This window comes from Neovison vison, chromosome 3 (assembly GCF_020171115.1).
Source record: "Neovison vison isolate M4711 chromosome 3, ASM_NN_V1, whole genome shotgun sequence".
Classification (NCBI taxonomy): domain Eukaryota; kingdom Metazoa; phylum Chordata; class Mammalia; order Carnivora; family Mustelidae; genus Neogale; species Neogale vison.
The window spans coordinates 150833880-150961195 of NC_058093.1; the positions used below are offsets into that span (position 1 = coordinate 150833880).

Sequence of the window (127316 nt, forward strand, 5' to 3'; positions counted from 1 at the left end):
TGAACCTGGAGAGTCCATGATACCCCTCTCCTCCTGGGGCTTGCCAGACTCCATGCTCCCTCCTTGCCCACCACGGACACCTCCAGCACTTGCTGGGTCCACAGAAAGCAGCTTACCTGGTCGCCAAGCTTTCTGCAAAGCCCTTCCTTACTCCAAGTCACTTGATGAATGGACTGGATTAATATTTCCAAATATGCTACTTACATGTCCCAAAACCAAAAGAGGTCCACCAAGTGCTCTGTCTCCTTTGTAAGAGCAGAGGGTACAAAGGGCAGTAACTTGTCCTCATCTTAGAGGAGGGTGACATGAGACACCCCAAAGCCTCTGCTACATACTCCACACTTGACCCCTTCCTACATTTCCTCCTCAGTGGGTACAATAACCTGGGAGACCCTTGCCCCTTCCTCTTTCTTCCTCACTCACATGCTCTGCACCACCCTGAACCCTCTGTCACCAAGTCCTGAAGATTCAACCTCTTATGTTTTCTTCAGTCCGAACTCTCCTCCATTCTTCCCACCACCCTGGTGCAGCCTTCTTCATTTATCTGCTCAAATCCCACAGAAGCTTCCTGATTCAACCTCCCATTTCCAATCTCAAGGCTCTTCTAGTTCATTCACCCATTTTACCACAAGGGAGGGCTGTTCTCATTCCACCCCTCCTCGCAACACCTTAACGCTCCCATCGCTTCAGGGATACACCTAGAGCGCGCTGCCTTTCACTGTAGGCGGGCTGAGGGTGAGGCACAGGTTCCACCAGGGGAGGCTGGCCCCCCGAGTGTCTGTGGGGTGTTCACGAGGCATTCAAGGTCCTTCCCTACAAGGCTCCAAACTAGATCTCTGGCTTCTCCCCACCACTTAGCCCATTTCTCCCAACTGGCAGCGACTCTACTGAGCCAAACTTGCTCTTTCTCACCTTCATGCTTCACCTAAGCTTTGGGCCTGGCACGACACCCACCACACCCTCCACGCTCTACTTCCTCGGACCCCACAGTCCCTAGCCCGCCGCGCACTTAGCTCAGCCGCCGCCTTCTGCAGGCGCTCTTCCCCTATTTGTTCATTCCGCCCCAGCGCTGGCCTAGGCGGCCTTCCTTCTGTTCCCACCGCACAGAGCTCCGTCTCAGCGCCTGTCAGGCTTTGTGACAATGATTTGTTACACCAGACAGAGCAAAGCTACTTGAGAATGAGGACTGGCTTCCAGTCACCTCGTGTCTCTGGGGACTGGCGCAGTGCCCAGCGTAAAGCGAGCATTTACTAAGTGTTTGCTGAACCAGTGAAATTGGCGTGGTACGGGAGCAGCAAACCAGCAGCTTACAGGCTAAGTCAGACCTGCAGGCAAGTTCTCCTTGGCCTACACACTTCCTGGCTGAGAGGGGTCAACTAGGACTGATCCAGGTTACAGGGCTGATGACACGGAATTGGCCTCCATTCCCTTTGGCTGACTGCCTAGCCAACCAGACAGGTACTCCGGCAATGCACCAGACCAAGAACCCAAGTGACCACAGCCCCCTCGGGTGCACTGTCCCTTATAGCAGAGGCTCACCCGCAGCTTCAAAGGCTCAGCAACCTGAACAGAATAAGGATCGGAGCACCAGACGTACCCGGGCTCCCTGCTTTTTATCCCACCCAGAAGGACGGGGGTGGGGGTAGGGGGTGGTGGGAGAGGCGGGGGCGGCACGAGTCCGCCTTACTTTTGTTTCTTCCTATAGAAAGATCTACTCAGGTTGTATCCTCGGCAGGTCTGACCATGGCCACACAAGAAAAACATACACAAATCAGAAATTGGCATTTTAAAAATCCTGATTCCCTTTGTCTTGAAAAAAATCCAAAGACCTGGCAACATCAAGCCTGCCCTCTCTCATCACAAGCGATGCAGCCTCCCCCTTAGACAAGGCACACTTCTCTCCGCGCTTGGCCACACCCCCACCGGCCTGGCCCATCGATTGCTTCCAGTCCTGCTTTGTTACCACTTGAGTCTGTAACTTCTAAAAGGGCTTCGAATCATCCTTTGCTATTTTACGATCTTTTTTGATTGCCCCCCCCTCATCCCGTGGTAGGCTGTGAGTATCCTCCTTTCATAGATGAAGAGGCTGGGATCCAGAGAGATGGCTGACAGTAGGCTGTCACACAGCCTATGAGCAGTGAAGGCAGGACTCAAATCCAGACCTTGGGACTTTTTTTTCCCCACCCCATGCCTGTTACACAGACACAAAACTGTTGCTTGCCTTCTCGAAAGTACTTGACTTATTTCAAGAATATTGTAAGGATTTAGTGTGGCTGCTAGGAAATTATTAGCAGCCCACCGCCTAGTTTTATTTGATCTACACACTCCCTGGTTGAGCTAGCCAAATGACTGAAGCAGGGCTGGCAGGGCTTGGCCTTCACTCACCCCTCAGGACAAGCCCATAAGGCGAGTACTATTATCCCCACTTTATGTGTGGCACTGAGAGGTCTGATGAATTCAAGACGGATCATCTTAGATGGGTTCTATCAGTTGTTAAAGTGACAACATCCTTCAACTGCAGTTGGCCAGCTACCCCTGCCTTGAGCCACCTGTCTTCCCCACTGCCCTGGGCACTTGGTCAGGATTTGCAGGTTACCTGTGACGGGATGAGTCCCACACATGCCAGCAGCCTGTGGCAGTCCTACTTCTGGTGCTGACTGGCTCGTGCCTATGCCGACAAGATTTGGACGATGTCATTAGAGGGGGAGGTTCACATCTGCAATGTCACAAACTAAGGTACTCTGTCAAGGGCCCAAAAAGCTGATCGGGAGAATTTTAGTCATCCACTTTGGGGTGTGGGAGCCTATAAATGGATGAAAGAGAACAGGTACTGCCCAGCACAGCCTAAAAGCCAAGGTCCCAACATGTTTTCCACCTCAACCCCTCTAGGGAACACCAGACTCCCTAGAGGGACGTGACAGCGGCTTGGAGCCCATCACAACCACGCAGGATGGGGACCGCTTCGGCAAAATCTTGCAGGGCAGCAGCAGGCATACAGAGTGAGAAACCACACCGAGCCTGCCCACTGCACCTCACTGCCCAAAGATGTGGTGAGGGTCCCTCTGGCAGGCTGTCGGCTAACAGACATGGTGCCTGAAGGTGGCTGCTGACTTCATGGGCCAGGGGCTGCGGGCACGCACTCACAGAGGGGGAAGAGTTGGTTTCTGTCACAATAACCTTCACCCCCAGTGGCAAATCTGATCTTCACAGAAACCTCCACACTTTCCAACTCCTCAGAGGATGGATCCCCTCCTAAAGCTCATCTCGGGGGCAGGGCGGTCTGTACTAAGGGCGTTGGCCTGCTTGCCTTCCTTCACTTCCTGTCACACTGGGCTCCTGCATCCCTTTTCATCGCTGGGTTGTAACTGACCTAATAAATCCCGTTTCTGCAGAATGTGTGGCACCCATTCACACCAAGACAGTAACCGCTTAAAAAGTGTGGTCCTCTCAATTCCAAACGATTAGGTATTTTTTCAATTAACAGTCATATTGAAATACACATACCATAAAATTCACCCTTTTAAAGTGTAACAATTCAGTGGTTTTTAGTATATTCAGAGTGGCGTGCCATCACCACTTTGCAGTTCCAGAGTATTTTCTTCACCTACCCAAAGAGAGACTTCTTACCCATTAGCTATCACTCCCTATTTCCACTTCCCCTCCAGCCCCTAACAACCACGAACCTACTTTGTTTCTGTAATTTGTCCATTCTGGACATTTCCCATAGATGAAAGAGTATGTGGGGCTTTTGCAACCGGCTTTTTTCATTTAGTATGCCTTCCAGGTTCACCCATGCTCTACCATGTATCTGCACCTCATTCCTACCTCCAGCTGGATACCCAACTGTGGCTAGATCACGCGCCGCTCACCCCCTCACTGGCTGATGGCTACTCACGTTGTCGCCACCTTCCCCAGCTACTATGACTAAGGCTGCCATCAACAGTTGGGTCCAAGTTTTTGTGTGTACCTAGGTTTCCATTTCTTTCGGTATCACACTTAGGATAGGAGTGGCTGAATCGTATGGTAACAGCCAAACCGTTTTCCAAAGTGGCTGCACTACCTCCTATTCCTACCATCAACTTAAAAGGCTCCAGGATTCTCTGCTTCCTCACCGACACATTGTCTTTTTGCTTCTAGCTATCCTAGTAGTGGTGAAGCGCTAGTTCACTGTGGCTTGGAGGTGCATTTCCCTGATGATCAATGATGTTTAACATCTTTTCATGTTACTGACCAACTGTGTATCTCCCTTACATACATCCATTCAGATCGCTTGTTCATTGTTTTGCCTTTTTATTATCAACTTGGAAGAGCTCATTTATTCTAGATACAAATCCCTCATCAAAGGTTGCAAATATTCTCTCCCACTCAGTGAACTGTCTTTTCACTTTCTTGATGGTGTCCTAAGCACAAAATCTATTCTGATGAAGTCCAACTTGCCAGTTTTATTTTTTGTTATGGTTTATTGTTTTGGTGACATGCACAACAACTGCTGAGGGGGAAAAAGTGTTGAGGACATCTAAAAAGAATCAGCTTCAGATCTTATCCATGTCTATTAATAACATCTAGGAAGTCATAAGGAGCTTTTTGTTCTTTCCTATTTGAAACAAAAAAAAAAAATTTTTAATTTTAGGGGCACCTGGGTGGCTCAGTGGGTTACACCTCTGCCTTTGGCTCAGGTCATGATCTCAGGGTCCTGGGATCGAGCCCCGCATCGGGCTCTCTGCTCAGCGGGGAGCCGCCTCCCCCACTCTCTCTGCCTGACTCTGCCTACTTGCGATCTCTCTATCAAATAATATGTAAATAAAAAATCCTAAAAAATTTTTTTTAATTTTATTATGAAATATTTAAGATATATAAAAAAGTACAAAGAACAACATACATTTGTGTCCCCACTACCCAACTTAAGAAGTTTCACCCATAAAGTTGAAGTCCCTGTGACCCCTCTCACTCTACCTCCCCCTCTGGAGGCAACCATTACCCTGATCTTGGTGTTTATTATTTTCACGAACTTCTTTATAGTCTTACTACACATGTGTATGTAACCTTTATCAATATGTAGTGTTTTGTTCTTTTAAGCTTCATATCAACTGTATCACATAACACATAATCTGAAGCTTTCTTTTTCTACACTGAGATTGATCTATGTTGATAAAACTACTGTAAGTATATGAATACAGATCTAGTTCATTAATTTCCACAGTGGCTAAACACAGTATAAATACACTAACCATCCTATAAACATCCATGTTGAAACAGACAAAAACTGGAGAAAATGACACCAAATATTTCTGAGCACATAAACTGCTTCTCTAGAACCACGGCTTTCCAGATCTTGTTAACGGCAACCCATAGTTAAAAAAACATGCTTGTATCTTGACCCTCTGCACACACACACATATCTGTGTGTGGTGTGTATCAGCATTTAACAAAAGTTTCATGTAGCAATACTGTTTTCTGCTCTGTTGTTCTATTCCCTTAAATAGATAAAGAAAAGATGGTTTACAGACACTTGAACTAAGTTCATGACTTCCCCATATAGGCTACCCCCAAAGTTTAAAACCTACTCAAGGGTATTATTATCCCAAGGTGTGGAATTTGTGAGTCATGAGACGCCTTAGTTAGGACACCAGAGCAAAATATTAAAGAGTGGCTCTTAAACAACAGAGACTGTTTTCTCACAATTCTGGAGGCTGGACATCCAAGACCAGGGTGCCAGCATGGCTGGATTCAGGTAAGAGCCCTCTTCCTGGCATACAGACAGCCTCCTTCTTACTCTGTCCTCACAGGCGAAGCTCAGGTCTCCTCCTCTTCTTAGAAGAGCACTCATCCAGGTGCCTGGGTGTCTCACCTGGTTAAGCGGCTGCCTTCAGCTCAGGTCATGATCCTAGAGTCCTGGAATCAAGTCCCACATTGGGCTCTCTGCTTAGCAGGGAATCTGCTTCTCCCTCTGACCCTCCCCTTCACGTGTGCTTGCTCGCTCGCTCTCTCTCTCTCATTCTCTCTCTCTCTCTCACTCAAATAAATACACAATAAAATCTTTAAAGAACACTAATCCTATCACGGGGACTCCCATATTATCTAAACATAATTACTGCCCAAGGGCCCCACCTCCAAATATCATCAGACTGGGGAGTAAGGCTTCTGCATATAAACCGGGGCTAAGGTTGGGTGGGGGGCGGTGGGGAGACACATTCAGCCCATATATGAGGCATACACATATTCAGTTTTACTAGACAATTTCACTGTTTTCCAAAGTAGTTGTAGCAAATTATCCTCACACAAAAAGACAAGCAAGTTGCCACTGTTCTGCGTCCTGGTTGGATTTAAATGTATTCCCGATCCTGCGTGTGTGAAATGGCATCCTGTAAAGTTAAGTATGCGTTTCCATAATTAGTAGTGAGCCCCACCAAGCATCTTTCCTATGTTTACTGGCCATCTGTAGTTTCCTGTTCCACAAACTATGAGACAGGGAATCTATCTATGGAAAAAGTTTCCATAGTCACTCCAGAGCCTGCAGGGACGCATACTCAAGTGCCTAATGTTTAAATCTTTGACCACTTACCTAAGAGAAAAGGGAACCAATCAAACATTACTTTCTCAGGAAGACTTCCAATTCTTCTCAGGCCAGAGCAAAGCAGAATCAGCAGCAAAAAGAATGAAGGAAAACCAGGTGGAGAAAAGAGGTTTTGTTTTTCTTAAAGCTAAGAAGTCCTAATTTGGACCACAGAAAAAAATCTGTTCTTGCAAAGTCTAGCCATGCAAATCTGGAAAAGTTGTTATTCTTCTGTTCTCAGTCTTCCAATCTGCAAAATTAGGATAACAATCTGTACCACTTCTTACTCCCATGTGGAAATTCTGAAATAAACATTCTTTCAAAACTTTGAAAATAAAGAGATTGTCGAAATTCAAGGTTCTCTGAGTGTTAATCATCCAATGCCTTCCAAAAGCCTAAGTAAGAGGACAGAATTGTAGCCCTTTGAACAGCTCTCCTGGAGTGAGTCGCTCTCCTGAATTCTTGCCTGAAAAAGCCCGACGGCTTTGCAGAACAACAAATGACCCGCTAAAAGAACACAGCCCTACCTTTCAGTGTCAAGAAAGAGATGTAAGAAATTCTTCATTTTACAAGTATAGCAATTTACTCCCTTAGGTGGTCAGATGGTCTTTCTAGGGTCTCTTAGTCTCTGGACCCAGCTTTGTATACACTAGTCACCACACCCTCCCCTCTGGTCTAAAGACCCCTGGTGCTCCAGGTCCACCCAAGTCCATGCTTACATCAGACTTGCTTGCTTCAGACCCCATCACAGGTGTGAGGGCTCAAAAGCTAACAGTACTTCCCCCTTCCACTCTTAGGATGGAGTCATCATGGAAAGGAAACAGAAATGACTCCTCTCAGGTGTCATTTACCAAAGCACGAAGGAAAAAGCTGGTATCATATAGATTTTTCACTAAAGAATAAGAAGCTAGATGGAGGGACGCCTGGGTGGCTCAGTTGGTTGGATGACTGCCTTCGGCTCAGGGCGTGATCCTGGAGTCCCGGGATCGAGTCCCACATCAGGCTCCCAGCTCCATGGGGAGTCTGCTTCGCTCTCTGACCTTCTCCTCGCTCATGCTCTCTCTCACTGTCTCTCTCTCTCAAATAAATAAATAAAATCTTAAAAAAAAAAAAAAAGAAGCTAGATGGATATGATTTACAAGCAGAGAGTATTCCCAACCAGCAGGCCAGATTCTCTGAGGTCACATGGGTTTCTGCTGCCACACCTCTCTTCTGAGGTCTGACTTCACTGTCAGCCCTCACGCTGACCCTTCACCCACCCAACCCACCAAATGGGATCTCAAGGCTAGGCTGAAACAGAGAAACAGTGACTCCTCATCACACAAAAGGATCCCTGCCTAAAGCCACCTCCATCTACAAGGCCTGCACCTGTGCAGAGATGTGCCATGGCAGCCCTGGATCCGCACACTCATCCTCTGCATCTTTGTCTAAGCTCACTGTTCCTTCCGGTATTTTCTACTGCTTTCTTCTGCTCCAAGCAGATTCTCCCAGCCAAAGCTCTACTGTAGCCCAGGAACTTCCCAGACTCTGTGACTCGGTGCTCTCAAACATGGAGTCAAGGAAGTAAGGAAATCATACCTACCAATGACCTAGGAAGACCACTCCTTCCTAGATGAGTAATAGAGTTAAAACAACAAAACTTAGGGGCACCTGGGTGGCTCAGCCAGTGAAGCGTCTGCCTTCTGCTCAGGTCATTATCCCAGGATCCTCGGATCGAGTCTCACATCGGACTCCCTGCCGAGAGCCCGCTTCTCCCTATGCCACTCCCCACACTTGTGCACACTCTCTCTGTGTTAAATAAATAAAATCTTTAAACATAAACACACACACACACACACACACACACACCCAAACCTAAAAGAGATTCACTGTATACTTCAGCTGCAAAACTGGAGCCAAAGAGCTATTTATGTATTTGGTCAAGATTTATCTATAATTTTTCTCAGGAGTAAAGTTATAAATAGCTGTCATCTACTGTGAAAAACACACCAATAAGGAAAGGCGAGGCCAAAAGCCAGCCAAGTATACAAGCACAGGAGAAGGAAGGTAGAATGAGATTAAGAACTAGACACAAATTATTTTACTTACTCATTCTACAAAAGCAGCAGTCAAGGGCAAAAGGGATCAAAAGCAAGGTCTGGAAAAAAAAAAAAGCAAGGTCTGGAATCCCAAGAAGAGTCTCTCACAAGCACTAATATTTCAAGGTTTCAGATACAAGGTAGTACAATGTTAGTCCTAGAACAGCATTCAGAACTGTTCCAGAATGCTGAAAACATTTCCCAACTGTTAACGTTGTACTTCCTCATTAACAGACCCCTTTACACTGCAAGTAGAACTAAGAATTCCTGAGGAACATGGAGAGATCCAGGAGTGGTATTTTAGTAAAGATAGCCTCATTCTCCCCAGTTCCTTGTTCCCTTTTACATGAAGGTAAGTGAAAAAAGTTATGAGATGTTAATATGGTAGTTCCTATAATTTTTATAGCCAAATAAAACCCCTGAAAATAGAACCAAATTAAAGGAGAAGTTCTTCAGACTGCTTTGAAATCCTCTATATTTGATTCAATGTTCAACCACGTGCAAAGTGCATGCAGTTGGGCATCTGGTGCTGGGTCCTGGGAAGTAACTGTCCGCTGAGTTTTCTGCCCAGGAGCAAAGGCACCTAGCACTAGGAAGCTCTGGGCTCTCTCTGAAACCTCACTGGTCCTAGCTGGGAAGGGAGGCAGAGCTACAGGAAAGCCAGTGCAGAGCTACTTTTACCCAGATCTAACACACCAACGGCCACATGCAAAACATCTTGGGAGGAGGATACAGCTGTTGCTTGGAAAAAGTCGGCATACCAGTAAGATCTGTTAACAAAATATAATCCACTTTCACATCCAAAAGCTAACTCAGAAGCTGCTCCAGGCACCATCTAATTAACTGAAGCAGATACAAAAAAAATCCTCAGAAATTATCATTGTTTAAATACACTCTATTTTATTTTGTCTTAAAATAGTTTAACCTTTATGCTACAGACTTGTTTCAAAAAACAGAAAATCTTATCTTGCACCAAAAAATATATATATAACACTCTGTTTTATTATTTTTTTCTCCAAAGACCATTAAATACTAAATGGAAACAAAAACTAAATAATGAATGTAAAGAAGAACCAAATTTTGTTTTAAAAACTAGAGTTGCACATTTTAAAACATTAATTCTAAGCAATGATTTGTCGTCACTGCATCAAGTCCACGCTCACACTCCAGCAACAGCAGACCTGTTAACCACCAAGTGCATTGGTTCCTAGCCATACAATGGCTAACATTTCATTTTCATGGTAAGAGGAGCAAAAGGCTTCATAGGACCTTTGTACTCTCTAAAAAACAAAACAAAACAACAACAAAAATATTTCCTAGTTATCCAGTGATTTTTCTTTTAAGATCACTACCCTTTAAAATTTGTTAAAAGAATAAGAAGTATGTAGTGTTTTAAATAAAATGAAAAATACAACAGCATTGGACTAAAATACGTGATTATTTTAAACAAACAGTGCACAATCTGAGGAAGTTTGGTTGGGGCGCAATCATTTTTATATATACATGGAAGTCACATCATACACATACTGGAAAACAGAAATTAGGGGCTCCTTGCACTAAAAAACAAAGTTTAAACTAAAAGACAAAGTTGTGTCCCAGCTCTTTCAAAAACCCTGTGACACAATATAAAAAGCAGGCAACAAATTCATTTTTAAGTTACCTATGGTGCTAATCTGCTAAAAGTAACAGTGAACAACTGACTAACTTAGCAAATCAGACGGTTCATATTCACAATTGAGAATAATAAAAGCAGGGCTTATGCAATGCTCAATTTTAACGACTACCGGAGTCCATTCAGTCCGGCCCCTTCCATCAGAATGAAAGAATAGCTGCTAGTGAGCAGCACCTACGTGTTCTAGGGCAGCCACGTTGACGTGATAGCCAGTTCCTGCTCTGTCTTTTCAAACTGGAGGGCAGGGAGGGACTTAACTGAATTCGTGCCACAATCAAATCTGTGACCCAAGTGCACCACTTTAGCAGAGAGATTGTGAGCAATGTTCTGTGATGCGTAAAGAAGTGTTTATGCTACCAAATGCAACACTTTAGTTAACAACAATCCCTTTAAAAGAAATTTCAAATGTCACAGGAGTTGTTTCCCTGCAGAATTTTATCAGTAAAATACCTTGCCAGAAACCACACCCCAACTCTTCTGGGTCTGGCAATGAAAGAAGAGTTGAAACAGAGTCTCTCTATAGTTAGTAGGTGGAAAAATCCCAACCCTGTAGGGGAAAACAGCTGACTGTCTCTACCATCCCTTCCCCGCCCCCTTTTGCATACTGATTTCTAAATCCCTGTTCTGGTGCATCAAGTCAGGTAGTCAGGATGCTGGAACGGGGGCAGTTGCGGGAAAAGTGCAACCTGGTATAAAAGTGAAAGGCCACAGAAGAGCCTGGTTATGACTCTGCTCTCTGTCCCCGATCCACAGTGCACACAGCACACCAGAATTCTCTTTAGCGGATGACTATTGACTATTGGGGGCTAAAGAAAGTATGTCATGGGAAATCACCTGCTGTGTGGAACTGGACAAAACACACTATTAACATAAGAATAGGTAATGTGAAAACATTCTTTAAAATGGGGCTCTGCCCTGATGCTGGGGAAAAAATAAGCTGCAAAAACTTCAAGTCATATAATCCACTCTATTCTTTTCCCAATGATTTTCCTGGAAAACACAGACCAGAAATTGTACATTTCTGCTTTGTCTAGCATTTTAATTCAAGTCAAAAACAATGTGTAACAGCAAAATTCAATAAATTAATCCTAAAGTAAAATATGAAGGTCCAAGGATACACCAGTAGTGACTCTGCAGAAGGTCCTATTTCGCTCTGGCCTCTGGATCTTTGGTTTTTTGTCTAGAATTGTGGCCACGTGAGACTTGATATATGAGGTGCTAAAACTGGAGGTTCATGATCTTTTAAAAGCCTGATCTATTAAAAGTAGATTGACGGGAAAATAAAAAGTTGATGAATAACAGAGGCCAGATCAAATGAGATGTTATCAGAGAAGATGAAAGAACACATGTTTCCATCCACTCCCATGGAAAAGGTACATGGACGAACTAAAGCAGCAGCAGAAGGATAAAGGACTAAATGAGTCTTTAAACGAAGAAGAAAAAGAGGAAGAAGAGGAGGAGGCCAGGCAGACTCTGACACATGCGCACACAGGGGTGTCCCCATTTGTCTTGGCGGCCCCACCATACCTACCCTGCATACTGCCTTATGCAGGACAGACATTGGGACATGTGTGTCCACTGAATGAAATCTGAAATGGTAGTTCTCATGCTCTTATAAGGAAGGGCCACCAAGGCATTTGTGGAGGGAAGCAAAGGGCTAGGGCTACAGCAATGTTATATGGCAAATATGGAAACAAAAAAACAAAACAAAAAAGCAAACAAAAACCAAAAACCACGGAAAAACAAAAGATGAGGTCTTCTAAGCCAATAGTACTTCACTCCTCCCTGTGCACAGTACATAGTGTTCTAACTAGGTATTGCTTGTAAAAGAATTCACTAGTAACTACAACATGTTATAGGAAAAAAGGTAGTAACTAATGCCACAGAACTCCAACACTGGCATTTCCTAAATTCCCTGAAGCTCCTACTACCCTTTGCTTAGTTAGAGACTGTAAAACCTACAGTGTCATTTATGTGCTTAGCATCTGGTTTCTTATGGTGCATTTTGATTTTTCCACTTTTAGATGGTAGAGGAGAAAAATACCCAAATACAGTATCAGGTCTATTTCAGCTCGAGTGTTAAACAATTGTTGTACCTCCTCTTTGGAGAGACCAGCTGTGAAAGAAGGCACAGTCTTCTCAGACTTGTAAGTGCCCACAGTCTTAGAGGTGAACACAACTTTTCATATTCTACCTAAGTAGTAGGTTTCTGTGTTCTCCCATTATCTGAACAAACCAGGGGAAAAAAAGTTGATGGAGACAGATTTTCCTACTGATCTCTCAATACTCTCCTCACATGCCCAGAAAACCTCATGGTGGGTATCTATCTGAAATGCCTCTGCCCCAAAAGCAGACATTTTCCAAAGAGTTATGAATTATTGCAACAAGGAGACCAACTAAGTCACCTTAGCAGTATTTATAAACACAAAGGGCCATATCAATTATTTGTGTTGTGGGAAGTCAGCCAGGAGCAAAGTCAGGAAAGAAGGTAGAAGACTTAAGCTAAAAGAAAAGTAATACTTCTGTCTTCTATTTTTAAGGACAGATTTTCAAATGCACATGCCCTACTAGGTGCCAAGAAGGACCTGACTAAATGTGTGCAAATGCCCTAAGGTAGGAGTGCCAATGGGTGGGCTGACAGTGGTCAAGTCTAGATATTAATTTTATTACACAGAAAAATAAATACAAGATTCAAAACTGAAATCCATTTCACTTAGTAATTAAAATATTATTCTAGGAGGAAGAGTTTCCTAAGATCAAAAGTCACCAAGTAAAATGAAGCTGTCTAATAAATTCATCATTCTCATATTCCTACTGAGGGAAAGGAGAAATTCTTTTCTCTGTGCTAAGTTATTTTCCTAAGTGACTTCTTTTAATTTAAAAAAAAAAAAAAAAGTGGGGGGGGCAATTTTCCATGAGTTTCGATTATACAAATGCCACGAACAGCTTCTGAGGCTGAAGCTATGACAATGAACTTCCATGTCACAAAGAGGAGGAGGAGGAAGTAGAAGGGAACAGTGCAGAGGAAACACAGTGACATTGTATTACAGTAGGTATTTACGTCTGCTATCCTCATCCAAGGTAAGATCAACAACTTCCGCAGGTGAAGCCCAAGTCTGCTGGGGAGTCACAGCAGTCCATGACTGTGTTTGCCGGGTGCTGACATACTGCGTGCCAGAACCGTGCTTCCATGAGGAGACACTCTGAATCACACCTCCTCGAGGATGAACACACCTGCAATTGAGATGAATAGCGTAAGCATGGTTAATCCCACCACAGGAAAAATAGGCAATATGGCTCTAGCGGCACCGATCGAAACTTTCACAAACATAAGCCTACTGCACGAGTTCATGAAACTCACAGCCAATATCCCTCTCTTCTTCTTCCCTCTAGTGTCTCCCTCCTCTCTCAATTTAGCCTAAAAACAGACAAGAGTCTTATCTCAGAAACTCCTGAGTTATGTCTAGATTTGTTACTGAAATGGACAGATAACATAATGTTTCTCTCAACACAGTTAAACTTCTGGGGTCTTCAGAACAGGGCAGAATATAAATCCAGTGCAAAATTAAGATACCTAAACAACCTTAGTCTAACCAAATGAAAACAGTAGGAAATACAGGTACAAGCTATTATCCCAAATAAGTTTTGTGCCATACTGGGAATAATACCTTCCGAGACAGTAGGAGTAATACCCCTTTACAGACTGGATTTCTTGAAGTCTGTAAGTACTAGGTCATGCATAAAGGATCAATCCCCTTATCCTGAAGGTCACAACAGAACATTTGACTCATGCATCTGAACTGCCTATGTGTTTTAGTTAAGGGAAAGAAACAAGGCTGAAGTGCTCAGTTAAGGTCCTCTAAAAGTATTTTATCAGAGGGACAGAACTGCCTTGGTGATAAATCTCACCAAGAGTTCAACAGAAGGAAACTGCTTCTGAAACACTGACATAATGAATTCCACATTCCAATCAAATGATAGAACTGTGAGCCTCCCCGATGAATCACTGAGTGAATCTGGATTCGGATGAGAGGAAGGTAGGCCGCTCAAGCTTTAGTTGCTACTTTTGTCCTCACTCCTAAATTACTGACCAGATCCTATGTAATATATGTGAAAGTGGCAGCTGGCAGGATTCTAGTCACATAAACTATTATAGTGGGTCCTGAGTAGCTGCTCTAACAGGCTGTGTACAATAAGTGGTGCTGGATCACTGGAGAATTCCAGCTTTGACCCACTGTTACCTACACTACCAGACGCAAAAGAACATTAGGGTAACAATGGACAAGATTTAGTTCCAAAACTGCTGAAGGAGTCTTACGATCCTGCAAAGACTCCTTGCTCCTACAAAGGCAGCCTGAAAATTACTCCCTTACCAAGAGAGGTGCCAAAAAACAGATCCCCCAGGGCCAGAGCAAGGGGCAGAACGCAGATTTGTTACCATACCAGAAGCCCATTATCTGTACAGAATGGGCTAAGTAGCTATTAACCCAGAAGCTACTATGTTTTCAAAGATTAGTGAGTGAAAAGCACTAAAATGTGAGACATAAAGTCCAAAAGCTAATCCAGATCTGTCCAATCCATTGAGTATACTCAGATGAAGTGATCTTATAATCACAGAAAATGTCAGCCAAAGGAGTCCATTTAGCATTTACAGAAATGGTTCTGATGACGGATGGCACTAGCATACTGAGTTTCTTAAGCAGTCTCACCTCATTAGACAATCCCAACAAATGTCAAAGCTACAATCCACACTCAACCGAAATGGAAACTGAGGATTATAGTGATTACATGATTTGCCCAGGGTCACAATGCTTGAAGGTGGTGGGCCACAGAGCTTCAAGCCAGGTCTGATCCTGAGTTCTGGCTTTTCACATCAGGTTGTTGCTTTACAAATGTGTGTATTAAATTAGGTAAAGCAAAACACAGTGAGTACAAAGCAGAGTGCAAAAATAGGCCCAGATTAACAATTTAAAAATACAAAGTTCTTCAAAAATTCAAAAGCTCATCTGTGTAAGTACTAATTAAAGGAGGCTAGAACTTAGCAGAATTCAGAGAATGAATGGCTACAGAGAGAATCAGTGTAATCTTTGGCAGAATTCCCAGAAATATCTCCAAAATAAAAGAGTTATTTAGTCCCAACTGTTACTCTGCACTCCTCCCTAAGTAATGGTACAAGGGAGTGGCTTAAAAAGGATCTGATCCAGGGGCTCCTGGGTGGCTCAGTCAGTTAAGCGTCTGACTCTAGATTTCAGCTCAGGTCATAATCTCAGGGTTGTGAAAATGAGCCCAGGGTCGGGCTCCCATTTTAGAGAAGAGTCTGCTTGAGAGTTTCTCTCTCCCTCTGCCTTTCCCACCCCATGCTTACTTTTGCTCTCTTGAGTGCATTCTCTCACTAAAATAAATAAATGAATCCTTAAAAAATAAAATAAAAGGGACTGGATCCATAATGTTCATTTTACTGAAGAGAAAACCAAAGCCAAAAGACAACTGCCTAGGGTCTTAAGCAAGTTAAGCACCAGACCCCAAAAAAAGTCTCCATCAGAGAGTTCATTTTCCACTAAGTATGCCTTCCTCAGACTGCACCTAACGCAGTATACTCCGTCTGATTGTAAGGAGCATGGCCGCTGGGAATCATTCAATAAACAGCAAAGCAGATTCTAGAATACACTCAAGAGTAGGAGAGTGAGAGGTGTAAAGACAATATATACCACTGTGGAATGATGGACACAGAGAAGAGAATAAGGAGGTGAGGCACTTCTTCAACTATCTGAATTAGATGGCTACTGTAGTTATGTTACAAATGATTCCAGTTACTGGAAACCAACTTGGACTACTTTATTTATTAATTTTTTAATTTTTGTATTTATTTGACAAAGAAAGAGAGATCACAAGTAGGTGGAGAGGCAGGCAGAGGGAGAGGGGGAAGCAGTCTCCCTGCTGAGCAGAGAGCCCGATTCGGGGCTCAATCCCAGGACCCTGAGATCATGACCAGAGCCGAAGGCAGAGGCTTTAACCCACTGAGCCACCCAGGCACTCCAACTCAGACTACTTTAAGCAAAAAAACAAATTTGATGGAAAGACACTTGAGCACCTCAAAGAACCTAAGGATGATGGAATAACTAGTCTCATTCATTTGACTCAAGCCTCAACCCTCTCAGTCTGTTTCTCTCATTTCAAAATTTTAGATTCTCTGGATTATATGATGATCCCATCTTCTGTCAAAAGCTTTCTGGGCTCCTATTTAACTGCAATGGAAGGTCAATTCCCAAAGAATGGAGAATCACCATGGGAGAAGGTGGCTACTCCACCATGTGCAGAGATCTTGAGAACAACCTACCAACCATTAATCAGTTTATGGAGGGAAGTTTTAGATGATCATTACTATACCACAAGTATAGCTTCAGTTACCAAATGATATAAACTGCCTTCTAAATGTTCAAGCAAGTGCTGGGCTGTCAGGAATATTAAAGAGTAGTACTCTAAGACAACTTCTAAGATTAGTGTTGACTTTAAGATTTTGAATAATATAGGCAAAATTCTCCTTTTAGAAGTCAGGCTAGTGGTCACAGGGAGGCACAATGGTGGGAAGGTTGTAAATGCAAGATGGCACAGGAGGGACTTCTGTTTCTTGATCAGAGCGCTAGTTACCAGTGTAGGCAGTTTGCAAAAACTAAAGTGTACACTTATGACTTCCCTGTGTGTGTTATAAGCCAGTAAAACATTCAAGAAATCTGTGATTTAATGACCTCAACCATCTTGAACAAAATGGTAGCTAAGAGATGGATGAGGCCTGAACAAGGCTTTTACCACATCCTTTTTAAGTACAGGGCAAAAAGACTCAAGCTGATAAACAAGAGTGCTGGAGAAACCTTTCCACTGTTTCATAAGATGGCATATGTTATAGATCAACTTATACCAGATAGGGAGGGAAAAAATTTCAGGAGGAAAAGGCACCAGCACAACTGTTATCAGCCCTATAGAGAAGGATGTTAAGAGGCTCAAATTTCTGGTAAGGCTACAAACATAAAATACAGTTTCATGGATGACCACAAACCCCTTTTCTGTATGATGAAAGACCTGATGTGGAAACACACACAGCTGTTTTTTAACTGCTCCAATCCAATTCTAGTGCGGATACAAGCCATGCTTTCACAAAGCCATTCGATCTATGTATGATGGGCAACAGGCACAAATCATAACCTAAAGTCATATTTTGAGTAAATGCTTTGAGAAAATGCTTAGGACTTACTCCCCGCCACCCAAAACAAAACAAAACAAAAACAAACAAACAACAACAACAAAAAAAACCTACTTTATAAATAATAAGTTTCGACAGAATAATTTCCTGCTCTTCATATACTGAAACCAATAAAGGAGAGACTTCACAGTGGAAAAGAAAAAACACAGAAAGAGGGCAGGCTCTGATGGTCAGCTTTTGATACAGTTAACTTACTATCCTAAGAAAACAACATTAAACATTAATCATTTTTGCTCTCATTTACAAAACATGAACGTGACCTCTTAGATAACATTCCTACTTATTTTTCCTAACTGAAGATGAAATTAATCCTTGGCTTCAGGGAAATGCCTATCTGTATAGCTCCTTTGTTTTTTTAAGGTTCATGTTTGCAACGGGTTCTAGGAAGCAGTCAGTCTTAAATGCTGAAGGCTTCTAGCATCAGTTCTTCTATTGAGGGAGGGATGAACCAACATTAAGACAAATGACCACAGGACCAAAGACTACAGTGAAATGAGTTAAGGGTTTGATTATTCCCCAAAGCTTCAAAGGACAGGTACCAAAGAAACTGTTCAAGAGTTCCATAACAGAAAGGTCTGTTCTACATGCACTCATCTTCTTAGGGCAATTACCAATGAGGCCAGTAGAAGAAAAGGAAAAAGGACCAAGGACAAAGAAAAATACTGGCAGAGGGCCATAAGTTAAAACTTCTGACAAAATTAAAGGAACAGAAGAACTAGAGTGCTGGGAAAATCTCTATCTCATTGGCAAAGAACATCTTGTAAAAATTGACTGTCCCAAAATTAACATTTAGAAATGATAACATTTAGGTAACAATAGGAGTTAATCACAGCAACACAAGACAGCCATAAAAGATGCATTCAAACCATTAGTTCAGAAGGCATGCTTTCTAGTCTATGACTAGAAGAAACACAGAAACTAAAAGAACATTTCAAAATCTACATTTAAAGAGCCAGGAAAGATATTAACGTGCAAGAAAAGAAAAACTGTTTAAAAAAAAAAAAAAAAAAAAGACACATCGTAAGTAGAACTACTGAGTCCACGTGAAATAAAATGCTTCCAATATGGAAAAATGGCAACGCAATTCAAGTCAGAGCAACCACAATCCCAAAGAGAATAACTCAAGAACCGAGTCTGAGTTTTTCAAAACTCTCAAAAAGCCCACAGCAAGGTAGAATGTCAAAAGAAAAAGTAAGAAAGGGACAACTAAATCCAAACAAAACATCTATGCATGCAAATCAAATTAGAAAAGATGTGGATCAAAACCTAAAACCTTTTTTCCAAGCGATAACCCTGCCAGAAGCCCATCAATACTTCATAACTGCAACCCTAGACCTGTAAAAGAAATAAATTCCGGATGAGATACAGGAACCAAAGCGGTAACTCCAAAGTAGCCAACAAGAAAGCTTCTCCCCACACCTGCTCCTCAGATTTTTAATCTCAAATGTTTGAAAGATTGTCAGGCTTCCTCTAAAAAAAGTACTGGAAAAATGTTCAGAAAGACAGAAGAGCCAGCGAGACTCTATTCAGTCCTAGGCACAAAAAGCAAAATAAAGGATCCCCTCAGAATGACACAGGAGTCAGTTCAAAATACTCCAACAAAACTTGCCAACTGTACATTCTATCAGAATGTATTCACCATCACTGAGATTTCACAATCAGTTTGTCACTTTTAAGAGAGCATTTCCACCGGATTCAACCCAAAGGATCAGAATAAAACACATACTGATGATTCAGAGCCTGCAAGGAAAAACTCCTTGAAAGTAACATTATGGCATGTTATTTACAATATAGGCAGTCACTTGACTTAGTTCAAGAGTGAAACAGACAAGTCTATAGAGTAAAATGACAATATGGATAAAAGACCTATTAAGTATTGACACCAGTGTACTAACGTGGGGGTGAGAGAGAGAGAGAGAGAGAGAGAGAGAGAGAGAGTGTGTGTGTGTGTGTATGTGGTGGGTAAGAACTTACAATTTAAATTTCCAAGTTTCAACGGAAATATAAGGATAATTTTAACTCCAGATACCAAAATACTCATAGTAAAAAAGAAGCTAAAGAGTTTATGATGGAAGAAAAGTTGAACAAAGAAGCCAAGAAGAAAGGTGGCTCACTTTGTAACACTTGTAGGCAGAAGTAAACATTAAAGAAGGGAGATGTGATAGAAGTTAATAGAGAACTGGGCCAAGTAATATGTCTCAGCGACAAAGAGATCAGGTAAGCAACACAGGTTATTACCTGCTCTTTGCTACTTCAGTAGGAACACATGACTAACAGTGAACTAAAACATGAAATGTAACTCAAGAGGAAGTTGGTGAATGGATAATGTGTTCCTGGCAAAACTGAAAATAATTTACCTCTATCGATTTGTTAATAGGCAAGACAAGGTTTATAGTAGGGATTTAAAAGGATAATCTTTTGTATTTTAAGGAACAATGGTGAAATAAATAATGGCAAATACATGCTAAAGTAAAGGAAAAAAATCAAAAGCTCCACCCTGTCATCTGAGGGAGAAGTCAGCATGCAGGGAACAGGTGAAAAAAGAGAACAGGAAAAAGTTCTTGATTAAGGCAAAGAAAAAAAGGAAAAAGAGGGAGATTAAGGAAAGACTGAAAAATGAAAACTATTTCCCACCAGAACATGGGAAATAACCATTGAAAACAGGAAAGGAAAAAGGAAGCAGCCATGCAGACAGACATACAGAATAAACACAGGACAGAAGAGGAAGCGTTTAGGTCTTATAACATCTGAGAACTGGCCATTTTTGGGGAGAAGACATGCTAAACAATGACTTAACTCTACATCCTTAACGTCCCAACAGGTATGACCTGAAAAATGCTCTCAGAAACTAGGATCGGGGCGCTTGGATGGCTCAGTCAGTTGAGCATCGCCTTTGGCTCAGGTCGTGATCCCAGGGTCCTGAGATGGAGCCCCACATGGGGGTCCCTGCTCAGTGAGGAGCCTACTTCTCCTCTCCACCCTGCTCCTGCTCTCTCTCCCTATCTCTGTCTCATTCTCAGATAAATAGATAAAATCTTTAAAAAAAAAAAAAAAAGAAAGAAAAAAAGGAAATTAGGATTAGTTCTCATGAAGACAAATGTAGCCTCAATTTACACACATATATACTTTGCCTGCGTTCACCACTCTTAAGTTTGCCTTTTATATACATGACAGAATAAATCCTGGTTAATGTTTTATATCTAACAAAAGAGTAAAATCAGATCTAAAAGCCAGGTAATGGGGCACCTGGGTGGCTCAGTGAGTTAAAGCCTTTGCCTTCGGCTCAGGTCATGGTCCCAGGGTCCTGGGATCGAGCCCCATATTGGGCTCCCTGCTCAGCGGGGAGCCTGCTTCCTCCTCTCTCTCTCTTTGCCTACTTGTGATCTCTGTCAAATAAATAAATAATATGTTTAAAAAGAAAAATAAATAAAATAAAAGCCAGGTAATGTAGATATTCTGTCAATACCTACTTGGGGCAATCAGGAAATCACAACTTAATTCTTGTGGCCCAGGAGAAAAACTGTTTGCTAATATAGAATACACATTTTTTAAAGTCTGAATTTTTGTTCTTTATGCATATGTGTGCTAAATGTTCCTCAAGAGTACCTCTGAGAGAGCTATAACTAATTCTTAGGAACAGTATCTTAAAGGAAAAGTCAGCACATTTTTTCCTACAAAGGGGTAGATGGTAAATATCTTGGGCTTTGAGGTCTCTAAGGCATCTGTTGAAACTTATCAACACTGTCACTGGAGCCACAAACAATATGAACATGAACAAATATGGCTCCATTCCTATAAGATTTTATTTATGGATAAATGTGTTTTGTTTGAATTTCTTTTCAAATAATTTCCACATGTCACAAAACATTATTCTTCTTTTGATCCCCCCTCCTCTGACCCTTAAACATGTAAAAATGTAAACCAGTCTGAGCTCAAGGTCCATATAAAAACAGGCAGCAGAACAGATTTAACCCACTGGCTACCGTTTGTTCATGAAGAATAATAAATTTCAAAAATTTTCATAATACTACACAAAACTGATGCCTTCTGGCTTTTTCAAATACTAAAACAGGACTGCTTGAGTCACATGAACTTCACTAGAAATCTATTACATTAGGAACAAATTGAAGTAACTCAAGTTTTAAAGAAAGCCAAGGAGAGTTGCTTTAGGAAACAAGCAATAGAGGTATGATGTCTAATGTATATTTCCCAATTGCTTGCTCCCAATATATTTCCAGATAAAGTGAACAGCAAGAAAATATGAATGATAGGGGAGAAAGTAGGGTGATACTTATGCCATAAGAGAAAAATCTGTCAAGCTATCTGGACATTTGCTAAATAAAGAGGAAACCAGTTCTAATTCACATACCTGTTGTGGTTGAGAAGTTCTTGATGAAACAATATGCAACACATACTGAAGCTCATATCATGTCTAATCAAAAGGCATTTTTTAAGCCAAAGGAAGCGGAGAGATAGTTCCCACAGTTCATGCCAGCCATGCCATGAGGACTACCATTTTCTTTTCACTTGGCTTCAGGTTAAAATCAAATTCACATTTAAAATATCAGAATGCGGGGTGCCTGGGTGGCTCAGTGTGTTAAGCCTCTGCCTTTAGCTCAGGTCATGATTTCGGAGTCCTCGGATCGAGCCCTGCATGGGGGCAGGGGGGGTCTTTGCTCAGCATGGAGACTGCTTCCCCCTCCCTCTCTGCCTACTTGGGATCTCTCTGTCAAATAAATAAATAAAATCTTTTAAAAAAATAAAAATAAAAATCAGAATGCGGGGTGCCTGGGTGGCTCAGTTAGGCATCTGCCTTCGGCTCAGGTCACGATCCCGGGCTCCTGGGATTGAGCCCCTCATCAGGCTCCCAGCTCAGCAGAGCCTACTTCTCCCTCTCCTTCTGCCTACTCATGCTCTCTATCTCTCTGTAAGATAAATAAATAAAATCTTTTTAAAAGATAAATGAATAAAATAAAATATCAGAATGCTCCACTTAATATCCTACCTTGCATGTTCCTGAACTCCGACAATCTCCACTTCACTATCTGAAGAGGCAATATTAATTTCTTCATTGAGAGGTGCATTGCCAGCTGATGTCTTGTCACTTGCTAGGAATCCTGGATCCAAATGACCTGGGAGAGAAGGGGGAAAAAATAAGCTCTACAGTTTGACTTCTCGCAAGCAGCATAAAAAACTCACTGACAGATTTCCCATCAAGGTTTAATCACAGAAACAGAATTGCTGTACAAGAGCTCACCAGAACAAAACTGTCAAGTCTCTTGCTCTCTATTCCTCAGGAAGAAGAAGAAAAAAAAACTTCGAGTACTTTAGTAAATAGGTATATATAAACTGTGATAATACTCTATTATATTTTATTCCACAATGTTTTTTGCATTTAACTTCTGTCTGCTTTTAAATGACCTGTGTAACAGGTTTGTCACCACCTAGAGGGCAATGGGGTTCTCTACCGCTTTTTTTCTCACCGTAAAATTCTCTACGGTGAATTTTAATAGAACAAAATTCTAACTCAGAAATGTTCAAAGGCATAAATGGAATAAATAACAGAAATTCTCATTAATATCATATTTGTACTGGAATGCTTTATGAAGGATTTAACAATTTTCTTTAAATTTTTAACAATTTTAACAGTCTTTCTCAAAAGGAATGTAGAGTTGACAAAATCTAAACTCAAAACCACATCTAAAAGGAAAAGACTAGAGGCAGATCACAGTTTTTGCTTTGAGCAACTGAAACGGAACCTACACGTTGCTGACAGTTCTTATTAGACAGAAAGAAACCACATACTGTGGGAAAAACACAACAATTTGTGGCACTGGGGCATGTAAGAACTTTTTCACTTGGGGCTTCACGAAGTATCTATTACATGCTGCAGTAAAACACACTCTCCAACTCACCAAAAACATGAGCTTCAAGGAACTCTCTCTCAGTAAAGGCTAAGAGCACAACAGCAAAGTACAGAGCAATATAAACAATTCTAACAAGAGTTAAAATAATTCAGCCTATGTACCCAGTTCTTAACTGTTCTGGCTTTTATGAAATTTAGAATATCTAGGAATTATGAAATAAACCGAGTTGCAACAGGCACAAATTTTCAATTATTCAATTAGAGGGTATTTTTATTTAAATGTATCTGACACATTCTGTCTCCACATTTAAAAAAAAAAAATCCTTGGTGACACCTCATATAAACTAAACCACGATCAGTAAGATTTTACACATACAGCTCTCCCTTCCCCCTCCCTCACCCCTTCACATCACTCACTCCAATGTTTGTCACTCAGAAACCTTGTACTTTCGTATTCTTGCGAACTTTTAGTATAACCCTTTTGGAAAGTTATAGATAGTCACAAAGCAAAAGACTTCTAATTTTTATACCCTCTGACCCTGCAGTCCCATCTCTGAGAATTTAGCCTAAGGGAAAAAACTTTAAATAAGCAAAATGCAATGATGTCCAAAGATAGTGACTACCACAGAAACTTGGAGAAGTATACGGATAATATACAAGTGTCACACAGGACAGTATCAGAATACTTTGGTGCTGAATGAAAGTTGGTAAAAAGCAATCAAGTTTGAAGCAACTGTGGGTCTTTTTTTTTTTTTTTAACAATTCTTTAATTGAGGAAAACAGAGAAAACAGAAGACCACAAAGCTTAAAATGGCTTCCAGATACAACTGGAGATCGAGATTGTATTACAGTCTGCAAGGGCTTAACTTTCTGTATTAAAGAACAGCAGAAATAGGATTCTAAAAACTGGCAGTGGGTAAATAACTTTGAACCCTACAAGCATATGAAAGGAGGCATTCACCAGACAAAACCTAGTTTTGTTAAATCTGGGGTGCTTGCTTAAATGAGGAGTATGTATAGTTAAGTCTTGATTTGGTTAACTCAGATTCTTGCTCTGACCCCAGGACCTTGCCTGTGCCCAAGTGCTTTGTCCAATTTCTAGTTCAATGTTGAAGTTACAACTATTTTCACACACACTGTTCATACTGAACTGCTAGGAAGGTAAATTGATAGTCTTTTTTCAAACCTTCAACTTGTCCATATTCAATCCTTTGAGCAGCCTTGCTTTGTGCAACTATAACAATTTACCTCATCTATTTGTTCCTAAATAAATAAGTACTTGTTTATGAGAGGCTATGCACTAGGTGCTAGGAATATTATGGAGAACAAAGGACATATATAGTATCTACCCTCAATGAGCTCATGATACACTCAGGGATTATAAAAAGCAGTCCACTATACTATGGCTTGAAAATTGCTCTGTTATAGGGACACCTGGGTGGCTCAGTCGGTTAAGCAGCTGCCTTCGGCTCAGGTCAAGATCCCGAGAGTCCTGAGATCGAGTCCCACATCGGACTTTCAGCTCAGTGGGGAGCCTGCTTCTCTCTCTCTCTCTCTTTCCCTCTGCCCCTCCCCCTGCTCATGCTCTTTCTCACATTCTCTGTCTCAAATAAATAAATAAAATCTTTTTTTTTTAAAAACTGCTCTGTTATAGAAGGTGTGTGTTTAAAGACACAGAAAAGGGAAATTTCCCAGACTTGGGAATAATGAAGGATGCAGAGGTCTTAGGGAAGAGTAGGCACAGGTGAGGAAAGTAGCAATAAAGAACACCGTGTTGTCCTGTAGGGTATAAACGTTCAGCGAAATGTGGGTAATGTAGTAAAAACAGTAATGGAAAATGAAACTGGCGAAGTCAGCAGAACTCAGACGGTAAAGAGTCTCGACTTGACTCTGAGAGGTAGGAAACCACTGAAGAATGTAAGCAGTGACATGATCTGGTTTTCCATTATAAAAAATTTCCTTTTAGAGTATATAAATGGAACTACTATCAGGGAAAGGAATATGAAAGGCAAGAAAACCAGTTAGACTGCTATGACTACGGCTAAACTAGTAAAGGAACAAAAGAGGGGGGATACTCCGTATACGTATATATACAGAAGGGCTAGTAATGCTGGGAATCAGGCAAATCAACAAATTCAGTAAAAAAATAATAGCTAGGTTTCTGCTTTAGGTAACTGGATAGAGTCACAGCACCCTTCCGAGCACCAATGAACAGATGAAGGTGGTTGCTCAGGACATGACAATGGCAGGCCTCTGAGATGTCCAACAGGCAGCTGGGGGTACTGTTCTAAAGCTCAGGTCAGAGGTCGAGGGAGGAAATAAGAGTCCTTGGCCGTAGGTGGGAAGGTAAAGGCAGCAGAGGAGCGAAGGGGGTCTAGAACAGAAGCCCGACAAATGCCAGTAATTAAGGATGGGCAGATGAAGGGGAGTTTACCAAATTAAGTAAGAGGTAGGAAGAAAATCTTAAAATATGAAGCCAGGACACCATGGAATGAGCATTTTTAGGAAGAAATGCTTATCAGTGCCTAACAGAGAGGTCCAATGAGAAGAGGGACTAGACACAGTCCACTGGAATCGGCATATGATGACCATACTTATGCCTTGGCAAGAAGAGCCTCAGAGGAGTGGCAGGGCTAAAGCCAACGCAGCAAAGCAAGCTGAAGAACAAGGGCAGGGAACGAAGTACAGACACATTTAAAACAGTTTGGCTAGGAAGAAAAAGGCAATAGGACAGTACTGAGAGAGGAAAATGGGCTTGAGGGAGAGAGGTGTGTGTGAGTGAAGAACTTTAAAAGATGGGAGAGACCCAGCCGTATCTGGAAAAAAGGCAGAGAAGAAACAGGCTCGATGGCAGAAGGCTGAGGCAATGTTCATCCGTGAAGAATGCGGCCAGGCCACGTGCGGTGCACAGGTGTGGGTGGGTGGCGGGGTGGGGGTTCAGAAACGTGAAGGAGCCACTAAGAAGACAGAACTGCCTAAGGAAGGAGAGGATCTGCTGGGCAGCACTGAGAGCCAGGTGGGCTGCAGACCAGGAAGCTAACTCAACCCTCAATTCTGCCTAGCGGAATCTGATTTTCTCCAGCTGTGCTAAGCAGAGTGATCCAGGTTCCAAGTGTGGGCCCAGGGATCAGACTTTGCCCGCTGGGTCCAACAGGAAAGCCCGCTCTACAGGAGCTGGGGATACGGCTTGAACATGCTGGAGCAGGGAAGAAGAGACACCCGCATGGGGCTGGCAAAGGGCCGGGTGATGGTCAGTGAGGCAGAAGAACAGTATAAGGGAAGTAACAGCACAAGAGTGTACAGGAGCTCCTGTGGAAAAGGAGAAAGCAAGAGGAACAGGTAGGAGGAAAACCAATCATTATGAGAAGTAAAACACTGTAATTCCATCCTCCTGGCCACCCACAAACACAAGCCTCTGGGACCCAGCCACTGCTCTCCCGTCTCGTCCTCTGCTCCACTGTTACTCTCCTCTGCTCTAGCCACCCACTTCTTACCTTCCTACAACCTTTCCACTGCCCTCTGAAATGCCAGATCCACGGAAAACTGCACTGAACTTTTCACCTCCCTGTGGAAACCTGAATCTCCGGAAAATGCCATCTACCCTGCAGTCCTTGGAAGCTGCTCCTACACCTCAGTTGGGGGACCAGAATCACTTACGAATATGGCCCTCCATCCTGTACAACAGCAGCAGCCGCCCCCCTCCTAGAGCACTTCCAAGTACTAACTACGGGACAGTTTCACCCCTCCATGGAACATTCCTGGCACTGGGCTTAGTTTCTCTCCTTCCACTTTAAGTCCTGCTACCATGATTCCTTATTACTCTATGAGCGCTCGTTATTTATGGGGACATAAATACTCCCTAAGGAGCTGAGCCTCAAGAGGCACTTCACACTCCCTGTAGTAGACTCGTTGCAAGGGGCTCAGCCCTTACCATCCTAAAAATACACAAGATAACTGAATTAAACCCAACTAAAAAGGCAGATTGTAGGAATCATGGTTGCTATAACTAAACTATTCCTCCTTGATTTCTCGTATCTTTTAAACAGTAATTAGGAAAACATGACAAGACTATGACACCATTAGTTCTTAATATCTCTGTGCCCAGTTCTATCTCCATTCTATCTCCACAGTTCTAATTTTTTTTATTTTTTTGAGGGCAGCCTGCAGTTCTAATTTATAATTCCAACTTATGAAATGTTCTCAGTCAACAGTACTTCTGAATAACCAATCTTCACTGATTAGGCCCCTCATCCTGACCCTGTTACCTACAGAACCTCATTTCAGATCTGGAAATATCACTTTGCCTTTCTTTGTTTAAAGAAAGGGGAAGAAGAAAAAAATAATAAAGAGGAAGAAATAAAAAATTACTATGCTACTTTGCTCACAATTCTACTATTGTATCTTAAGAAAAATAAGGTAACTACCATCAATATTTAAGATTCTTCTAACTCTAGTCATCCATTATGGATCCAGACACTAATAATTTACAAACCACCTTCACATTATTACATCAATTCAAACCATTTTGGTAGCACGATTTGGGCCATAAAAATTGTAATCCCACGCTGCTGGCATTTATAGAACTTGTGCGATGTTCTAAAACTGCTCACTTAAAATCAGGGTCTGCTCATGTAGCCAGTGCCTTTACTCTTTAGTCTAAATATCAGTATAAAATGAAATAAGGGACACTGAGGTTAAGTGATGTGGGCTAAAGACAAATTTCCCGGTGAATGTTAACTCTAGACCATTGGTTGTGAGAGTTTTGCCACATTTCTTGTCAGAGCCATCGGATAAAATGTGCCACTCAGATAACAAGTCAGCTACGACCCCACCAATTTTATGGGACGCCATGTTCTGTAAGAGACACCAAGGCTTTCTCCAAGAGCCAGGAACATATTCCCTCTTCAGTCTATTTCAGAGCCCGAGCAATTAGTCCTTTTCTCTCAAGATAACCCTTTCAGTATGTCATACATTCCTTCGGGAGCTCCTGTGCACAGCTTCACATTCTCTGGCCTTTGTGCCATCCTCCACTGTCATCCCTCCAACCCATGACCTCACAGGAATCCAATGACACAGCAATGGCCAAAGCATACACAAAACTGAGTCTCAAAGATGCTCTGGAGTTTTCAAATACTGTCAATGGCAATAATCTTTCCTGTTCCAGGGCAAGAATAAGTCCTGTAGAAAAAGTGTAAATACCACAATTACCATATAGTAAACTGAAAATAAATCAGAGGACTTATATTTAACTATTGGGGCAGCTGGCTGTCTCTGGGTAAGCTCTTTGGAAAGGTAACTTCTTTCACTCTCTAAGAACATTCTAAATTTTTGTCCTCCCACTGAACACCTTTTCAATACACAAGTCAGAAAGAAAAGAGCATAAAAAAGTAAACTAAATTATCATGGCACATTTTGTTTTTGTCTTCAAAAGAAATAATGTAGCTACTTTTTAAATCATAAATCTACTGGTAAGAACTAGCCCAAAGCCGATTTGCACCACATTAAAGGAAATTATTATATATAGGATGTCAGCAATGTTTTAGGTATAAAAAAGTGTAATATCTCAATTCATTATTCATTTAGCTTGAAAACAAGTGAATTATGACCTTGTATTTAGTTTTTTCAGTAGGAATGTGAAAAACAGCTTTACAAAGGAGGGGAAGGGAAGGTCAGAAAACTAAAAATCTTACAGTTCATAAGAACCAGGTAAAAACAAGTGAAACCTGACCAAATCTGATCTCCTTCACAGAACTGATACAGACTTCAAAGTGCTATTAATAGAAACATGGCCATTCTGGCCTGATTATAAAAAGCCCTAGGCTAAGAACAGGAAAACCAAGATTTGTTTCTCTGCCCTATAACTAGCGTTCTGGACAAATCAAGACCATCATCCCTATTTTAAGGATGGGAACATGCTCATAGGCTACCTTCTTGACAAGAAGGCTGATGGAAAAAACGTGTTTCTCATAAGTTTTAATTTCCTGGACTGGTGGGGAGACACTATAAATAAATTTAGTTTACCACAATTGTAAGTCTTCCTTACCAAAAGTACTTCAGATTCCTGCTTGTCTTAGCCTCATCCACATTTATGTTTACAGTGAGCTACTACTAGCAATAAGTAAAAATTAAGTCATAATCCTATTTACTGATACTGTTTCTTCAAGATGTCCAACACAAGAGTTACCTGGTGGGGATTACAAAAAACGATTTTTCAGACCCCATGCCACATCTACTTACAGAATCCTTGGGGAGAAATTTAGGATTCTGAATTTTTATAAGCACCCTAGGTAATTCTTATGCTCAGGCCAAGTATAGGAAATTCCTATGGTTAGCGAAACTCATTCCTATGGTTAGCGAAACTCATTCCAGGACAGAACAGTAAATTAGAAATTCACTGATTAGGTCCATTAAGCACTTCCTTACTCAACCCACTTCAGCATAAATACATTAACATAACGCTGGCCAGCATTCCTGAGGTCTTACTTTGTGCTATATTCTGTACGGTATAGACATTATTTCACCTAACAGGAAGGACAACCTTTTGGGATGGATACTAGTTTTACCCTGGTTTGCAGATAGGAAAAACTGAGGCTTTATGTAATTTACATGAGTCCAGACAGTATGTAAGTGGCTGCTGGCTCAAACCAGGATTTGTTGGCAGCAGGCTATCATCTACTACACTGTTCAATTCTAGCATCAAGAAAGGAAAAGTAGGGCGCCTGGGTGGCTCAGTGGGTTAAGCTGCTGCCTTCAGCTCAGGTCATGATCTCAGGGTCCTGGGATCGAGTCCCGCGTCGGGCTCTCTGCTCAGCAGGGAGCCTGCTTCCTCTCTCTCTCCGCCTGCCTCTCTGCCTACTTGTGATCTCTCTCTGTCAAATAAATAAATAAAATCTTTAAAAAAAAAAAAAAAAAAGAAAGGAAAAGTAGAGGCACCTGGATGGCTCAACAGTTCAGCATCTGCCTTCAAATCAGGATCCCAGGGTCCTAGGATCAACCCCGCCTGCATCAGGCTCCCTGCTTAGTGGAGAGCCTGCTTCTCCCTCTCCCTCTGCTGCTCCCCGCCCCTCGCCCCCTCCTACTCCGCATCGCTTATGCTCTGTCTCCCTCTCTGTTAAATAAATAAATAAAAATTTTTTTTAAAAAAGGGAGAAGTAAACACATGGCAAGAGTTAATATGGAAAGCTTAAGTCTTTTGTTGACCAGTGGCTTTCCAATTTTAATTCTTTTCCTTGATTAAAACTAAAACTGAAGAGTAAAAACTCTTTTCCATAAACAAACATCATCTAGGGCACCTGGGTGGCTAGTGGGTTAAGTGTCTGCCTTTGGTTCAGGTCATGATCCCAGCACCCTGGTATAGAGCCCCACATCAGGATCCCGGCTCATTCTCTCCTTCTCTCTCAAATAAATAAAATCTTAAAAAAAAATTTTTTTTTCATTGTCTTATTGCCTGGAAAAACAGGCAAGGTACTCGGCAAGGTTCTCTATCTCCAAAGAATACTTACAGCACCCTAAATGGAATGGAGCTGCACACCTGGTCTGAGATGCTGCTCTTGATTAACCCCTGAATAGTCTGTTCAGTGATTGGGTTCTTATTTTGTTGGGAGAGAGTAGAACAACTCAAGATTAACCATTAGAACATTTATCTTAAGGGGCGCTTGAGTGCCTCAGTCAGTTAAACATCTGCCTTTGGCTCAGATCCTAATCCAAACACGTCAGACTCCCTGCTCAGTGGGGAGCCTGCCTCTCCTTCTCCCTCTGCCACTCCCTGGACTCATTCTCTCCTTCTCTCCTCCTCTCTCCCCCTGAAATAAATAAAATCTGAAAAATAAAATAAATCTTTTTAAAAATTTATCTTAAACTCAAACCGTAAGAATGACCATCTCATTGATGCTAATAGTTCAAATCTCTAAACTATAAACTGGCAAGCAAGCATGAATTCTGTTAACATTTTGTGGCACTGAGAGTATATTCAAAATTTATGAGATGGGCTCCCACTAAGACAATTAAATCAAGACCAGAGTGTATTAAGTTTTATTAATCATATACCTGCACTGTCAGATTTAGAAAAAAGGACTTTGAGCCAATATATGGCTTCATAAGAAACTGTGTTGAGGATATGTTGAACAGTGATGATATTTGAAAATCTACACACAATACATAACCCAATACACACATATGTTCTCTCTAATATTATATCCTAGAGAAATTAATCACATACATGTACCAAGAGACATGTACAATAAATGTTAATGGTGGCATCATCTGGAATAGCATCCTAAATGTCCAATAGAGAATGAGTAAATCAGCTGCGATATAGTCATACAGTGAATACTAAACAGCAGTGAAAAAGGAATGAACTAGAGCTACACTTAACAAGAACAAAACACAACGTGTTGAAAAAAGCAGTTACAAATCGTTGCCTTCAATATAATATCAATTAGTATTAAAACATGCTTGTTTACAGGTACATAACAAATGCAGTAAAAATATAAAGAAACACACAGGAATACCAAATATCAAATATCCAATTCAAGACAGCTTTGGAATGAAGAAGAGAAAAGGGGAACAGAGTTGAAGCCATGGGTGTTTTCCTTACATATTTTGTAATGTTTCATTTCTTAAGAATAATGGTTCTTAAGAAGGTACCTGAGTAATATATTCCTTAAAACTTTGTGTGACTGAAATTAAAAAAAAAATCAAAAATAGAATTAAGTAAACAAAGGCTAGTGATGTTTTGAACAATCAAGCTAACAATTACTTGAGTCTTAAAATGTGATACTACCCCCAACACTGGTAACTTTAAGGATACTTTAAAACCCCACAACTCTGCACTATTAGGTTGAATTATTGAAACTGCGGGGTTTCAATATTAACAATTTCATATGGCTCAAACTAATATTAAAATTCTTCACATCAAAAACAAAACAAAAAGTAATCATTCATGTTTACCCCCAAGACTTTACTACACAGTGATCTACATTTAACAGCAAGACTAAAAAACAAGGAAATAAAAGTGAAGTAGAATGCATCACTAGTCAACAGGAAGAAAATGAAGATAACCTATCCAGTGTATAGAACAAATTGTGTAACTTAGAAATACACATTGCACAAAATGTGGTCAAACTACTCTCCTTTGATATAAAATATTACTGCCTAATTTTTTAAAGTACTTATATATATTAGTACTTATAAAGTACTTATATATATTAATAAATCCTTAAAAGATCCTTGTTGGGGGGCGCCTGGGTGGTTCAGTGAGTTAAAGCCTCTGCCTTCGGCTCAGGTCATGATCCCAGGGTCCTGGGATCGAGCCCCACATCAGGATCTCTGCCCAGCAGGGAGCCTGCTTCTCCCTCTCTATCTGCCTGCCTCTCTGCCTACTTGTGATTTCTCTCTCTTAAAAAAAAAAAAAAAAAAAAAAAAAAAAAAAGATCCTTCTTGGGGGGCGCCTGGGTGGCTCAGTGTTTTAAAGCCTCTACCTTCAGCTCAGGTCATGATTCCAGAGTCCTGGGATCGAGCCCCGCATGGGGCCCTCTGCTCAGCAGGGAGCCTGCTTTCCTTCCTCTCTGCCTGCTTCTCTGCCTACTTGTGATCTCTGTCTGTCAAATAAATAAATAAAATCTTTAAAAAAAAAAAATTGAAGTCCAGAGGAAAAACACCTTGACCAAGGTCAAACAGGCAGTTAGCAGTCAAAACACATTTAAAACTAAAGTCAGGTCCTGCTCCAAAATTAACTACAATCAATTAAGCAGAAACTCAACAAGTAAGAGTCTTTTATTTTGTTCCAACCAAACATTATGGAAGAATTAAGGGCAATGATCTGTGGAGCTCTGTCTCCTTTTCTATTTCTTAGCAATTTCAATATAAAAAGTTCTAAACCCACTATTATTTTTGCAAAACCCATAAACATAGTATTTTAGGTAGTGATTAAATTATAAGAGTAGCTCATAAAAGCCAATGTAATTTATAATTTAACTAGGAAACTATAACCCTCTGTAACACTAATGTAAGAAAATACACACTAAAAGTAGTCTCTCAATCCCCTCCCCCTCTCTTCTCAAACTTAAGTATGAGGGCTTTAAGAAAAAGGTTTAAGTGAGAAAGAATGCTGAAAAGTGTTGAGGAACACAATTATGGAGACTTGGAGGCACTGGGCAATGTTTTCAAAAGAATTTTTTTTTTTTTAAAGATTTTATTTATTTGACAGAGAGAGATCACAAGTGGGCAGAGAAAGGAGGGGAAGTAGGCTCCCCACCAAGCAGAGAGTCCAATGCAGGGCTCGATCTCAGGACCCTGAGATCGTGACCTGGGCTGAAGGCAGAGGCTTAACCCACTGAGCCACCCAGGTGTCCCGAAATACTTTTTTTTAAGTATCACTCTTCAGAATCATAACATAGCCCAGATAAATTATGCAAGACAGGGAGGGAGATTTTCCTGAGATCCCAGAAGCAGAAACTGAAAGAAAAGGGTTGAAGAGATGAACTTGAGAGCTACCATAGAGAACTAACAGGGACAGGAACACCCAGAGCAGAAGAAACAGTACAGGCCTGCAGAGCAGCCCCTAGCGGCCAGCTTGATCAGCTCCCTCCCCAAACTGCAAGGTAAGGTCAGGTACAGAATAAGTGAAGGAAGCCTCTGGAGAAGATGGGTGGGGGAGAGTATTAAGGCCGCCTGGGTGGTTTTTAACATATGTGAAGCATTTTTATCCCAAGAAATAGGTCTACTGCAATCTACCTATGCCTACCATTATTTCTCATTTTTGCTTCCTTCACATTAGGCAAGATGAATGACATGCTACCCACATCTCCTTTTCAGTTATAAATGGCGCCCTGGACAGTCACAGTCATCTAATGCTAGATGTCTAGTTGGCCTGCTCTCAGCGGCAGGGTCACTACAAGGAAAATAGCTGCTGGGACACATGCACAGTACACCATTAGAGAGGGGGAGGGGAGGGAGACCAACCTGCCTCCGCATTCAGCTCCTCTAGAAGCCCGCTGGTCCTCCAGGTAGCTCCTGTGTCCTGGCCTCCTACAGAATTACTGTGCTCTTGAACTACTGCAGCCGCCAATAAATTGTCCACATTTACCACTTCTGGGTCAGAGCTGGTGTCAGACATATCATAATGAGCTACAACTGGAGGTCCATCTAGGGAGGAAAGAAAATGTATACTTGTATCTAACTTCCGGGGTGAAAAATACTTCTGCAACTAAGATGCAGTTGCCTTTATCTTCTTATTTCTATCTAGTCAGAAAAGCACTTCATATATCTAGTATTTTGTACATGAGGTCAAAGTGGAAGAGATAACCCAAGCTTATAAAGATGAGGAACACATTTGAAAAGGAGAAAAGGAGCATTATGAAGAACGGAGGACAACAGCATACTGAAAAATACATTGAGTTCTTGTCTTAATTCTAAAGAGCAAAAGATTATGAAAAAGGGGAAGACTCCACAGAGTAAAACTGATTTTTAAAGGAAAAAAAAATGATGCAAACAATTTAAACTCAATTTACAGTTTTTAAGAGAATGAATCTAGTTCTTTCTCTTAATAGCTGATAGTTAAAAGTCACTAATAGATTCAGAGAAGAAAATCAAATACGTATTTTCCTATTCTAGAGAAATAAGGCCAACAATAAGAGCTCTACTTGACTATGTCCAGTAAAGCCCTTTACAGATATCAGGGATGTTACACATTTTACAACATTCTACAAAAAAGACAATACTCACAAAATCCACATTCAGGATTTTGCTTTGGATGTCTTGTTAGGGATATTTAAATTTTCTTTTCCCTGAGAAAGACAACCAGCTCACACTCCAAGCAACAATATGCAACCTTATGGGTTATTTTAGAGACAATATGAAAGTTCTTACTGGCTAGTAAGAGATCCCTTCTACCTCCAAATCACCCTAACAAGCTGAAAAAGGCAGCAGAGTTCCAGAGTAATTAAACTGCAGTGATTCATGCTAAAATAACTCAATATTCATGCTTATAGAACAGATACATGCTTTAAAATGCTAATGCTACCCTTTTTCTAATGCAACCCCAAAAAGCAAAAATACAAATTTCATTCAATTATGAAATACATCCCTTACTCCTACCTCCATTTCAGAAGCAGCATAAATAAAGGAATGCAATTTCTCCCCCAACAGCTATTTATGAAGTGCAGGCAAATTATGTCTATCTATTAAGATTTTTTAAGATCAAGACTATTTAACATTAAGCACACCTATTTTATTAAACATATGCCAATGAATCCTTAAAATAGAACACAATGAAGGATTAGTTTTAACACAGACATCCATTGTGTAAATAGTCACTGAACAAAAGATGGAACACATCTGGGGTATTTATCCCTTAAAGCAAAGCTATCAAATCACAGGTTTATGCAGCAACATTTTTAAAATTAAAAATGACCAAATAAAAGCAAATGAGTTGTTAAGCGCCACTGTGTCAAGAACAGACATGTCACAATATGAAATTCTGACGATCGTGACAATTTCAGCTGACTACTTAAAAATAATTTCCAATTCTCCCAAAAGGGTAAATCAAGTTCATAGAATTCAATAGTGTGGCCTCAGTATCAGCTGGTAATGGATTTTAGCTCAAATAGCAAAAAACTGGTTGAAGTTTGATATTTTTCTTTTCTAAAAAAGAAAAGAAAGCTCTATCATTTATGAGTTCTCGTCAGAGTTCAAAATGGTTATTATGGAATCAAGATACTGTGGATGTCCAAACTTTGGGTGCAGAAGATATGAGGGTCAAGTACAATATTGACTATTTGACCAAATGTTCTATTTTTAAAAGGGCTTTAGTTAAGTGTTGTTTTTACAAAAAATTAGTGCTTTATTTTAAAATTTGAACACTACTACCATTCACAACCTCCTCACACATTCCCCTCTCCCACAACCACCAAATTGAGGCATGAGGTCAACAGTCAAGTCAAAATTGTACCACTCCTACATGTAGAATCATGCAAAGAGTATAGCTGTATATGTACATGCAGAGTTAACATCACCTACCCAATGCAATAACTTGTCTGAAAGTCTTCATCAGTAGGAAATACAAGCATAAACTTGTTATCTGGCTTCATTCTTGCATCTTCCGTATTTCCAAACAGCACACCTTATAGCTTAGCTTAAATTTAGTATTCATCATAAACAAAGACAGTAATATTTTCATAGTTTAATTACACTTAAAAGTTAAAATAAATTATCAGTGTCGTTTCTCATTTCCAGTGTATCCAAAATGATGACAATACTATACAAACTTTAAGAAAGGAATGATTGCCTTTTTATCCTTCTTCCAACAACAAACCACAATTAAGACTCTTGTGTTCCAAGGTCATCTTACACTTATCATTAGCAAATCAAGATTAAATAAGGGATATTAAAGCACTTAGCACCAGGGCTTGGACTTGAACCTTTAAGTATTAGCTAACTGACAGTGATAATTTGTGATATTCTTTTAAAAGTGATTCTTGCTACACAGAAGAATTAAGAGACAGGTAAGATCCTATAGTAATTTTATCTGCATTTTAAAAGAAAGGTGGGAAAAAGCCACTGAGGAGGAGCTAGGAAAATACAGAATATTAAAAACAGAAGCAACAACTATGCTTCCAATTTGACTCTAACAATTCACTACAGGATGGAATAAAGGAGGAGATACTGTCCTCCTTCCCACTTTATTATTCTTATATGCTGATAAAACAAATGCACTGCTACTAAGATTATTTTCCCTTTCAAAAATATCAAAATAGTCCCTTCAAGCAGTTACACATGGAAACAGTTCCAATTTAAAATTTAATCATTAATATAAGCACATTCATGTTAACAATATTTAAGGATTAGCCAAACTGCACAATCTCACATCTGCTACCTTGAAGTTTGTCACAATCTTAAAACATAAATTTGTAATAAGAACTTATTAGCTTTTCTATAATCATTAAAAGCGTATCTCACAAAAAGGTAAATTTAATATAATTAACTAATAATTATTTGGTCTACGGTTAAAGTGCTGTTTCTCCCGATTGAAATATTTTTGAAATTTTTTTTGCTGGTCATTACAATTATAAGGCAAGAAAAAATAATGTTAAGCAATCCACTGCCTTATTAAGAATATCGATTTATCCGTTTTATGCTGGAAATAGGTTTGTACCCTCTCACTGACCTCCTAGCTATAAACACTATTCTAACTTTTCAAATAATAAAATACAGATGTGTCTGTGTCATCACATATTCCTGATACAGTGAAGTTTATATTTTTAGGGACCTTAAACCTTCATACTGTTGCCATCAGTGTTTAATTTCATGAATTTGTTTCCTCAAATATGTTCTTTTTAAAAAATATGTTCTTTTAAACCTCACTGAAAGAATCTGAATCAAAAATAAAAAGAGGCGGAGCGCCTGGGTTAGCTCAGTGGGTTAAACCTCTGCCTTTGGCTCATGTCATAGTCTCAGGAGTCCTGAGATGGAACCCAACATGAGGCTCTCTGCTCAGCAGGGAGCCTGCTTCCCCCCTCTCTCTGCCTGCCTCTCTGCCTACTTGTGCTCTCTCTGTTAAATAAATAAAATTAATCTTTTTTTAAAAATTAAATAAGTAAATAAACAGAGGCAAAACAAACCCAACATCCTTTACTATGTTTATCCCTGAAAAACCCCTTTTCAAATTTGACAATCAAAAGCACAAAATTTTAAAATTATGTAAGGTAATACATAATTTACCATTCTTATTTTACAGATGAGAGACCAGAATCAATTATATTATAGTTATTCATTGTTGAGGGAACTGGGAATATACAGGAGACTGACAATGGCAAAGGAAACACACAGATCTTTAGAAGCAAATATATAGGTTAAAAGTCCTGCCTATTACTACTAACCTATAAGACTCAGTTTCATCACACGGTTATGGTAAGAGTTAAAGATGACGTAACAGCATAATACTGGTCCATTGCCCCATCCTTCCATTATAATTAGCACCTGCCCTACTTTATTATTTGTTTGCTTATCTTTACATGCAAATTCTGCCCTACAGAGCCTGCAAACAAGCAGCTTTGAGAAAACATCACTGCCTAGATTGGTGCCTCATTCTGGTCATAAGATTAACCCAATCTAATGCAAGCTGGTACAACCACTATGGAAAACAGTACGGAGGTTCCTCAAAAAGTTGAAAATAGAGCTACCCTATGACCCAGCAATCACACTACTGGGTATTTACCCTAAAGATACAAATGTAGTGATCCAAAGGGGAAGGTGCACCCGAATGTTTATAGCAGTAATGTCCACAATAGCCAAACTATGGAAAGAACCTAGATGTCCATCAACAGATGAATGGATAAAGAAGATTGGTATATATATATACAATGAAATTACTATGCAGCCATCAAGAGGAATGGAATCTTGCCATTTGCAATGACATGGATAGAACTAGAGGGTATTATGCTAAGGAAAGTAAGTCAATCAGAGAAAGACAATTATCATATGCTCTCTCTGATATGAGGGGATTGTAGGGGGTAGGAAGGGGAAAAAAATGAAACAAGATGGGATCAGGAGGGAGACAAACCATAAAAGACTCTTAATCTCACAAAACAAACTAAGGGTTGCTGGGGGGTAGGGTTGCTGGGTTATGGACATTGGGGAGAGTATATGCTATGTTGAGTGCTGTGAAATGTGTAAGCCTGATGATTCACAGACCTGTACCCCTAGGGCAAATAATACATTATATGTTTAAAAAAAAAAATTAACCCAACCTGTGACGTAAATGCTTTGCTAGGATTACTGAGATCACCACAAATGGAGCTTTTTTATGTTTATATTTGTCTGAAGTGTCATGTCAGTTTGGGTGTATGCATATGAAAGTGTTTCAAAGCCAAACAGATCATTTTTGGATTATTTCATATTTTGCACCATCCTTGCCTACAGAGCCCTCTCACTAACACAAGTGTTGTCAGTCTCCCAGTATGAGGTCTGATTAGATCTAGGAGACAGGAATTCCTCTTGAATCCCAGATATCCCAGAATGCTAATTCTCCTTCTCTACAGGTTAAGTGTTAGGCCCAAGGAAAGGTGGGGCAATGGCCCAACAGATGTTTTGCCCCTTCAACTCCCACTTCTATGACTATAGTAATATATAGTAAAGCCCACAGATAATTCCTTCTGTTGTCCCTATTATAGCCTATTTCCTGAAGCCCCTCATGAGGAGAGGAAAAATCTATCTTGTTACTGCCAAATGATCCCATACAATCTCTAATGCCATAGTTATTAAAGGGCCTAGGCCCAGTGCCATTATCTATAACATCAAGATAAAGATGGAAATCACACTTGACCTCAAACCAGATAGTCAGTTTCAAAACAGTTACACCTGAAAGACTCCTTAGAAATTACCTACTCAAGGGGTCTAAGAAGGGAAGTATGTATGTGTGGTGGCCAGGTGAGGGAATGAGGTATGGGGGAATAAGGTGTGGATAAGAGGAATCGAGGGAAAGGGCAAACCTCAAGAAGGAAATTTGCATGTTAGCAAAACCTACTCCAAAAAAAAAAAAAAAAAAAAGGGCTGGGACACCTGGGTGGCCCAGTTGGTTAAGCAGCTGCCTTCGGCTCAGGTCATAATCCCAGCGTCCTGGGATCGAGTCCCACATCAGGCTCCTTGCTCCGCAGGGAGCCTGCTTCTCCCTCTGCCTCTAGCCTGCCACTCTGTCTGTCTGTGCTTATTCTCTCTCTCTCTCCCTCTCTAACAAATAAATAAAATCTTAAAAAAAAAAAAAGGCTTTTTCATTACATACCAAAATACTTACCAAAGTGAAAATTTATATTTGCACATAAGAAAAAATACTTGAGAATACTTATGCTATATTTTTATTACTATCTCTCTCTCTCTTTCTTTCTCTCTCTCTCACACACACACACACAATTTGAAGAAACAGAAAGCAGTCGTTTTCAAAGCAGCTCTTGGAAAAGATAAATAATTACATCTACCAGAAAAAAAACAAAAATCTATATAGAAAAGCGCTATCTCTAGAAAAACACCTTTAAATATAAAAAACTGTGTGTGTATATATTTTCTGCAGAATACTATCAAAAGCTATTTTGGTGAAAAGAAAAATGTCTGAGAGAACAGGGCTAAATGGAAATTAAATGTGCAATATGCACTAAAAATTTATGTTTAGGCAGTAAGTCATTTCTACTTTTTAAATTTTTACTTGTTTTTTAAGTAATCTCTACACCAAAAGTGGGGCTCGAACTTAAACCCCAAGATCAAGAGTCACATGTTCCACCAATGGAGCCACCAGGCACCTGGCATTAAGTCATTTTCAAAATAAAACTGAATCAATGTCTATTTTGTGCTTTTTCCACTATACTCATCCCAATTATTAACATTTTTGAGATTATTAAGTTTGCAAGGTGGGGATCAAGTTTTAAACATTTTGTCAGTCCTTATATCATACTGGTCAATGACAGATCACTTTGTCACCCAGAAAAGTTACCTAGGATACTGATTAAGAGTTAATTCTAAAAGGACTAAAGAGATAAAAGCAAATACTGAAGATTATCAGAGTTGTTAGAAAGCTGATCACAAGAAAGAAAATTTAATTTTCACATTTCACCCCTAATTACAAAGCTGGGAAAATTATGAGGTTATTTATGAGATAACTCAGGTAATATGTATCTGGATATTCAAAAAAAGACCCTAAAAATACACAAAACAGGGCATCTGAAGAGGTCACCATCTTTCAATTTTTTCTGCCTATTTCAGAAACAAACAACAACCTACTGCTTTAATATTCAGATCTATAGGGAACAAAACTGAAATAACTGTACTACGTACATGAAGGACATAAAAATTAGGTATGATTTTAGCCACATCTCCATGTCTATACTCCCTGCTAAGGATACCTTCACTCTTTTCTGATTACTTCTCAAAGTAGTCTACATTCTGCTATTTTCCAAATACTCCTCAGTTTTTAGGAGGATAACTTAACAGGACATGCAAAGGAAAAGAATCTCAACTTTTGTATTAACATTGGAATTTGTTACTACCTTTCTCAATACATCAATTACAAAAAAACCTGAAAATTATCTCAAAAACATTATTCTAACTACAAATTAATACCATCATTACATTATGGAAAAGCAAGCTTCTTGACTTCCAAACACCTAATGTGAATTAACTGGTAGAGAATCACTAATATAACCAATGCTGTCCTCAACACAGCAACAAGAAGCATTTCTTTTTTAAAACTTTTATTTATCTAGATTAGTTATTACATTTCAAATGCAGTTAGGTAAAAGATATAAAGAAAATGCAATAAAATAAAAATCAGTTATTTGATAACATTCTCCCCAAATCTTGAAGTTATAAGATTTCATTACCAAAGAATATACTTCCTCATGGATTATTATTCCTTCAATTTTTAGGATGTCTTCTACTTTATGTTGTGGTAAATTTAACATAAGGTTAAGAAGATCTATTCAATGCTTGAAACTAATTGTTTTCAATCCCACTACTTTCCTAAAATTCAGCGAAATTAAAAACAAAAACCAAGAAAAAAAGAAGTATAGAAACTCAGAAGCTATTCATGTTGTGAAGAATTCATTCTAGACAAATTAAGAAGACAAGTTTCTTATCTGTACAATGATTATGGACACACACCATTTTTAGAAAGGATCTGAGAATTTTCCTTCAAGAACAATTTTTACTGAAGAGAAAAAGAATTTCAAGCTTAATAAATTTGTTGAAAGAGTTCTGATGCTGTATTTTCTAACATGTGACATTCCAGAAGATCTTTTTCATTGTCTCCATCACTGTATCATTTAAATACAAACAGGAGAGAGGGAAATCAGTATAAACTAAAGAAAGGTAACAGGTACACTTACTTTAAAAGGTCACCATCCTTAAGATGCCTATAATCTGTTATTCTAAACAAAAAACAGCAAGAAATCTGTTCGCCATCTTTCCTATGACTTCCACATAGCTGTACCATTAGGCAAATTCAGCTAGACATTAAAAATGAAAATTATCAGTAATACCAACTTGGGTGATTTGCTCAAGAAAAATATTCACTATGGCACTTCTTTTATTAACAAGCAGATTTAATTCATTTTAAATTATTTCATTTCTAATATTCTGATTTGCATACAAATTTTAAGTAATAAACCTTAGGTAAGTTGAGATATACCTAGACCCAGAGACCTGGATCTCTGCTGGTAAATCTGTAACAGTAGAGAATGACAAAAGCAATGAAGCAAAATTATTTTTTTACTCAGTCTGCTAGTGAAACGAGGCCAAAAACCTTGACAATGAAAAGAATATCTATAAAGTAACACTTTTCTCCAATTTAATCATGCTAACTAAGCTTATATGTGGGCAACTCTTTTTCTTACATACAAGTAAGAAGCAATGAATGGATATTAATGATGTAAATCCAATAAAATCCCTGTAAGACTATTACATAGTTATCTGTCTCCAACAACTTGTCAAATATAACGTTAGTAAAAATACAGAAATTATTTCAGAATTCTGAATGGGCATATGTGTACACACACATGCGCAGACATACACATCCTTAAGATGACTCTCATTCCTCTTATTCAGTAACAGGCTTTTTCTTTTGGAGCCCCAAAATGACAGAATCCTTTATTCTACTTCTAAAAGTTAAAAAAAACACTTCATGCAAAACATTACATCATAAGATTTTAATTTCACTGTGTTGTGTTATAAATTAAAATTTTATTTGGGCTTTGATTATACTCGTTTTTAATAATGTGCACAAGATACACATCAATACAACTGAGAGTTATTATTATCTAACAAATGGCTCGAATAACCAGATCGTTCTAATCTGCTGGTTAAATGTTCTTAAAATAATTAAAAATCTAATGTTTTAGAACACTGAATTAGTAAAAACTAGGCAGGAAGTAGTCTGTAGACAGAGCTTCCGAAAACACATTTACCTTTACTGAGGGGATATGCCCCTTTTTAAAGATCATCACCTAATTCCATATGTACACATTAGAGAAATGACATGCTCAAATATGGGACTTTATTCTTTAATAAAAAGCATTTCAACCATGTCTATGTTTTAGAGGTTGAAAGGTTTCTTCCCAGCATTAGCCCTTTATATACTACAAAAAGGTCAGAACAGGATACATCTCTTACCCTTTGTAAAATTCTAGGAAAATTAAGGGAATTCAAGAGAAGTTAGGGAGGACCACTAGGCACTTCTAAAACAATACCTACATTAAAATGCCACACATGATCCAAAAGTCATTCCCATTTCTTATTTGTAGTCCCTGAAGTACAACAATCCCCTTTAGCCATGGTTTCACTTCCATGGTCTCAGTTACATTAGTCAACAGTGGTCCAGAAGCAGATGATCCGCCTTCTGACAAACGGTCAGATGGTCAACAGCAGCCTAACACTACGTCATAGCGCATGTGTTGTTCACCTCACTTCCTCTCATCACCCCATTTTATCACCTCAAATCATCACAAGAAGGGCGAGTACAGGACAATGAGAGATTCTCAGATTATATTTACATACCTTCTATTACAATATGTTGTTATAACTGTTCTATTTCATTACTGTTGTTAATCTCTTACTGTGCCTAGTTAATAAATTAAACTTTATCACAGGTATGTCTGTATAGGAAAAAAAAAATGTATGTAGAGTTGGTACTACCCGTGGTTTCTTTCAGGCATCCACGTGGGTCTTGGGACATAATCCCCATGGATGAGGGGGTATAATTTTAGGGATAAAGACTTTGACTCGCTAAAGGAGAATTCAATAATCCACAACAGCAATCATATAAAAATAAGCATTAGAACTACTTCAATACTTGATACTTCTTTAAAGATACAGAATATAAAATCAAACTTTTTTAAAATAGATATTTTTAAATTGTGCAATCTGGACAAGGTGTGATCATTTTAAAGCACAATTCATATAAAAACTTACTGTTTTTCAAAACAATATTCCCTAAGAGAGCAACACATTTTCAAGGCACTGTGAGAAACTGAAAATCAGGATAAAGTTTGCATGTATGTTTCTGCTTCAACATTATTCTTAAACACTCCAAACCACAAAGTGTCCAATTTTACTTTAGAATAAATTTTAGTATTTTGGAATATACTCTATGAATGAAATCAATATATCTTGGTGGTCCTTTTCTTTCTACCAAAACCTTTTTTCACCTCTTTACCCAAAATTATGTAGAAAGGCTTCCCAAAATTACTGTTTGACACCTTCCTAAATATCTAAAACCTTGTCCTACCTAGAATGTCAATTAAAACCTATCTTTGATAATTCTATTCCATTGAAATTTTTTCATTTTTCTCTTAAATGCAAAAATATATCTGTAGCCTTTTTGCTCAATTATCTAGTAACAAAAACTAGAATATATCCAATCAATACTAGGAATAATTTGTGTTATTCTTAAAAGATGAATTCATATTTTCTATTTTAAAAATAAAAAACAGCAGTACATGCTTAATATATCAAATATTAAATCATGAAACAAAAAAGAAACCTGCTAAACGCTTAAAGCTGTTTACACATGCATAGAAAAAAAAGTCACATTAACATGCTGAAATTAACTTCATTTTCTTAAGTAGGTTCCATGCCCAATGTGGGGTATGAATGAACTCATGACTCAGATCAAGAGTTGCATGCTCTACCAGAGCCAGCTAGGCGCCCCCCTAAATTAACATTTTTTATGCCTAAAAGTCCATATCTAGTAAAATCCGTGATCCCAGTAAGAAACTGAAGACAGAACAAACTTCCCTGAAAATATCTCAAATTCAAGTAAAGATTACACATTACTTATAATCTAGTCAGTCATCCCAAACTAGTATGTTCTTGTTGATACAAAACTTAAACTAAAAAAAGAAAAACACTAGCTGAAGTCATTTACAAATGTTGCATGATCATTTCAAAGAAATCTGTTATAATAAACTCTTATACAGTTTATGGTAAAAATTCATACTAACATTATGTAAGAGCTTAGCTGATGTTAAGAAATTTATTGCAAGTTGCACTGGTGTTCAAACCTTACCCCTATTTGTCAAATACCAAGTTCAGGAAAACTGACAGTCATTACACAATAAAGAAGAGACTTTTAGTCTTTTTCATCAATTCCTACCACACATTCTCCAAAAAGAATGGAGAACATTAACAAGCCTCCCCCAGAGTTAACTCCCAACTCCTATCCATCAGTTTCTAAAAAGAAAAGAAAAAAAAAACCACCCAGTTTATTTTTCAAATAACAAAAACTAGAAAAGAAAAAAAGTGACTTGTTCTATTACAGCTAATTTAAAAGTAACAAATATTTGGATAAAGAACTAAAGAGAAAATGTACTGACAATTTTCTGAGTAAAGTTACTGATAAATTATTTAAATAAAGGTCTTCATTGTTATGTAAACCACCCATCCTTCTCTTACAAAACAGAGAATTACAGTTCTCCCAAAGTTGCAATTTCATTAAATATTAAAATATTACCCTTTTTCATATTGAGAAGTTATAAATTTGAAGGAAAAGACTAATAAATTTTTATTGTAAGTAAATCAAATATAAAGCAAAATGTTAAAAAAAAAAGTGTTAGCAAGGTTACATATTCCTATTTAAAAAGTTCATCCTAATTTAGCAGTTTCTCACAATAGTCTTATCAACCCAGAAAAGATAAAATATCAATATTTCCCAATCCCAGGCTACACATAAAAACAGTTATCATGTTGTAAGACTTTCAATCCTGTGATGTTTTCTCCCCTTTGACATACTTATGGGCCCTTTAACATGCCAAAGGGCCATTTATTTTCTGTCTAGGGATGAAAAACAAAATTAAATCGGTAGTACATTAGCTAATATACTTAGTCACTAGTAACTGAAAAAACCCATTCAATATACACCCTTAATTAACAGTGTGAACATTTCATCTGTTTCCTCTAGAAGCACCCTTTTACATCAGGGAACCAGACAATTTCACCAAATGTTGTCTGCCAGGTTACTCAGGCACTGAGCTTTAAGTTAATGCTGAAGATACAAATTCATCTATGTAGCAATGAAAAATTCTCATGCATATAATCAAATTCCATTCTATTCTGCTTTCTCTACAATATCTTGCATAGTAGGTAGAGTATACATTTCCTCAAAAGCTAATTCATTCTTCCTACATACATATGTTACTGAAAGTTATAATTCATTAAAAACAAGCAACAAATGCATTCATTAAATGACATACGGAAGAATGATATAAAAATGTTCATGCAGTACATTCATCATTTATGATCTTCAGAGTGGGATTAATTACATGATTTCCTCCGCTGAAAATAGAAGGGAGTGTTTTTAGAGAATAAATGCTAAGAGATTCTCAAGGAATTAATCACTTAACTATTTGGATTCACTAACATTCCCTATCTTATATCTTATTTATATTTTTGGCACAAAAAAGCATAAAGATGAAGATCGCTCCTATTATCATCTAAATATGGTTCTATGTTCCAACCAAATGTAATGAAACACAAGCTAAAATTTATCCAACTCTGCTGCTTTGAATACCTAATTTTTAAAAAAGAAACTGTTTACTATCATAATTTTTAAAACACCATCAAAAGAAACTTACAATAGGCAAAACTATATTCCTTCTTATACAATCCAAAAACCAGATAGTAAACACAACTGAATTTGTGACAGATTCGAAGGTTGTTCTGTAATACTGCCATTTTTGGCAAAGTTAGCTGGAAAACTGTTAAAAGTCTTCGGGAATTCTGTACTGTCAACATTTCGACAAGTCACACAAGAACCAAAGGGCTGCTGTGGTAGTTCTTGGAAATCAGGCATCTGCATATAAGCACCTGACTGGGTAAGAGGGGAAATTCTTTGGCCAACTAGTTGCATTTTAAGTTCCCTGGGTTCCACAGCTGCTTGTTCTCTTCGCCAGTGTCAAGGTGAGTTAGCTTTTCCATCCACACGTGAAACTTCTCCTCTGTCTGCCTCTGCATCTCAGAAAAACAGCTCATGGCCTCTTCCAGGACACTGCCTATGCAGTGCCTATCATACACAGCACCCCTGTCAAGTAATCCTGGAATTTCCCTGGGCGCTCCTTCAGATCCCCCAGCACGACTGAAGCCAGCTTTAAAGACATTGAGGCCATCTGATAAAACATCATTAATTCAGAAAATTGTATTTTTTATTAAGACATGTCTAGTTAGGAAAATGGCTTAAGCATTACTAAAAAGAGCCATCAGTAAAGCACTGATAAGCAAGCACTTAAATTAACAAAAGTAAAGTAACTCCAAGAAAAATTAAGTAACATAACACTACCATTTTTCACAGCTTCAATATTATTCGCCCAGCAACCTGTATTGTATTACTATACAACTAATTATTAATCTGTAAGTGATTTTCAACCTTTGCTGAACATAAAAACCTGGAGTGGTTTAACAAATATCAAAACCTAGGGCTCCTAGACCACTGAAGGTCACTTTGTTTTAAGCTCCCCAGGTGATATTTTTACTGCTTTAACTTTAAAATTCTAAAAGCTGTTTTCACAGCTGATCCATAATAAATCAGTATACAATTAATTCTCAACTGACTGATTCATATCAAAAGCTCTTGTATTAAGTTAAAAAATATTCTTTATGGGAAACTATATAAAGGATATATACAATCCATGTATATGCCTCTGAGTCAGCTTTTTACAAACCCAGGTCTATGCAAGTGCTAAAAGGTATGCCTTTATTTCAAACAAACAAAAAAAAGGTTTTGTGGTTAAGTTTAGAATATGCTACGAATCATATCCTCTTCCTCTGCAGAGCACATTAACGGCTCTGAGTTGTCCTGCAGTAAAGAAACCCATTTCAACATGGTCCAGCACTTTCCAAATATGTGAACAGTGTACAGCTATTAATACACAGTAGGAAGTCATCTCATGGGATTCCAGTTCAGGATCTGTTCCTCTAAACATTGTTTTATCCTTGAACTAGGTGATTATCTTTGATTTGGATTGGACTGGGTCTCCAATAAAACTAATAATGCCAACCTCTTTTCTTTAGGAAACTATTTTAAAAATGTTACCTCATCAGACCACTCCTGACTACAGTACTATCTAAACTAGCTTTTCTACCCCATTCCTAGTCAATCTTTATCTCTTATATCCTGCTTCATTATTATCCATGATGTATATTCCTGATAGCCTCCATCTCTCCTCAAAAAAAGAGTAAGTTCCATGACAGCAGAGACTTTTCATTCACTGCTGCACTCACGTGCTACATAGTAGGTGCTCAAATATTTGCTGAATAAATGAGTGGTGGAAATCAATCAATCCTGGCCTTAGTCCTTCTACCTATACAAAGAAGTCTTATAAAGAACAGCCATATGAAATGCTCTATTGTATTTATTCCACGGTACTTCTGAAAATACGGTTTACTTAATCTCATAATGGCTTTTTATGAAGATGCAAAAGAAAAATCACCCAGGTTTCAGTTTTAAGAATAGTAGTATTGGGGTGCCTGGGTGGCTCAGTCAGTAAAGCGTCTGCCTTCGGCTTGGGTTATGATCCTGGAGTCCTGGGATTAATCCCCACATTAGGCTCCCTGCCTTGACAAGGAACCTGCTTCTCCCTCTCCTTCTGCCTGCCACTCCCCCTGCTTGTACTCTCTCTCTGTGTCAAATAAATAAATAAAATCTTAAAAAAAAAAAAATACTAGCAGTATTTCTCCTAGATAATGAGAATTGTTTAATCAGTCAAACCACCTCTTTTCAATGCCTAAACGTCTATGAAACAAATTTTTGGCCCAATTCTACTTAGCAAATAGAGTAAGTTTATTATTCTTTGATATTATTACTTTTCCCCTGACTACTCCATCCCTTGTCCTCATGTTTAAAAAAAATACATCTTGTTCACACAAAAACTTTCTCAAGAACGTACCTTTCCCAAAAATTTGTGTTTGGCTTATGGAAACACTAAGTGAAATTTAAAGAATATTAAACTTTCTTTAAGCAGTTTATCCCCATTACAAGTGCTGGATAAACTTAAGTGTATAGGATAGGTAATTAAGAGGACTACTTTGATCTGTTTCAGATTCTGGTGCTACTCTTTTTCAGCAAACACTGAAAAATGGCTGAATTCAGAAAATGGTGTAAGAATACTTATGCTAAGGATACTGAGATAAGTTGCAGCCTCACAGAGATGACTACATCTCTATGTAGTAATATGTAGTATATTACTATTAGTATATTATGTAGTAATATGTATTATATAGTATATGTAGTATACTATGTAGTAATATGTAGTAATAAACACTGATTAATAAGACATTTAAAGTATTAAAATCAAGGACCAATTAACTATGCATTTGTCAAGACCCACAGAAGAGTGAACCCTAATATTAACTACGGACTCTGAATGACAGCATAGTCAATGCAGGTTCATCACTGCCTTTGGTGGGGGTGCTGATAGTGGGGAAGTTTGTCCATATGTCGGGGCAGAAAATATTTGGGAAGTCTCTGTACCTTCTGCTCAATTTTGTTTCAACCCTAAAGCTGCTCTAAAACATAGTCTATTTAAAAAAAAAACAAAAACAAAAACAAAACCCGGGGGGGCGCTCCTGGGTAGCTCAGTGGGTTAAGCCTCTGCCTTTGGCTCAGGTCATGGTCTCACAGTCCCTGAGATCAAGCTCCACATCAGGCTCTCTGCTGGGCGGGGAGCCTACTTCCCCCTCTCTCTCTGTCAAATGAATAAATAAAACCTTCAAACAAAACAACAAAACCAGGGACCATATTCTCACCTTAAACACATGCGTGTCCTTTTATTAATACTAAGATAATCCTACTTTGCAAAAAAGACTTATTGAAAGCAAAGCTTACACTTTTGCATGTACACAAAGTTAATATAGGCACTCAACTTTGGGAAGTTAGGAAAAGCAGGCCAAAAATAATACCTTAGTGCTTTAACATAAGAGACTGACCAAAAAATACCCACCAGTAAGACTATGAAGCTTCCAAATTTGAAGTAACATTATCCAGACATAGTACCACAGAGAAAACCACATTTAAACAATGCATGCTTTGAAAATAATCCCTTAACTGAAGTAAAAGAAAAGAATGCTTATGCTTGTTAATTAATACAAAACTGTGTTGTGGTTTTTATAACTAATATGATTTTTAAAAACTGGACTCCATTGTTCATAACTTGATGCCCATTAAATGCAGTAACAGAACTGAATCAGACTGCTAGTTTCACAATGATTTTTAGCTATGGGAGCCTTAAAACATCACCACTTAACTGACTAGTAGCTCTCAGTCCTGGCAGCTCATGGTAATCAACTGGGGAGCTTTAAAAATGCATGATCTCACATGTAGGTAAAATGTAAAATAAGGGAACTCATACAGTATATATTGTGGATGAACAGGGAGATGGGTAAAAGTGATCAAAGGGTACAAACTTCCAATTACAGGATGAATAAGTTCTTGGGATGTAATATACAGAATGGTGACTGCAATTAACAATGTACTGTATATCTGAAAGCTGCTGAGAGCAGATCTTAAATGTTCTCAACACACCTATGTGAAGTGACAGATATCTGCACTAAGCCTACTGCAGTAATCATTCTGCGATATATGCATAATACCAAACTGCCACATTGTACACCTCCAACTTACATAATGTTGTGTTTCAACTGTATCTCAAAAAGGCTGGGAAAAAATGCTGATGCCTTGGGTGAGACCCAGAGATCCTGATTGAATTGGTCTGGAGTGGGGCCTGGGCATCATTAGTTTTAAATGCTCCCAAGTGATTCTAACCTATAGTCAGATTGAAAACTGCACAGATTTTACCTGCCTTGTTTGCATTTACTAAGCTGAAAATAGGCAGTTTCCACCTGATTACAATGTCTCAGTGCTTTGTTATCAGTGAGTCTCCTAAAATACAGTAAGAATACAAGAGGCTTAAAATGGGAAGGTGGCGCTTTTAGCCACTTCATATTCAATCCAGGAAAAAATCTGTTAAGGACTGCTGATGTGGAGCGCCTGGGTGGCTCAGTGTGTTAAAGCCTCTGCCTTCAGCTCAGGTCATGATCTCAGGGTCCTGGGATCGAGCCCCACATCAGGCTCTCTGGTCAGCAGGGAGCCTGCTTCCCCCTCTCTCTCTGCCTGCCTCTCTGCCTACTTGTGATTTCTGTCTGTCAAATAAATAAATAAAACCTTTAAAAAAAAAAAAAAAAAAAAAAAGGACTGCTGATGTGGGCTTGGGGTCTTCGCCCTTGAGTTCCCACTGCTTAATATAAAAAATTTTCAAGTAATTCAATCCCCAACAGGCTAAGAACACTCACCAATCAGTAAGAAAAACAAATGTGGCAGGAGGAAAATGTGCAAAGAATGTGAATAGAATGTTTACCAAAATAACAAATGGCCAAACATGATTTTTCAGCTTCACTAGTAATCAAAGAAATGCAAATTAACACTAAGATACAATTCTTCCATCAAATCTGCAAGACTTTTTAAAAATATAAATGTTCAACAGTAAGAATATAATGGGACGAACACAAACTCCTGGATGCAATAAACTTAATATATTCTAAAAAGCGGTCTGTGTCAAGAGCCTTAAAGTATTCATAGCCTTTTCTCATAATAGCAAAAACTAAAAACAGCCCAAAGGCCCAACACTGGGGAATTTATCTTACAGTCAGCTAAATAATTCAAAATCCACACATTTTAGGGAGAATATTGTGTTTTGTTAAAACGTTCAAAACGCAATGTTAAGAGGAAAGGAAGACGAAGTATATATAGGGTGGTGAATTTTGTTACATATTATAAAAGGCAACATACTCAAATGTTAACAAAAGCAGGACTGTGGGTGATTTTAATCTTCTACTTCACATTTTTCTGTTTTCAAAATTTTCTACAAAGCATTTACTACTTTAAAAAATTCTTTTTCATTTTCAAACAAGAATTAGTTGATGAAGCATAGTAAGTCTCTGCCTCAGAAACACTGTGAGCTAAAATAATAGCTTATCAGGATGCATTTCAGGGAATAAATGTGTATGGTGAATAAGGGATACCAAGATCCTGGCTTCAGCGGGGCTGACCTGACCACATGGACTGAATATTACATGATCTTGGACAGCTGTCCTCAACAGCCTCCCTGACATTCTCCAAAATAGAGATTTTCTAAATGCAAAATTAGATAACTGACCCTTACCTAACAAAGGTCGGTACTATTTTTGGAACCTCAGTCTGAAGAGGCATTTATATGATGGACTTTTAAAGCACACAAAAGCAGGTCATTACAGCCAAGACAAGATGAAGCTACCCTCAGGTTTACTCTACACTAAATATTTATCAAAAACAACAGTTATGGGAGCCCTGGGTGCCTCATTCAGTGAAGCGTCTGCCTTCAGCTCAGGTCATGATCCTTGGGGTCCCGGGATCAAGCTGTGTCAAGCTCCCTGCTCAGTGGAGAGTATGCATCTCCCTTTGCTCCCCCACTCCTGCTCTCTCGCTCGGTGTCTCAAATAAGTAAAATCTTTAAAAAAAAAAAAAAAAAAGTTATTGGAAAAAACTTTTCCCTGCTCCCCATGTACACTGACGGACCTAAGTAAGTCTCTTTAGAGAACTAATTTCTTTACCTGAATGAAGTCCGATGTCCATCATTCATATTCACTAAAATCAAAATTCCCTGCAAGAGCAGACTTTACAGAACTAGTTTCAACTCAAAGTGATTTTACAGAGAAATGATGTCCAACTATCCAACTATAAAACTGCAAAGAGTGATTAAAAGTACAAAAAGAGGGCCACCTGGGTGGCTCAGTGGGTTAAGCCTCTGCCTTCAGCTCAGGTCATGATCTCAGGGTCCTGGGATCGAGCCCCACATAGGGCTCTCTGCTCAGCAGGAAGCCTGCTTCCCCCTCTCTGCCTGCCTCTCTGCCTACTTGTGATCTCTCTCTCTCTCTGTCAAATAAATAAATAAAATCTTAAAAAAAAAAAAAGGGTACAAAAAGATCATCTATAAAGATAAATGAGATATTTGATTAAAAACCTTGAATACTCAAGACCACTACAAAGTATTTTCACATTAATATTCACTATAAAATACTCATTTTGCTCACCTCTAAGTCCCCCAAGTGCAAGAACAAGAATTATCTTGACATGATCTCTCCAAACACTTTCATAAAACAGCAATACAGCCTCAAAAACTTCATGGAGAGAATGATTTAGCATGGATAATAAGCTGCCTGTCAGTTAACTGTTAACTAAAAAACAATCTTCATAAACATTTGTTTCCAAATATCAAACTCAATTAAACATGATCGTGCACTATAAAATACAGAAGTCTCCACCATTTTCACTCTTTAAAAGAAAATGCATTAAAAAAATAAAAATGAAAAAAGAAAATGCATTAATTGTAAATTTGGTGTAAAAGAACTTTAAGTCTAATTCCTTCAACATTTATGCTGCTGATAAAGTTTATAAATGAAGCATTTTCTGAATTACTAAATCAGTGGTACCTTGATGAAAAAGGATAGCAAGAATCTGTTTTTACTTTTCCTCTTGATATCCATTCTGTGTAAACAGCTTGATTCAAACGTCAACATCCAAGAGATTCTGTCAGGCACATTGAGTTTAAGTTCACCTGAATGTCTACGTTCAAGTCAGTCATAATTTATCCAAGTCAGTTCATAATTTATCCAATCTTTACAATTTATACAACTTTTCAACAATTGCCCTTGCTATTAGGTTGAATGCATCCCCTTCCCTGAACTCATAATGTGACTCAGGAAACTGACATATACATAATTATTACATTAGAGACGCACAATGTCATAATTTTTTAGGAGTAGCAATACAGACATTTGAAAGGAACCTCCTAATACTTAAACTTCAGCTGCTCCATCTTTGCTGCTTTATATACCCGCTCATATGAACAGCACCTCCCGAACCTGTGCAGTGCACACAATCTAGGCGGTCAGATAAAGTGGCCCAGCACCTTACCTACCATTTGATTCTCCGGGATTACCTTAGAAACCTACAAACTTTCAAAAGCCACAACCTTACTAAATGCTGTGAGCAAGAGAAATTAAATCACAGACTCAGATAACTTACTTTGGTCTTTTGGTTTGTATACAATTCAGAATAGACAAGAAACAGACCACCAGGGTTTTGGAAGTTTTAAACACTGGTGAAAGTAGTCAAATAGCAAGGAAGTTTGGATAATATAAACAAAGCACACCTAACCTATGTGACCCAAACAGGACAGTGCCCATGAACACATTTCTCATGCCACTTCTATAACTGGGTCTATTCTGTTCACCCACCTTCTTTTCCCTTTCCATAAGGAGGCAAAATATTGGGGTGGTTACCTAAAACTCTGTTTAGTGAGTGAAATTAAGCACTGTACCATCATGATCTTGATTAACAGATCAGAACACAGGACATAAGAATGCATGAACAATTTTACAGGTGCTAATCAAGCTTTCTAAAAAATATTAAATGAAAAACTGAAACATACTTAGAATGTGTCTGAGAACAACCCCGAAGTCTGCTTCTCTCATGCATTCAACTGATGAAATTCAAATAAACCCCCTTCCCAGCAATTTTAACACAAGGAACTACCAAAGGAGTTCAAGAGATACTAAAACAGTAAGCATTTCTAATTGTTAAAAATGCCTATTTAATGTAATATATGGATGAGACTTTTATTATTTTAAGATGAACACCTATAGGATCATTCTTGTTACTGAGTTTATGTAAGTTTGGTTGGCTATAGTCTCAATTAACCAATATGATTTTTCTTGAAATATTCTTTGTATATCAGCAATATGCTGTCTTCATGTATAGAAACAAACTTTTCAGAAAAATAAGAGGAAAGAACAGTCACCCATAAAATTTTAAAACCCAAAACCTCCCCTTCTTTAATGTAGCAATAAACAATGCTGTCATTATCTATTAAATGCCATGTACTTTATAAAATGTTCTAATCATAAGAGTCTCTTCAATAAGAATTCACCAATTAAGAACCATTCAGACCTCATCCTTCTTGCACCTTGAAATCTCAAGAATGCCTTTGTAGTACACAGTACTAGTCATGATAATATGGAAAAGGTAGATATGTCAAACATGTAATAAATTACACACCCTTACACCAATGAGAGCTAGAATAAGGAGATTTCTATCAAACTTCTTAAAGTAAAGAGAAAATACTGCAAAAAAGCATTCTTTCCAATGCAAGTGACAACTCAGAATAGAAAAATGTGCAACAAGGATAAATATCTCATCATGCACTGACCTGGGAAAAAGCTCATAAAACTACTGTTTTAGGAGGAACAGCTACTAGAAAACTTTAACAGAAGATGGAACATGTCATTTCAGACACCATAAGCTCAAGTACAGTGGCTATATAATAAAGCAAAGTGCCTATTCCTGAGGAGAATTTACTTAGTAATAATGTTGAACAGTATTAAATCTAAGCAGTGCTAAAAAGGCAATGATGGGAGTTCAGGTCATGTGTTACAGAGAAAGAGACTTGTGAGAAATTCCATTACTTAAAAATAATCTTGTCCCTATCATTAACCATTGAAGTATTTTTTGCTGACGTGCTAAAGTGCACTGGAAACCTCAGAACAGGTTTTTAAAATTGGCCATGTCTTGTTAATACACTGCAGTCTTCAAATTTACACAGAGCTGCAGGTCCTGGATTTTTTCAAGTGTCACTCATCTAACTGAGCCTGACAGCTTAGAAATGCCATCGGTTGCTCTACAGTCAGTTTAAAAAACATCCTCTACCTGGTATCTCTGCAGTGATTGTCTTGCTGCTCCCTGAAACCTCTTCATCATCATCTGATGAGCTCGTGCTTGAGTCACAAGTCAGGTCACTATCACTGGTACTACTGTCCTGCAACAGGTTGTACTTCTTTCGTGCAGCAGCCTCCCTTTTCTGCCGCAGTAGCCTGATTCTCTCCTTGTGCTTTTGGCTCCGATGACCTTTAACCTTGGCGACTCGGCCATTCTGTTTATCACTGGATTGCCGGTTTTTCTTGGCAGCCATGGTAGATGTTTCGCTTTCAGATCGAGAACGCCGAGACTTGCGCCCAACTGTGGCACCAGACACTCCAGAAGGGTCTCCTTCCACCGCTGTCTCTGCCTGAGATGGTTCATTCTCTTCTGCAGAAGACAAAGTGTCTGAATCAGCCAGGTGACCACTAGAGGAAGGAGAAAGCATGCAGTGATTAGAGGAGTCACTCTCATAAACTCGGCCAGTGGTCGGCTTGTCACTTTCTGTGGATGCTAACTGAGACTCAGAAGAGTCCCTTCTCAGTTCCATCAATAAGCAGGGCATTGAAGACAGAACGGTAGAATCCACTACCCCATCTTTCTGAACTTGAGATTCCAGTTCTACAGATCCATCTTCTTCCTTCGTTGTCTCTTGTTCAGATGTTTTTGGAGGGACTTCAGACTCAATGAGTTCTTCAACTTTTCCCACTGCCTCCTCCATCTTCATTTCAGACTTTCAAGTTAAATCATGGAGCAGAGTCTAGGAAACTAGGTCAAAGATGCAACAGGAAAGCAACCTGTACAAAAACACACAAAATCAATAAACAGAAATGGAAGATTATTTATCTATACAACATGCCTACCTTTCTTTTTTTTTTTTAAAGATGCCGAAGGCAGTCGTCCAACCAACTGAGCCACCCAGGCGTCCCCATGCCTACCTTTCTAAATGAGTAGCAAAAGTTACCCTTAGCCAGGCCTTTAAAATCTGTCATCTGCTTAACAGTCAAATCCAAAAGACTTAGTACTATCAAAATACTAGCATACACAACTACTAAAAATGGTGTAATATTAATCCTCAATTACTGAACTTGCAAGCCCAGCAAGGAACCAAACAAGGATTTTCAATTTTAAAACTTTATTTAAAATATTCAAGAAAGGATCCTCAAAACTCTGATACAGTTAAATGTGTATATTCTGACTTTAACATCAATGAAAAAGAATGCTTCAAAAAAACTAGTCTCAGGGGTGCCTGTGTGGCTCAGTGGGTTAAGCCTCTGCCTTCGGCTCAGGTCATGGTCTCAGGGTCCTAGGATTGAGCACTGCATCGGGCTCTTTGCTCAGCAGGGAGCCTGCTTCCCCTTCTCTTTCTGTCGATCTCTCTACCTACTTGTGATCTCTCTCTGTGTGAAATAAATAAATAAAAATCTTAAAAAAAAAAAAAGCAAACTAGTCTCAGAAAAAGTTAGCTAGAATGATTACTTTTATACTCAAATCCTCAAAGAGAGGAAGTTATAGTGGAGTAACATCAAATGTACACACTTATGTTAAAAAAAAAAAAACTTTCAATTACATGCATTTGGCAAATGAGCACCCAAAGTAACTGTATGCATCAAACCTCTGTGCTATTCCTCTCAGAAGAAGCTGCTCTACACATGTATGAAGAGGCCAGGCCTCACTACGCTGTTTCCTCACACTCCTTCCTAGCTCCCACATACCTCTCATCAGGCTGAATGTGAGCCTAGTGTTTCAACACGTTTTGTTTCATAAACAGCAGCCATTAAATACAGACCAACTACTTTGTGAACCCAGGAAGCCTAGTATACTATAGTCTATGAATGACTTAAGGAGCTTAAAACACCCTACATACATTCTCCACCTTATATGCTAACTTCTTTTTTGTAATATTTTATTTATTTGAGAAAGCATGAGTGGGAAGAGGGGCAGAGGAGGGAGAGGGAAAAGGAGAGAATCTCAAGCAGACTCCTCCCTGACCTTAGGGCTGGATCCCAAGACCCTGAGATCATGACCTGAGTGGAAACCAAGAGTTGGATTTCAACTGACTGGGCCACCTTGATGCCCCATATGCTAACATGAGAACCTAACATCCTTCCTGTACTGAGTGTGCTACAACTCTATTTAATCAAGGAGAAACAGGACAGACACAATCTTTAAAGACAAGAGTTGTAACCTATACAGAGCAAACTTCATTAACTGGTGGTCTGGTTTTAAAAGGATGGTGCTAAGAATGTGCAAAACAAGTAAATATCTCTCTGTACATGTGATGTTATGGAAGGCAATTATGATGTCCCAATGGTGACAGATACAAACACTGAGCTAGATGGTGTGCTAATTAGGTGCCAGAAGACATCTTCATTTCGCTCTATCAACTCTACTAACAGTTTAATATATGGTAGACAGCAACCAGAAGATACTCAGAATACCCTTTCCTTGATCTAACATACCAAGCCTACTTATTGCTTACTATAAACATGAATATTCTATGTTACTATTTTTTGTTTTTCATGGCCTTGTTCTCAGCTGCTGATGAAACAGACATTCTGATGAAGGTTCCTCAACACATTCATGAAAACCAGAACATCTGCGGCCACTGAAACATTCATTAATGTAAAACAATCCCATATGTAGCCTATTTCATACGCATATTTGCATCATTACTAATTTTTGAATTAAATGAAAATAAGCATAAATGTTATTCCTAACACAATTCCAAAAGGAATGTAACACCTCTGAAAGCCAACAGAGGGAGTGAAAGTTAAACCAGGAAACTGCCAGTGTCATAACTAAAGCATGTTGGCAATACAAACAGGAAATAAAATATTCAGATATGAATTACTCCAAATATGAAGAATAGATCAAGATTTTCTAACTAAATAAAAATGAGAGTTGACTCTTCTGTAGAGAATGATGTTATATATTCCAGAATAAAAAAATTTTTTACAGCTGAAATATTTTAGAAATATACTCAAATGAAATTGATGTCAGAAATAAATAAAGCATAAGAATCAAAAGTCTCAAATTAATTTTTGAAAGCAGGAAGCCCTGGACCTTTTTAAGTACATAATATAACATCAGGTGGAAAAGTGAATATGTTAATATGACCATAAAACTCCTATGTGTTGTTTGGGTGGCTCAGTTGTTAAGTGTCCGCCTTTGGCTCAAGTCATGATCTCAGGGTCCTAGGATCAAGCCCCACATCGGGCTCCCTGCTCATCAGAAAGCTGGCTTCTCCCTCTCCCTCTCCTCCTGCTTGTGTTCCCTCTCTTGCCGTCTCTGTCAAATACATAAATAAAATTGAAAAAAAACAAAACAAAACTCCTGTTTGTTCAGTAAATAAATTGTGTGGGTAGGACAAATAAATCCAGACTGTTTTTCTTTGTAAGAAAACACCACATTATCATTGTCTTTCAATATGACAACTCAATTATCTTTCATTTCAAGATCCATATATTTAAGAGTTTATTGACAAGAGTTTACAACTTCTGCTGCCTAAAAAAAGCAATTTTAATCACAAACACTAGCATCAACCATGAATAGGACACCTGTTAGCTAACAGTGACATGTCCATACAATGTGGCCATAAAGGATGAAAAGGTTCTTTAATACACTAATATGGAGCAATTTTCAATACATAATGTTAAATGAATAAAAAAAGGTACATTATACCATTTGTGTAAATAAAGAACAAAATTATACTTATGAGTTCGTCAGCGTATGTACAGAATCTCTAGAAAGATACTCAAGAAAACAGGTAACAGCAGCTACTCTGGCAAGGAAAGAAAGTGAATGAGAGAACAGGAGTCAAAAGACCTTTGTTTTGTTTTTACCTCTTGATTCTACTATCACGTGCAAGTATGCAAGTATTACCTATTCAAAACCCCAAACATACAAGTCTACTGAAAAGTCTTCTGAATAAAAGGGAAGCTGCACCTTTCTACTCATAACAGCAACCACTGTTCAGGTCAAATTTAGTCAGTGAAGTCTATTAGAGTCTCCCCCCTGTAGCGGAATTTTGTCATAATTCATGAAACACAAAGGAAAGAAAAAGTCACAGGAAGTGAAAATACAAGCTCTGACAAAACTCTCTGCAGCAGAATAAAAATAAGTGCCCTAAACACAGTGGGGAAAGATGCCATGTGTACAAAGTAATCTTCCCCAACAACCAGAGTATTTACTGCATATATTGTTTTTGGTCCAGGAAAATACATGGATATTCTTGGTAGAGGTAATTAAAAGTAGCCGGCAATAAAAAAAGATAAAACTATCAAATAATAGTTGCATCTTATAAATGTGATAAAAGGCTCTCAACCACCTGATATAATAGTAAATTCACAATGAAATAGTAAATAAGCATTTAAGTATATGAAATAGTAAATACAGCATTTATTTCCTTAGAACAGCATTTTCCACCATGCTGTTCTTCCCTCCAATCTAACGGCAGTCCCCTTCTACAAGGATATACATTCATCAACTTCTCACACTCAAATGCATCATCCATCCATCCATTTACTCATTCATTTGAAAAAATTCTCCTTCTACTTACCACCTCAACCTCACATCTCCTCCAGAAACCATTCTCTTCTTTCACCACCTCATTAAGAGAGTTGTCTAAATTCCCAGCCTCTATTTCCTTACCTCTCATACTCTTCCAACCCAATCCCATCTGACATCTGCTTTTATTAAACCTGTAGAACAGCAGAGCATTAATGACCCTGGTATATCTAAAGCCAACAAACAGCTTGGCCCTCATCTTAACGTCTAAGCAGCATTCTATGTTTAACCACTCCCCTCTTCTCCTTAAGCTAATGTTTTTCTTTGGTTTCCAAGGTTTTCTTTCTTCTGGTTGCTCCTTCTCAGCCTACTTTATAACAGACTTAACTTATTCTACCAAACCTCCAGTGTTTCTCCTAGGACTAGGTCCTTTTCACACCCATCAAAGTAACCCTCTTCCACATCCAGTTTCCAATACCATCCCTATACTAGTAATTCTGTCTCTCCATCTCAGCTCTTCTCCAAGCTCTATCCAGTCTACCCCAACAGCCAACCGACATCTGCATTTCAATTTCACAAAGGTATCACAACCTCTTCATGTCCAAAACCAAATTAGTCATCTCTGTATTACCCCACTCTGGTCGTTCTCTAACTTTCCCTAGCTCATAAAAACAGCACCACTAGGGTCACCAGGGTGGCACAAATGAACACCCGACTCCTGGTGAGGTCAGGTCCTACTCAGATTATGAGGTTGAGCCCCACATCAAGCTCCATGCTGAGCGCAGGATCTGCTTAAGAGTCTCTTCCCTCTGCCTCCTCCGCCCTGCATCCGCTCTTGCACATATGCTTTCTATCTATAAAATAAATAAATCTTTTTAAAAAATAACAACACTATTACTTCAGTTGCTCATGTCATAAACCTGAGGGTTACCCTTGACAATGCCTTCTCCTTTATTCATTACATCCCATCATTCACTAATTCCTGTCAGTCCTACCTCATATTTCCAGACTAGTATTCTCCATCTCACTGTCAACCACTCTAAACTCAATCTCCATAATTTATTTTTCAATGGAACAATCAATAATCATCATCTCCTATGTTCAGTGTTACTCTTGCCCACCAACCTGCTCTATAAAGAACAGAACAACATTTTTACAAGGCAAATATAACGTGTTTATAGGAAGAGTTTTTTGTAGATTCCACATAAAGTATTTTATAAATGTCTTACAAGAACAAGGGGATGACCGAGAGGAGAGTAGTTCAAGGCAACTTGAGTTCTACCTAAGGAGTTTCCCTCTTCCCTTTAAAAAGGATTATATGCAGTAATTTTAAAAATCAGGCTGTCAGTGGTGCCTAGGTAGCACAGTCGGTTAAGCATCTCATAGGTTGTAAGACTGAGCCCTGAGCCCAAATGGGAGTCTGCTTGAAGGGTCTTTCTCTCTGTCCTTCCCCCTACTCACTCTCCCAAGGGCTTGCACTCTTTTGCTTTCTCCAAAATAAATAAATAAATCTTTTTAAAAAAACAAAAATAAAGGGATGCCTGAGTGGCTCAATCAGTAAAGCATCTGCCTTCAGCTCAGGTCATGATCCCACCGTCCTGGGATTGAGCCCGCATCAGGCTCCCTGCTCAGTGAGGAGTCTACTTCTCCCCCTCTCTCTCCACCCCTCTAACTCCCCACTTGTGTACTCACACACACTCTCTCAAATAAATGAAGTCTTTAAGAAAATAAACAAATTGAGGGACGCCTGGGTGGCTCAGTAGGTTAAGCAGCTGCCTTCGGCTCAGGTCATGATCCCAGCGTCCTGGGATCGAGTCCCACATCGGGCTCCTTGCTCGGCAGGGAGCCTGCTTCTCCCTCTGCCTCTGCCTGCCTCTCTGTCTGCCTGTGCTCGCTCTCTCTCCCTCTCTCTCTGACAAATAAATAAAAAAATAAATAAAATTTTTAAAAAAATAAAAAAAAAAAAAGAAAATAAACAAATTGGAAACAGGCTGTCAGTTCTGGACAATCAAAATGCAGCATTTATTAGTTCTGTATTCATTAAGAAACTAAGATAACAAAAGATTAGGACAGATAGGAGAGCCAAACCATGGAATGAAAGCAATACCCTGCCCCTCTGAGACAGAGAAGTATAAAGTATTAAGGGAAACGAAGTGAAAAGTACAAAGTATAAGGCTAAATGAGGCTACTGTGAAAATCTGGAGGGAGTTTCTCTCCTACCAGACCTCATTCTTGGTCAGCAAAACTTAATGCAAGGTGAAAAGAGCAAGTTTGGAGGTTTGTGAAAATGGAAAAGGATTCTAACACTCGCTACAGAAAATGTGAGAATAAAACTGCTAAGCACAATAATTTATAGAGCGTCAAAAAGAATAATTTGCAATACTACTCAATTTCCACGCTAGGTAGGGATCATCAACACAAACTTAGGGAAGAAGGTAGTGTGCAATTGCTCTTCCCTGCTCAAAACCTCTGCCCACATCCCCAGTTTCATCTTGGGCCACTCACACCCTAACTCCTTCCGGATACAAAGAATAAGCAACTTTTCCAGATCTCTGGCCTTTCACACTCATTTTGAGCCTTCCCCCTTGTTGGCTGTTCTTCACAGATACCAGAATAAGTATCATTTCCTTGGGATAGCCTTTGGTACCTTACTAAGAGGTTCCCTGTTATATATAGATTACACACCTATTTTCTTCCATAGCACTTTGCATAATTATAGTTAACTGTGTTACTGTTCACTGTCCATCTACCATACACAGGGACTTATAAAAGGTTTAGAGAAATAAAAAATTGTATTAATGAAAAAAATCACATAATCCCCCAATCTATTTATCTCTATGATTAACAGGCAAAACAGACCTTAAGGCAGAATGTGTCAAGACAAAAGGTGTCATCCTAATTTTCAGGCCCAATGAATGATAAACATAACAGGAATCTATGGAAGTTCCCTCTTACTACAAATTTTTCAAGGAAGTGGAAAGCAAGGTCATCATTATGAGTGAGGATGAATGAGGTGGTGGTGAGCTGATCAGAAAACAAGGTGTGAAAAAGTATTATGAAAGTGAAGACACTAGAATAGTAGAGTATATGATTTTCAGACAGTAATAAGGTCCCACTTTAAGGGTTGCAGCATGAACTTCAAGTGAGACTGGCACACATAGATATGTTTTTCTCCTCTGAAATTCAGCTGTTTAAGTCCAAGCACAGAGGAGGAAGAAGTTGGTTTAACCAGAATTCTAGTTTTACCAAGCAAGTAGATCAGTGCAAGAAAGAAGAGTGTATACAAGGAAATGACTGTAATGATCACAGTCGGAAGGGAGAGGGCAGTGAAAACGTCCAATGGAATGAACATCCCAGTGGAGTCAAGGTACTATAGTGAACTGCATAAAGAAGGTGGTAGTCCAAGAGTACTGTGAATGAAACAGATTACAGAAGGGTTGCATTTACTGGTAACTAATGAGATCTAAAATAGTGCCACTCAAAGTGGTGTTCTTAAAGGACTGTCTGCAGTGAGAGAAGTATAGAAATTAAGAAAACTGACTAGAGACCTATAGCAATTTGGTATTGTCATGACAACAAAACAGCATTTCAATTTCCTAGTAATTTACTGTATTTTGTAAAAAGATTTTATTTATTTATTCATGAAAGACAAAGGGAGAAGGAGGCCCGATCCCAGGACCCCGGTATCATGGCCTGAGCCAAAGGCAGATACTTAACCCACTGAGCCACCCAGGCACCTTAATTAATTGTATTTTACCAAAAAAAATCCACCAGTAATGGATTGGAAGTAAAAATATACTGGTCTTGGGGCACCTGTGTGGCTCAATAGGTTAAGTGCCTGCCTTTGGCTCAGGTCACGATCTCAGGGTCCTGGGATCAAGCCCCATGCCAGGCTCCCTGCTCAGGGGAGAATCTGCTCCTCCCTCTCTCCCTTCCCCATCACATCCCCCACTCCCTGGCTCACATGCACACACAAGTTCTCTCCCTCTCTAATAAATAAATAAGATCTTTTAAAAAAAGAAAATGTGTAGGGGCGCCTGGGTGGCTCAGTGGGTTAAGCCGCTGCCTTCGGCTCAGGTCATGATCTCAGGATCCTGGGATCGAGTCCCGCATCGGGCTCTCTGCTCAGCAGGGAGCCTGCTTCCCTCTCTCTCTCTGCCTGCCTCTCCATCTACTTGTGATTTCTCTCTGTCAAATAAATACATAAAAATCTTTAAAAAAAAAAAAAGTGTATACACACACACACACACACACATACTAGTTCATCACAACAAATAGTTTGAGAAGCATTGGTTAGAGTAGGACTGTGGAAATACCTGGCTGAGGTAGAGTACAAAACCATTATGAGAAAGTTCACAGAACTGAGTAGGCACTGTCAGAAGGATCATCTGTAAATACTAAAATCAGGAAGAATTAATTAAGACAAAAGTAATAATGGACAAAATGACACTAAGCAAGGAACAAAAATCACCACAGTCAGTGGTCAAAAGAGGACAGCAATATGGGGATTAATGAAGAGGAAAATTACCTGCAAAGTGGCAGTGAGGAACAAGGAAATCCAGGCAGAGTTGATAAGGACTGCAGGAGAAAAAAAAAAAAAGCACAGGTACCCCTTGAAAGATGAAGCTGTACCCTCAGTGGAAAGCCACAGTGTTACTAGTGCAAGAAGGTAAAGGAGAAGTTCAGAGAGGAAGTTAAGAATATTGGTGATTTTGCTGATGATGAACCAAAGTAGAAAAGAGGTGGAGAAGGAGGGGAGGGCAAACAACAGGGAATGTGCAGTGCTTTCGGAAATGCAAGAAATAAGGGGTGACTTAGGAGTTTGGAGCTTCCTGTGGTTACATTTGTGAGACAAAAACTTAAGTAAAGCACTCAGATATTTTTTCATTCTATGTATTTAAAAAATTCTAGTGTTAGTCATGACTCAGTCAATTGATTTCACAACCCAATAGGTGGTGACCTAAAAGCTTAAAAAACACTGTCTAGAGAAACCATGTGTCATAGCAGCACTGTTTCTGTGATAGACAAAACAAAAACAGAACATCTACTGACAAACAGTGGAATGGAAAAATAAGTTGTGGTACACTGCTACAATAAAGAAGCATATAGCAATGGACACAAAGACAACTACATCAACATGGATAAAACAATGAAAACAATGGTAAGTAAAAACAAAACAGGGGCACCTGGGTGGCTCAGTGGGTTAAGCCTCTGCCTTCGGCTCAGGTCATGATCTCAGGATCCTGGGATCAAGTCCCGCATCAGGCTCCCTGCTTAGCAGGGAGCCTGCTTCCCCCTCTCCCTCTGCTGCTCCCCCGACTTGTGCTCTCTCTCCTTCTCTCACTCTCTGTCAAATAAATAAATTCTTTAAAACAAAACAAAACAAAAAAAGCAAATTGCAAAAACAAAAACAAAAAACCCTATGTCATTCAGTATATATAAAGTTCAAATCAACACAATATGAAATGACATAATATATATGGCTACTTCGTTATGCTTTAAAACTACTTTAAAAAGCTCAGGAATGGGGGCACCTTGGTGGTTCAGTGGGTTAAAGCCTCTGCCTTCGGCTTGGGTCATGATCTGAGGGTGCTGGGATCGAGCCCCACATCGGGCTCTCTGCTCACAGGGAGTCTGCTTCCCCTTCTCTCTCTACCTGCCTCTCTGCCTACTTATGATCTCTATCAAATAAATAAACAAAATCTTTATTTTTTAAATATTTTATTATTTATTTGACAAATACAGATCACAAGTAGGCAGAGAGGCAGGCAGAGAGAGAGAGAGGAGGAAGCAGGCTCCCTGCCGAGGAGAGAGCCCGATGTGGGGCTCGATCCCAGGACCCTGGAATCATGACCCGAGCCAAAGGAAGAGGCTTTAACCCACTGAGCCACCCAAGCACCCCTAAACAAAATCTTTAAAAAAAAAAAAAAAAAAAGGCTCAGGAATGATTATCAAAATGTTAAGATAATGGTTGCCTCAGTGTGAGGAAGAGGTGATAGATTATGAGTATGGAGGGTTTCAGAAGTACTGGTAAAGCAGGACACTTCTGGTTATGAGCAAGGCAAAGTGTTAGCTAATACTCCCAAAATATAATTATAAAACAAGACAAAATTAATCAAAACAACTACTTCAGGGGCACCAGTTGGTTGGGCACCTGACTTCTGGTTTCAGCTCAGGTCGTGATCTCAGAGTCATGACATCAGCCTGCATCAGGGACCCCCTCCCCCACAAACACACTGCACCCCCACATCGGGCTCTCCATTGGGTGGAGTCTGCCTGAGATTCTTTCTCCTCCCTCCCACTTGGGTGTGCTCTCTCTCTTTCAAATAAATAAATAAATCTTAAAAAAAAATAAAACCACTTCAGAGCTCTGGAAATCTATCAAATCCATACACAAAGAGAAGTGCTAATGCTTAAAAACCTGCAGTATTGGGGAACCTGGTCAGTTAAGCATCTGCCTTCATCTCAGGTCATGATCTCAGGGTCCTGGGATGGAGCCCCTGTCAGGCTCCCTGCTCAGGGGGAAGTCAGCTTCTCCCTTGCTCTGTCCCTCCCCCTGCTTGCACACGTTTTAATAAATAAAATTAAAAACAAACAAACAAAAAAACACTGCAGGTTTGGGGCGCCTGGCTGGCATAGTCAGTGAAGTGGCAGACTCTTGGTTTGGGCTCAGGTCATGATCTCAGGATCCTGGTAGAGCAGTGTAAGACTCCCAACCCAACGGGGAGCCTGCTTCAGGAGACTCTCTCCCTCTACTCCTCCGCCTGCTTATAAGCTCTTTCTCTCTCTCTCAAATAAATAAATCTTAAAAAATAAAAACTTGTAGGATTTTTATTAAGAACAGTAGGGGCCACTCCCATTCCCCACCCCCACCCCCAGCTCAATAGGTTCTGCCTAATCAGGTGGCACAGACCTGGATGATCTGTGTTTGCACTAACAAAGGAGCCCCCAAAGTGGAATGGTTGGCCACACCTATACCCAGGGGCATTACTGGTGCAAGTAACCATCTAACCAGCAGGCAGACAGGACAATCGAGGGTACCACTAGCCTGAGGATGTGATCATGAATGGATCAAGCATATTCTTTGCTGACACTACAGGATTATGCAGAGGAGATGCCAAAAATCTTTAGTGGTGGGAGGTATTTGAACACAATTTCTGACCAAGCACTGGCTGACCAGTAAACTATGCTGGAAAGGACAAGAGCAAAGAATAGAAAGCCAGGTTTAAAAGTTAAAATAGAAAAAATTAAAAAACTGAGCAGAGACATAAGCAACAACACAGTACAGGAGAGACAGATTTCAAATGTATCCCAGTTACCCAAACAAAAACACAGCAACCCCTTCAAAGGGAAAAACAATTAGAATCTAAAGCTGCTGCAATATATTATCTAAAGTGTCCAGTTTTCAATAAAAAATTAAGAGACCTTTGAAGAAATAGGAAACGTGACTCATACACAGGAGATAAAAAGCAGTCACTAGAAAAACAATGTCCTCAGATGATGGACTTCACAAAGACATCAAAAGAGCTATTTTATTTTTTTAAATATTTTATTTATTTATTTGTCAGAGAGAAAGAGAGAGGGGGGGTGTGCACGAGCCAGTGCTGGCAGAGGGAGGGGCAGAGGGAGAAGCAAGCTCCCTGCTGAGCAAAGAGCCAGATATGGGGCTTGTTCCCAGGACCCTGAGATCATGACCTGAGCTGAAGACAGAGACTTAACCCACGGAGCCACCGATGTGTCCCAAAGGAGCTATTTTAAATATGTTCCAAATACTAAAGGCAAATACATTTTAAAAATTAAAGTATGATAACAATGAATCAACAAGTAGAGAATCTCAATAAGGAAACAAATTCTTAACAGAGGAACAAACAGACATTCTGCAGTTGGAAAGTATAAAAACTGAAAAGAAATTTCACAAAAACGGCTCAACAACAGATTCAAGATGGCAAATAAAGAAATCAGCAAACAAAATAAGTCAACAGAAACTGTGCAATCTGAAGGATAGAGAGAAAAAGACTAAAGAAAAATGAACAGGGCCTCTGAAACACAAGGGACAATTATCAAGAACACCAACATGTATATAATATGAATCCTAGAAAAAAATGAGGTATAACAAATAACTTTGAAAAAATAATGGCCCCAAACATCCTCTAAACTGATGAAAAACATCAATTCACACATATCCAAGAAGTTCAACAAATCTCAAAGGAGACCTCAATAAAAGCCACATAGATACATCATAGTCAAACAAGTGAAAGACAATTAGAAAAATCCTGAAAGCAGTAAAAGAAAATTCATAATATACAAGAAAACCACATTAGATTAGCAGTTGATTTCTCATTTTGAAACACTAGAGACCCAAAGGGAGAATGATATTCAAAGTGCTGAGGGGAAAAAATAAGAATTCTACATCCAACAAAAATATTCTTTCAAAACAAAGACAAAAGGGGAACCTTATTGGCTTAGTCAGAAGAGCATGTGACTCTTGACCTTGAGGTGGCAAGTTTGAGCCCAGTGTTGGGCACAGATATTACTTTAATTTTTTTTTCTTTCTTTTTTTTTTTTTTTTAAACTGGGGGGTGCCTGGCTGGCTCAGTGGGAAGACCATGTGCCTCTTGATCTCAAGGTCACGGGTCCGAGCCCAACATTGAGTGGAGGGATTGTAAAAAATAATATGATATAATATAATATGACATTAAAATAAAGTAAAATAAAATAAAACTACTAAAAATTTTAAAAATGTAAAGGAAAAGAATTCCTAGATAAGCAGACTAAGAAATCTCATTGGTAGAAGACCTGCTTTAAAAGAAATAATAAAGGAGGGGCGCCTGAGTGGCTCAGTGGCTCAAAACCTCTGCCTTCAGCTCAGGTCATGATCCCAGGATCCTGGGCAGCATTGGGCTCTCTGCTCAGCAGGGAGCCTGCTTCCTCCCCTCTCTCTGCTTCTCTGCCTACTTGTGATCTCTGTCTGTCAAATTAATTAATTAATTAAATTTTTTAAAAAAGAAATAATAAAGGAAATTCTTTAGGCTAAAAGGAAAGAATCTGTGACTCAAATCCACAAAATGAAATGCAGACAAAAAGTGGTAAATATGTATGTTAACATAGAAGATCCTATAAATGATTATTTCTTCTCTCACCTTCTTTTAAAAAATAAATGGTTGTTTTTCAGTCTGAGGGGTTTGAAGTGGCGGGGGGGTGGGAGGTTGGGGTACCAGGTGGTGGGTATTATAGAGGGCACAGCTTGCATGGAGCACTGGGTGTGGTGAAAAAATAATGAATACTGTTTTTCTGAAAATAAATAAATTGGGAAAAAAAAAAATGGTTGTAAAAAGCAATAACTGTAACACTGTAATGTGAGATTTATAATACACACAGATGTCATATATGTAAAAGTAATACTTTAAAAAGGAGAGAGGAGACGGAGCTCTTCCCTACTGGTGCAATGTTTCTATATTTTATTGAAATTAAACATTAATTTGAACATTGTGATAAATGAAGATACAGGTATAATCCCTAGAGCAACAATTAAAAAAATATTTAAAAATACAGTTAAAAAACTAACCCCTGCAAAAAAGACGTTAAAGAAGGTACAGAGGTACAACAACAAATAAGACATTATAAAAAATAAAATAACAGGTGCGCCTGGGTGGCTCAATCATTTTCTGCCTTCCGCCCAGGTCATGATCCCAGGATTCTGGGACAGAGCCTCGCATTGGGCTCCCTGCTCAGCAGATAGCCTGCTTCTCCCTCTCCCACTCCCCCTGCTTGTGCTCCATCTCTCACTGTGTCTCTCTCTGTCAAATAAATAAAATCTTTAAAATAAATAAAATAAAATAAAATGACAAATGTAAACCCAACCATATTATAACTGTATTAAACATAAATGACTTAAATACTCCAAACAAAAAGCAAAATATTGTCAGAATGGATAAAAAAGATCCAACTGTAAAAAAAAACAAAAACAAAAACAACAACAAAAAGATCAATTTTATATAGTCTATGAAACATACCTTAGGTTCAAAGATAAAATAGGTTGAGAGAAAAATAGAAAAAGATATATTACACAAAGAGCAACCACAGGAGAGCGAAAATATTTATATCAACATCAGACAGTAAGTATTACTAGAGACAAGGACATTTCATAATGACTCAAAGATTAATGTATCAGTGAAATACAAAAATCAAAATATATGAAGCAAAAGCTAACAAAATGAAAAGGAGAGAGAGAATTCAACACCCATAGTTGCAGATTTCCAGCCCTCACTGTGAAGACAGAAAGTTAAGAAGAATTTAGAAGACTTGAACATTATCAACCAATTCAATCCATATGACAATATGGCACACCTCACCCCTGGGTGGTTGCTGGCATTTACAACTAGGTACAGGGTAACCCCAAATTCAGATGTGGACTACTGGAGGGTGCCTGGCTGGCTCAGTTGGTTATGTGTCTGACTTGGCTCAGGTCATGATCTCAGGGTTGTAAGACTGAACCCCACACATGGTTCTGCACTGGATGTGGGATCTGCTTAAGATTCTCTTTCTCCCTCTACCCCTACCACCATTCTTTCTCTCTCTCCCTCTCAAAACAAACAAAAAAAACAAAAAAGTGATGTGAACTACTGGAAAATTAAATAGAGAAATAATCAACTTTAATATGAACTACATAATGCTTAGGAACATGTCTCAAAGAAAAAAAAACAGAGAAATACAGATCTGGACATTATCAATGTAAGCACAGGTGGTAGATGACTATATCAGCTAATCCAGGGAGAAAGCATAAAACGTAAACAAAGGAGAAACTCTAAACAGATTTTTTTTTTAAATGTGAATCTGTTGCTTTAGTGTATAAACTGATAGGTAAAACAATTATCCTTGGAGGGAAAAAAATGAAAGTATCAATAAAACACACAGAAGAAAGTCTTACTTCTCACAACATATTCTTAGATGATTAACAACTTCTTATAAACTTAGAATTGTGAGAATGGACCATGATTGATGGGGGTCTTTTTTTTTTTAAGATTTTATTTATTTATTTGACAGGGAGAGAGAGATTACAAGTAGGCAGAGAGGCAGGCAGAGAGAGGGGGGTAAGCAGGCTCCCTGCTGAGCAGAGAGCCCGATGCGGGACTCGATCCCAGGACCCCAAGATCATGACCTAAGCTGAAAGAAGACGTTTAATCCACTGAGCCTCCCAGGTGCCCTGAATGATGGGGTCTTATCTAAGGCCAACCACTACAGGAAACCCTCCTGAGAGTTTTAACATAGCACTGTATATAAAATCATTAAGCATTCAACATAACAAAGATTTGCCTTATTTTATACTGTTCAATTTTACTCCTAATGAGCAACTAAGCATGCTTTAAACACCATTATAATGACACAAAATGAATGAATACACTGAAACGGTATTGTCCTTCCTAATGTGACAAATGCAAACTCAAGTCATTTGCTGTTAGAAGTTTACTGTTGCTACAGGCACTGTTCCGTTGAAACCACAAGTTGACACAAGCACAGCCCATTAAGTGAAACTGCTTCTAGGAAAGATCTTGCTCTACAGTCACGTAAAATGGGGCGTTCTAATTAATAGCACTCCTACATCTGTTTAGTTCATATCACCACCCTAGATGTATAAGAAATATAAGCAGCTAATGCTTCAAACAATCTATATGAACCCATTAACTTACACTGCTTCTCCACATGTACAGTTATTCATGAATTCCAACATTGCTCTTACACAAAACAATGCACTAAATATGGCTTTCTATTTAGACAAAAAAGCAGCTTTAAAGAGGGCCAGTGTTTTAATGACAAAATAACAATGCTTTCGACCACTAAAGCAGAAGATATATTTCCTCTGTCACAAAACTTTAAGTTAAAAAAAAATCCATACAAGTGACCCTATTTCCTTGCAATAAAATGGGATTGTTCCAAACAGGAAACCTTCTACTGTTTTATCTAATCTAGTGTCAATTACCAAGTGATAGGGCTTACACAAACCACCCCAGGAGAACACTGTTTCAAACAGAATTTATAACATAGTTTTTTTCCTCAAGATTTAGTCTACATTGGTTTTTCATTTTGTCTAAAATTGATACTTTAAAAAAAAAATTCTGTCTATATCTGTGACCAAAAACGACCCAATATAAAAACAACTACAGGGACGCCTGGGTGGCTCAGTTGGTTGGACGACTGCCTTCAGCTCAGGGCGTGATCCTGGAGTCCCAGGATCGAGTCCCGCATCGGGCTCCCAGCTCCATGGGGAGTCTGCTTCGCTCTCTGACCTTCTCCTCGCTTGTGCTCTCTCTCACTGTCTCTCTCTCTCTCAAATAAATAAATAAAATCTTTAAAAAAAAAAAAAAAAACAACTACAAGCAACACTATAACCTTTAATGTGAGTTTGCTCTTATCCTCAATACTTAAATTCCTTACCTACTTCCCTCCCCCAAAAAATTTATACCCACAAAATTTCAAAGATACTAAGTAGGTATCAAAGATGATTAAAACACAAATTTGGATACAAGTTTTCTGCTTTTTAAAAAAAAAATGTTTTCTTTATTTTGAAGATTTTATTTATTTGACAGAGATCATAAGTAGGCAGAGAGGCAGGCGGGGGTGGGGGAAGCAGATTCCCTACTGAGCAGAGAGCCCAATGAAGGCTCTATCCCAGGACCCTGGGATCATGACCTGAGCCAAAGGCAGAGGCTTAACCCACTGAGACACTCAGGTGCCCCTTGTTTTCTGTTCTTTAATCAAAATAGTCAGATTCTGTTGTTGTTTTGTTTTGTTTTGTTTTTAAGAAATATTGAAAATAGGGTGCCTGGGTGGCTCAGTGGGTTAAGCTGCTGCCTTCGGCCCAGGTCATGATCTCAGGGTCCTGGGATCGAGTCCCACATCGGGATCTTTGCTCAGCAGGGAGCCTGCTTCCCTCCCTCTCTCTCTCTCTCTCTCTCTGCCTGCCTCTCTGTCTACTTGTAATCTCTGTCAAATAAATAAATAAAATATCTTTAAAAAAAAAAAGAAAGAAATATTGAAAATATTACCAAAGAGAGGTACATATATCATTATTTTTACAAAATGAACATACACATGTAACAACCACACAGATACAGAACATTTCCCAAATCCCAGAAACCTCCCCCATGCCACCTCTAGTCATTACCAGCCCTCTCCCAATAGTAACCATTTCTCAGACTTTATCACCACAGATCAACGTTGTCTATTCTTAACCTTCAAGATGTTATAAACAAATGGGGAAATAGTCTATATTCATGGATTGGAAGATTCATTATTGTTGAGACGTCAATTTTTCCCAACCTGATTCAATAATTCAGTGTATTCCCAATCAAAACCCCAAGCTATCTTATACTGACATACAGATCCTAAAGTTTATATGGAAAGGCAAAAGATCCAGAATAGTCAACAGAATACTAAAGACTGAAGGACTGACATTACCCAACTTCAAGACTTACTATAAAAGCTACAGTTATCAAGACAGTGTAGTATTAGCCAAAGAACAGGTAACACAGATCAACGGAACAGAATATAGTGAGCCCAGATGTAGATGCATGCAAACACATTAACTGACCACTGACAAAAGAACAAGAAAAACAATTCAGTGGATAAAGTCTATTAAACAAATGGAACAACTGGACATTCTCAGGGAAAACAATTGTCTAGACACAGACCTTACACCTTTCACAAAAATTAACTCAAAATGGATGAGAGACATAAACGTAAAATGCAAAACTAAAAAACTTATAGTGGGAACCTGGAGAAAATTAAGGTGAACTTAGGTTGGGCAATGAATTGTTAAATATTATACCAAAACACAACCCCATAAAAAAGACTTTATTATAATTAAAAATTTCTGCTCTGCAAAGACACTGCCAAGAAAACAAAAAGTTTGAGGGGTGCCTGGGTGGCTAAGTGGGTTAAGCCTTTGCCTTCAGCTCATGTCGTGATCTCGGAGTCCTGGGATAGAGCCCCGCATAGCGCTCTCTGCTCAGCAGGGAGCCTACTTTTCCCTCTCTCTCTGCCTGCCTCTCTGTCTGCTTGTAATCTCTCTCTGTGTCAAATAAACAAATAAAATCTTAAAAAAAAAAAAAAAGTTTGAAACGTATGTCCATGTCTCACCTTTAAAAAAAAACAAAAACAAAAACAGGGGTGCCTGGGTGGCTCAGTGGGTTGAGCCTCTGCCTTCGGCTCAGGTCGTGGTCTCAGGGTCCTGGGATCAAGCCCCACATCAGGCTCTCTGCTCAGCGGGGAACCTGCTTCTCCCTCTCTCTCTGCCTGCCTCTTTGCCTACTTGTGATCTCTCTCTCTCAAAAAGAAAAAAAAAACAAAACCCTAGTTGAGAACCTCTTTAAAAAAAAAGGGGGGGGGCGCTTGGGTGGCTCAGTTGGTAAAGCAACTGCCTTCGGCTCAGGTCATGATCCTGGAGTCCTGGGATCAGGTCCCGCATCAGGCTCCCTGCTTGGCAGAGAGTCTGCTTCTCCCACTGACCTCTCTCTTCTCATGCTCCCTCTCTCATTCTCTCTCTCAAATAAATAAATAAAATCTTTAAAAAAAAAAAAAAAAAAACCTTCTCTTTTTAAAGATTTTATTTTTGAAAGAGAGAATGAGCATGGTGAAGCACAGAGAGAGAGAACCTAAAGTAGACACCTAACTGAGCATGGAGCCCAAAGTAAGGCTCGATTTCACAACCCTGAGTTCATGACCTGAGCCAAAACCAAGAGTGGGATGCTTAACTTACTGAGCCACCCAAGCACTCCAAAAAGCACACGTCTTTCTTGTTCTTTCACATCAGCTATCACACTTTAAGATCTATCAGCGTCTCTAATTCCTTACCTTCCACTATTTAAGCCAATGTAATCTAATCTCTGTTCCCATCATTCCACTTAAAGCTTGCTAAAACTACCTTTATTTCAAGTCACTAAATCCAGGAGACATTTTGGGGCACCTGGGTGGTTCAGTCTTTAGGCATCTACCTTTGGCTCAGGTCATGATCCCACAGTCCCGGGACTGAGCCCTCATCAGGACTCCCTGCTCAGCAGTAACCCTGATTCTCCCTCTCCTACTCCCCCTGGTTGTATTCCCTTTCTTGCTGCCTCTCTGTCAAATAAATAAAATCCATAAAAATATATAAATAAAAATAAAATAAAAAATAAATTTTTTAAAATGTAAAAATATATATAATTAATTAAATCTTTTTTTTTTTTTTTTTTAAATCCAGGAGACATTTTTAGTCTTCATTCCTTACCTCTCAGCAGTTATCTGACGCTGTTAACCACTCCGTCCTTGAAAAATCCCTTTCCATGGACTTCTATCCATCACACTATTCTGGGTTTTCCTTCTTCCTCACCAACTCAACCAACTTATATATGCGTTATTGACTTATTCTCATCTCTCTAAATTTAGTTATGTTTTTAAAGAATTTTTGTCCCCATTTAATCTGCCATGTTTCATCCCACTGAATTCTCAGCCCACGTAAGATCATTTAAGTACCACTTCATTAGAAATAGGAAGGCCATGGAGAGAAGCCAGGATGTGTTCAACCAAATATTCCATCATCTGTCATCTGGCTTGATGAGGCACACTTCCAATGTGAGGTGTCAGAGTGATGTTCTTCAACTTCAACAACAGATTATCTATTGGAAGGGGCCCTGAGTATGTCACGTCCAAAGTTGCCGTTTTAATAATCCCTGTCTGAGGTGTTTCCACCAGGTCATCTTGATGAAATAATAGACATTTTCCAGTTTTTAAAGGATATGAACCAACAACCAGATGAAGAGACACAGAGGGAAAGTATGTGGAACTTCCATACCCTCCCCAGGCATACCACTCTCCCCAACTTCCTAGTGTTCAACAACCCAGAAGCTCCAAATTTAGTTCTTCATGGCCCAATCTTAGGCCCTTCTCTTATTGCACTTCTAGGTGGTATCATCCACACCCTTAACTCCCTAATTCTCACCTTTAGCCTGAAGGGTTTTTCCAAAGATCCCCAAATCCTAATGACCAACTGCATCCTTGACATTCTACTTAAACTATCTCAAAGAGAGGCACCTGGGTGGCTCAGTTGTTAAGCATCTGCCTTCTACTCAGCTCATGATCCCAGTGTCCTGAGATCAAGCCCTGCATCGGGGTCGCTGCTCTGCAGGAAGCCTGCTTCTCCCCACTCCCACTCCCCCTGCCTGATCTCCCCTCTCGATGTCTCTTTCTCTCTGTCAAATAAATAAATAAAACCTTTTAAAAAATAAAATAATCTCAAAGATACTGCAAATTTAATGTTAAAAAATATATCCAAACTTGCCTCTCCTTTAGCAAGCCAACTAATGTACAATTAACTGTCTCATTACCAAATCCAAAAACATACCCCCAAATCTCATTCCATCACCAAGTCCTATCAACTTAGCCATCCAATACAATCTTCAAATATTTTCACATCTCTACTGCCTCATTGAAGCTACCGTGACCCACTGCCTGATCTATTATAATAATCATAGTGGTTCTCCCACACCCACTCCTGATTACAAGTACAGCCAGAATTGTTTCTGTTTAAAAATTAAAAACAGGGGACACCTGGGTGGCTCAGTTGGTTAAGCAGCTGCCTTCGGCTCAGGTCATGATCCTGGCGTCCTGGGATCGAGTCCCACATCGGGCTCCTTGCTCGGCAGGGAGCCTGCTTCTCCCTCTGCCTCTGCCTGCCTCTCTGTCTGCCTGTGCTCGCTCTCTCTCCCTCTCTCTCTGACAAATAAATAAATAAAATCTTTAAAAAAAAAAAAAATTAAAAACGGGGGGGGGGGTGCCTGGGTGCTTTCGGCTCAGGTCATGATCCCGGGGTCTTGGGATCGAGCCCCGCATCAGGCTCTCTGCTCAGCAGGGAGCCTGCTTCCTCCTCCCTCTCTGCCTGCCTCTCTGCCTACTTGTGATCTCTGTCTGTCAAATAAATAAATAAACAAATAAATAAAAATTAAAATTAAAAATTAAAAACTGGGATACCTGGGGGGCATAGTTGGTTAAGCATCTGACTCCTGGTTTCAGTTCAGGTCATTATCTCAGGGTTGTGAGATAGAGCCCTGTGTGTGGCTCCAAGCACAGCGGGGCATCTGCTTCAAATTCTCTCCCTTTCCCTCAATCCTCCCCTTCCCCGACACCCCTGCATGTCCTCTCTCAAATAAATAAATCGCCAAAAAATTAAAATCTGTTCTTGAAAAAATGTAAAATCTGATCTTGTTATACCCCTGGTCAAATTCTTCATAATACTAAAACTACTTTTAAAAGAAAAACTAGGGCAGAAGACATTTAATTCAACTAATATCTATCAAATGCCTATTATGTCAAGTAACGTGCTAGGTTTGGGATTACAAAAAAAAGAATAAATCCCAGTACTCACACTAAGGTGTGATCAAATACAAATTTGTAGGTTGAAAATCTACTATTTGTTTCAGAGCAGATAAAGAGAGTAAGAAGTTCACATAAATGAACTGAATGAGTCCATTCAAGTAGGGCAAAATTAGGCAAGTCCTACAAAAGAAGTATAAAGAACTCCAGACTTTCACAAGCTCAGAACTAGAAAAAGTATCCACGAAGGGGATAATCTAACTGCACTTGGAAAGGTAAGAATGATTTTAATAAACAAAAGCAAGAGTTAAAAGGGCTACTATAGAATCTTAAAACTCTGTAACAGAAGAGACATAAGAAAAATCAAAAGCAACAAGAAAGGTCAGAGGTACTGGACTCAAAACCCACGATGAGGGGCGCCTGGGTGGCTCAGTGGGTTAAAGCCTCTGCCTTCGGCTCAGGTCATGATCCCAGGGTTCTGGGATTGAGCCCCGCATCGGGCTCTCTGCTCAGTGGGGAGCCTGCTTCCCCCTCTCTCTGCCTACTTGTGAACTCTGTCAAATAAATAAATAAAATCTTTTAAAAAAACAAAAAACAAAAAACCCACGATGGGATTTCAAAGTTTCACAGGAGGTAACTTGGAACTGATTAGATTAAGATGAGGGGTCTACTTCAGCAAACACAATAATCCTGCATAACCAAAACTGCTCTTCGTCTCTTTGCATCAATGTTACTCTCAGCACTCATAAAAAAAGGTAGTAGCACTAACACTAGACAGTGGTAGCAGTAAGATATGGTGACCTAACACATTTCAAACAAGAAAACAAAAGTTCATAAAACCATCAGTGCTGACACTAGAAAAGAAAGGGAATTTGAAGTGCTACAAGTCCACTGACAAATTATTCATGTTCTCTAAGCCTCAATTACCTTGTTTGTAAAACTTCAGTCCCTGGTAAGATGAAATGAGTTACACATTCAAAGTACCTAATATGTAAAAACCACAAAGTCAAATTTCAAGAAACTGTATTTTTTTAGCCTTTCTATTCTCTTCTTCCTCTTCATTTCAAGCCCCTCACAGAGCTAACACGTCACTTCTCCATTCATTCATGTATGCAGCATTCATGCATTCATGCATTCAGCACAGATTTACTGAGTACCCAGCATCAGCTACTGTGTCAGGCACTAAGAAATATACAGTACCTTCCTAGCAGTACTTGCAGTCTAAAGAACAGACAACTGCGGGCGCCTGGGTGGCTCAGTTGGTTGAGCAACCTGCCTTGGGCTCAGGTCATGATCCTGGAGTCCCGGGATCAAGTCCCATATTGGGCTCCCTGCTCAGCGGGGAGTCTGCTTCTCCCTCTGACCTCTCCCCTCTCATGTTCTCTCATTTTCTCTCCCTCAAATAAATAAATAAATAAAATCTTTAAAAAAAAAAAAAAAGGAAGAGATAACTGAATAATCACATGATTGAATAATCACACAAACAAATACAAAATTTACTACCGTGGTAAGTATTACAGAGACAAGATATACTGGCACCACAAAGAGAGAAAACGAAGAGGAATGTAACACAGCCTAAAAGATACAGGAAGGCTTCCCTGAAAAATAAATAGGAACCCACTGTTTTAAAGAGGGGAAGGAGACATAGATTTAAGCTGGTTTGTACTTCAAAAAGAGCACTCTGGCAGCAGAGACAGGATGGAAAAGAAGACAAATAAATGTCAACAGAACAATTCCAAGGCAAGGCAAAAAATTACAGCAGCTCTAGACTGATGGTACTGGCAACAGAGAGATGTGGATGGATAGGAGGTTACAGAGCACATATGTAGAGTGAGAAAGGTGTCGAGGACAAGTCTTTGGTTTCTGGATTCTGCAACTAGTCTGACAGTAGAACCAATCACCAAGGGAACATGAAAGGACTTGTGTAGTGAATGGAGGGGAAAAGGACATCGAGAGTTTGGTTTTAGGCTTAGGGATTTTAAAGTGCCTTTGAGACATTGAAGAAATCTTAGACAAGCACTAAGTATTTAATATTCAGGTCTAAAACTCAGCAGAGATTGGGGTTGGATTTTCCTGCCAATAACATTAAAGTATTCTTGGCGTTCCTAAGACCAAATAAAACAATGAATCAGAAAGATAATTCAAATCTTGGGGACACCTCGTGGCTCAGTTGATTAAGCGTCTGCCTTCGACTCAGGTCATGATCCCAGGGTCCTGGGATAAAGCCCCATGCCTGCTTTACCACTGCTTGTTCATTCTCTCTGAGAACTAAATATTTTTTTTTAAAAAAAGAAAAATTTAAATCTTTGAGAATCAGTTACTATTGTCTCTATTTGTCTGCACCTGACTCTCACTTTCTGTAAAAGTAAGGACATGAAAAAGAAAGGCAACAAGCAGAGAAAGAAAGAAACCTGGTTTCTAACCTTAGCTCTGCAGCTAACTGTGTAACCGAACTGTGTAACCTAACATGAAGCTCTAATTTCGTTCTTCAGTTCCTTAGCCGTAAAATTTAAAAAGTTGAGTAGAGGGGGCATCTGGGTGGCTCAGATGGTTAAACATCTGCCTTCAGCTCAGGTCATGATCTCCAGGTCCTGGGACTGAGCCCCATGTCGGGCTCCCAGCTCAGTGGAGAGTCTGCTTCTCCCTCTCCCTCTTCTCCTCCTGCTTGTTTCTCTCTCTCTAATGAATAATTTTTTAAAAAAAAAAATCTTTAAAAAAAAAAAGTTGAGTAGGGAATGGAAATACAGATTTTGCAAATTAAGAGAAACAAAACGTGTATATATGGAACAATCTAAGAATACTTTAAAAAGTCGAAAGCATCATAAACACATATTGCTCGACACTATTTCAATATATAGCATGTATGTAGGAAAGACAAGCAGTTGTTTCAGTAGCATTTTAGTGCTAATCTTTCATTTTTTTTAAGATTTTATTTATTCATTTGACAAATATCACAAGCAGGCAGAGAGGCAGGCAGAGAGAGAGGAAGGAAAACAGGCTCCCTGCCGCGCAGAGAGCCGGATGCGGGGCTCGATCCCAGGACTCTGGGATCATGATCTGAGCCGAAGGCAGAGGCTTTAACCCACTGAGCCACCCAGGCAACCCCTAATCTTTTATTTTAATGAAAGTGCTAATTTTTCATTTTAGTAAAAATAACTGTGAATAATCCACCCTTTGGGATGACTGCATAGAACTGTTTGATGCCCAAGGATACACTACATCTGTATATATACATATAAATAATAACATTACTAAAATAAAGCGCTCGTAGGGTGTCTGAGTGTCTCAGTTGGTTAAGCTTCTGGCTCCAGCTCAGGTCTTGATCTCAGGGCCCTAGGGTTGAGCCCCAGGCTCAGCCAGGAGTCTGCTTATCTCTCTGCCCCTCCCCCTGCTTGTATGCACACACTCCTACTACTCTCTGGCAAATAAATAGTATCTTTTAAAAAGTAAAATAAAGCCTGGGTGGCTCAAGCCATGACCATGGAGTCCTGGGATAGGGTCCCACATCAGGCTCCCCGCTCACCAGAGAGCCTGCTTCTCCTTCTCCCTCTGCTGCTCCCGTTGCTTGTGCTCTCTCTCACTTTGTCAAATAAATAAGTAAAAATCTTTAAAATAAAAAATAAAGCAATATTTAACCTCCAGAAAATCAGCTAAGCATTTAAAAGTATAACCCGCCAACAAGGCGAATTCTATAAGGCAAATACTATCACCCTATTTTACATATAGGGGCAAAGTTAAAGAATTTGCACAAAGTCAATACTGGAGTCAGGATTTTCATAGAAGCAATTCCAGAGTCCAAGCTCTTTATCACTCATCACTGCACAGTATATCCCACCTAGCACCATTCCTTAAAATAAGGAGCTGCTCAATAAATATCATAAATATCTGCTATTGATAATCCTCAATCCTATTTTTTCATAATTATGTGGTAGCTTTGTTAAGCCAATGTACAGGGCTTTGGAGTTAGAGAAACCGAGATTACAGGGAGGGGTTTATATAGAAACTCTGCAGATTTTGAAAAACTTAAATACAACCCGTACCTGGTGCTTCCCCCCCACAAAAAAATGTTAGGATAAAGTAAAGGGAGAGCAAAACCCACAAGACTTACAGTAACGTGACTACTTTTTATCTGGCACATATATGACTTTGGACAAGTTATGTAACTTCTCTGAGCCTATTTTTCAGTTACAAAATGATACTACAGTACTAACCTCAGAACTTTTTTTTTTTTTTTTAAGATTTATTCAGTGGGAAAGGGAGAGTCTCAAGCAGACTCCCTGCTGAGCACAGAGCCAGGCATGGGGCTCAATCTCACCACCCAGGATCATGACCTGAGCCAAAACCAAGAGTAAGACACTTAACCGACTGAGCCACCCAGGCACACCCCGCAAAATGTTACTATGAGTATTAATTTCACTAGTGTGTGAGAAAATATTTCGTAAACCACTGAATGCCAGATTAACCACGGAGAAACATTTAATTTGCATTTTATAGTTTTTAAAACAGACCTGTTCTTGTTTTAGCCTAAGAGGAAAATTTCTTCTAATACTTGGCATCTTTTGAAAAACTAATAATTAATTCTTATACCAGTGTGGGGGGCAGGGGGGACATAAATATTTGCTATTGATAACAGTAATAAAGTCAAGAAAAAGAGAGCCTTCAATATTGTGATTTTCATGTGGCTCAGGTGGTTAAGGGTCCAGAATGACTTTTGATTTTGGCTCAGATCGTGACCTCAGGATAGTGAGATGAAGCGCCCTATCAAGCTCCCAGCTCAGCAAGCATCTACTTGAGATTCTCTCTCTTTCTCTCTGCCCCTCCCCCTACCTGTGCATGTTTCTCCCTCTCTAAAATAAATAAATCTTTAAAAAAAAATGAGCCATTAAGCCATAAAAAGACATGGGGAAAAAAACTTAAATGCATATTACTAAGTAAAAGAAGCCAATGTGAAAGGCTACATACATACTCTACAATTCAAACTATATGACATTCTTGAAAAGGCATAACTATGGAGAAGAGACACTAAAAAGCTCAGCGGTAGCCAGAAGCTTGGAGGAGGGAAAAATGAGCAGGTGGAGCACACAGGATTTTTAGGGCATGAAACTACTCTGTACAGTATTACAGTGGTGGATATACATTATAAATTTGTCCAAACCCAAAAACTGTACAACACCAAGAATGAGCTCTAATGTTAACTACGGACTCTAGGTGATGATGTGTCAATGCAGGTTCCTCAGTTGTTAGAAATGTACGACTCTGAGGGGCCACGTTGATAATGTGTGGGAGCAAGAGGTATATGGAAAAATCTCTGGATCTTCCACTCGATTTTGCTGTAAACAAACTACCAAAAAAGAAAAATAAAGCCTATTAGGACAAATACACCATCAAAAAAACCCCTCGGTTGCCAAGGAGAAATGGAGAAGGGAGAGGAGTAACAGGTGAAGCACAAGAGATATGGAGGGCAGTGAAGCTTTTCTGCTGGATACCATAAGGAAGGACAGGCATGTGTCAAAATCCACAGAACTGTTATTCCATGTTACGGTATCTCTATTCTTCAACACAAAAAGTGAGACCTAATATGAATTTGGACTATTGTAATGTATCAGTATTAGCTCGTAGTTGTTAACAAATGCACCAACAATAGGGAAACTGAAGAGGAGGAACTCTTCTGTGCTTTCTCTCAATTTTTCAGCAAAACTAAAACTGCTCTAAAATATAAAGTCTATTAATTTTTTTTTAAATGCTGAGGAAATTGTAAGCTTGAAGCTACTGGGAAGCCAACTTTGCCCTCATGAGAATAAAGCCTAAATGAAAATGAAGCCCACAAAGAAAAGCAGTAGAGAGCCAGTAAACAAACAGGAAAAATAGTGCCCAGATGTCGAATGTGAGTTCCTAGCTCCAACTAGGTTAGAGGCCAGCTGCACACAGGACTTATCAAAATTAAAGGAACCTATTAAATCTCATTTTTGCTTTTTAAAAAGTGCATATGATGCTACAATATACATGTTAGTCATCTTCTGCATACCATTTTTGTAAGAGCTAGAGTCAATGCTCTCAGAAAACCATCAAAGTTAACAGATTTACTTGTAGACTTAACCGAAAAGTTGACATGAGATCAATCTGCATTGCCCTGGCCTTTGCTTCTCAGCATCAGAAAACTAGTACCTGTAAGCACTACTGCTGAGGACTATTAGATACAGCATAAAACTCAACCATGAATCAGCCAAGATCTCAATGTTTTAAAAACATTCAAGGGTTATTTTATTTTCAAAATTTTATTTATTGGGGCAACTGGGTGGCTCAGTCGGTTAACAGTCTACTCCGGCTCAGGTCATGAACCCTGAGTCCCAGGATCGAATCCCACATTGGGCTCCCTGCTCAGTGCGGAATCAGCTTCTCCCCCTGCCCTCACACTGCTCATGCTCTCTCCCTCTCTGGCTCTCTCAAATAAAAAGATATTTAAATATTTAATACAAATATTTTAAATATTAAATTTTAATATTTAAAATAAATAAATAAAGATTTATTAATTTGTGAGAGAGTACATGCATACATAGGGGAGGAACAGAGGGAGAGAATCCCAAGCAGACTTCCTGCTGAATGGAAAGCCCAACTCAATGTGCGACCTCTCCACCCATGAGATTAGATCATGACCTGAGCTGAAATTATAGGAGTTGGATGCCCAACTGACAGAGCCTCCCACACACACCCCTCAAGGAATATTTTAAAAAGCAAAAAAAGATAAAGGCGATTTCAAATGAAAAGTCTACTAAAAGAATGCTTCTGTTGCTATTTTTAAAAACAAACTGATGACTGTTTTATTGCCTAAACAGGCTTTTTACAAAGCTACAATTTAAAAAGATACACACAGTTAAGTGGTCTATCCACACTGACAACTATCTAAACAATTCCATTTAGGTTTCCAGAACATTTTAATTATTTTTATTAATTATTGCTCATAGTTAACCTGAAATATATAATCCTCATTTCTAAGAAAAGAATATGTAGGTCAATGGCCAAGATATATTTAGAAAGACTTAGATAGATATATTTAGAACACTTTCTGAATTTCCAACCTGTTTCTTAACCTAAGACACACAAGTAGCCTCCTTTAACCAAAATGAAAATTCTGAACATCTGGGGGCGCCTGGGTGGCTCAGTGGGTTAAAGCCTCTGCCTTCGGCTCAGGTCATGATCCCAGGGTTCTGGGATCGAGCCCCGCGTCAGGCTCTCTGCTCCGCAGGGAACCTGCTTTCTCCCCTCTCTCTCTCTGCCTGCCTCTCTGCCTACTTGTGATCTCTCTCTGTCAAATAAATAAAATCTTAAAAAAAAAAAATTCTGAACATCTGGATCTTTACAAAAAATCATTTAGGTTATACATTTTAAAGATACAGCTTTCGTCAGACTCCTTTAAAATGAGTTTTCCAGGACCCTGAGATCATGACCCGAGCCGAAGGCAGCGGCCTAACCCACTGAGCCACCCAGGCGGCGCAGGCTCCCGCGTCGGGCTCTCTGCTCAGCGGGGAGCCTGCTTCCTCCTCTCTCTCTCTGCTTGCCTCTCTGCCTACTTGTGATCTCTCTCTGTCAAATAAATTAAAAAAAAAAAAATCTTTAAAATAAGTTTTCCTAATGTATTTGAGGTTTGATATTTAAAATTCAGGTTTTGTCCATGAATATACAAGAATAACTCCTCTGTGTGAATCAAGGCACATCTATGCTGTACACCAAAAAAGGTAAACAAGACTGCTCCTTGCTTAGACCTACAGTTTCTTCAGAAAGGCCTACAAGGCATGTATTGCTCAAGTCTCACTTCAGCATCATTTTGCTCCATTAGGCTCCAAATTCTTCAACATGCTAAGATCTTTTCTGATTCAGGAGATTTTGCCCTTGCTGTTCCCACTACGAGGAAAGGTGGTCGCTATTCTGAAATCTGGCTTGCTCTTGTATTTAAGATCTCAATTGAAACCCACCTTTAAAAGGCCTTCCTTAAATACACTAAAACACTTCCTCTCTCACCTGTATCCCCATTATTCTCTATTTTTTAAAAGGAGACTAAAATTACCTTGCTCATTTGTGTTTACAGTTTATTGTCTGTCTGCTTCATAGAATAGAAGAGGGCAGGGAATTTGTCGCATTGATTACTGTATCTGCAGCATTTAGAAAAATACCCAAAACCTGCCAGACACTTAATATTTGTTGAACAACATATATTTGTACAGTATTTATGAAGCAAAAGATATTTTGCTAGGGCCTGTGGATATCATTTTTTAAATATAAGTTTCATTAAAATAGAATCTTAAGGGCGCCTGGGTGGCTCAGTGGGTTAAGCCGCTGCCTTCGGCTCAGGTCATGATCTCGGGGTCCTGGGATCGAGTCCCGCATCGGGCTCTCTGCTCTGCAGGGAGCCTGCTTCCTCCTCTCCCTCTCTCTGCCTGCCTACTTGTGATCTCTGTCTGTCAAATAAATAAATAAAATCTTTAAAAAAAAAAAAAGAATCTTAAGGACATTTTGCTATTTCAAACACTGGCTTTTAAAATCTCTTATTTTTTTAATAATTTCCCAACCATTTAAAAATTTTAAGGACAAACTCTGCTACAAGTGCAGTTACCCTTTACTTTAGCGCCAGCTTTATCTATAAATAAGCTACATATTAGCTTAACACATGACTTTCAGATATATACAATAATGATAAAGGCTTAAGTAACAATTTTTTTTTAAAGATTTTATTTATTTATTTATTTGACAGAGAGAGAGAGATCACAAGTAGGCAGAGAGGCAGGCAGAGAGAGAGAGGAGGAAGCAGGCTCCCTGCTGAGCAGACAGCCCGATGCGGAACTCGATCCCAGGACCCTGAGATCATGACCTGAGCAGAAGGCAGAGGCCTTAACCCACTGAGCCACCCAGGCGCCCACAATTTTTTTTTCAATAGCAGCTACAGGAAATGCAAATGACATGCGATTTTTTCCTTGCTTCAATCTATGGTTCAATTAATATAAGCTATTAAAGTTTAAATTCTAAGCTACTTCATGGGCGCCTGGGTGGCTCAGTGGGTTAAGCCGCTGCCTTCGGCTCGGGTCATGGTCTCGGGGTCCTGGGATCGAGTCCCACGTCGGGCTCTCTGCTCAGCGGGGAGCCTGCTTCCTTCTCTCTCTCTCTGCCTGCCTCTCTGCCTACTTGTAATCTCTGTCTGTCAAATAAATAAATAAAATCTTAAAATAAATAAATAAATAAATAAATTCTAAGCTACTTCATTATTCAGTTTCACCCACAATTATACAAGAATACATGTTTTGTGGGGCACCTGGCTAGTTCAGCTGGAAAAACGGGCAACTCTTTTTTTTCTTTCTTTTCAAGATATTACTTTTTGACAGAGAGAGGGGGCACTCAAAAAGGGGGAGCAGCGGGAGCCTGGGTGGCTCAGTGGGTTAAGCCGCTGCCTTCGGCTCAGGTCATGGTCTCAGGGTCCTGGGATCGAGTCCCGCATCGGGCTCTCTGCTCAGCGGGGAGCCTGCTTCCTCCTCTCTCTCTGCCTGCCTCTCTGCCTACTTGTGATCTCTCTCTGTCAAATAAATAAATAAAATCTTTTTTAAAAAAAAAGGGGGTGGGGAGCAGCAAGCAGAGGGAGAAGGAGATGCAGGCTCCCCACTAAGCAAGGAACCCAATGCAGCACTCGATCCCAGAACCCTGGATCATAATCTGAGCCAAAGGCAGATGCTTAATCAACTGAGCCACCCAGGTGCCCTGAGTGTTTAGCTCTTGATCTTGGGATCATGGGTTCAAGTCCCACATTGGCAGTGGAGATTACTTTAAAAAAAAAAACACTTGAACAGAAAAAAAAAAATCTTTTATATAAATCAAAATATATCTGCATTTTATACTTAAGAAGATAAACAAGGATACTCCTTTGATAACTTTCCCTAAAAACAAATATCCATTGTTTTTATTCACTTTATAGAAACCACACAATCACCACCTCTTTGATATCTTTATATCTGAAAAAAGCAGTGTACTTTTCCATATTGCACTTACTTAAAATCATGCCCAAGGCATACCATACAATTTAATCAATAAAAGGAAAAACTATGCCAGGGCACTTTGGTGGCTCAGTTGGTTAAGCATCTGCCTTCAGCTCAGGTCATGATCTCAGGGTCCTGGGATCAAGCCCTGCATCAGGCTCTCTGCTCAGCAGGGAATCTGCTTCTCCCTGTTTGGTCTCCCTCTCTCTATATTAAATAAAAATAGAATCTTTTAAAAAAAATAAGTTAAAACTACACCATATAAAGGAGAGAAGGAATTATTAAGCAAGGGAAGTGCAGTCCAAATAGCCTCAGAGCAGTCTAAGCAAATTTTTTAAAGTTATTTTTTTATTGGTTTAGCTTTGAAATCCAAAAATTGTTAGCTGGCTTATAGTTTAAATATTCAGTTACATGTGCTTGTTCAGGTTTTTGTTTGTTTGGGGGTTTTTTAGGACTTTTTATTTTTGGGGCAAACAAGTGGCTCAGTTAGTTAAGCATCAAACTCTTTTTTTTTTTTTTTAAAGATTTTATTTATTTATTTGACAGAGATCACAAGTAGGCAGAGAGTCAGGCAGAGAGAGAGAGAGGAGGAAGCAGGCTCCCCGCGGAGCAGAGAGCCCGATGTGGGGCTCGATCCCAGGACCCTGGGATTGACCTGAGCCGAAGGCAGAGGCTTTAACCCACTGAGCCACCCAGGCGCCCCAAGCATCAAACTCTTGATTTCAGCTCAGGTCATGATCTCAGGATTGTGAGATCAAGACCCACATGAGGTTCCACACCATGCAAGGAGCCTGTTTAAGGTTTTCTCTCTCCCTCTCCCTCTGTCCCTTCTCCCCTTTAAAAAAAAAAAAAAAAGAGGCTGTTCTATTAAAAAAATATATTTTCAAGTATAATCTCTATACCCAACATGGGGCTCTAACTTACAGCACTGAGATCAAGTCACATGCTCTATTGACTGAGCCAACCAGGCACCCCTCAACTATGCATTTATTACTGAATCTATGATTCAAAAATGATGAGCTCTCCTAGCAATAAAATTAAAAGCAACTGGACTGCTTCTACACTGCTATAAAAACACTTCTTATATGAATAGACCTTAAAAACAAAAGAAATCATGAGACCACCACCAACAATGTAGCTTAACTCTGAGAGAGTAGAAATTTCTGCCTCCAAGAGTTACTTGCATATGTTCTTGCATATGTTTGCAATTCTTGCCTAGCTTGCATCTTCTACTGACTCACTTGCAGTAGTAATAACTTTCCTAATAATTGGGACGAAGGTTTAAAAAAAATTCCATGACAATTATGGGTTTTTGTTTTTTGTTTTTTTTAAGATTTTATTTATTTATTTGACAGACAGAGATCACAAGTAGGCAGAGAAGCAGGCAGAGAGAGGGGAGGAAGTAGGCTCCCTGCTGAGCAGAGAGCCCGATGCGGGGCTCGATCCCAGAACCCTGGGATCATGACCTGAGCCAAAGGCAGAGGCTTTAACCCACTGAGCCATCCAGGCTCCCCCAATTATGGGTCTTTAAAATCACTTTCTAAGTTCTTTACCTAACTTTGCCTACCCTATACCCAAAAACTTAAAAGAAAAGGCCCAAGTTAAGGTGTTTTGAAGTTTTGCATGGTTTTACTTTTTAAAATATAAACATGAACCAAGACAGAGACCAAGAGATAAGCTGCAACCCAAGAAGATAAAACTAGAATGAAGCAGGGCTTTCAGCTTTGTAAGCCTACTTCCTGCTGGTGTGGGCAACTGTCAAAGATTATGAAGTGACTCTACAGTGTCAGACAAGTTGGATACAGATAATATGACAAGCTAAGGGTGGAAGAGAATCACAGTATAAATAATCATCCAAAAAAATTAGCACCTAATAAATTACCTGATTTTTCTGACTGTAGCACACAACACATACACTGCTATGAGGGTGATTTTTAAAGCAAACAAACACACACACAGCAATGACAGAAAATTTAAGCCCAAGAAATTAAGAGTTAACCTTAAACATGGGGGAGGGGGGACAACACAATATGAAGAAAGTAATAAAAAGAAACCAGTCACTTATGCAAATGTTTTTACTCACCCCTCCAGCCCCATTATATTGCAATCTCCTCTGAAAACAGGGATTACGTTGTTTTCAGTTCATTCCCAGTTCCTAATACTTAATGATCTTTTCCCTTATACACAATATTTTTTTTCCAATTTATTTATTTTCAGAAAAACAGTATTCATTATTTTTTCACTATACACAATATTTAAATCTTTGTTAAAATGAACTGAATCATTTTTTAAAATCACCAAGACCACTAATGAAACCCCTTGTTTGCTTAATAGAACTATCAATTTGTATATAAAAATATTTTCCATTACATAAAGTCAACATGACTTCTGACAATGTAACTCTCCTTTCCACATAAAACCTAAGACAGGGGCACCTGGGTGGCTCAGTCATTAAGCGTCTGCCTTCAGCTCAGGGGATGATCCCAGAGTCCTGGGATCCAGCCCCTCATCGTGCTCCCCACTCAGTAGGAGACCTGTTTCTCCCTCTCCCATTTCCTCTGGTTGTGTTCCGTCTCTTGCTGTCTCTGTCAAATAAATAAACAAAATCTTAAAAAAAAAAAAAAAAAAACCCTAACATAAAAACGGACACCACTAATAACCTGGTATTTTTCCTTAATTAGAATACTAAATATAGGGGCGCCTGGGTGGCTCAGTGGGTTAAAGCCTCTGCCTTCGGCTCAGGTCATGATCTCAGGATCCTGGGATGGAGCCCCGCATTGCATGGGGCTCTTTGCTCAGCAGGGAGCCTGCTTCCCTCACTCTCTCTCTCTGCCTACTTGTGATCTGTATCTGTCAAATAAATAAATAAAATCTTTTTAAAAAAAAGAATACTATCTATAAATGTTTGTGAACTTATGCATAAAGATGCAAAAATAAACACAACTAAACTAAATTTCTTAGGCAACATAACACAAATAAGGTAAAAGTAGAATTATCTTACTAAAAATCAAAACAAAGCCCTCAGTTCTAGGAAGAGAATCCACTATGTCTTTAACAGTGATGTTGCCAAATCTTTTGAAATCGAAAAATCAATCTTTTTTCTAATTTTTATATATGCACACTTCAATTTTTTAAATTTTTTTTAAGATTTTATTTCTTTTGAGATAGGGCACATGAGCACGACTGGGGGTGAGGGACAGAGGGAGAAAAAGACTTCTCCACTGAGCAGGGAGCCCAATGCAGGACTCAATCCCAGTACCCTGGAATCATGACCTGAGCCAGCTGCAGATGCTTAACTAACTGAGCCACACAGGCACCCACTAACCTACTTTAATAATAACAGTAGTCTTACCTTAGTAAGCACCAATATCTCAGAACAAATTTTGCTCCCAAAGGACTTCTTTCGATTACTTGTTGTAGTTGGAGTTAGTTTTTTCACTAAGAAGTTGCAGGTAGCATGGATAATATGCACAGTCCAGGAACCAAAGATCAGGACTGAAATAAAACCACTACAATATAATGATGTAACGGAAACAGCCCTCTTCTCCACAGCAACTCATCCCTTCCCTTAGCTCTCAAAAGGAAGAGGTTGAAGAGGCTATAAACAAGGTACAGTATAAAAGCCTCAGAAATGAGAATGATGAAAGGCATTCAGAGTGAGGAATTGGGAGTAATTAAATGCAGCTCAGCAATGAGTGTCAACAGCTGCTAACACCACAGAGAACCAAACATTATGTACCTCTTCATACAACTACTCAACATGATCTAACAAGGTATATTTTTGCCCCTTCAAAGAAAAAGGAAAGAAACAATATACATTACAGGGGTGCTTGGGTGGCTCAGTTGGTTAAATGTCTGCCTTGGGACTGGGTCATGATTCCAAGGTCCTGCGATGGAGCCCCACGTCGGCTTCCCTGCTCAGTGAGGAGTCTGCTTCTGCTTCTCCCTCTCCCACTCCCTCTGCTTGTGTGTGCGCTCCCGCTCTTGCACTCTCTGTCAAATAAATATCTTAAAATACACACAAACACGGGGCGCCTGGGTGGCTCAGTGGGTTAAGCCGCTGCCTTCGGCTCAGGTCATGATCTCAGGGTCCTGGGATCGAGTCTCGCATCGGGCTCTCTGCTCAGCGGGGAGCCTGCTTCCTCCTCTCTCTCTCTCTCTGCCTGCCTCTCTGCCTACTTGTGATCTCTCTCTGTCAAATAAATAAATAAAATCTTTAAAAAGAAAAAAAAGGAAAAAAAATACACACAAACACACACACAGTATAAAAACTGAATCTGATCAAGCCTCTAAACCTAATACCAAATAACAAGAGACCGAGGGACAGAGGAACATGTTTAAAACCACCATAGGAATGTAACTGACCAATTCAAATGGGAATAACTGTTTCTTCAAGTTATTTGCCAGGGAAAAAATGTAGGGGGAAACTTTAGATTACCAAACAATACACAGACATTTTTGACTCAGTCTGAATAAGTATGAAAATACATTTAGGAGACAATGGAACAATGTGAACACTAAATATCATATGATAATAAGAAATTATTGCTAATTATCTTCAGTGTGGTAATAGTTATTTGGGTTTTTTCCTTCATGAGTGAAGTTGACTAAGAAACTGAAGTGCTGGGGCGCCTGGGTGGCTCAGTGGGTTAAGCCCCTGCCTTCGGCTTGGGTCATGATCTCAGGGTCCTGGGATCAAGTCCCGCATCGGGCTCTCTGCTCAGCGGGGAGCCTGCTTCCCTCTCTCTCTCTCTGTCTGCCTCTCCATCTACTTGTGATTTCTCTCTATCAAATAAATAAATAAAATCTTTAAAAAAAAAAAAAAAAAGAAAGAAAGAAAGAAACTGAAGTGCTGGGGCGCCTGTGTGGCTCAGTGGGTTAAGCCTCTGCCTTCGGCTCAGGTCATGATCTCGGGTTCCTGGGATCGAGCCCCGCATCGGGCTCTCTGCTAAGCAGGCAGCCTGCTTCCCCCTCTCTCTCTCTGCCTGCCTCTCTGCCTACTTGTGATCTCTCTCTCTCTCTCTCTCTGTCAAATAAATAAAATCTTAAAAAAAAAAAACTGAAGTGCTAAAAAACTGGAGTACAGAAAAGAAACATTAGAAATTAATGCAGCTGAATGGATTTGGCCCACCTAGACTGAAATATAAATTGTGAGACCATGGGAAGACAGCAGCTCTGCTTGCTTGCCAGCCAACCTTCCTCCACTGATACAACCTCTATAAATAGGCCAAGAGTGATAATGGCTGCTCAAATCACTTCATGTTGCAGATACCACCACTACAGACATGCAACTGGCCCAGCCCCAGGCTGTGAATAAACCAGCATCAAAAGCCAAGGAAGTTACCACATGCAAAGAATGCACCACGGCTAATATGAGACCCTCCAAGTACTCAAAAGCACTATCAGTGTAAATCAAGAATACTTTAAAACACACGTTCCAGATTTCCTCCAAGATCTCTGCTCTGGCCATTTCTATCTCCCTCAAAATACAGTACACATAAAGATGGGATAAAGATGGGTCATCATATGCCAGGACCTGAGGTCCCCTAGATAAATGGTGCCAAAAACTTAACATAGCAATTATTTGATGGACTGTAGTGGAATAAAGTAATGGGAAACCCTTGATAAAGCCCTGATATAAGAATAAATGATGCTTCTATGCTAGGTTAAAACTAGGGCAGACAGAATACCACTTAAAATCTTAACCACATGAGGTTTTTGTTCTTAATACAGAAAGGAAAACAGTCCTGTTTTCCCAGAGTTTTAGTCCACACCCAATTTCTCTATCCCCAACAATACCTTTCTCTAATTATAAGGCACCTAGCAAAATGCTGACTCAGAACATCATAAAAGTTGTTGTTATTGTTTTTCTTTAAACCAGACAACTCAGTATAAAATAACTTCTGGACACTTCAGTCAGTATCTTGTTTCCCAAATGTTTATCATGCTAATGAAAACTTAAAATTCTAGATTACCTAAGCACAAGCCTAGATTATCCAAATTCTTAGGAATGACTGCTATAAATTTTTAAAGATTTAATTTTGTTGCTCTTTGAACAATCAAAACTAATTTACTACTAATACATGGACTTGAATTCCAGGCAGAGGAAAAAGTATTTTGTAAATGAACTGGCAGTACAAAAAAGAACACTCAAGTCTCCAATCATTTTCTTTCACATTTAGAGACCTATTTAGGAAAAACGTCATTCTCCAATACCGTATTTAAAATGATTTTATAAAGGAAAAGACTAACTCCATCCTATACTTCGCTATACGTTTTTCTGCTATAACCTACTTTTCTTCACATTTTAGGACAGGAAAGAAACTTAAAGGTCATCTGGCTCACTAGATTTGAGTACCTTATGCAGAAATTTTCTTTCATCTTTCTACCCATCCCCAACTGGCACCTAAGTACTCAGTAAATGGGCTTCTGATTTAAAAAGGTATAAACACCCCCACAAACAAACATGGCAGTTATGTGGTAGGTTTCTACTTTTAACTAATCTTAACTAGAAAATACCATCCAGGTTGTTTCAAAATTGAATCAAGTCAAATTAATAACTTAGGATTTATACCATCTATCTTTTGGCTATTAAGTGACAGAATCGGAGGTCCCTGTTTTGAATGAAGACATGAGAGAGAACAGAAACAAAACTTAAAATGAACACTATAAAGTCACAAATCCTAAACAAGACAATCATCAAATCTGAGTCATACTGATTTTCTGTTATTTTTAAACTACGTTTAGTATTATCATCTGTTACTAATGTGTTATGAAAAGTATGTTTAATATATACAACACACATTTCCTCCCTTAGCCCAGAAATACAGAAGGAATATAAAATACTTTTTAGTTTCACCCTGCTCCTTCCTTTTACCACAAGGACTTGTAGGCTGAGTGTGAAAACTGACTGAACATCAAACCCACTTGTGCTGAGGCTGCCCACACAGAAGCAGAAAACACTGTTTATTTCCCCTACCATGAGCCCCGAAAGAGTAAGAAAGGTAGGTACAATTTAAAGATAACCCCTTAAAAAAAGATAAACCCTAAAAGGATTTAGGAAAGTTTCATGACAACAATCAAATTTATATTTAAAACCTAAAGAAAAGTAACTATCAAATTAGTCTGACAAATAAGAATCAAACCCAAAATAAAAAAGAAAACCAGTGGAGCACCTGGATCACTCAGTTGATTGAGCGTCTGACTCTTGATTTCAGCTCAGGTCATGATCTCAGGGTCCTGGGTCCTGAGACTGAGCTCAGCATAAGGCTCCACACTGAGTATAGAATCTGCTTAAAATTCTCTCTCCTCTTCTCCCTCTTCTCCTCTCCACTCACTCACTCGCTTACTCACTCTAAAATAATAATAATAGGAACGCCTGGGTGGCTCAGTGGGTTAGGCCTCTGCCTTCGGTTCGGGTCATGATCACAGGGTCCTGGGATCAAGTCCCGCATCAGGCTCTCTGCTTGGCGGAGAGCATGCTTCCTTCCCCCTCTCTCTGCCTGCCTCTCTGCCTACTTGTGATTTCTCTGTGTATCAAAATAAATGAATAAAATCTTTAAATAATAATAATAATAAAATTAAACCAGTAACATTTCTACTCATTGAACATAAGGATGAAGAAAATTTTTCATAAGGAATGACCATCCTTCATAATCCACCTGAGCTTTTTCCCCTAAAAGGAAAAAAAAAACACTTTAGCAGACTAACGTACCTTCACAACCTATCCCTTTGTGAACTCAAGGCACTGGCCACACTTAACGAGCCAAGACTGGTACTCATGACTCTGGGTAAGCAGTTACCTAGGCTGGAATGCCCACCTGGAAACTCATCTTAAACTCAGGTTTAAATGTTTAAGTTCTTTTAGCATCAGGACGTTGTCAGTCCTTTTCACCAGTATATCTCTAGCAACTAGAGCATTAGCGACACACAGTAGGCAATCAATAAATTAGTGTTGTAAGAATAAAGAGGTTCTACCTGAATGTGTTGTCCTCTGTTTGCTCAAAGTTTTCAGTAGCTCTTCCCCAATTATTAATGTCTATTTCATTTTCACTACAGCTAAGAAAATTTATTTGGCCCCAGATTCTTTCCTAAAATAATACAGAATACCATAATCAGTATGGTTCAAAAGAAAACACTTAATAGCACATTTTGAGGGGCATCTGGCTGGATCAATCCATTGCGCATATGACTCAATCTCGGGATTGTGCGCCTGAAATCCTCATTAGGTGTAGTATTTACTTAAAAAATAAAAATTTTGTAAAAGTAGCGGGCTGCCTGGATGGCTCAGTTGGATAAGCTACTGCCTTCGGCTCAGGTCAAGATCCCAGAGTCCCGGGATCGAGTCCCACATCAGGCTCCCAGCTCCATGGGGAGTCTGCTTCTCCCTCTGACCTTCTCTCCTCTCATGCTTTCTCACTCTCTCTTTCTCTCAAATTTTAAAAAAAAAAAAATTTTTTTCAAGTAGCAGATTTTTGGGATGCCTGGGAGGTTCAATCGGTTAAGTATTTGCCTTTAGCTCAGGTCCTAGGATCCAGCCTGGCATGGGCTTCCTGCCCAACCGGGAGTCCACTTCTCCCTCTGCCCCTCCTGCTGCTCGCGGTGTGGGCGCACACACACTCTCACGTTCTCTCTCTCTCTCTCTGTCAAATAAATAAATAAATAAATTTTTAAAAGGTAGAACACTTTTAATGTTTTACAGGAAGGTCTAAGATGATTCACCGAAATGACACAGGGTTTGAGTCTCTAATATATACCAGTACCAAACTTTAAAAGAAAGATAAAACAAAAACAAAACCATTCTAACTACATATACATCGAACTTACTCATGCCGATGTCAGAACAAAACTCTTAAGACTGAAGATCCCAGCAAAACAACTCCTTGAAAAATGAGTTTACAAGTTACACAAGCCTGGAGAAGTTACTAGTCATACAGTAACGAGACGTAAGGTACCAATGTCACTTACAAAATAAAAGCTTTGAAGGACATATACTAAGCACTCAATTCCAAAAGAACTGCATTAAATTAAAATGTAAGCTGAATTTATTTTTAATATACAGATCTTGGATTAATCACAAAGAGTACAAGACAAAGAGTATTAGAACACTTTCATAAATGCACTTAAGAGTAAATGTAAACTAAATTAGTGAGCAATGGAACAACTACACTGTGAACTTAACATGAAGCTAGCACTGAGGAAAGTCTCCAGCTCCACTCTTTTTTCACAAAAAGACGTCAGAAAAATTTTTTTCTTTAAGAAATCATTTAGCTGGGGGCGCCTGGGTGGGCTCAGTGGGTTAAATAAAGCCTCTGCCTTTGGCTCAGGTCATGATCCCAGCATCCTGGGATCGAGCCCCGCTATCAGGCTCTCTGCTTGGCAGGGAGCCTGCTTTCCCCTCTCTCTCTGCCTGCCTCTCTGCCTACTTGTGATCTCTCTCTCTCTCTCTCAAATAAATAAATAAAATCTTAAAAAAATAAAAAGAAATCATTTAGCTGACACTGTAGGTATAATTACCTTGAAGTTTCTCTCTGCCTTTCATATTGCACCACCTATACTGAAGCTTTTTTTAAAGATTTAATTTATTCATTTGACAGGGAAAGATACGAGAGAGGGAACACAACCAGGGGGAGTGGGAGAAGCAGCAAGCTTCCCGTGGAATATGGGGCTCGATCCATCAGGACCTGAGCCTAAGGCAGACGCTTAATAACTGAGCCATCCAGGCACCCCACTTATTTTGAAGTTTGTATCTACAAAAGGTTATTATGAAAAATAAACATGGTTTGAAGTTTTAAGAGTACAGTGATACTGAAAAGCACTGATTTTAAAATGGCTAAAAATATTTTTATTTCTCAATAGAACTGCATGAAATTTCAGTAAGATTCTTTTTAAAGCAGCATAGGTCATTGCAGTAAATTCCATCTCAGTTTCCTAAATTAAAACTTAACTCAATTTTATATTTACTGAGCACCTACTGTACATAAAGCACTAAATGAAGCATCGGATTGGCCAGATTAGACAGCCAAAATATTACACTTCCCACTAACAAACGGTTAGCATTGTGAGTCCTCAGGACATCAGGTAATAACTATCAATTGTAAGCCTCTAAAAATGCTTGTTAAACCAAAAGGCAATGCTCTTACTGGAGGAATCCAGATTGCCTGCATCAGCAAAACTACATTAGAAAGTTAATAGCCTCCATCCTTAAAATATCCCAGGAGAAGAAAGGAAGTGATTCAAACTGTTAGCATGTGCCCAACGACACTACACAATAATAGCCTAAGCAAAACTGCCAGATGTATTTGTAATTAAGAGGTCCAACCTTGACAAAGCATCATCAGTGGGATTTTCATCCTACTGGGTGGATGGATTCAGAAAGCAAAAGCTCAGTCAAGAAATGAAAAGCACATGTAAGCATAAACTGCTCAAGCGGTTCGATCTGGAAGAACAAGTAGAGAGAGAGGTTCATTCGTTCAACCTGCGAGCCTCTATTCTGCGACAGCGGAGAGGAGGACTTAAAAGAGAGAATGAATGATCTGCGGTTTCTCGTGGGAGCTGCGGCCCCAACAATGAACTGAGGTCGGTGCTGTAAGAAAATAAGTTAGAAAGCATGGAGTGCTAGTGGGGAGAAGTGAGAACTCCCCGGGAAGAGTCAAAGAAGACGATGATCTTTAACTTGGGGCCCGTCAGTTTACATCTGCGCCTATTTTCTACATAAAGTTGACAAACTCTCCAGAAGAGGTCAGTTTTGGAGGCTGACACATCCCTCCCATCGACTGGCGGCGTCTGCCGACCGAAGGTGGTGGAAGCACCGAGAGGCAGGCGGCGCCAACCAAAGGAAGCCTTTTCTCCCTCCTCCTAGGCCCCGGCAACCGCGGCACTGGGGCGGCCCCCCGGGCTCCCGGGAGCAGTGGCAGGTGTCGGCGCCAGATCCCGGCTCGCGGAGCTGGCAGAGTTGGCAGGGTTGCTGCCGCCGCTTCTCCCACGGGCTGGGACGCCGGAAAGTTGCATGAAGACAACTTCAGGGCCGAAAAGCCGCTCTCCCGCGCGGCCCGCGGGCAGCGGCACCACCAGCCTCCTCTCAGCTCCGGGAGAGAGAGACCCGCGGCTCGGGGAGGGCGAGAGGGAGCTCGACCCGCCAGCTCGCCCCGGCCGGGAGGACCTGAGGGTCACCGGCGGGCGGACGAACAAGGCGTCCAGCGATTCCGCTCTCGTCGCGGGCCCCCACCCGGGCCGTGCCTCCCGCCAAGTCCGGGCGCGAACAGTCTGCGCCCGCCGGGCCCGTCACGACCCCGCAGCCCGGGCGCCGCAGAGCCTACACCCGCGGCCCATACCCCTCCGACCCGACCCAACCCGACCCCTCCCGAGGACGCAGCCGGGCCCCAGCCCTGCGCCCTTCCCGGCTCACCTGAGCTCCGCAGCAGCTCTGCACCTCCTCGCCCGCTCCGCGCGCCCCGTCGGGGCACGGACCGACCCCCCGGCCGGGACTCCCCCGGCCGCGGTGACTCGGGACGCGACGGCCACCGCCGCCTTCTCCTCTTCAGCAGAAGCCCCAGCGGCGAGCAGAGGGTCGCGGTCAAAGCCCCACCGAAGCTAAAGCGAATTTCGCCACCTCCACAGCCTTCACCACCAAGTCCCTTCACTCGTCCGCGCCGCCCGGAGAAAATGTCACCAGAGGCCGTTCCGCTCGGCGCCTCACTTCCGCCCGGAACCACAGAGCCCGCACAGGTCGGCTAGAGCGGCCGCTGCTGCGGCAGCCTCCAGGGACTGGAGCGGGAAGCCAAGGGAAAGCCAGAGAGCGCCATCTGGCGGAAAGGAATCCGCGCTCCTCCCGCTGCAGAGCGCCGGGCGCGCCGGCACCAGCTTCCCGGGCTTCTTTCCCGCGCTCATCCATCTGATCAGGGATCTCCCTTCCAGAAACACCCTTCCCAGAGGACTGGAAACCAGTCAGTGCAAGCCAAGGACAATGCCCTAAGAGAAGGACAATACTCCCTTTTCCGCGCGCTTCTTAGTACTCACCCCTTCTGAACCCTTCCCGAATGAAGCTCGTAGTGTCCGAATCCTTGAGTGACTCCAGCAAGGAGTCCGCTCTCTTCTCTCCCCACTTTTTCCGGATGTCGACAGCTCGGCTCGAGGAGACTCCGCTGTGCGCGTCTTGCAGTGGCATCAGCATCCCGTTCAAGTTTCTGGTCGGTTACCTTGCCGGCCTGGCCGATAGACCGCCACCTGCTGGTGAGACAGGGTCCGCCGGGAGAGCCCACTCCGCCCCTCCGCGCGTTGCCGACGCCCCAAATTCCACCTCTGCAGAGTCACTCCTCTCTTTTGCACTTCACCGTGGGAAGCGGACGCGCCCGGGTGCTCTGAGTTCTCGAGGCCCTTCCTTCAGGTCTGTGATGGAAAGGAACGTGCTGTACGCGGGACCTGGAGGAAAGGGGAAGTGGGCGCCGGCCGCCTGGCCCGTGCAGGGCTCAGAAGGCTCGGAGAACAAAAACGCAACTCGAGGTCTAGCTGGTGCTCCCAAAATCAGGGTTTTGAGAAGTAAATGAATAAATAAATAAGAGCTTGAGGAGAAAATGTAAGAGGTCTTTGCTTTTTCAGGAGCCGTGCTGGCACCTGGGGTAACACTACCCAGAAGGAAGTTATGGAAGTCACAGCACTGGCCCCATGTCCGCCTTCACATCAGTCTCCCCTTCATACCAGGTGCTTCATCTGCCCCAGTTCACTCATTTATGCTGACTGCCCACAAGCATGGGAGTTTTCCTTCCACGATTAAACAAATACATTGATAAAATAATTTTATATTACTAGCCAACTTTTTTTGAATGCCCACTGTGTGCCAGGCACTGTAGCATGGGTTTAAATGGATTTATTAATTTAATTCCCACAACAACCCTATAAGCTCAGTACCATTACCAGCCCCAGGTAACAAAAATGGAAACTGAGGCCCAGAATGGTTGAAGTGACCCACCCAAGGTCACACATCAGGAGTGGCAGGATGGGACTCTAGCACAAACAGTCCAACTCTAGGCCTTGCTCTCCCAACCTCTACCACCACCCATCTCTTTGAAACGCAAAGAGATGGGTGAGATTACACCACGTGCCCGATACACATTTTGTCTATGTATATTTCACTCACTTGTTCATCCCTTTGTTCACTTTTTTCGGTGCTACCTTAGTCCTCAAGGAATTGGAGAAGTTGTGGGGTAGTGATAAGAGCCCAGGCTCTTTCAGTACAAAAGAGAAAATTTCACTATGAAGATCACACCTGTCAGTCTTTGAAATGAAAGAGTAAATGTGGATTAATACCTTCAGTTTTTTTTGTATTTTTTTTTTAAAGATTTTATTTATTTATCAGAGAGGGGGGGGGAGAGAGCACAGGCAGACAGAATGGCAGGCAGAGGCAGAGGGAGAAGCAAGCTCCCTGCCGAGCAAGGAGCCCGATGTGGGACTCGATCCCAGGACGCTGGGATCATGACCTGAGCCGAAGGCAGCTGCTTAACCAACTGAGCCACCCAGGCGTCCCAATACCTTCAGTTTTAAAACTACTCCTTGACAGTATTATCTCATCAGTGCTATAGAGATACCAAATGGTCTCCCAGAATCTCAAGTGCAGGGCATGCTCAGCTCTCTAAGCTCCTGAAATCCCATCTCCATGCAACAAGCCTGGCCCAGCCTCCCTTCCCCCTCCATCTACATCACTAGCAACCCCCTCCGCCCCATTGTCACCACCAGAAATTGAACATGACCCCTATGTTCAGACACCGTCCCACAAACATGTCCATCCCTTAGCCTACCTGCAGTGTTATGACTGAAACAGAGCTGTAGTTCTCTTCCCAACTTCTGTCCTAAGTCTTGGAGGCCAAGGCCAGGCCTGTCTGAAACACTCTTCTGGGGTCATTGCTTAAACCTAGTGCACCACCAGCACTGAGGCTGGGCCTGCAGCAGGTGCCTGTTAGAAATGGTGACCTGAACAGTAGCATCAGAGTGTGGCTGGCCTGTGACTTGCTTTGACTTTAGCCCTTTCCCTCCTGACCAAGCTGGTTACTTCTGCCATTTCTTCCTGTAAGGTGAACATTACTATTAGGGTCATTCTTTAGATGAGGACAATGGGAGATTGGAGAGACAGAACCCTTATCTGTGGGTCTGGGCTGCTTCACTCTTTCTTCTAGATTGCTAAGAACCAGGCTACCCCTCCCTCAGGGTAACCATCCAGCCCTCTACCCTCCGACCCCAGCATGACCAGCATTCACTACAATCTCCCAGTATACACTGTAAGGGGAACTGTTGAAAGTCTGCTCTGCGCTGTCCACATAACCTCAGACAAGTCACTGCCTCCAGAATTAACACTACCTGCTTGGCTTCAGAGCATTATTCCATGGAATTAAATTATGTCCTCCATGCGGAAGGCCATCCAGAACATTCTAAGTATTCCAGGTAGCAGAGGGTCACATGGTTATCAGCCCTAGCGGCTCCACAATATGACAGAGCTGAATTGGGATACAGTTCTGCCTCCCTCTAGCAGTGACCCCCTGTGCAGTTCAGTAACCCTGCCAAGCACAAAGGTTCTCACCAGTTTACCGCATCACACTCCTGACACCACCTTGCAGCCTTTTGTAAGGGCTAAGAGTGAGGTGACTTGTGTATGTAAAGCTGTCAGCAGGATTCTTTTTTTTTTTTTTTTAAAGATTTTATTTATTTGTCAGAGAGAGGGAGAGAGAGCAAGCACAGGCAGACAGAGAGGCAGGCAGAGGCAGAGGGAGAAGCAGGCTCCCTGCCGAGCAAGGAGCCCGATGTGGGACTCGATCCCAGGACGCTGGGATCATGACCTGAGCCGAAGGCAGCTGCTTAACCAACTGAGCCACCCAGGCATCCCTGTCAGCAGGATTCTTGACTCAGAGAGAACACTCCACAAACAGGGCCCTTGTTCTGCTGGTAACACTCCGGACAGGCACCTCCCAGAGGCACCCAGACTCTGGTTAAGTACAGTGATGCTGCCAATTCAGCTCCCAAGTTCACGTGGAACCAGAACGGACCAGGGCAGAAGAGGCCATGAGAGTGGAGCCATTCGGGGCCAAGGGTGGCTGGGAGGGGACGCCTCCCCTCAGCTCCCCCGTTCCCTGGGGTAGCTGAGTGAGGCTTCTCTGTCTTGGGCTCCCCAACCCTCTTTCCAATCAGCGATACCCCCTTCTATATGCAAAGTCTATAGCTTATGTTAAAATGTGGAAATAAGGGCTCCTGGGTGGCTCAGTGGGTTAAGCCTCTGCCTTCGGCTCAGGTCATGATCTCAGAGCCCCGCATCAGGCTCTCTGCTCAGCAGGGAGCCTGCTTCCTCCCCACCCCCTCCCGATCTCTCTGCCTACTTGTGATCTCTCTCTCTCTCTGTCAAATAAATAAATAAAATCCTTTAAAAAAAAAAGTGGAAATAAAGGCAACAGGCAGTTTAAAATTTCTCAATTAGTGTGTGTTGCCCTCTCATTTTTCAATGTAAGGAGTAGCTCTGTATGACTCAGGACCTGACCTTGTGTGACCTCCAGGGTTCAAGGAGCAAGAGGTTCCTCAGACACGCCATCAGACCAGCACACCACGGCCCACCTCAGGAACTGTTTGTTCCCTTCATAACATCTGCCCTCCTGTGTACCTGTTGTATGCATTCTTCCTCCTCACCCACCTGACTCACCAGGGAGAGCCTTGGGGCCTTCTTCTGTGGCCGACACAAATCCGTGGGTGTGAATGGAGGAAGTCCACCAAGCATCTAGCCAGGGAGACATGGAAGCCTGAAGGGATGTCAAGACAAGGAAGTGGTGCCAAATGCCAAGTGGGTGAGAGGCTGGGAGGAGGTAGGCCTGCAGATGAGGGCGGTGAGGGATCCCTGAGGGAAGGCCTGACCACTGTTACAAAGGAAGAAGAGAGCCAGTGCCCTGAGGGCAAAGCTCAGGCCTCCTTCTTCTGAGCTCCTTTGGTGTCCAGCACAGAGCATGGCAGAAAGAGCAAGCCAATAATTGTGACTGAGAGAAAATATGCAGAGAAGCTGATCTTGGTGGGGAAAGGGGTAAGAGGTGGAAAAGCCCCTGGGATGTTGGGAGGACAATGACCCTAGCGCCAAGCTGCCAGTGACTGGACAGCAGAGGAGTGAGGAGAGGGACGGTCAGAGGGGAGGTGGGGGCTGCAGGCGAGTCTGGGCTGCGTTCCTTCAGCGCTAACAGGGAAGCAGGTGTCTCCCCCTCTGCTGAGTGTTACTCTCAAGACCTCAGACAGCAGATCCTCCCTGCCCAAGAACAACCTGGCCAGGAATCGACCCCACACCGACCGCACTCCGGGGCAGCGAGAGCCAGAAAGACTCAGTCTGGTTCCTGTTGAAGTAGAAGGAAGGAAAACATTATAGAAAGAAGGTAAGGGCTCGCAGCCCTAGGGACCTTCCTTGCTGGGAACGCGTAGGACAGTTCCTTAGTCACACTGGGATTGGAAATAAAAGACTCTTGGGGGGGAAAGGGTAAGAGGCGGAAAAGCCCCGGGGATGTTGGGAGGACAACGACCCTCGGGATGGAAACAGGAGACAAGGCAGAAGCCAACAGGGAGGCCATGGAAACACCAGCCTTATGGACAAGGTCCCCAGTCCCTCACCCTCCCCTTTCCAGCTCTGAAAACTATGCTATTTAAGTAAGAACAACATCAGGGGATCTGTGGCAAGATTAAAACTGTGTGGTCTTTGTCCTCAGTTCCTGGCACAGAGCTCCTAAAAGCCTTGGAATTTCCTAAGTGATAAGAGTGCCTTTTGTCATTCTTAGGAAAGTCCTTTCATGAACCACACCTGAGTTTATGCTAATAAGGGGTCTCCGGGTGGGCCCGCAGGCGGCTTCAGGATGGGGGGCCGACCTCCCCTCCTGAGGAGAGTGTTGGAAAGTTCGGCCCTACCCCCACTCTGGGCTGGGGAGAAATGCGGGAGATGGAGTTCGGTCACCCATGGTCACTGATTTACTTAATCGTGCCTACTTCATGAAACCCCATAAAAACCCCTGAATGGTGGGGTTCACAGAGAGCGCATGCAGGCGAGCACACTGAGATGTTGGGAAGGTGGCGCTCCCAGGGAGGGCATGGAAGCTCTGCGCAACCCCCATCCCCCCTTCCACCATGTTTCTTTCCCATTGGCTATTCCTGAGTTGTAGCCTTTGAAGTAAGCCAGTAATCGTAGGTAAAGCACTCTCCTGAGTTCTGTGAGGTGTTCTAGTGAACTACTGGGAGAGTCACAGGAACCCCAAATCCCGGGTCTGCCAGGCTTAAGTGTGGGTAGCCTGGGGATTCCTGTTGCTCCTGGCATCTGAGGTGGGGGCGTTTGTGGGGTCTGCACGAACTCAGGGAAGTTCATGTCAGAATTGAGGTGAATTGTTAAGACCCCCAAAGATCTTTGACTGAAAATTAACATACTTGGTTTTAAATACATGTTATGTTAAGCAAGACCAGTCCTAACAAATCTCTCCTCAGACTCCTCACCTCCCTTCCCTGCGGGGTCTCCATGTTTTCGCTGGCGGTCAGTGCTGCCAGCACCCAGCACCCGTGGAAGTAGAGCGCTTTGATGTTTGCCTCTCCCAGTGGTACTTAAACATAAAGGAGTGCCTCTGAGGAGGAATTTACCTTTCCTGGGGATATTTCAGGTACCAAATCCTGTGTAGAGATGGTCCCAATGTTCTTCATTTGCACTGACAAGTGGGCGCCTCCTCTATGTGTATCTCAGGAGAGCTCACCGAAGTCTGTACAAATGCCCTTCAGGTTTGCTTAAAAGTCATCCATTGAAAGCCCACCCACTGAAAGCAAGGCACACTGTGTTGGGACCTTGACACGTGGTATCTCGTTCATCCTCCCCACAATCAGCAAGGACAGGTAGGTTTTACAGAAGAGGAAACTGAGGCCCAGAGAAGACAGTGTGCCTGACCAAGGTCACAGGAGCTGAAAGGGCAGAGCCAGGATTCCTGGAAAAGAACACCTCTCACCTCCTTCCAGAGCACGGCTGTCCATCCAGTAACAGGGCTCCATCTAGAAACAAATTACAGTAGTTCACAAGTGGGACACAACATGCCCAAAGCAGAGGAAGGACATGTGGGAGGAAGAAATGAATTCCCAAGAGCAAGAAGGACTTTGTGCCAAGAGGGAGCTTTCAGCTAGGGCCTTGGAGAAAGCAGGGTTTCCAAGGACAGAGATGGAGAGAAAGGTATGCCAGGCAAAGTCTGGCTTGAGGAAAGTCTAGGCTCCCAACATACAGGGCACACCAGACAACGTGGAACAGGTGTATTTCTAGCACAAGTGATGTATGGAGTGTTGTGGTTTGGGCCGTCCTACAGTTTTGTTTTAAACTTTTTGCTGATGAATGTCAACAACACAAGTGTGTTCAGAGCTTACCAAGGACCTTTCATAAGTATGATTTCATTAGCTCTTCTAAACAACTGGGAAAAATAGTAAGAGCAGGCATTGGTACTATTTTGCAGAGAAGGGCGCCTGGGTGGCTCAGTCGGTTAAGCACCTGCCTTTGGCTCAGGTCATGATCCTGGGGTCCTGGGATCCAGCAAGGAGCCTCCTTCTCCCTCTACCCCTGCCCCTGTTCATGCTCCTGCTCTCTCTCTCTCTTTCTTTCTCAAATAAATAAATAAAATCTTTTTTAAAAAATAGCATTTTGCGGAGATTATATGACTAACACAAGGAGGTACTGAATAAATGCTTACTGGATAAACGAATGAATGAATGAATGGATTTGCCCAAGCTCACCAGCACTGTACAGAAGAGTCAGAGCCAAACCCAGCTCTGCTGCACTTAAATCCCAGACTCTTCACTACCGTACATATCCGGGGGACTTAGCAATGCCATTGCGGGTGCGTGCGTGTGTGTGTGTGTTGGGGGGGTTGGGAATTAGACTCATTATTGTGCTTTATAATGTGCTGATCATTTGAAAAAGGCTCCAGCCCGAGAACAATACAAGCATTCATTAAAGTCCTTCAATAGACTGACAGCAGCAACAATAACCTAAAATGAAATGAAGCAGAGTATCTCATGTGACCCCTCTCTTGAGGAATCAGTGCAAAGGCACCAGGCTTTGGGAAACAGGATGGGGCGCCCCCGGGAAAAAGACAAAGCAGAGATTTCCAGAACCTGTGTGGGGGCAGTAGACTGGGAGGGCCCTCCCCAGCCAGGCCAGCAAGCACTAGGTGACTTCCAAAGACCTCCCTCCTCTAGAGTTACTGTCATTTACTGAAAACCATGAGTAACCAGCAGGCCTGGGAGGGAGGCCTTAGAGATCACCCTTATATTTTGCAGAAAAATGTGTTTTTGTTCAGCTAATTTTGCTTGTTTGGAGAAATGTGCCCCTTAAAACACTCAGTAGAGCTGCTCTGGCATTTTCATCCTGCTTGTGGTTTTTGCTGTAAGTCCTTCAAGTTACCAGAAGGGCAAAAGAGCAGTGGATGGGGAGGCCTCACGCAGTGATGTGTGTGTGCAAAGCTGGCTCTGTTCTGTCACCCAAGAGAACACACACACGTGTGTACTGTGGGTCAGTCTGGGGGATGTATGAGGTGTCTAGGCAAGCCCTGCCTGCAGAGAACTAAGATCTTTTTTTTGTTTTGTTTTGTTTTAAAGAGTTTTATTTATTTATTTGACAGAGAGAGATCACAAGTAGGCAGAGAGGCAAGCAGAGAGAGAGAGGAGGAGGAAGCAGGCTCCCTGCTGAGCAGAGAGCCTGATGTGGGACTCGATCCCAGGACCCTGAGATCATGACCTGAGCCGAAGGCAGCGGCTTAACCCACTAAGCCACCCAGGCACCCGAGAACTAAGATCTTGTTCGTGGGATGTACACGTTGACCTTACCTAAGGCAAGCCATAAAATCAGTATCTCTTTGGTGTGTCTGTGCTCACTGTAGCCAGGACCCTCCTTGACCCAGTCAGCGTTGTTGCCGTCACCACTCAAGGCCCCAGGACTTTAGCCTTCTTTGCCTGTCTTCCCCACCTTTGACAACCAAAACATCCTGCCCTAGGACTCAATCTCAAAGGCTTCTCATCTCCACGTCTTAATAACAATTAATTAAGGAACCCAATTCTTACTAGAGTGATAGCTGACTAGCACATGACCTCTCCCAGGTGACGGCATTTTGTCCAACTAACATAAGTGCTTCTCTAGAAGCCATCAAGGAATGACATAAAAGATAGGAATTTCAGGGCACCTGGGTGGCTCAGTGGGTTAGGCTACTGCCTTCGGCTCAGGTCATGATCTCAGGGTCCTGGGATCAAGTCCCGCACTGGGCTCTCTGCTCAGTGGGGAGCCTGCTTCTCTCTCTCTCTCTCTCTCTCTGCCTGCCTCTCTGCCTACTTGTGATCTTTCTCTGTCAAATAAATAAAATTTAAAAAAAAAAAGATAGGAATTTCAGACAACAAGGCAAGTCAGCTGGGAGGAGGGAGATATTTTTGGTTAGCCAGTTTTTTCTGAATTCTCAAATCATACCAATCTGACAGCCTAGGAGGACCAGCCTAACACCCATTCATCTATACATTCTTACTAGGCCTCAACCCCAGGTGGTTTGTAGCTCTAGTGTACTGGGAACTAAGAAACTCTAGAATTTACAAGTAAAGAAGACAAGAATAACTCAAAGGAAAAGACTATTAAGAAGACAGTTGAGGGGGCGCCTGGGTGGCTCAGCTGGTTAAGCATCTGCCTTTAGCTCAGGTCATGATCCCGGGGTCCTGGGATGGAGCCCTGCATCAGGCTCCCTGCTTAGGGAGCCTGCTTCTCCCTTTCCCTCTGCCGCTCCCCCTGCTTGTACTCTCGTGCCTTCACTCTGTCAAGTAAATTAATAAATAAAATCTTTAAGGAAAAAAAAACAGGCGAGAGATCAATCTGGACTATTGATTATTAGTAGAATGATAATACATCAGAGAAGGAAAGGTCAGTGCTGTGTAGAAAGAGTCCTACTGTTTGGTGGGAAGAGCCTGGGTCTACAGTGTAGGTAGAATACAGATATAAAATGTCCCAGGCCTTTCTAAACTTCAGAAGTTTCAAGAGCCTCTCTCAGATCTGCTCAACACTGAAGGTTTGGAGTAGGGGTGACCACCATGCCCCAAACTGGATCTCCCATTGCCACAAGGACTGCAGGAGGCTTGCTCCATTCTGGCAAGTCACGATCCTTTTGTATAATCATATGCCATCAGTCTGCCTCTTGGGAGAGGTGTGTTTTCAGCCAGAACGCCTGAGTCGATGTTGTTGAACCAGAAGAGCGAGAAACACTAAGGAGACAGTTTGTCTTCCTGGAAGGCCCCAAAGAGGTTGCTCCTGGCTGCCAGGGGTGGGGATGTCCAGTTACTGCCAAGGCTCCCTTGTACCTGCTGAAGTCCCATAGCAGATAAGGAGATGACAATGAGGGCTCACTCCAGCCAGTTCCAGAGCTCTGCAGAGGGTCTACAGCTGCTCCCATGATGCCTCTGTTGGGCGTGTAGCTCTCCCCCAAACAGGGACTACCTGTGTTCATCTTGTCCTCCCTTCCTCTCTCTCCATTCTTTGGCTGCATCTTCTGCTTTCACCCTCGCTATAGCATTGTGTTCCCCCACCCCACCCCACCCCCCTTCCCTGTGTGCTAATGTCTCCTGCCCTCGGCCTTTCCTCCTGGGGCAGATAGTCTACACTAGAGGAATCTGAAAGAAGGAGTCTGCAGCCCAGAGGGGGACACTCAGCCAGCAGAGGCCAGAGCTGGTGGGTAAATGTCTCATCTTCCTTCCATCAGATGGACAATTCTGTGACCCCTTCTGCAGTGCTCCTCAGAGACAGACAGCCAGACCATGGAGACACTCGGTCTCCACCGAGACCCGTGTGGGAGCCTTCACTGGAATGGCTCTCCCTCCTTCCTCGTGCCAATCTTCCTAGTCCCTTCCTTCTGTTCCCAAGCAGCTTCCCCAATCAACTACCTCTATGTCAGCTCTTGTCTCACACTCTGTTTTGGGGGGGAACCCAAAGCCAAACCCAAGCTCTCCTTCCTCTCTTCTGTCCCTCCAAGTCAGTTCCCACCTGGCCTTTCCTCTTCTCTTTGCTGGTTTGCTCACCTCCTCTCAACATACATTCTCCTCCCCGGTCCACCTCAGAGACAGATGCTATGTCCTTGGACCGAGTGTGGATGACGAAGTCAGACGTTCTTTCCCACACCATCCCATGGAAGCTTTGGCTCTGCACCAAGGTAGGGGGTGGGCAGCAGAGATGAGAGAGGGGCTAAAGATGGGAGAGAGATGTTTGTGGTTTCTAAGAGGTCTTAACTGCAGTAGAGGTGACTAGCTGGGCCCAAGAGAAAGAGTCCTATTGATCTCATGGCATTCTTGGGCACCTTCCTCCCAAGCAAGAGGGATCCTTCCTGTCCCACATAGCCTCACCCCCAGCCCCTACCCACTTGGGGTCATTTCCCAGTGGAGTTTCTTCTTGGCCTCCCTAGGTGCCTCTTCCTCCCACGCATGGGACTTGACCTTAAGCAGCACTTCTCTCTAGCCTCACTGGAGGAAGGATACAATTTTCCTTACTGGGACCTTTAGTCTCTGGAAGGGAACATCCAATGGCTGAAGGATTTGCCTTCTGGGGCTTCCCCAGGCTGCTGAGAGGATAAGTCACCATACGATCTTGAGAATGATAAAACTCTCCCCAAATTACCACACTCCAAACAATAGTTGAGGGAACGAGGGGCTAAATTCTGGACCAGTTCAGGCCTTGGCAAATTTCTTGGTCAGAAGAGGGGGAAAAGGAGAAACATTTCAGGACTTAGAGGATCCAGAATCCATTTCTGGTGGATGATAATCTAGTCCTCCCAACTCAAATATGCAAGAAACATCACTTTCTTTATGTCTTAGAGATCAATTTAATTTGTACTCCAAGGTCCCTATATGGCAAGAAAGACCATGTCAGTCATAGCTGAATTTTTTTTCCTTAAGCTTTTATTTCTTTATTTGAGAAAGGGAGAGCACAGATGGAGAATGAGTGGGAGAGACAGACCCCCCCACTGAGGAAAGAGCCCAACATGGGGCTCAATCCCAGGACCCTAGAATCATGACCCAAGCCAAAGAAGATGCATAATGGGCTGAGCCACCCAGGTGCCCCAAGTCATTGCTGAATTTCCCTTCCCCACTTAGGACTCTAGATCTCAAGGTGGGGTGAGGTCTTGTCGTCCACCCAAGCAAATACAGGATTTGCCAAAGCCTGGTGATAGGAGGCAGCTGGCTCTGTTTTCACGTCCTTTCAGGGAGCAGAAATCTTTGCTCCCATGCCATTAAAGGAGGACTGGTCACCTCCATCATGGTGGGCTGTGCAAGGGTGAGGGCATCCACACCTCCCTCCCCTTCTAGGCCTACATGATTTCTTCTCTTTCAAAAGCCATCTCCCCTCTTTACCCCTTACACTTCCCCCACAGCACACGCGCGTGCACGCACGCACACACACACACACACACACACACATGAAATCCAATGAGTTTAGTTTTTTTCAAAGGACAGGAAGTTATTGAACTCAGGCTCTTCTGCTTTACACCAAGTCCAAATGGAGGAATTACCAACAGGCCAGTCCACTTGAAATGGAAGGGGTGGGGTGGAAAACTATGAGAAACATACAGATTAATATGTCAAAATGTCATCCTGCCACTCATTCATACTCCAGCACTTTGTGAACATCTGCTCTGGAGCCAAGCACCAAGCTAGCACTGGGGACACAGGTGTGACCAGGAAGTCCTTCCAGGTGCAGTGCTCAGCCTAGACTGTCCTAGTGGAGAACACAGACACGTGGCCACCTAACATTAGGACGGTATGACAAAATAATAGAAATATGTACCGGGTCATGGGCGCTGACATGAGAAAGATACAAGTATGACCTGGGCCCCAAGGAGGACTCAGCTAGGAGGAGACCTCTGAGCCAAGACTGGAAGAATGAAGAGAATTCTGCAGCATAGAGAAGAGGAAAGTTGTAATAGGTGGGTGTCCTAATGGAATCTAAGAGCTAGGCCATGCTAGGAACGAGTGGGCCTGGATATAGAGTGCCCATGTGGGAGTGAGGAGGGCACCAGTGAGAGAGGGCTTTAATGTGTAACATGGGTTATGGTGCTTTGCCTTCTTCTTCTGGGGTGGGGCTGTAGGCACAATGAATAACGTTGCCCCTTCTCCTCTAGTTTGGGATCAACTGGGAAATAAGACACGGGAAGCAGAGGAACATTTAAACGTCAATTTTATGGTAAACTTTATGGTAGATACAAACTAGATTGGAGGACGCCGTACACACGTGCCATCCCTAGGGGCTTTCTGATATGCCCCAGGCACTGCAGACAGACATTCACCTGGCAGCAGACAGACCTGGACAGACTCAGCCCTCCCCCAGAAGGCAGGTTTGGTCATGAACAGCTCTGAGTATACATCCCTGTAGGCTGGTAAGTCCTAAAGAGAATATTGTATTAGTTCACAAGGGCTACCATAGTAGAGTATCACACGCGGGGGGCTTACCCAGCGGGGAGTTATTTCCTTACGTGCCAGAGGCTGGAAGGCCAAGATCAAGGCGTCAGCAAGATTAGTTTCTTCTAAGGTTTCCTTGGTTTGCAGATGACCTCCCTCCTACTGAGTCTTCACATGGCCTCTTGTCAGTCTGTGTGGTCTGTGTCCTAAGCTCCTAAGGACCCGGGCAATTGAGGACCCATTTTAACTTAACCCCCTCTTTAAGGGCCCATCTCCAAATACAGCCACGTTCTGAGGTACTGGGGGGTTAGAGCTTCAACGTGTGAACTTGGGAAGCTGGTCTTAGTGCAGCATGCTCAGCTTCTTCCCTCAAGTTTTTCAGTCGGATGTCTTTCTTCCAGAGAGAGAGACCAGTGAGACTCCAAGAACAGGCCCAATGCAGCCACCTCCACATGGAAACACAAGGAGTAGGGCATAGAGGTTCCATGTCACACCCCACACCCACTCTGTGGGTGCTCATATTACTATTGTTTTCTGGAATAAAGGACGACCCTACACTTCTGTAGAAATCAGACTTGTCACAACACTTGCCCATCCACGAAACAAAGCAAAAGAAAGATAAGAGAGTTTCTGGGAATCACCTAACCCCCCTCCCTCCTTTACAGGTAAAGGAAGCCAGGTCCACCAGTTCAAGGCATCAGCCTGGGGCCACTTGTCTTTCCGCAGCCACCTATTTTTCGGCCGTACCAAGTTCACTTGATGTTAAGGTCCCCAACACAAAACTCTCCTCTGTCTTTATGCCCTCTCCTGCCAAGGGCCCAGGCTGAGGATCAGCACAACTGTTTGAAAAGGGAATTGAAGTAAAACACTCTGAGAAGGGCTAATTGCTTGGAAGGGGCTGTAGTCTCTTGGCCTGGGCAGTGTGCTTGTTTGTATTTGCCTCCCCAGTGCCCGGCAGGGGGGCCTGTCCACGGTGGGTACTCAGTTCATGTTTCCTGCCCGGGTGCATCATGGCAGAAGAGCCAGAAGACTGGACACAGTCATTTTTTCAGACTGGCTGAAGAGGGATTCTTCACACGATAGAGCCTGAGCGTGGTATTGATCTGAGGACTCTGCTGGTCTTGTTTGCTGGCACTCCTCCCCATTCTCCAGAGATCTTTCAAGGTCATCTTGGGCACTTTCCTCTCCTCTGTCCTCATATTAAATTGGTTTCCAAGTCCTCTCACATCTCCTTCTTTTCCATCTCTGTTGCCACATCTTGGCCTAGACCCTTATCGCTTCATGCTGGTCTGGACTCATGTGTCAGGCAGGGTTGAGCACAGAGGCCTGGGAGGCAGCTAGGAGGCTATCTTGCAGATCAGGCTGCAGCGTGTGCTTGTTTTTATCTCCCCTCCCCCTCCAGGGCCTGTGTCTTCTGTCTTATCGGTCCCCCTCACATGGACCCCCTGCCTCTTCCTTCCACCAGCTCCTAGCTCCTCACCCAGCCAGTCCCACTGCTCCCCTACCCACACTACCCGCCCCCCAGCTCACCACCTTGCCTGTCCCTCCCCCTCCCCCCTACTTCAGGTTTCAATTAACTAGCTGCACACAGAAAGAGTCCAGCAAATTTATTCTCCCTGAAATAGAAGTGACCCATAACAAGGCTTAATGAGATCATCCCCTAAAGAATTTAATAAGGGACAATTGCTTCAGCCAGTCAAAGGAGCCTGTCAGCTGTGTCTGAGGGAGGATTTGGGGGAGGCAAGACAGACGGTTCATGCACCACCTCTGGGGCTCGTTAGTGGTTTGGGGCCCCCGTGACAGACAGCAGGAGTGTAGAAGGCAAGGAGACATGATGGACTGGCCTGGTGGGAGAGCTCAGAAGCACAACCTCACCTCCATCTGGGCTTTGCCAAGAGCTCACAGGAAACCCGATGCCTCCCTGACTCAGCTCCCCATGAGCTCCCCAGGTCAGCTCCTGAGGCTGCCAGCCCAAGACCTTTAAGTGCCCGGAGATGAAGAGGGTGAGAGGAAATCTTCTGCCCCTTCCTAAACTGACAGAGATGGGGGCAGGTGCCCAGGGTGGTGAAGCTTCCCTTATACAGCAGGGGAAAGAGGATGCTTGTTTTTCCTGCTTCGGAAAGATGATCGCTCCTGCAGCCCGGAGCGATGCCAGCTGTGGTCAGTGTCCAGCCTGGCAGCCGGGTCACTGGGGACTCGCTGAGTTCTCAGCTGCCTGTATTTTTCTCTGCTTGTGCATCAGAAGCCTCAACGGCACACCGTCTTGGCATCCATAGCCCCTTCCCCGCATCTGCTCTCCCACAAAGAAAACCATTCTTCCTCCCCCCAACACTAAAGCCCCCAGCATCTACCCCATACATCAAGTCTCCAAAGCTAGAGCTGGAAATGCTGCTAGGTGTGACAAAACACTTCCCCAGTTTGCAGATAAACAACCGCAGCCCAAGGACGTTAAGGGATGTCTCCATTGTGTTAGTTCTCTGTATTGCATAACCAACCAACGACCACAGCCAAGTGGACTAAAACAACACACACTTACAGGCTCAGTTTTCATGGATCAGGGTTCTGGGTTTGGCTTAGCTGGGTCCATCACTTCCCAGTTTTGCTATCCAGGAATCCAGGTATCAGTTTGGGGTTGCTGTCTCATCAGAGTCTCAAGTGGGGAAAGATCTTTTCCAGGCCCCCTAAGGCTGTGGCAGAATTTCCTCAAGGGCAGAATTCATCTCTCATTTGCAGGACTGAGGTCCCAGGTTTCTTGCTGGTGGTCAGCTGGATGCTTTCCATGACTAAAGGCTGCCCGTAGTTCCTTGCCCCATGGCCCTCTCCAGAGACCCACTTAGAGCTTGACAGCTTCTTCAAAGCAAACATCTGAGATCCTCTGACTTCAGGGAGGGCCTAGTCCCTTTCTTTAAAAATTATTTATTTATTTATTTACTTTAGAGAGAGTGTAGAGGGCAGGATAGAGGGAGAGAATCTCAAGCAGACACCCCTCACTGAGCCAAGAGCCCAAACTGGGGCTTGATCTCATGACCCTGAGATTATGACTGAGGCCAAAATCAAACCAGACACTTAAACCACTGAGCCATCCAGATGTCTAACTTAGTCCCTCTTTTAAAGGTTTTTACCTGGGGTGCCTGGAGGGCTCAGTGGGTTAAAGCCTCTGCCTTCAGTTCAGGTCATGGTCCCAGGGTCCTGGGATCGAGCCCCACATCAGCCTCTCTGCTCTGCAGGGAGCCTTCTTCCTCTTCTCTCTCTGCCTGCCTCTCTGCATACTTGTGATCTCTGTCTGTGAAATAAATAAATAAAATCTTTAAAAAAATAAAAATTTAAAAAAAAATAAAGGTTTTTACCTGATTAACTCAGGCTCCCTCAGGATAATTTTCCCCTTGACTAAATAAAAATCAGTCGATTTGAGATTTTAGTTAGATTTTCAAGATTTCTTCACCTTTGTCATATTTTATTACTTAGAAGCAAGTCACAGGGTTCTGCCCACACTTATATGGGGCCTGCATAATGCAGGAGACATGAATCTTAGGGCCACCCTAGGGTCTGTCCACCCTATTGCAAGTCACATAGCTAGATAATAGGAGAGATAAGCTATAGAACCTAGATTTCATATAGAAACAGGTCCTAGAGGCCAGTTACGTTTCAGAATTCAGAATATTTGGTTTGAGAAAGACAATCAGGTGCTTACACCATAGACTCAGCGATGCACGCAGTGCAGTCTGGGACTATGCCCTGTGATGGAGCGTTGTGGATTTCTGTGATGGAATCCATGAGTACTCACACCAAGGGGTACACATGGACCAAAATCAGCGGCATCACGGTTCAGGTGAGGTTTTGCTGCTAGATGAATTCAGGTCAGATTACTTTTGCCAAATGAATTCTGAAAGACCCTTGGGTTTTGAGAGCTTGGGAAATTCCAGAAAGGGATTGTGGACATAGAATAACTAACACTCATCCAGTTCTTGTCCTATGCCACTCTTGGGCTAGGTCTTATGCAGTCACAACCCCGTGGAAGGAGAATATTTTTTGGGATATGAAACATTTTTCTCCCTTTCCCTCTTCTCATTCAGGTGGGCTCTGGAGTTGTTGATGTAGAGGGGGAAGGAGTGTGGGTAGGAAAGAGCCTGAAATTCTCTGTTGCTTATGTGTTCCCAATGCTACTAAAGCCCCAGATGGGGAAGGGGATGTGGGGCTCTGATAAAACACATCGGACAAGCAGAAAGCAAAACAAACCAAACTGGAAATAGATCCTTCACTCTAGGCTAGGAATGAGAAGAACTGAGCTTTCTGGAAGCACCACCTTCCCTGACAGTACCCCAAGGTCAGGGCTTCAAGCTGCATCTGAAGAAGCTATTGTCTTGGGTGGCCTCCTGTGTGCTTCCCCTGGAACACAGGGAAGGGACGCCTTAACTGGACGCTCTTTTGCTTTAGGGCTGTCCTTACTGCTTTCTCATACGGTTGTGCAAGCAAGGCCCCTCTCTGTAGCCAGAACAAATCTATTTTACCCCTGCCCACACAGGGCTGGTTGTTGAGGAGATATGGCTCAGTAAATGCTCACTGACCGACTCTCCTAAGTGAGGACTTGAAGGGAGGTGGGTGTGTGGGTGCCCTGGCCCCTCCCTGTGGTGGTTCTTATGCAGTTAATGTCTTCTAAAGTGTTTGGTTTTGGAGACCCTCTGATCTACGTCATTATGGTCCCTGTCAGTTTTCATGATATCATCCTCCAGTCAAGGGACCAGAGCCTTGTGTTAAATTGGTGAGATCCCCAGGCCTGAAGTGGGAGAGTGGTTTAGGTGCTGGGCCATTTCTCCACTGGAGAGAATCCCACCGTGGGGATTGACTCTAGCCTGGGAACCCAGGAGGATAGCCTTTCAAGGAATTGGGTTTGTCATTTCTTCCCCTTTGAAAGTGTTTTTTAAATGTGACTGCCCTCTGGTGGCTAAAATTATACATGTAAATGCCCCTCGCCTTCAAACGACATTCAGACCAGTGATTGGATGTCACGAAAATGGAGACACTTTGCAGGACCAAGTTACTGCGTTTGGGATTTAGCTGGGAGGGCGTTTGGGATTTAGCTGGGAGGGTGGGAATTACTCCCCTTCCTGCATTTTTGGGGGCACAAAAGCCAGATTTCAGGCTCTGAACTGGATCTGGATCATTTTGGCTGTAAGCTTCCTGAGGGCTGGAACCCCTTCTGTTTTGGTTCAGTGTTTTGTCTGAGCACCCAGGAGAGGTCCGGCACACAAGTGCTCAGAAATGCTCCCTGAATGACAGGGTCAGCTGCAGACTTAGCTCAAAGAGGCCAAATTCATCCTTGTCTTACTAAATGCCTCTTCAATAGATGCTTCATAGATGCAGAAAGGCATTTGAGAAAATTCACCATCTCTTATTTACTTACTTATTTTACTTTTGCTTTTGAATTTATATATATTTTTTATTTATTTGACAGAGAGAGAGATCACAAGTAGGCAGAGAGGCAAGCAGAGAGAGAGAGGAGGAAGCAAGCTCCCCGCTGAGCAGAGAGCCCGATGCGGGACTCGATCCCAGGACCCCGAGATCATGACCAGAGCCGAAGGCAGCGGCTTAACCCACTGAGCCACGCAGGCGCCCGAATTTATATGTTTTTTAAAGTAGACTCCACATCCAACACAGGGTTTGGACTCACAACCCTGGGATAAAGAGTCAGACATTCTACCAACTGAGCCACCCAGGTGCCCCTATTATTTATTCTTTAAAAGCTTAATAAAATCAGAATAGGGAAATTTCCTTGCCATGGTAAATAAATAAATTGGAACTGAGGCTTAAAGGTGAAATACCTTTAGTAGAAGAATTGCTATTCAACTCCAGAACACAATAAGGCCATTCCTTTTGGTAGACTGTATGTTGCAAAGCTGGCCTCAAGGATATCTTATCCCATACTTTTCGTAGAGTGCAAGACTGACAATCCAAACACTGGGTGGGAGTCTGTGTTTCCTCCTTGCCCTTGACTCTGTGGTGGTCTTTGTGAATCTTCTTCGGTGGATATAGTACAGTGTAAGTGATGCTTTGTGACTTTGTTTTGTTTTAAAGATTATATTTATTTATTTGTCAGAGAGAATGAGAGAGACAGAGAGCAAGCACAAGCAGGGGGAGCAGCAGGCAGAGGGAGAAGCAGACTCCCTGTATAGCAAGGAGTTGGATGTGGGGCTCCATGCGGTGGGATGTGACCTGAGCCGAAGACAGCCCTTAACTGACTGAACCACCCAGTCTTTCTAGTGCTTTGTGACTTTTAAGGTTAGATCATAACAATGTAGTACACTTCTGCCTTGCTCTGTTGAGATAGTCTTTTTTTTTTTTTTTAAGATTTTATTTATTTATTTGACAGAGACACAGTGAGAGAGGGAACATGAGCAGGGGGAGTGGGAAGGGAGAAGCCAGCTTCCCACTGAGCAGAGAGCCCAATGTGGGGCTTGATCTCAGGACTCTGGGATCATGACCTGAACTGAAGGCAGATGCCCAACAACTGGGCCACATAGGCACCCCCACTCTTTTTTCTTTTTAAGATTTTATTTATTTATTTGTCAGAGAGAGCAAGAGAGAGCGAGAGAGCACACAAGCAGGGGGAGAGGCAGAGGGAGAAGCAGGCTCCCCACAGAGCAGGGAGCCTGATGTGGGATTTGGTCTCAGGATTCTGGAATCATGACCTGAGCCAGAGGCAGATACTTAACACACTGAGCCATCTAGGTGTCTCAAGATGTTCACTCTTAAAACGTGCCTGTCTAGGGGTGCCTGGGTGGCTCAGTGGGTTAAAGCCTCTGCCTTCGGCTCAGATCATGATCCCAGGGTCCTGGGATCGAGCTCCACATCGGGCTCTCTGCTGAGCAGAGAGCCTGCTTTCCCCTCTCTCTCTCTGCCTACTTGTGATCTCTGTCTGTCAAATAAATAAATAAAAATTTTTTTTAAAAGTTCCCTGTCCAGATTCCCCATCTACAGAATCCGTGGTTGTTTCATGTCAGTGTGGGATCGTTTGTTACACAGCAATAATGACTAAAACACTAACTATTACCACAAACACCACTTTGGTATTACTATACATGAGAGTACCTCCTGAGATAAAATGAGAAGAATCAAAATTGTTGAGGAAGTTAATTTACCATTATTTGCTGTGAAATAATTACACAACGGGAAAAGCCAAAAAAAAAAAAAAAAAAAAAGGAAAAGAAAAGAAAAACCCAACAGAAAAATTATTAGAACGATAAGCTAATTCGGTCAGGGGCTGGGTTCAAAATGAAATTTATTTCCATTTTTTACTTGCATTAATGACCAATGAAAGTTATGATTCCCATTGTTAAGATTCCTATAACACTGGAATCAATTCTGTTTTAGAGACACCATCAGGGGAGAATACACACTGGGGGCCAGTTTAGCAGATAAAAATGCAATACCCAGTTAAGTCTAGATTTCCGATAAACAGCAAAGAAAACCGTATCGGCTTTATACATTTTTCTAAGAAATCCATTTTATTCTGAACAGATAGTGTTGCTCCGAGAGTAAGCCTAGACACCTCCTTCTGAAATTTCTTCCTTGAGCAATGACTTACTTAGATGAACCAAGGGCTCAGAGTTTTTCCCTCAACATTTGCATCTACCTGGTGTTGAACTGAATGGGTGTGTTGGTACTTCTGTCCCATGTGAATAAATAAAAGGAGAGAAGAAACATGAATTACAATGTTTGCACTTTTTAAAAAAAATTTATTTATTTATTTATTTGTTTATTTTAAGTAAGCTCTACACCCAAGGTGGGACTTGAACTTACAACCCCAAAACCAAGAGTTGCATTGCTCTATGATGCTCTAGCCAGGCACCCCTACAGTGTTCACACTTCATATGTCCACAGTGTTGCAGAGGTCTGTAAGCCAGTTATAAACCTATGCCTGACTGATAACAGGTTGGTGAGACAGTTGCTTCCTATAAAAAGATGTGAACTGAAGTATACATTTCAGACCAGATGGTGTGGTATAGAGAAATCTGCATTAAAGTATAAAAGTGGGTCTAAGTAGGTACATTAATCCTTTTGCTGAGAACAACTGGAAAGCCTAGAGAAATGGAAAAGGAAAATTCTGTTTGAAGACATCGGAGAGCTGCCCAGACAGCCAGCACTCAAGGAGCCAAGATTCCAGAGAGAAGGAAAATTCTAAGAACGTAGTGTTTTAGGGTCCAAGAGCAGGGCCCCTCACCAAAATGGGTCATTTTGGCATGAAAATTATTGAGTTAAAAAGCAATCAAAACCCCCCAAAATCAGGGAAAGCTCTTTATCTCCCCCACAACTGCCTAAAAGAATTCATAGAGGAGGAGCACCTGGGGGGCTCAGTAGGTTAAAGCCTCTGCCTTTGGCTCGGGTCATGATCCCGGAGTCCTGGGATGGAGCCCCGCATCGCATCGGGCTCTCTTCTCAGTGGGGAGCCTGCCTCCCCCCCCCCCTCTCTTTGCCCTGCCTCTCTGCCTACTTCTGATCTCTGTCTGTCAAATAAATAAATAAAATCTTAAAGAAAAAATAAAAAGAATTCATAGAGGACCTTCTCCAGGAAAAAAGTTACCCCCATAACTACATTATGAAATGAACTAGTTATGGAGAACAGGGAGGAACATAGCAAGGTCTGTTTGCTCTAACTCCTATGTGCCATTGTTTTCTAGTGACCCAGCAAACATTCACCAAACATTTACTTTTCTTCATTGTCTTGTAATTGCATTCCTTCCCTTTGAAATCCCAGGCCCTAACCCCCTTTTCCTTGGTTCAAATTGACATATGTACCCCATTTTGCCTGTCTTTGGAATTTCCATGCCTGTGTGGATTCCACGGATGCAGGATAATTGTATTTTCTCCCGTTAACCTGTCTCATATCAATTGGACTCTTAGTCTGGCCGATTCTTCCTTTCCCAAGGGGACAGGAAATTCTTGCTACCTGACCATATCTTTCCCCCTCTGAGAAATGTGCTGTATCATAAATGGCATGGGAGACAAATGCCGAAAAGCTGGGCAGTGATAACGACAGAAGTGTCTCACAAGGTTCTCTTTTTGCCGCATCTACTGTGACAATGAGGACTGTTTTCTGCAATCAGATGGCTGATGTTCCAGAAAATGCGAACATCACTCTGAAGGGATGCACTGTTGTTGTGAAGGGCCCCAGAGGAACCCTGTGGAGGACTTTCAAATGCACCAATGTGGATCTGTCTCCTTGGAAAGAAAAAGAAGAGGCTCCGAGTTGACAAATGGCAGAGAAACAGAAAGGAATTGGCTACCATTCTCACTACTGTGTAGTCACTTAGAGAACATGATCAAGGGTGTTACCCTGGGCTTCTGTTACAAGATATGAATTTGCGTACGCTCACCTCCCCGTCCATGTTGTTATTCAGGAGAATGGTTCTCTTAACAAAATCCAAAATTTCTGGGGTGAAAAATACACCCATGGGGCTCAGATGAGGTCTAGCATTTGTTTATTCATTATCTTGAGCCCAGAAAGGTGAGTTAATTCTTGAAGGAAACGACATTGAATTTGTACTGAATTCAGCTGCTTTGATTCAGTAAGCCACAAAAGTTCCAAACAAGGATATCAGAGAATTTTTGGATTGTATCTATGTTTCTGAGAAAGGAATGCAGTTCAGCAGGCTGAGAATAAAGAGCTAAGTTGCCCAACTATGGAAACAGCAAGGTGCCAGATGCTTCCTCAGACTTATCTGTGATATTTCAAAGATATGATAAAAACTGTGTCTTGATTTGAGGTGATGGGAAGAGGAAGTGCCTACCAGCAGCAGATTAACAAGAAGATTAGTAATCTAGAAGATAGGTTGGTACAAATATCCAGACTCAAGAGAGGAAAAAAGACAGAAAAATTTGAAAGAAAAAAAGGTTGGAAAATACAGCAAAGAGTACAAGAAACGTATGAGATACACTGACAAAGTCTAATGTGTGGGTAATTGGGAATACCAGAAAGGGAAGAGAAAATAAAGCAGAAGCAATATTTGAAGACATGATGGTTGAATTTTCTCAAATTGATGAAAACTATCAAGCCACCAATACAAGAAGTTCTATGAAACTTAAGAGAAGTTCAAAGAACACACCTAGAATATCATGGGGTTGTTGAAAACCAATGAGAAAGTTTTAAAAAGCAGCCACAGAAAAAAATATACATTAGTTTTACATTAACAATGGTACAATGAATAGGCCGCTTCTAATGCTGTGTGGATAGACTCTTGTGGTGGCCCCTGTGATTCCTGCCTCCCGGTGCTCGTGACCTGTATGATCTGCCCCTGAGGACGGACAGGGCCTGTGGCTTCCTTCTAATCAAGGGAGTAAGCAAAGGTAATGAGAAGTACATGATTACGTGAATACGTGAATGATGAGATTACACGACAATGTTATATAAGACCATGGTGGGGCACCTGGGTAACTCAGTTGGTTGAGCGTCCAGCTGTTGATTTTGGCTCAGGTCATGATCTCAGGTGGTGGGACTGAGCCCTGCATTGGGCTCCTTGCTCCGTAAGGAGTCTGCTTAAGATTTTCTCTCCCTCTCCCTCTGCCCTCTCCTGCTGTGCATGCACGTGCAGGCACTTTCTCACTTTGTATCTCTCTCTCCCTCATATAAACAAATTGATAAATCTTAAAAAAAAAAAAAAAAAGATCAGATCATGGCGCCTGTCTGCTGCTGTCCACTGGAGTCCCATCTCCCTTGCTGGCTTCCAGATGTAAGTGGCCATATTGGAGGATCTCGCTTGGCAAGGGATTTTGGGGAGCTAGCTACTCAGAGCAGCCTCAGCTGATAGCTAGCAAGAAATTGAAGCCCTTATGCCTACAACTTCAAGGAAATGAATTCAGCCAAAAAACTGAGTGAACATGGAAGGAGAGTCTTTTCCAGTCCAGCCCCAGAGAAGAACCCAGGACTAACCAACACCTTCACTACAGCCTTGTCCAGGACCCACATAAGTTGTGTCCAGACATGTAACCCACAGAAACTGTGAGATGATAAACGTGTTTTGTTTTAAGATGTTAAGTTTGTGGTAATACTGAATGGCCCCAGATAACTAAGCCATAGGGAAGGAAGGAAAGATTTGAATTATATATTCAAAGTGCTAAAAGAAAAAAACTGACAACCTATGGGTGTAAACCCAGTGAAAATAGCTTTAAAAATGAAGGCAAAATGCACACATGAAAGAGGAAAAGATTGATAAGGTGGCTATCAACATTAATTCTGTTTGTCAAAAAGATGCCATTAGACAAACAAAATGGCAGTCTTCTCTTCCAGTCTTGGCTACAGGAACGAGATGACGTCATAAGAAGATGCACATTTTGTGCCGCCACTGTGGCTGTCAGGACTGCCATGTCCAGAAGTCGACCTGTGGCAAATGCGGCTGCCCTGCCAAGCTAAAGAGCATAACTGGAGTGCTGAGGCTAAAAGATGAAATACCACTGGGTGGGGTCAAATGAGGCACCTGAAAATGGCATACGGCAGATGCAGGCATGAGTCCATGGAGACACAACACCTAAACCCAAGAGGGCAGCATGGCAGCATCAGTTTACTTTAAGGATTTCGACAATTGGAAACAGAATAAATATTCTGGTTTAGAAAAAATTTTTAAAAATTAAAAAGAATAAAAAAGTAAAATGTCAAGCCACAAAACGAGAGGAGGTATTTGCAATACTTAACAGCTGATAAAGACGTCATAACCAGAATATATAAAGAACTCTTACAAATCAATAAGAAAAAGGGAAACAGCCTAGTAGAAAAGTAGGCAAAAGACTCAACAAGCAACTCACAAAAGAGGGTACCCAGATGCTCATCAAGCATGAGAGGCCGACCTGTGCATTGTAGCCATTTAACAGCACCCCAGGCCTTTCCCCCTAGGTGACAGTAGCACCTCCTTGGTTGTGACAACCGAAAATGTCTCCGGGTACTGCCAAGTGTCACCTGCTCCCCACCCATTGAGAATCACTGCTTTTAAGGCAGTCAAAATAAACACGTTAGTGCTATATGCAACATTTGACAAATATATAATGCATGACAACAACTAGACACAAAATAGGTAACTGCTGTATGATTTCACTTAAAGAAAGTTCTACAACAGAGTAAAGTAACATACGTGGGAGAACTGGGGATTTTTATTACCTTTGTGAGAGTGAAAACTGGGAGGTGCGTATGGAAGGTGGTCTCTAGGTGATAGTCTATGGAGTGATGTGCACATGGGTATAGTCAGTTCGTGAAAATTCATCAAACTATACACTTATGATGTTGCCATACATGTTCTGCTTCAAAAAGAAAGTTACTTTAGACTATACATTTGTGGGGCGCCTGGGTGGCTCAGTGGGTTAAAGCCTCTGCTTTCAGCTCAGGTCATGATCCCAGGGTCCTGGGATCGAGCCCCGTATCAGGCTCTTTGCTTGGCGGGGAGCCTGCTTCCTCCCCTCTTTCTCTGTCTGCATCTCTCCTACTTGTGATCTCTGTCTGTCAAATTAAAAAAAAAAAAAAAAAGACTATACATTTGTAGGGGGAACCTGGGTGACTCAGTTGGTTGAGCATCCGACTGTTGGTTTTGGCTCAGGTCACATCTCATGGGTCATGGGGTGGTGGTGGGCTCTGTGATCAGCAGGGTCTGCTTGAAGATCCTCTCCCTCTACTCTTCTCCCCACTCATGCTTACTTGTGTGTGTGCTCTCCCTAATAAATAAATCTTTTTAAAAAACAATATACACTTATAAACCTAGAGACAGGGACATAACTCTAGAATATGAGGCAAATGTTAAGTAGAGCTGCTTTAAAATCCAAACAGAGGGAGCCCCGCATCGGGCTCTCTGCTTCAGCGGGGAGCCTGCTTCCTCCTCTCTCTGCCTGCATCTCTTCTGCTTGTGATCTTTCTCTGTCAAATAAATAAATAAAATCTTAAAAAAAAAAAATTTAAGGGGCACCTGGGTGGCTCAGTCATTGGGCGTCTGCCTTCGACTTGGGTCATGATCTCAGGGTCCTGGGATCGAGCCCCGCATCGGGCTCCCTGCTCTGCGGGAAGCCTGCTTCTCCCTCTCCCCCTCCCCCTGCTTGTGTTCCCTCCCTCACTGTCTCTCTCTTTCTCTCTCTCTCTCTGTGTCAAATAAATAAATAAATAAAATCTTAAAAAAAAAAAAAGAAAAAAATCCAAACAGAGGGAGTTTGACATCTCAAATTGGAAGAGAAAACTAAACTTTGTTAGAACAAAAAGTGGCAGAAAGAGAAGTGGCAAAACTGAATAAAAGGAAAGGAAATCTAATCTCTGCAAATCTGATTTCCACAGAGTGAAGGTAAAAGAGAAGATTCAACCCAAGACCGGAAGGTAGAATAGTTTCTTCTGTGGCAGGGACTTCTAGTCAACCCCTTGTTCATTCTTCTCACTCTTCCTTAAGTGAAGAAGCCCAAATTTATTCTATGTAACAATGTGCCCATGAACGTACTACATTTTCTAGCCCCCCTTGCAGCTGGGGTTTTCCAAAGTGACATGGACATGAAAGTTGGTGCTGCAGCTGCCATTACATGGCTGTGAGGTGACATAACGCAGCAGACATTTTATGACCTAAGGATGGAAACCAGTGCTAAAAGGTAGTTAATCACACAGAGGAACTGAAGTCCCTGATGGTCCCAGAGGGCCCCATCTCCACCCTGAACTACCTGCTTCTGGTATTCTACATACAAAAGATAAGCCACTCTTTTGTTTGAGCTATGGTTTTGTGTTTTCTGTTATATGCAGTTAAATACGATTTACAGGAAAACCTGTAGGCTGAACATATACCACATCTCACACATACATGACAACTATTTTTCAAATATCTGTTCATGCTTATTTGATGAATAAACTCCAATTGATTTATAAATGGTTTTAGTTTCTTTTAAAAAAATTTCTCTATTTTAGAGAAAGAGTGAGAGAAGGGGGGAGGATCATAGGGAGATGGGGAGAGAATTCAAGCAAATTCCATGCTGAGTGTGGAGCCCACGTGGGGTTCCTTTGCATAGCCCTGAGCTGAAACAAAGGGTTGAACGCTTAATAGACTGCGCCACACAGGCACCCTCAAAATGGTACTGATTTCTGATTTCATGTTAGGTCTTAGTTACTGTACATTTTCTCAAACACTGGATATTAATTTTATAATGTTAATGTTAAGGTCATGTAAGGAAAACTGAAGCTCACTACAGTTTAGCTAAAAGCAGGTAATACAGAGCAAAGATCCTTGGGCGGGGAAATAAGGTGATTTGCATTCTTTTTGTTCTTTTTAAGCGATCTGGGTTCTAATCCCAATTTGGTCTGTGATTGGGCAGTTATTATACTTCTTTGGGCCTCTGTTTCCTGGTCTATAAGACTAAAATTTAGACTGGACCGTCCCTTCCAGTCTGATGATCTGTGAAATTTATAAACTGCCTCTCTGAGGGGGGAAGTTCTTATTGATCTTTGAGGCCCCCAAACCTAACACACAGTATTTAATAAAGCTTGCTGCTGAACAGGTGAATGAATGGAATGAGTGATGAGTGAGGGAGGGCACATATTATACCCTTAGGACACCTGAGAGTTTACATGACGTCTTTAAGGTCACATTTCCAGGACACGTAAGAATGAGATTTCATGCTCAGCGTCTGAACATGCTGTAGAAATCCGGATCTTCAGAAGGCAGAGAGAGCAATTCTTTTTCCCCACGCAGTGGAGGCAGGCTGTCAACCCACGACCGCTGCTGCAGAATCCAAAGAAAACTGTAAATGTGAGAGCTGGGTGCTGTAAGATAAACCTAAAAATATACATCTGTACGACGTGAGAGGAAGCTAAGGTCAGAAGGACATGTGTG

The 127316-nt window shown here is 41.3% G+C and overlaps 1 protein-coding gene across 3 annotated transcripts; it reads right to left on the reverse strand.

Annotated features, from left to right (window-relative positions):
- Window positions 1-10050: 10050 nt before the first annotated feature.
- C3H18orf25 (chromosome 3 C18orf25 homolog) lies at window positions 10051-100193 on the reverse strand. 3 transcript variants are annotated; one of them, XM_044243052.1, is made up of 5 exons: window positions 100069-100193; window positions 56195-56979; window positions 34390-34572; window positions 22567-22693; window positions 10051-13537 (listed from the first exon to the last, which is right to left on the reverse strand). In XM_044243052.1, exons 2-5 carry the CDS (start codon window positions 56907-56909, stop codon window positions 13348-13350), a joined length of 1215 nt encoding a protein of 404 aa, XP_044098987.1. In that variant the 5' UTR covers window positions 56910-56979; window positions 100069-100193; the 3' UTR covers window positions 10051-13347. The 3 variants fall into 3 exon arrangements, with proteins under 3 accessions (XP_044098987.1, XP_044098986.1, XP_044098988.1); XM_044243051.1 differs by lacking the exon at window positions 100069-100193 and adding an exon at window positions 99458-99708; XM_044243053.1 differs by lacking the exons at window positions 34390-34572; window positions 100069-100193 and adding an exon at window positions 99458-99706.
- Between the last annotated feature and the right edge of the window lie 27123 nt (window positions 100194-127316).

Coding starts and splice junctions, on each gene's coding strand:
- C3H18orf25 (XM_044243052.1), bottom strand. CDS start 56,909: ATGAAGATGGAGGAGGCAGTGGGAAAAGTTGAAGAACTCATTGAGTCT. Junction 34,573..56,194: donor AATCACTGCAGAGATACCAG/GTAGAGGATGTT, acceptor TTTCCTCCCTAG/ATGGACCTCCAGTTGTAGCT. Junction 13,538..22,566: donor GGAGTTCAGGAACATGCAAG/GTAGGATATTAA, acceptor TCTCAATTGCAG/GTGTGTTCATCCTCGAGGAG.